Raw genomic sequence first — 135,259 nt, forward strand, 5'->3', positions numbered from 1 at the left:
GTTTATAAATTGTGTGCGAGTTCCTGAAAAGAGAACTCTTTTGTTCAGCGTAGGAAGAGCGACACATAACATGTGCTGACAGGTTCAATTCCTACTAAAACGTGAAGAACCTTTACAAACAGTTTTTCAAATAAAGGCAAGTTTATTGGGTATCACAAGGACGTCGCAGAGTTCTGTATCTGCAGATCTGAAGTGATCTCACCATAATATCCTTTTTTTTTCCGAGTCTCAATCTTCCAACCCCTATCATATTCACTGATAGTACTGAAGTCATTCCCAATTCAGTTGATATGGGATAAAGTGTCATTCATTAAAGAACATGGTACATTAAAGAACCATGCTCTTTATAGTCCTTTAGTCCCTTTTCTGAAACCATGTTGTTTTCGCGAGTTCTTTGTACAAAGATCGAAAGTTACGTCCTCTAATCAGTTTCATCCCTGCCGGTAGTGCACCTGTTCGTGTTGGAGTAAACCTTCCAGTGATGGTAATGGCAGTTTTCATTTTTCTGGTGTCCTTTGCTCTACTTCTCCTGAGTCATTTTTACTATCCTTTCTTCCAAACTACCATCATTGAGATCCAACTCCCTGCTGCTGTGTTTACCTTGCGGTGCGACCAGTGGAAATCTGTAAAGAGGAATCCTGGTAGTTTTGCATTACTTTGGCCTCGACTTCGGCAAGAAGGCAGTCCTGGAAGGCCCAGCCAGGATCAATCGGCTAGTGGGCTTGCCTGCAAGAGTTAACAGTATTGCAGTAATTCTCTGAGCCCATGATCTGGAGTCAGAATCCAAGGCTTGCTGCTGTGCTAGTATAGCATCTGGGAATAGTCCTGGCGTTCCACTCCCGAGCTCAGTAATTGCTTACTGGTCAGTGGATGTCGATGTGTGACTCTGTGGCGGGGAGCTCCGGTGCCAAATTTTTCATCCTGAAACGTTTAGTGGCCATAACAAAGTCCCAACCAAGTACTGATACCATAGACACAGCGTTTGGTAACAGAAGTAAAAAAGTTTCGAATGACTAGTAGGACTACTCCCCAAACTGTTAAGAAATTACGTTCTGGTGATATACTTGTGGAAACATCGTGTCAGCAACATTTCCAGAAACTACTGGGAGCAACATCAATGGATGGAATACCAGTCACAGTAACACCTCATAAAACGTTCAATTCTTGTACAGGAGTGATGTCAGATGGGATCTCCTTGATGTTCCCTGTTTCCAACCAGGAATATCATACTATTGATACACTTAAGCCTCCAACATTAGTAAAAGCTGGGTATCTCAGCTGTCCTGTTAGACATGCATCTTTAAACCCCTAAGGTGCTTTAAATGTCAGAAATATGGGCATTCTCAAATTTCCTGTCTTGGCTCTTCCACCTGTGCCCAATTTGGTAGTAAAGAGTATGATAACAAATCTTGCTCTGCAAAAAAGCTCAAAGAGATCATCCAGCTTACTCCTGCGAATGTCAGAAGTGTAAAGATGAAAAATAAATACACAAAAAAAATTAAAACAACACAAAAATATCATATCAGGATACAAAAAGAAAGTTAGCCACCACAACACCTGCTCTGAGATCCTCGTATGTTGAAAAGGTAACAATTGAGAAAATGTCAACAGCAACTCAGATTCGTGTGTCTATTCTACCATCTGATAATTTCACCACTCCTGAACTTCGATCGCAAGTGCTTCTCTGTTGAGTCCATCAATTGTATGACTTACGGTTTTACTCCAGAGACAACTCCAAATATGGTTCCATTCATTGAGAATCCACTTGTCAAAAAATTATGGCAAAGAATGAAGGTCCTACATTAAGGAATTTCACTGTTGTACTCAAGGACAGAACTGAAGGAATACTTATCCTAGTAGGCAGTCAGTAGCGATTCGCCTATCCGTGGTATTTCTTATTATAGTACGTTCAATTTATTTACCACGGAATGCTGAGTTAAATGAAATCGACCTTGATAACCTGCAGACAGTTGAAAGATTTGGTTATCAAGATCGATGACCATGGTTATCGAGATCGATGACTTAAGGGTGACTTGAATGGTCACAATTAGTGCCAACAAATAGACGTTGTCGAATCATTGAAAGAACCCTTGACAATAATGACCTCTCCCTTTTGAATAATAAACTCAATACTAGTCATACTTCTTTCCATCATATTCAACTTAATACTAAAGATCAGGATTCACACCTGATCTTTAGTATTCATATTCCTGCTCATATTCTGCAATCGATCTTACAATCTGCTCCCCTTCCATTCTTCCACTGTTCACGTGGGACATCGAAGAGAACATATATGGAAGCGATCAATTTTCTGTTCGTTTGCACATTGTCTTTAGAGGAACCATGTTCCTCTACATGGATGCCCATATGGAAAATGGACCAGGCTTAGTGAAACACTTTTTCCCATCTTGCAAAATTTAATGTTGATGCCGTCAATCAAATACCTATCAATGAAGCAAGATGTGAAAAAGTATGTAACAGACCATTGTCCAGACAGCAACAACCTCCATTCCAAAAATATCATCTCACTTTCCAATCTATCCAAATCCTTGGTAGAATCCAGAATGTCAGACAGCTAAAAAAAACGATAAACACAGAGCATGAGGTATATTTCTTAGGTACAGCACAACATAGAACTTAATAACTTGTAAGCGTATTCGGGACAAAGCACGTTATGTGAGACATCAGACCAAAACCGATCTTAGATCCAATTTACCTCATAAATTAATCAAATGACCAGTGCATAAATTGTGTGGGATAAAATCCGGAAAATTAAATGTAGATATACAACACACCGTTTGTCTACCTTAGATCAAAATCAAAGTGTTATTGCTGATCCCAAAGCTATTGCACACATTTTGGGAGAAACGTTTGCTAGAATCTCAGCAACAACTTATATCCTTTTGAATTTTTAATACTGAAAGAACAGCAAGAGAAACAAATACTAAATTTTTCTACCAATGGACTTGAGCCACACAATCAGCAATTTGTTAGGGGGGAACTTAAAATAGCTCTCTTTTACTGTCTCACCCTAATGTAGTAGAGTCTGATGACATCCATTATGAAATGATAATACTTCTACCATCATCTTCTATGGATTTGCTTTTCTTAATATACAATAGAATACTTGAAGAGGAAGAGTTTCTGGATTCTTGGCATAAGTCAGTTGTCATTGCTGGGATTCAACACAAGCAAATAATTAACAACCTATTGCTCTGACCAGCTGTCTTTGTTAGATATTACCAGAAAATGCCAGACTTCTCTAGTAATTAAAAAACAACAATCTTCTCTCCAATATACAATGTAGCTTCCGTAGATATCGTTCAAGTTTAGACCATTTGGTTGGTTCGTTTAGAAACTTGTATAAAAGATGATTTTCTGAAGCAAAAACATCTTTCAGTTTTCTTTGGCATTTCTTTTGCCAAAGAAAATGACAATTCATCAAGAACAGGGTGTTCCCCAAAGCTCTGTTTTAAGCTTGACCTTTTTTTTCTATTAAGTTAACTCAATCACTGAATAGCTTCCTCCCACTGTAGACAATGCTCTATATGTTGATGACTTCACAATTTACTGTCACTCTCGTAATATGAGGGTAATTAAAAGACAACTTCAATAAGCAATTGATCATATTTTTCTATGGGTCCAGGTTTTCAACAGAAAAAAAGTGTCTGGGTACAGCACACTTCTGTCGAAAAACACTCTTCACCCAGATCCTGAATTAAGAATGGGACAAACTGTTACTCCAGTAACAACAGAAACCAGGTTCTTGGGACTCATCTTTGACAGAAAAACTTACATTCCTTGCACACATTTCGTCGACTAAGAGAAAACAAGAGAGAGCTTTGAATCTCCTTCGCACTCTATCTCCTATTGAATGGAGTAGTGATCGATATTCATTGCTTCGAGTTTTTTATAGTGCGCTTATACGTTGAAAGCTGATTACGGATCTGAAGTCTATGGTTCTGCAAGGCAGAATAACCTGCAATGATTGGAACCCATCCATTAGCAGTGGTGCATTTCGCATATCATTCACTCAAAGTCTTTATGTTGAAGCAATGCCCTAAATACCAAGTCTCTTCCAGATCATCCTGCATGGACTAGTTTGTTTTTCTCTGCATTGGGAAGCTCAATGTCACACACGTAAAACTAACGTACGTCCTTTGGATATGGATATTAACTATGCAAGCTATTAGCATGAATGTTGGCAACATTGCAAACACCAGCCTATGGGAGGCTTGCACTATCCTCCAAACTCTCACTTTGTCAACTACTAAAGTCATACTCCATCTATCTACCTGCAATTGTTTAATGCATACAGAGCAGCCCATTGATTTCTTGCCCATCTATACTGATGGCTCAAGAACTGATAAATGTATTGGCTGTGCTGCTGTGTTTCCTGACATTACTATCTCCAACCAGATCCCACCTGATTGCAGTAATTCTAGAGCAGAGTCGCCTGCCATCCAGCTTGCATTTGTGCATATAAAAGAAAACCGCTACAAAAAGTGTGTAGTGTATACAGACTCATTGAACTCTTTACACTCTTTCTTTACAAAACGAAAGCCCTTAATTTTGATGTTCGGTTTTGCTGGATTCCAAGTCATATTGGAATCAAGGGAAATGAAACTGCAGATACAATTGCTAGATCAGCTCATATTTTCTCCACATACTGTTTGCCAGTACCATATACAGCCTCCAGACAGTTTCTAAGCTCAGAGCTAATTGCTCAATGGTAGTAATCATTGGTAGGAAGCATTGACAAACAAATTTAATGGCATTAAGCCTAAAATTAAGTTGGCATTCTAGTCGACGTAGAAAGAGAAGAGAGAGGAAGTTGTTCTTGCTAAGCTCTGCATAGGTCACAGTCATCTTACACATTCTTATTTACTGAGGGCTGATGACCCTCCCGTGTGTGAAAAATGCAATACGCGTCTTACTATTTGTCATATTCTGGGAGTGCAGCATTTTACACGAGAGAGGAATGAAATTTTTACCAATCTAGCCAAGCCATATACACGTAGGCAGATGATATCAAACTCAGACTGCATGATATTTTAACCTTCTACAAAATACTTAATTTGTACAAATATATTTGACTGTAATTTTGTTTTTATGTAGATACTGCATTACTTAACTTTATTTTTGTAAATACATATTATTTACTCATTTCTCTTTGATGATTTATGTACTGCGGTAACTTTAGCTGTGATTTTATTTATGCATACTGCATCGCTTGGCTTAGTGTTTATACATGCATATTGTTTACTAGTTTGTTTTTGACTATTTATGTATTGCTCTAACCTTTGACTTTATGTATTGCTCTAACCTTTGACTTTATGTATTGCTCTAATCTTTGCTATGGCGTAGCATGATCTTTGCGTTCTTGGACAATAAACCATAAACCAACCAACCAACCAATGAAATCAATTTTATATACTTTAGTGATGATGGCCTTTGGCTGCCGCCAGGGTTAACCCAGTAAGGAGAATTTATTCAAGCGAGTAACGAATTCGTCAGTCCAAAAATTTGTCGAGTATGTGACAAAAATACAACAAATTCGTTTCCTTTATATATTTTACATTCTTCGAATGCCAGATTACAAACTCAAATTTAATAATACATATTAGGATTGTGCATGTGTATTCTTAGAATTTAAGAATGTGTAATAGCAAACCAATCCAGTTTGAAATAAGACTGGTCTAGGATACCCTGATATATACAAGTCAAGTGCTGGCCTGGTTGGCAAAGGCTGAATAGTTTCCCATATTTTGTTTTCCTTAACTGTTCCGGAAGTTCCCCTAATTCCAACACACCACTACTCTCCTTGTAGATTATGTTTGTTGGTGAGTAACAAACGAAACGGTCTTATGTTATATTGCCACGGTGGCCAAACTGCGGCTCGCTGGCCTCATGTGGCTCTTCTTAAGTTTTATTGCGGCTCAACTAACAAATAAAAAATATTTATAATTTTTCTTAATTTTCTAGAGGACTTGGGGCAATCACCTAATAAAGTTTTTCTGAATGACGACAATAATTTAAAAAAACTCGAGGCAAAATCAAAAAAAGGAAAAAAAATCGATGCTTTTCTCTAAAAATCATCGATGTTTGTTTGCCATCCCTAATAAGCTGTATTTTGCTGCTCGATTGGTCAATGTTTTTGAGTGGTTTGATGAAATTTGCTGTTCATAGATATGCTGTTCGGCAATGTAGTTATATTTATATTACCTTGTCAGAAAATTTAAAAAGATACATTACTGAATTTCGTACTTATATTAATAAAAAGGTAATCATTTAAATCTAAATGATTTAAATGTTAATGTTTTATTTTTAAAATTTTATTATAGAATATTTTGCAGCATGACTCTTGAAAATAAACAGAAGCGGAAGTGTATCGACGAACATAGAAATTTAAGGAAGAATGGAAAGAAGAGACTAGGCTTTTATTGAGAAAAATGGTAAAACTTTTTGCCTCATCTGTAGTTCAACAGTGAGCAATTTCAAAGTAGGGAATTTAAAACGTCATTATGAAAAATTGTATCGCGAGTTTTCGTCTCAATATCCAGAAAAATCTGAAATACGAAAAGCTTAAATCGTTAATATTTTCAGTTAATAACTGAATTAACTTCATGACAATATTTACTGAAGAATCTAAAATTGTAATAGAGGCTAGTTTTAAAATATCATGGAACATCGCACGTGCAAAACGGCATTATACCGAAGGGGAATTTATTAAGCAAAACATTCTTGATACAACTGAGTCACTGGACCCTAATAATTCAAAACTTTTAAAGTTAATTACCGATATTCCTACCTCACGACATACAAGTGAACGTCGAATTTCAGAAATAAATGGATTTATTATCAAAATTAGAAAACGATATAAAAGATTGTGTAGTATTTAGTTTGGCGCTTAACGAATCAACTGACATTACAGACCAACCACAATTAGCAATTTTTATTCGTTTCGTTCTTGAGGACGGAGTGACGCGAAAAGAATTATTAGATTTAATAGCATTAAAAGATAGTACTCGTGGCGTTGATATTAAGGAAGCTTTTGATGTTGCCTTTAAAAATGTTCCAAAAAGTAAATTAACAAGTATTGCTACTGATGGAGCAGCAGCAATGGTGGATAAGAATGTAGGATTAATTCGACTTTAAAAAAAGATGAAAGCATTCCCGATTTCATTCCAATTCATTGTATTTTGCATCGAGAACATCTTGTTGCAAAACACTTTAATTTTGAACATGTGTTTACACCACTCATAAAAATCGTAAATTTCATTCGGACCAATGCAAAATATCGCCATCAGTTTCGAAATTTTATTGATGAACTTGAATTGAATGAACTAATAAATGATTTATCGTTGTACTGCATAGGGAGATGGTTATCTACGTTTCATGTATTGAATAAATTTGTAGCTTTATTGGAACCTATTATCGAATTCCTAGATATAAAAAAGCAATCATATCCGCAATTAAAAAACAATGAATGGATCCAGGACTTAATGTTTTTTACCGATATAATGGAACATTTACAAAATTTCAATGTGTCGCTGCAAGGCAAGGAAAGAATATTTCAGAATTGAGTCAGAGCATTTTTAGTTTAAAAAAAATTACAACTTTTTCAAAAAAATATAAGTGAAAAGACGTTCAATCACTTTCCACGTTGGAAATATATAAATAGTGGTTATCTTTCAAACAATCGAAGTGTTTAAAATGAAAATAAAGAAAATAATAAAATCAGATTTATCCTTTCCTCTTTCAATTAAACAAATTATTAAATTACTTGACACACCATATTCTGCAAGGTTACACTACAGATACTTTGTAAGTAACATTACTTATGTTACATAAAATGTAAATACCTCTTTCGATATTCTCACATTGTCCGATTAGTGAGCGAGAGAGTCATTAGACTGGTTTTTCCAAGGTGATTAGGCTACTATGATTACATATGGGTGGGTGGTATTTTATATAGCAAGAATACTTCCTGTTGTCGCAATACTCACTAGAATACAAATCGGGTGTTTCGCTTTCGGTGTCACTTTTACCAGTTGTTTCTGAAACATAATCACTGTTAAAAAGCAAACAAGAATATTTGTTTCCATTCTGAGAAAATGAACAACAAGAGGTAAGAGAAAGAAAGAAATCCAGTTTTGTTAACGCGAATTTGCTGTGAAAGAATATGTTCTAAATTATCTTAAATTAAACTGCATTATTTGCAAGAAATTAACAGAAAAGAGAAAGAACATCCGGTACGAAAAAAGTGAGAAGTTCACCACATCCTACATATACGCTCCGGAATTTGCATAAATAATAATAATAATTTATTATCATTATAATTTTATTATTTATTATAAATAATAATAATAATTTATTATTATTATTATTATAAAATTATTATTATTATTATAATTTTATTATTTATTATAAATAATAATATATTATTATTATATTATTTATTATAAATAATGATATATTATTATTATATTATTTATTATAAATAATGATATATTATTATTATATTATTTATTATAAATAATGACAACAATGTATTATTATTATTATTATTAAAATATTAAAAATCGGTTACCTGTGTAGCTCAGTGGATGTGGCGTTTGCCAACCACGGCGCTTGGCCGCACGAAGGAAGTCTTGGTTTCGAGTCTAGTCGGCGACTAGAGGAAATTTTTCTAAGCCTTTTTTCGACCGGTTCCCGAGTTAGTCGATCTCTGGCACGGGCAAGCAGGTTTTTCCTCCCGGAAACTCGGGTTTTTCGTCCTGTAAATTCAAGAAAATCGACCGTAGAACCCACATTATTTCAGACATTAAATATATTGTGTTAGGGTTAGCGACCACGAGATGGCGGCACATTTGAGCCGTCTCTCTTCACTGCGTACCGCTTAATTAGTGATAGCTTTGGGCCATCTGTCTCTGATTGGGTACCAGTGGAGATTGAACTGCCCACTCAGTCTCCAAAAGTTAGATAGGGCTAAATGGCCTCGCCTACTCCCCGTATACGGGAATAAAAAAAGGCGTTAGCTGATTTTTTTTTTATTTTTTAAAATATTAAAAATCTTAATCTCAGATATTAAAAATCTGAAACACCACATAATACTACTAAGGAATTACTTCAACATCACCTATCGAAACAATAGAAACACATATCTACTGGACCTTGCTAAGGCCTTTGGCAGGATACCACATGGAATTCTAATCAGTAAATTGAAGCATATGGGGATGGATATAGGATTGGTGAGATGGATAGGAGGGTGGTTGACAGAGAGATATCAGAGAGTGGTTTATTCAGGAGTAGAGTCCACAAGACTGCCTATGACTAGTGGTGTGCCACAAGGATCTGTTCTTGGACCACTGCTGTTTAATTTGTTCATTAATGATATAGGAAAGGATCTGAGAGGAACAGTTCATTTATTTGTGGATGATGCAAAGTTGGGTAGGGCAATAGTGAATGCAGATGATGTCAAAATTTTGCAAGATGATTTGGATAGATTGGAGGTCTGGGCTAAGGAGAATGGATGTCAATTTAATGTGGCAAAATGTAAGGTTATACATTTTGGGGTGAAAAGATTAGCAGCAGTTTACTACATGGTGGAACTGTACTCCAGGAAATTGATGAGGCACGAGATTTAGGAGTGTTAGTGGATAAGGAGTTGAAATTTAGGGGGAACATTGCAAAAGTGGCCAAATCAGCTTATCAAATCACTTGGTTGCTGAAGAATACGTTGACAAGCAGGTTAATGTTCCTCTGTATCGAGCCTTGATAAGACCTCATCTCGACTACTGTGCCCAGATTTGGTCACTTAGGTTTCTTCTTGATGGGGAGGAGGTTGAGAGGATCCAAAAGCGAGTGACCAAGATGATAGCAGGTCTGTGGAATGAACCTTATGAGAACAGGTTGAGGATTTGTGGGTTGCAAAAATTGGTTGATAGGCAGAGGAAGGGAGATATGATTGAGACATTCAAATTACCGAAGGGTTTCTATAAAATTAATTCAGAAGATATTTTTGAGAGCAGGGCTGGTTGTGGGAGGACTAGGGGACATCCATGGAAACTGGGCAAAAGTGTGGTTAGTAAGGGTGTTAGAGCTGGGTTCTTTACTTTTAGAGTGGTGAATGAGTGGAATGGGATGCCAGAGTCTGTGGTGGATGCTGTGAAAGTGAATGAATTTAAGGCGAGGTATGATAGATACTGTATGAATGTCAAATAGTTGTGAAGAATATGATTTGGGGCCTCCCTCGATGAGTCTAAGGACTCCCTGGAGTTTCCCATAATAATAATATCGTATAACACGACCCACAACAACTCTCTACATCCCTGCATCCTTCAACAACTCATATGGTTCTTTGGCGAGATCACATCAGATACCCACACTACTCAACAATCTACCAAGAAATTTAAAACACATAGATAACTACAGAACATTAAAACACGAACTCTGGAAAATATACCAACAAAGTTAAGAAACCATTAACACTAATATACACATCTCAAATTACCAGCATTCAATGCCCACATCCCATCCATAAACCGTAACAACAACATAAATAGTGAAGGCTAATCCCACTCTCTTCATAAAAGCTAACCCAAGCTTCGAAGTAGGTGGGATTAATCCACCTTATTCGTCCACATGTAATCTTCATAATCAAAGACTGCAAATTATGTAACAAAACAGTAAGGTGTATAATAATAATGAAGTTACAGATATAAAAAAAAGTATATGAATTTGTATCCAAAGAAAAAAAAAATTGAAAAGAAATAATGTGCCTTAAACTGCGTACTATATAATGTACAGAGCATCAGGTGTAATATGCATTAATTGTAAATATGTAAATACTCTGTACCATGAAAATAGAAAAATTGTTATTTTATACATAATGTGTAAACATGCAAAAAAAAATGTCTGTAATAATCATATGCATGTAATTTATCTGAGACACTATCATATTATTATTATTATTATTATTATTATTATTATTATTATTATTATTATTATTATCCATTATTCAAAAATTTAGTGTAATCTTCATTGTTAATATCAGAAGAACACATGTTGTAAATATAGATGCAAAAAAAGTATTATTATCAAAATTTTAATTGAAATGCAATGTAGAAAACGAATCACATATGCAGCACTTAATGCTGAATATTCTAAAAATTACAAGATGAATGTCACTAAAGATGATTATTGTAACTGTGTGAATATTTCAGATATCAGATATCAATATCAATTATTATTATTATTGGTTCCTGGTGGAGGTTGAACTACCAACTGAGTCTAAAGTTAGGGCTAAAATAGCCTTGCTTACTCCCTATAGGGGAATAAAAGGTATTAACTGATTCTTCTTCTTATTATTATTATTATACGACTAGAGCCTATTTAGTTCAATTGGAAGTGACATGTGTATCCAGGCCACCCGAAGAAGAACGTTCTAAATTCTTTATTCGACCAGTTTCCGATTTTTTGTCTAGTAAACTCAATAAAATCGACCTTATAAAGCATACTATTTCAGACAATACATATAGTGTTAGGATTAAGGATCACATGATGGTAACACTTGTCATCTTCCTCTCTTCACCTGATGCCATGTATAATTAGTTATAGTCTTGGGTCAGCCAATCTCTGATTGGCTTCTAGTGGACATTGAATTTCTCCTCAGTCTCCAAAAGTTACATAGGGCTAAAACGGACTCGCGTTATTCCTATAGAGGGGATAAAAGGCGTTATAGTTCGCCCACCGATTAGAGATCCCTCGACACTTCTGCGGATGTAAGAAAAAGGAGAATCCATTCGGATAATAGGGTAATCAGTCTGTCTTCTGGGATGAGTTTGTTTATTATTACACGTCGGAAAATTTAGCTTTTCTTTTACGAACATTGTAGTTTTTATAGTGTAACTATTTTGCTTGTAACAGTTGGAAAAATGTACGTAGAGTATTAACAAAATTAAAAAAGTTATAGCATAAAACAAAAATTTAACTAAGTTTATTTTTAAGAAAGTTTTCTATAAAATAAAAATAATTATACAGAAAAACAGAAAGTTTTTCAAATGAACTTAGATATTCTAAACTTACAGTTGAGAGAACTGAGACACTTTAATGTCCTAAACCGATTAATTATTTATCACTTGTTGTGACTCTTTTAACAAACCCATGCAAAAAATGTTGGGAAAAAATGCCATTGTCAAATCCTTTTAATCTTCAGACTCATCTGAATCGGTGTCCGAATCGCCATCGCTTTCACTTAAACTGATCACCAAAGGTTCGCATAATTCTTCGATAATTCCGTCTCTGTCCCAATATATATTTTCCAATGAGGTGACATGAGAGCAATATTTTCCCTGGTTTTGAACTGTAATACTTTCAATCGCCTGTTCTGAAAGCTTAAAAAGTTTCGACATGTCAATATCCCCAGTTACGTTGCGATGGCGAATGAAACTCTTTACTTCTGTCCAAACATACTCAATAGCATTAATATCGCAATGATATGGTGGTAACCTCAAAGCTACAAATCCATGCTCTTTGAGCATCGTGTCGAATTTAAATAGTTTAGTTGTGGGCGAGTTTCTTGTGACCAAATTAAGCAATTCAATTTTTCGCATATTCTGGGAAATGAGAAATGTTATTTGCAGAGAGCCAATCCATAAGAACTTGCTTCTTATTAGACCAATTTGGAATTTCTTTTAATCAAATAGAGTGATATGAATCGTTATCAATTATAACAACAGCATTTTTAGGAAGGTTTCGAATCAGTTTTTCTTCTGCCCACTTTTCGAAGATCGTAGAACTCATTTGACCATGGTAATCTCCAGTAGTTTAATTGGCTTTGTATAGTAAGTTTGAATTCGGTAAAAAAACCATTTCTCCACCTGCACACAAAATTATTATGCGCCTCGAGGCATTTCCGGTTTGTAGCACTCCACATTCTTCTTTAGACTGCCAACATTTTCCATAAGTTAAATTACTATGAATCCAAGTTTCATCTAGATACACAATCGGTCTTTTCTCCTCCCTTAAACGTCTTATTGCTCTCAAATGCTGCCTTCTAGATAAAACAATGTCACTTCGCTCCATGATAAGTTTCCTTTTATTCTGGGACTTTTTAAAACAAAATCCGATTTCATGAAGTATTTTCCTTAAAGTTTCTCTTTTCCAAGGAAAATTAATTTTTTCTTTAAGCACAGGAATCAATTTCGGAACAGTTGGCACTCTTTTCTCGACCACGTAAAATTCGTGAATAGTTCTTCTTATAACGTCTACATCAAAATCATTCAAAGTTACGGTTTCGATGGTTTTCTTTACTCTGGCGCTTTTTTTTTAGGAAATTTAAATTTTGGTTACCTTCACCTTTTGATTCCCTACGAATTCTTTTAACAGTCTACCCCGATATGCCCGCAATTGCACTTGCACGTTTTATGACTTCAGAAAGGGGTACAAGGAGATGATTCTTTTTCGCAGAATGTCAGCGCATTATTCAATATTCTTTTGCAAGAGCTACTGAAACGTTTAACAACAGAATTTAACTGTACTGGATCCATCATACAAATTAATAATAAAAAAATAATACAAAAAAGCAACAACAAAAACCAAGCTAGTACTAGTACTAGCTTGATTTTTGTACAGCGACAGACAAAGCACGTGATTTCGCATGTTGGCTACCAATTCCTACATCCTTCATTTCTTTCTCCCCTTTAGCATGAATCGACTATTCTTGGCAAAATGCCAAGGAGAGATCTACAAACGGTGGGCGAACTATATCAGATTATTATATGGAACCTCTAGACCTGTGGAAATGGTGTTCACACCCATAATGCTAGGCAGCCTGAATAAAGACCGATTCTAGTCGCCAGATAGAGGAACTTTGAGGATCGAATAACTCGGTTTTCGAATTAGTCGATCTCTTACAAGGGAAAATGAGTTTTTTCTGCAGAAACCTTTTTTTTTTTGTTCCATAAAATCTCAAGAAAACCGAATGTAGAACCAACACTATGGTGGAAATGGATTATCCCTTCAGTCTCCCAAAGTTACAGAGGGCTAAAATGGTATCGCCTGCTCCCTATGGTAAATAAAACACACTAGCGGATTTATTTAACATCACCACCATAGAGACCCGAGATTATTTGCGGGAAGTCACTATAAAGTGTCTAAGAGCTCATTGCGGAAGGACATTCCACTCTATGCAACACGACGTCTACGCTACTTTACTTCTATGCATATCAGTGGCGGGTATTAAATATTTTAAGTGGGGGTGCTGCATATATATAAAAGAAAACTTTTTTTCCCTAATCAGTAACGAATTTATTAATAAATAAATTTACATATTAAAAATTGCTTTATTAAAAATATTTCATCCTCACCACGAACAAACACCAATAATAAAAGTTTCGTATCAATAACAATGACAAGTGCAAACGAATATCAGCGCTAGATCGCAGTGCATTTGTTTCGTGTAACGATAATTGAAAAAATATTATTCTTTTCATATTTTCAACAGTGACACTAGTCATAATTCAGCCTTGTATCTATAATAAATCATCATCATCATCATCATCAAATTCCTGCCATGTACCCTCAAGGGGTGTACAGGATATGACAGTACTACATGAAAAATTACATCATTACTAACTTCCTATCTACAATTTTCCTCCAAATAAATAAATAAATCTATAATAAATAAATAATTATATATGTTATTTTAACAAAATAAAATAAGATTTACAAAAACTAGTTCACCACGCACGCTCACCAATAATAATCGTTTCATATTTACAGACAAAAATTACTAGTTGTGGTAGTGTTGGAGGTGGGCGGTAGATGGCGTTGATTCGTAGTAGAGGTAAGATGTAGAGACAGTTGAAGATGTCCTCCCGCGATGAGTCTTCGGACTCCTTGGAGGTATCAGGAATAATAATATCTCACAGAAATAAGGCGCGTAAGGATACTAAAAATACACTGCCGTTTGAGCAGTTACAGTTGGGAATGACGTAACGTGCAATGACAAGAGCAAACGAATATAGGCGTTAGATCGCAGTGCATTTGTTTCGTAATCTGAAACGTTAACTTCAGATAACGAAACAAATGCACTGCGATCTATCGCCGATATTCGTTTGCACTTGTCATTGCTATTGATACGAAACTTTTATTATTGGTGTTTCCAATTATTAACTATTCAATCAATGTTGAAACGTAAGCTGTAACCTTTAACATGTTGTATTGCATTTATATAATTTATTTTTTTCATTTTTTCTTTAGGGGATGCTGCAGCGTCGCAGTGCTTATGTATGGGACGCCACTGATGCACACATAAAGCTACTGCCTATATTCTTCATCATAAATATACGCAACGCTGTCTAGCGTCCAATAATATTTTTTGTCTGTAAATTGCTGTATCCTAGGCTAGATTTGCCTTTACACACAATGAAAAATTCGAGTTTCCCGGAGTAAACACCCTGCTAATAAACCTATCTGTTCATCAATATATTCTGCAGAAAGGTTTTGTCATATTCTGCAGTAATTAAAATAATATTTATCAATAAATAAATATTTTATATACAGTAAAATTTAATAAAACTCATATTTTTGACTTGCACCCAAATGTTTCAATCAGAAAGATAGCATCATACTTTTGTTCTTATTCGCATTCGTATAAGATACGTCTCTTTTCCTGGTTTCATGACTAGATGTCTTTGTGTATGTGTGACGATAGAGGTCGCTTTGTTAGTGCGTTTCTCTATGAATTTTTATACGCATGTTTATAACATTGCAATAAATAATTATATAACTGCGTTTCTATAGTACCGTTAGAACTGCGGAACACGGGCCCTTCGATTAGAAACTACAGCCTTTCTATTTTTGTCATGAAAGAGGAATCAATAGACGTACTTTTGCCATTGATGGTGAGTCAGCCGGTATTCAAAAGACTGTAACAGCGCTTGTATTCCCCGAAATGGATTTTTTTTTATCCACAAAACAAGAAAACCAGCCAGTGAATACACGCATCAGTGGTATCCATAATGTCGATCGCGGTTGACCAGTCGATTGCGTAAAGATTTTTAGTCGCTCGTTAAGAATATATTCATATATTTCTCTTAAGAGGGCAGTTATGAAGAACGCAGTTTGTTAAAAATTTGTGACGTAGAATTCAAAGAAAGACGCTGCTCGCATTCTAATAACATTAGCAGAAGTAATTCCATTTTTATAAATACTTTTGCTTGAACCACTTGATGGATTCATAAGTCCATCAAGTGGACTTGTGAATATAATATCCATATAATACGATACGCGCATCGGCGAATGCGGGTCTTGAAATTCACGCTTGCTCTTGTTATCATTCAGGGAGTCAGAGGTGTGATTGAAGTCTGATTAGCGGAATAATGGATTACTGACCATTTAAAACTATATCTTTAGAAATTTATGCATATTGAATCATAGAAATACATTTATTTTACAAACGATATTCTATCTTTTTCAATTTAGCTAATTGAATACAAATTCTACCCTACGATTCTTCTCTATGAACTGGTCAATAACATCGTCATAAAGGTTGTTGTAACTTAATTTTCCCAAGCAACACGCACACTTGTAAAGGCTGGCTGAAGCTCACTGGTTAGAGCTACTTTGACTGCGTATGACCTGTGTTTAAGACGATGTGAAGAGAGCGGAAATGACCATGCGCGCGCATGAAATCACAGTGCTGCAGCGAGGACCTAGAAGCTCCTACAACCGAGCAAGCCAAGGTAGCTTTGACTAGACGAGCAAGCATCGGCCTTCGATACACAACGCAAAGCTCAATTATTGCCGCGCAAGCTTAAGACGTCTTCTGTCTACAAAAATAAAAGCCTAAATGGAATGCTTATAAATGCTTGCATTTATTAACAAATAAATATTACTTCTTTCTCAAGTAATGAGCTTGCGCAGCAAGCATGGAGAATTCGCCCCTGGCAAACGCGTTGTGTGCTATCCCATTCCAGTTCCACTATTCAACATTTATGAAAAGGAAGATGCACATGTGCCGGTTACTGGTTAGTAGTAGCAGTAATCATAATGGCAACTAGTGTTTTCCATTTTTTATTAGCAAAGCATGGTGTATGTTGGTTATGTGAATAAATTCATATTTTCTTAAAATAATTAATTTTTATTTATTTATTTATTTACATCATGGACAACGCCAAAAAGAAGAATCATAACATTGTCATGAAGAATGGAAGCAAGATTATTTATTTATTTATTTATTTTTATTTTGTTTGTTATCAGACACGACAGCTACTGTTTTGTTTTTAGTGTTAGTTTGGTGTTATTAAAGATAGGTAACCTGAAAGGACTATCATAGAAGTATCGTTGTCGCCAAGGTTATTAAAGAAGTCTGGCTCTAGATGCCCGAATATTGTGCAAAAAAAAAAGAAAAAAGAAAAAAAGTGTTTAAACTGTTATTTGGCTTCTTAAACTCTTAAAGTAGTCCTTCTCTTCATTTTGGTTATTCTTTAGAATGATGCGTAGGTAAACAGTTAAAAATTTTAAGTAGAAATAAACAAATCAATAAATAATTTTTAAAGGAAGCAAAGTCGATCGCTGATAGATAGTTATTGGAGCAGTGCATCTTGTACAAAAATTAGTAGTGTCCACCACTGCTCTATAGAGCAGTAATGTAATAAGCGGTGATTTATTTAGTGTGGACTGTGTAGTATAGACTGTAGCGTGGAGTAGTCTCGTGATGAGTTCTGGGATTCCATGAAGATATCATGTAATAATAATAATAATAATAATAATAATAATAACAATAATAATAATAACAATAGACACGATATTGGAAAACGAAACAGCGAAAATTTTCTGGGACATTAGAATTCAAACTAATCGGCATTTGGAACACAATAGACCTGGCATCACAATTATCGAACATCGACAGGTTTGGATTATAACCAGTGATAACAACAAAGAAGTGGAAAAAATTACTAAATATCGAGATCTGGCAATGGAAGTTGGCCTGTGTCTTAAATACACTAAAGTCATTCCAATAGTTATCTGTGCACTTGGTGCAACTCCAAAGAAGCTTCCAACTATTTACAGCAATTAAACATCAACGAAGTGACCCCAAATGACCTACAAAAAAATAGTATTGCTTGGAACAGTCCATATTTTACGACGCTACCTGACAGACTAATCGTACATTCTTGGGTAGAATCTGAATTGTTATCACCAGTCAAATTGTTGTTTAAATAATATTTGTTTTGACTGTGTATCAATTATGTGAATAATAATAATAATAATAATAATAAAAGCTTTTCGTGGGTCGAAAACCATATAAAAATAAAATAAATAAATAAAATTTCGAAACTGACTGAAAAAAAATTCTCTAGTCAGCAACAAGAAACAAACCAATTGGGTCTTCTTCTGGCTTCGTTTATTTGGATTTAGGGCTGCATTAACTCAGGCTACGTGGTAGTGTATTATGTGTGTTGGTTGCATTCTAATGGCTGGTGTGCCTGCTTTGCAGGATGAAAAAATACCGAGGTTCTGGGAGGAAAACCCTCCTATCCTGATATAGGAGGGAAACCCTCCTATCCTAACCCTGATGCAAATTCTTCACGTCAAACCCTTCTTCAAGCAGACTGGCATATGGAAGCATTACCACAAGATACACTGATAACTTCAGTCTTAATGAAAATTTGCCCTAATTTCGATTATGTTATCTATAGCATTCATAACGCTAACTGCATGCATTGAGCCATCCTTATGAACTAAAGGGATCCAAAAGTCTCTTCCCATTGTCCATGATTAATTGAAAATGATTAAAAGTGATAAGTTGCCGACATACGAGGGTGGTCTGAAAGTTCTCGGTCTAACAATGAAAAAACGAATTTATAATTTCAAAACTGTTTTTATTTTTCAACATAATCTCTTAAGGGAGATTATGTTGAAATCTCTAGTACATTTATGCCAGCACCATTATCTCTTCCCTGTAGTGGTTTTCAGTAAGATCTGCAAAATATCCCTCTACAGCTGCAATCACCTCTTGATTCGAAGAAAAACCCTGACCAGCGAGGAAGAGTTTTAGTTATGGGAAGAGATAGAAGTCAGAGGGAGCCAAATCTGGGGAATAGGGCAGATGTTTCAACAATTCATAGTGCCATAGTGCAGATCCCTTAATTTTCCCATTGCCAAAACACTTTTGTGGGCAGGTGAATTGTCCTGATGAAACTTTTTTAAATAACGAAACCTGTGGTGAGATCATAACTAAAAGCAACACACGTATTAACCACAGTGAAAATTATTTAATTGTAAATATTTCATCCTAAGTATCTTAGGACATCATCAGTACAGTAGTTTAAACAATAATAGGAATAACATACAGTTAGGGCGCATGATTACAATAGAATATCATTAAACGTGCGTAACGTGTTACAGAAGTTTAAAAAAAAAAACTAATAATAATTATTTAACACAATTTTGTATGACAATTTCCCATACTTTAGGAATAGTAAGAACGTCGTTGCTGTTTAAATTTGGTCTGTGTAGTTGGGCTTCAGAACTTTCTTTGTATAAACGTTCATGTTTATATAAAGATCTACGTAAAAGTTTAGACTTTTCCCAATGGATCCTATGGCTTGGATTTTCAATTCCGTCTTGAGAGAGGCCAGATTTCTTCGGTTTAAAAAGGTGAATGTGGTCTTGATGTTTCGAGATGCGTTTCTGAACAGACCTACCTGTCTGTCCAAAGTAAGACAATTTGCATGAGCAATGAATCTCATAAACGCCAAGGAACATCAGAGGTGAAAGTTTGTCCTTAGGACAAGTTGTAAATTTGGTTGATAGGTTTGTAAGTAGTGGCAAAATTGTATTTCTTCATAATTTTAGAAAGACGTTCGGAGATGCCTTTGACGTAAGGTAAAATAATCCTATGGACTTCTTCCTGTCTGGTTTGATGTGTGAAAAAGTGACTAATGATTTTTTGACAATTCTTCCGCTTATCATACATCTCAGAAATCTGGCATTATTAAATCACTAGTTTCCAGAGCACAAAAATTCTGCTCCTCTGAAGAATCTTTAAACCAAGAATCAGAAGTAATCAAAAATACAGCCATCCTAAATGGATATAATCCTAAAACAACTCAAAAAATCATCAGTCACATAGTAATAAATCGACGCACAAAATCAGTTTTATTCTTGTTAAAACGCTCCAAGCACTGTTCAGAGATTTTCATGCGAGTGCGTTTTTGATCTGCTGTGAGCAAGCGCGGCATCCATCTTGCGCAAAGCTTTTTCCTTTCTAATTCTTCATGCAAAATATATCCTTCAAGTACTATTGAAATGCCTATAGTCTCAGCAATTTCACACACTTTGACTCGCCGGGCATCTAATACCGTATCGTGCACTTGATCAATGATTTCTGTTGTTACACTTTTAGGACGTCCTTTACGTGGATCATCTTCAAGGCTGGTACGGACAGATTTAAACTCGGCAGCCCATTTCTTAATTGTCGAAAACGAAGGAGTAGGGTGCCCATAAACCTTTATGAACTTCGAATGAATTTCTTTTGGCATTAAACCTTCTTTTACAAAGAATTTTATAATCGCACGTTACTCAATTTTATCCATTTCAAGGGATATAGATAATACTTTTGCTTCAGACAGTTTCACATGGATTCTTATGACAGATGTACCAACTTAGAAAAAAAAATCTTTCCGATAGTGTTGCCATCTATGGTCGAGGCCGAGAACGTTTCAGACCAACCTCGTACATTGGTTGAAATGTTCTCGGCCTTGACCATAGATGGCAACACTATCGGAAAGATTTTTTTTCTAAGTTGGTACATCTGTCACTAAAATCGATATATCATCTCTACTTGCATATTTCTCAGTCACCAAATCATTTAAGACATTAAGAAATTACTCCTGTATTACATTAGGTATATCTTGCTGCTTAAGCAATATTTCGTCATCCAGCTGATCTTCTTCACAAATACATTTTATCCAGAACTAAGTCACTATCAATGATGTCCTTTGATGAGAAAGACCTAGGTACGAATCCCGTCTACAATGTGAAGAGCCTTAGAAGGGATTCGTAAAAGGAGCTTTTCAAACGAAGGCAAGAAAGCTGGTCTCATGCAGTGGTGATAGGGGATCTCCCTCTAGTAACTCGGTTTTTCTTCGCTCTGAACGGACAAAAACCAACCAGAAAACACGCAATTAACAGGTTAATAAAATAGTCTCATAGCTTTACTGCCTTCGGAGTGATTTACAACACAACGCCAATCAACAATCAATACAGTTATAAAATACACATAAAATTCTTTTCCAGGGTGATCACTCCAAATTAATCCTTAAAAGCTATTTATGCTTTATAATTAATTCTGTTAATCTTGCTTCGTTTGATTCATCTGTAAATACTTCATAGATATAAATAACGAATATGAAAGTATATACGAATATAACAGGGACGGCCACAATCTGGTCCGCGAGCCGCATGCGGCTCTTTACGCTTTACAAGGAAATAATGAACAAAAAGAGAAGAGGAAACTACAAAAAACAGAAAGAAAATTTAAAAAAGAGAGAGAGAGAGAGAGAGAGAGAGAAACCGGGTTAATTAATTAATAAAAATTACTGCAATAAAAAAGTTTAATTCGAAACACTTTAAATGAAGTTTACTTTGAATAATTTTAAAGTCGAAACACAATAATTTTAGTTACTTATTATTAGTACAGGCCTTCCTTGTATCTATTTTCTTAGTAAGTTCCTTAAAATTAGGTGTGTAATTAGTCAAAGCAGTTCTTACGAGCTCATTCAAATGTTCATCATTTAAAAGAACTACATTTAGATTTAACAAATTTAAGAGTCGAATATAGCGTTTCAGGAGTACGTGATCCCAAAAATGGAGATCAGTTTTCTGGCACTTTGTTTAAGTATTGGATACCGTTGATCCGGAACTTGCTTCCAAAACTCAATTACGGAACCTCCACTTTGCTTCAGTCCTTCGTCTCTTGAAGTTCCAAAAGCTCCAGTTCTGCAGCTGCGACATCCATCACAGTTGGTTTTGAAATAGAACAACTCTGCTCAAGCACATTCGTGAGGAAAGGATTTTCTAAAAACACGAATGTTAGCTTAAGTTCTCGAAGGTCTCAAAATTGATTGTTCAGTTCTCCGACAATATTATTTAATTTGCTAACATAAGTTCAGTTTCTAATTCTGCTCCTGGCGAATTTGTCAGTATTTTCTTCAGACAAACGAAGTGATCGAAAGTTTTATTTTCCAAGTCTCTCTGGAAAAGTTGCAGTTAGATTTGAAAGCTTAGCACGGTCTGTGCGAGATCGGGTATTAGTTTTTCTTTCTCTTGAAGTGAAATGTTTAATATTTGTAGATGCTGGAAAACATCGGTGAAAATGTCATGTCTAACAACCACTGAGTGTCTTCGAGATAGAAAAATTTCTCCTCTCCAAGAAACTGTTTAGTTGGATCTAACAACAGCAACAACAAAAAAAAAGTGTTTAATATATTTGCTAACTGAGAGCCACCTTACTAAGCAAAACCATGATAGGTCATTAGGAATCTCGTCACAATTCAACTCATCGAGAAAGCATTTGAATTGTCGGTTGTTTGCTTTAGTACTCGAACGAATAAAACATTAAAACTACTTCATTACGTGTTCAAATTTAAAATACTTGGCAACCAGATGTTCCCTGTGAATAATGCAATGCACGAAAGCAGGATATGATTCATCATTCTGAAGGAGCTCCATTAGCCCTTTAGTTTTAACCCTCATAGCTGGAGCACCATCGGTTGAAATGCTGACGATTTTTTCGTGCGATACCGTAGCTTTTCTAAGTGCAACATCGAGAGGTTCTTTGATGTCAGAGACACATTTTGCATCTTTCAACGCTATCAAGTCCAATAGCTTTTCCTTGACGTCCAGGTCGTGAGACACAAATCTGTAGATTCATCCAAAACCAGTCTAAATGCAGCACAGTTTTTCAAATTATGGTGTAAGATATTTACAATGTCAGCACTGATAATGTAAATTCTCCTTTCAATTGTATGCCTGGAGACTGGCATCTGTTCAATCAGTTTGAGTATTTTTTTATTATCCGGATCTGAAACTGAAATTATTTGTGCAATATTTTCTTGACAAATTCTCCTTTCGTGTATGGACTTTTTGCCTGTTCAATATTAAACGCTAAAATAAAACCAGCCTCGGTAGTGACATACGCCTCTTTATAAACATGGACACCAATTTACTCTGACCATGGAGTTTTTCTTTCAAAGTTGAAAGTTTAGTTCACCTCAGATCAGAGCCAAGAGGAAATTCCTTACTAAAATTACTGTGATGTGTGTCATAATGACGCTTGAGATTGCTGGCTTTGAATCGCGCAAGTGTTATTTGGTATATGGCACACACTGCTTTACTTTGTAGTTTCACAAAAAGAAACTCCTTTTCCCACTCTGGCCTAAAACTTACTGTGTACCTCTTCATATTTACGTTTTTTTATGCTACGTTTCTAAGCACCTGAAAAATAGTTCAACGATAACAAACACTGTCAATAGACTCACGCAACAATATGCTGAATGATACTGATAGATGAGCACCGGAATTGTAACTAACGTGTCGTGGGGGTAGGATAGCTTCTGTATTCCCACCTTCCAACCACCCACCTCGCCATGCGGACATTCGCTTACTCCCGTATTATCGCATTGGTTAAAACATCTTGGAGAAAAATTATAAGCATTAGTTAGACTTGGTTGACTAAGGATGATATAATCATAGGGATAGAATTCAAGGGCTACATTATTTTTAGAGAAGAGAAGACAGAAGGCACTGAATAGGGTTTTTGCTTTTGATAGCTGAAAAATTCAGCCCGAAAAGAGTAGAAGTATATCTACTATTTTCTGTCATCCAGAAGGAGGTTCATTTGAAGCCTGATTGTGTGAGCTAGAGATCAGCAGGATGAAATATATAATTGATTTCTCCTATAATCTGGGGTGTGTAAGAATAGCATGCATTGGCAAATTAGTGTGATGAATGCAGGTCCAGTAATTATTAGGAGTAATTTTAAGTATGAGAGAAGGAATGGCACAGGGAAGAAAGGAAAGAAAATTTATACACTTGCTAAGAGACAGCATGTAATGGAAGAGGACAATAGCTTTGAGGGTGTTGGACCTGGTCATTGCATCAGAGAACGTAATAATGAACAATTTCGTTGATCTTCTTCCATTTGCAGAAAGTGATCATATTGTTATGACCTAGGAAATCATTATACATAAAGAATTTTCTGTTGCGAAAAGGGATGCGTATAATCAAAATATTGGTGATATCTCAAGCTGAGGAGTGAGCTATTAGCAGTGCCATTGCATGAGAATTTGGAAGAGAGAGAGATGTTGTGGTGCATGGAGGTAGTCAAGGGGTGTTTGAAAGAAAGGAGTATCAGACATTATACCCAGAATCAGGGGGGGGGGCACAAATCATATAGGAGTTACATGGACGAATAATATCATTAATAGTGTTCCAGACAAAGAAAAAGTGCTGAGGCAGTAAAAGGAACAGACAAGAAGGACGACCTGTTTGGTAAGAAAGGAAAAAGTTAATTATGAGAAAAAGCTATCTGATGAGCCTAGAAGAAATTCAAAAGAGTTTAAAAAAAGGAGGAAGAATGACTTTAAAAAGAACAAATCAAATAGTCGGGTTACTAAGCAGTCATTTTGAATGGATACACCATCTTGGTTACCATCGTGATACTGCAATGTCGATGTAACACGGATTGATTGGAGAATAGTGGTTGAAGAAATAGAAGAGCTTAGCTTATACACCTCGGATACCTTCACGTGAACATTGTCATGAGTTTAAATGGCAATGCATTACGAGAATACACAGAAGAATTAGTATATCTTTTCACCAAGCTGTTTAATTTAACCCTCTTGGGAAGGTTCCAGTGGAGTGGAAAGAGGGCAAAATAGTTCCACTGCATAAACGAGGCTTCAAGACAGAAATAGCAAATTATAGATCAATTAGTATTCAGGAGTGGTGGCTAAGGTATAAGAGAAGGTGGTAATAGACAGAATTCAGAACTGATGGACAGGAATATCATAATTTATAAGGGGAAACCTGGTTTTGTGAAGGGAAGTTCTTGCTTTAGTAATTTACTTAGTTTTTATAATAAAGTAACAATGCAGTTGAATAAAGGAAATGCTTACTCAGTAATACTGTTTAACTTTGGAAAGGCATATGATAGGATTCCACATTAAACTCTGTTTCATAAAATGGAACGAATGGGAAAGGATATGAAGCTGATAATTTGGATTGGATGGTGACTGATGGACAGATATCAAAGACTGGTTTTATAGAGGATATGAGTCCAAAAGAAGGCAGGTCACTAGTGTTGGGCTTCAGGACCCAGCACTTGGTGTTCTGATGTTTTAATTGTATATTAATAATAAAGGAAATTATCTGATGAGAAATATTCACTTGTTTGCCGATGATACAATTAAAATACCCCTAAATCTGTACAGAGAGAGAGAATCAGTTGACGAAATAGCCTCAAACTTGGTAGATACACTAATCAGATCATGGGAAGTAGATTTTAACAATAAAAATCACATTTGAGCGAAAAAAATAGTGAATTTTGAATTTCACGTGAGCCGTAAGGCGGATAAACGGGGGAGAGACAGAGAGAGAGAGAGAGAGAGAGAGAGAGAGAGAGAGAGAAACTGACCTACAGTCATTCGACTTGCACGATGGGTTTCACTTTGTCTTAACGTGCCTTGCTTGTGAAATGTTTCTATAAGAATGGAGAAAATGCTGCAAACACAGACTAGCAAGTACAGACGACTAAAGGCTTTATGAAAAGGTCCAATGACCAAATGCAGTGGCGATGCATGGTTTGTCGATTTGAAGAGACTGACAGTTTGATATTCTAACCATGAAGGTGGCGTAAATCTGAAATTTCGCAAATGACTGAAGATGTAACTGCAGTTGTTGAGCTGTCAGATGAGAATGCTGTATGTTCATGCAGCAATGCACGTGACGGGACAAGACATTTAGATTGGAGATCTTTGCGTAAAGCGTTGTGATGCTACCCTTATAAACTCAGCCACATCTAAGAGTAGCAAACGGAAGATGCGCGCGTCCGTGAAACATTTGCTTTCACATTTCTGACGCTCATGTACTTTGACGAGCCTTTCAAAGTCCTATGGAATGATGAAGCGCATTTTCATCTTGTGGAACAGTAAACACTCCAAAAACTACCGCATCTGGGGTACAGAGAATCCTCGAACATTTCAACGAGTTCCCTTATATTCACCAAAAGTCATAGGATGAGATTGACAGCCAAGTTTGTTAACGGGCCGTGTTTCGTCGAAGAAATCCATTGAACCGGATCTGTGACCTGCATGGTCACGGTTGCGTTATCGGGACATGTTGGGCAGTTTCATCATCCCACAACCGCACCAAGAGAGGATGTCTGAACACAGGAGTGTTGAGCTTCATCCTACTGTGTTCAGTAGGATGAAGCACCTGCCTGCATAGGACATGAAGTTCAACAATTAATGCGTCGCCATTTCACAGCGGAAATTTGTCCGATGTGAAATGATGAAATCAATCTCCCATTTGCTATGAAATGGCCACCAGAACTTAACCGCTGTGACTTCTGGCTTTGGAGTTACCTCAAAAGCAACATGGAGATCAGGCAAAGCTCTACACCTGACAGATCTAAGAGACAAAATGGCACATCATTTGCGTTCCGCTGTAGACAATACTGTATGGCAGAATCAGCAATTGGCGCTGCACAAAGGCCGACACATTGAACGTCACCTCCAATGATCAGCCGGATCTCCTTGCAGCATGCCATAACATTATTTGCATAACATTATTTTATGAAATAAGCGACATAAACATAATCGAATAATTTTATTTGTCATGGACTCAAAATCATTTCATAATCGTATACTATTCGGTTCACATTAATGTAATTTCTTCCGCTCACAGCGCCATATTTCTCCTAGTGGTCATTTTTGAAATATTTATTTATTTTTTTTTATTATCAAAGTCTCTTCCCCATGATCTGGTCAGGGCACTCACCAAGTTTGATGGCATTTCGTCTCTCTCTCTCTCTCTCCAGACTGCTCTGAATAGTGGTATTTTAATTTGAAACACCATGTAATTTATTAAACAATATTATACACTACTGTCCAAAAGCTAAGGACGAATTCCATTTTTACCTGTATGTGATAAAATGTTATCACTACAGACAAATGTGGACATAAATTTATTGCCAGATACTAATAAATTATGTATTACACAAAAATTTGTTATAAATTTCGTACAAATTAAATTGCACTACGTTTTTGGTAAAAGTTACAAATCTCCTAAGGGTATAGTTAAAGAATTAATGTACAATGCTTAAAAACTCTATGTGGAAATGGATTTCCTAGTGGAACATGTCCACCCCGAACTGCACTGCAGCTCTTACAACGTCGTACCATGCTTAGCATTAAGTAATTCAGGACTTCTTGAGACAAACTGGCCCACTTTCCTTCAGAGTAAAGATAAGGCCTTGTTGAAAATAAGGGGATAAACATCTTTTGTTGTTTTATAGCCAGTAAGCGAAACTAAAGATCGATAACTTTATCCCCTTATTTTCTATATTAAGGTGCCAGAAAACTAGCCATTTGGCTTTTTATCTTAACTAAAAGATAAGGCCTTGTTTGCTTTCTGGAGGGGAATTTCGAGTGTATTCTTCTGCAATCCACTCCCCGGATCACAACCTCTACGAGGTTGAGATCTGAGGAGCTTGTTGGCCACTCGATCGATTAATATCCTCGGTCTCCAGAAGTATCTCTACTGCTCGTGTGAGATGTGGTGTAGCATTATCATCCATAAAAATGAGCATGATGCTGAAGATATCCTTGCAATATCATTCACCAGTCATAATCTATTTTTTCCAGCACTTGTAGCTCGGTGCCTCCATTAAGCATAATGTTTCCCCACACTATGACCCTAGCATCTCTGTACGTATCCCATTCAACAACATACCTGCGATGATAAGCAGTAATACTTTTACGCCAGACGAAGTGTCGTCTAGAATCGGAAGAATGACTAAAACGACTCTCATCTGTAAATAGTACATTAGCCTATTGGTGTCATGTCCAATTTTTAACGATACAACACCACTGAAAACGTACTATAAGACGATAAGTTTGTTGAGATGTCCGCGTACCTGTGGTTGAATGAAGCCGATTTGCAAGCTGACCTACCGTGGTGCGTCAATTGCGTTTCGCTGTTATAACCAAAAATCTGTCTTCATGCTACGTGGTAAAGCGAGCGTGACTTGCTAGCAAACGTCTGAAATACATCCCATCGGCATGGGATGTATTTCAGACGTTTTTCTTCCATAAATTTGTTTTTTTTATTCCCGCATCACATAAAAATCGATCATACAACTCACGCTTTTGTCACTGAATTTTAGCATTCCTCTTCTCCCCTTCCGTTTCTCGGCTGTTCCAGTCGTTCGATGGAAACATGCATTGTAGACAATACAATTTTTAAATAATAGTTTCACCCATGTACAGGAATCTAGAATTTATTAAATACTCGCTCGAAATATTAAATACATTTCGTTCAATGTAACATGAGCATTATTTAGAGAGAAAGAATTGGTTCCAGCAAATATGAACGCAAGAATGAGTCATCCAGCATGTGTATACTTCCACGTGTGTCAGTTACAAATGAGCAAGTATGAGAGAACATTATTAATGTTCTAATAAAACAAGTATAGTTATATAATTAAAAATTATAAACAATTATTGCAATTACTTCCCAAAACTTATAGATGACCACAGAGAGTCTGTTCAGTTAGTGTGGTTGAAAATGGGTTCAAAGTGCAAACAGATGAAAATAAAGTTCTTACAAATTATTCAATATATATATATATATATACATTATTCGAAAGTTTTTATCACTCTTGTTTATTTATATTTATATATGGTTTATTAAACTATCACTATGGTTTTCTGCAGTCCTGGCTAAAGTTCTATTGTTAGGCTTGTGTGAGCGTGTGACTTCACAAGTGCGCCAGTATCTGATAGCAGAGCTATGTGAGTCTGCCAAACTATAACCAAGGTTATATTTATGTGAAAAGAGTCTAGTATAATTTCTTTGGATTCAACTATGCGACGTTCTACTTCATCGTGGCATATATGAATATTTGATGTTGAATTCTAGCTTATTTCGTGTTGGCGGCCTTAATTATTTGTGTTCACTGAGAACAGGACATGGGTTGAGAGAGCGCTTGCTCTGGTTCTACTATAAGCGATGTCTCTCTGATGTTCTTCAAGACACAGGAGGATGGACTTTTCAGTTTAGCCATAATATGTCTTCCCACAGTTACATATGATTTTATATACACCTAGAAACTGAAGATGGTTGTGAGCTTATTTTGGTTGGCTTAGAATTGATCTGAATTTAGGAAGAGTGGAAAAACACGTTTTTATATTATTATTTTTTTTTTAAATTCTTAGTTTCCGGGAGAGCGAGCTGATGTACGGTAAAGAGATATAACCCTTGGGGGTTGTCCTGTATCTCTGTGTTATTTTGAAACGGCGATATAGTTGTTTATTGATAGTTTTTGAAGGGTAGCCGTTATTTTTGAAGGTTCCTTTGAGATGTTGTGGTTCATTTTTTAGCTCCTCCACATTTGACAATACAGACATGGCACGATGAGCCAGAGTGGAGATGATACCTAACTTCTGTTCTGGATAGTGGTGTGAGGACGCATGCGGGTATCTATCCGTGTGCGTTGATTTTCTGAATATCAAGATTTTTAAGGAGTCAGACATCTAAGTAACTTTGATGTATAAAAACGGCAGAGATCCATTTTCTTCAATTTCGATGGTAAATTGATGTCTGGGTGGAAGTTGTTTAAGTGATTTTAAAAAATGTAAAGATTATCTATACTGTATTCCCAAATAAGAAATATGTCATCCACGTGACGGAGCCAGATTTTATGTTTAAGTGTAGCGGTAGAGATGGCCTTTTCTTCGAAATCCTTGAAAAAAATGTTGGCTAGTATTGGAGACAGGGGGATGCCCATTGCTAATCCTTATTTTGTTTATAATTTTTTTCTTCAAACTTAAAGTAGTCTGAAGTAATACAATGTGACAGCAGAGCAAACATCTTTTTTGAAATCTTGTTACTTAAAAAATTGAGAACCTCTTGAGTTGAAACATTTGTGAAGAGTGCCACTACATTAATGCTCGCCATAATATCTGAATTCTTGAGTTTTATTTTTTTTTGATTTTGGAGACGAAGTCTGTTGAATTTTTAATGTAAGAAGGAGATTTTCCTGCTAAACCTTTTAAGGAGGATGCTAGATATTTTGATAACTTATATGTAGGTGAGTCAATACTATCAACAGTGGCCTTAGTGGGCAATTTTCTTTATGTACCTTTGGAAGGCCATATAATCTGGGGATTTGTGGATATAGAAAACGAAGAGAAAGGCGTATGTTTCTTGGAAGTTCCATGGTCTTTTTTAGAAGGTTGTTGGATATTATGTATCCAACATTTTCTAAACCTTTTCTCGACCGGTTCCCGAGTTAATCGATCTTTGGCAAGGGCAAGCAGGTTTTTCCTCCCAGAAACTCAAGAAAAATAAGGGTAGCAAAAATGCAGTATGAGCATCAGTTAGCTAAAGCGGTCAAAAAAAAAATCCAAAGGAGTTTTATCGATATGTGGCCAGTAGAAGAAAGAATGATTATGGTAGGATGGGATTGATTGGTGAAAACGGAGGAATAATAACTACTGCGGAGGATATAGCTGAGATATTTAGTGAGCAATTTATAAAGGTGTTTCATTCTTGTGAATGTGACATCATGCAGAACTTGAAAGCAGTGAGAAAGAAGGAGGAAGAAGAACTGTTAGTAAGTAAACAGGAGGTATATGAGGAATTGAATAGACTTGATGTAAATAAGGCTGTGGAACTTGATGCTGTTTCACCATTTATTTTGAGGGAATGTGCCAGCGAGTTAACAACAGCTCTTGCATATCTTTTCAACATGAGTCTCTCACTGGGTCAAGTTCCAAAAGAGTGGAAAGAGGGTAAAATTGTTTTAATTCATAAAGGAGGTGATGAGTAAGGCTTTGAATTATAGACCAGTCTGTGTGTCTGGAGTTGTCGTTAAGGTAGAGAAGTTAGTTAGGACTAAGATTCTGAATTGGGTTGACAACAGAAAAATACTCTTTGGCGGCCAGCATGGATTTACTAAAGGAAAATCTTCTTTAGCAATATGCTTACTTAAAGTGACAAATGCGTTGGATAATGGTGTTGCATATGCAGTGGTACATTTATATTTTGCAAAGGCGTTTGATAAATTGCCACATGACAAGCTGGTAATTAAATTGGAACGGATGAGGCTGAACAGTAGATTAGTTCGCTGGATTGGAGATTGGCTGTCTGATAGGTATCAGCGAGTTGTTTATGGAGGAGCGATATCCCAGAAGACGAAAGTTACTAGTGGTGTACCTCAGCGGTCTGTTTTGGGTCCATTGATGTTTAATTTGTATGTAAATTATATCTGGAGATGTCTGAATGGTGATGTGCAGTTGTTTGCAGATGACACAAAGTTGGGGGAGAGCTATCAGGAGTAGAGCGGATGCTGTAGCTTTGCAGGCGGACTTGAATACACTAGCTGAATGGATACATGAGTGGGGATGTCAATTCAATGTTTCAAAGTGTAAGATATTTTGAAATTTGGGAAGCAGAGATGGGATGTAAAGTACACAATCGGTGGAAATATCTTGGAAGAGGTAGAGAAGATGAGAGCTCTGGGAGTGATTATAGACAAGGACCTAAAATTTCGGGGACATGTTACTAAAATTGTGAAGACAACACAGCAGAAAATGGGAATGATGCGGAGGACACTGACTTGTAGAAGTAAGGATGTTATGGTGTTCCTTTGTATAAGACTTTGATCAGGCCATATATGGATTACTTTGCACATATCTGTTCACCTGGTTTTCAAAAAGATGAAAATGCGTTGGAAAAAGTTCAGAGGCGATTGACTAAGGTGGTTTCTGGTCTCTGGAATGTAGAGTATGAAGACAGATTGGCAAAATGCAATTTGCAGAAATTGGTGGATAGGAGGGGGTATATGATGAAGCCACATAAGCTGTTAAGAGGTTATTACCAGATTAATGTCGGGAAGGTTTTGCACAGAATGGGTGAAGATAACAGGAGAACAAGAGGTCATCCATGGAAGCTGTATAAGGAGGGTGTGAGCAAGGGAATGAGGAGCAAACTTTTCGCATGGAGAGTGGTGAGTGATTGGAATGCGTTGCCCAAGAGTGTGGTCAGTGCAGAGACAGTGAATATATTTAAGGCACAGTATGATAAACTGTGTGTATAACAGTAAACCTCCCACAATGAGTCATTGACTTAATGGAGGTTTTTATAATAAAAAAAATAAAATAAAAAAAATAATAATAGTAAAATCGACCATCGATTAGGGACCGAGATGGCAGCACTTATTAGTCGTCTTCACTGCTTACCGATTAATTAGTGATAGCCTTGGGCCAGCTATCTCTGATTGTTTTTTGCAACAAAAAAGCATTAAAAAGCTGATTTGTTTTTGATGATATATATATATATATATATATATATATATATATATATATATATATACACACCAAGCAATTTTATATATATAACTTTGGTTTTAATCCTATTTCCCAAGTAAGCAAACAGACATATAAGTCAAGTTGGCGCTGGCATGTACTGCAAGTCCAGGGCAACTCGTGGCAAAGGTGGAATAAGTTCTGATCACTATTCTTAGTATTTACCCCTAATGCAAAGCACATCCCCTTGCAGAGATGTATGATGCTATGTATTAAATGCAAAGGGCCACTACCCAGACCTGTTTCGACCTTTATTGTGGTCTCATCAGTGGGAGCCAGGCTTAGAAATACCAAGGTCTAAGTAATACAGAGCTTAAACTTTACTTGAACAAGTTGCCATAAGGAGCTTTGACCTTATTAAATAAAAATCTCAGGATGAGAGATTAATGTAGAACGTTTTTTTACCTTGGGTATACTATACGTTAAAGATACCAAGCAATTTTATATAATAAACTTGGTTTTAATCCTATTTCCCAAGTAAGCAAACAGACACGTAAGTCAAGTTTGCCCTGCATGTACTGCAAGTCTGGGTGACTCCACATGTAGTGCAAGTCCGATGCAACTCGTGGTAATTACTTAAACCTTGATATTTCTAACCCTGGCTCCCACTGATGAGACCCTCAATAAAGGTCGAAACCGGTCTGGGTAGTGACCCTTTGCCTTTAATACATAGCATCATACATCTCTGCAAGGGGATGTACTTTACATTAAGGGTAAATACCAAGAATAGTGATCAGAGCTTATTCCACCTTTACCACGAGTTGCCTCGGACATGCACTACGTGCGGAGTCACCCAGACTTGCAGTACATGTAGGCGCAACCTTGACTTACGTGTCTGTTTGCGTACATGGGAAATAGGATTAAAACCAAGTTTATTATATAACTATCTGGGCGCCTAGTGAGTGCAAACTCCACTTCCCTTGACCCTGGTGGTATAATAATAATAATAATAATAATAATAATAATAATAATAATAATAATAATAATAATAATAATAATAATAATAATAATAATTATTATTATTATTATTATTATTATTATTATTATTATTATTATTATTGATGTTGTTGTTGTTATTCTTATTATTTTATTTATTTATAAGGCTTCTTAAATAGTTTCTCGCATGTTAATTTTAAAGTTCCGGCAATCATATTTGCCATCATCTGCTACATTGCATTTTCCAGGAAATGCGATGAAATACCACATGACAGCATTTGTTCCTTATTGTTATTTCATAAGAAAAGCAATAATTTTCCGGTTTTTAAGCGCATCCTGCTTCTCCCTCTGACGACACAATACCGCTGCGGAAAGCGTGACCAAAAGCACGAGTCGATAGTACTTATTGCGATTTGAAGCGGGTAGTTTTAGGCGCGATTTAAGTTTGGTATTTATAGTGTTCACCTCTCATCATGCCTATTCAAGTGAGTTTATTTTTTATTTTTCCGTTTAATTATTCTTTTACTTTTGATTTAAATGTTAATTTATCATATTATTCTGTTCTTTTGGAGATGTTTAATTTTGGTTTATTATTTTTCTGCAATTAATCGATATGATACCGCAATGAGTCTTCTGACACCATGGAAACACTGGTATACAATAATAATATCAATAATAATATGGCTTCCAGGTCTGTATTATATTATATGAACTGCAGTCATTCCGACATTTCCATTGTGTTGGTTGATAACTTTTGGGTCTGGAACAATATGTAATGAGTGGAAAGAGGACAAAATTGTTCTGTATTTAGGTGAAGAAAAACGTTTCAAATTAGACATATTTTGGCCATTTAACTTTAGACTGAACTCTGGAGATCCCTATAGAGTGGAAGGAGAGTAAAATACTTCCCTTGCATAAAGGAGGCCCTAAGTGGTAGAAAATTACAGAACAATCACCATCTTGAGAGTTGTAAAAGTATTGGAAAAGTTGGCTAAAGACAGAATTCGGGAATGGGTGGATTAGAATATGATACTCTATCTGGGGAAACATGGTTTGGTTAAAGATCAGTCTTGCCTTAATAATTTATTAACTTTTTATAATACAGTGACAGCAGTTGGACTAGGGAAATGGCTACACACAGTGATACTGCTGGATTTTTCTAAGGCATTTGACAGGATACCCCCATGGAATACTGTTATGCAGATTGGAACAAATGGGGGATGGAGTTTAACAGATAAGCTTAGGCGTTGAAGGTTATTTATGACTTACTTTTTAATGGTATTAACAACACCAAAGAAAACATCCCTTTTATAAAATAAAAGGGATGTTTTATTAACTTGCTTATATTTCACTGAATTTCAAATCAACAACATCAGAGCACAACACAAAACTGTTGTGTGTCACTGTTGCACATGCATGCTTTGTTGTGCTCTGAATGTCAAATCAGCAAATTAATAAAACATCTTTTTTTTTATAAAATAGTTTGTTTGGTATTCTTAATACTGTTAAAAATAAGTCATGAAATGGGAATGGATATTAAACTTTTGATGTGGATACAAAAATGTCTCATGGGCAGATACTCAAAACTTAGTGTATTGAGTAGCAGAGTCCAGTTTGTTTATATTTGTACATAATGATTTGAAGGAAAATATTTGGTTGTTTGCTGATGATGATGCAAAGTTGTGTTGCATAATAATCAAGTAGAGTAGTGGTGTACTACAAGGCTCTGTGCTTGGACGACTATTATCTAATTTGTACATAAATGATTTGAAGGGAAATGTTCGGTTGTTTGCTTAATATGATGTAAAGTTGAGTAGCATAATAGTTAAGTTGATGTAGAGAGCTTGCAGGATGATTTAAATAAGCTGGATAATGGTTGTCAGTTTAATATGGAAAAGTGTAAAGTTATGCATTTTGTTATTAAAAGATTACAAGCAGTGTACCATATTGATGGAACTATACTCCAGGAAATTGATAGGGCTAGGGACTAAGTCAGTAATGAATACGTCCCAGCCATATGCTGCTCCTAAGCCTGGATGGGATTGGGGAAAGCAATGGTGAACTACCCTGTAAAAATCTCACCAGGCAATGCTTACAAAGTCACCTACGGTCGGAAACGACTGAAAGGGACAATCAGATAGGGACTTGAGGATGTTGGTGGATAGAGAGTTGAAGTTCAGAGGGCATATTGCTAAGGTGTCCAAGGTAATTCATAGGGTTACTTGGTTATTGAAGAGTGCACTTACTTGCAAAGATAGTTATTATTCCTTTTTATAAGGCATTGATATGTCTATATCTGAATTACTGTGCTCAGGTTTTGGTTGCTTGGATTTCTTAGAGATGAGGAAGTGGTAAAGAAGATTCAGAAGTGAGGGACGAAGTTGGTGAGTGGTGTAAGGAATGCTCCCTGGATTGCAGAGGTTGGTTGATAGGTGGAGAAAAGGGGATATGATAGGAACATTTAAGTTACTCAAAGGGTTTCATAGGATTTATACAAGAGAAATATTATTTCAGAAGTTGGCAAGTGGTGGAAGAACAAGCAATCATCCCTGGAAATTAAGTAAGAGTGTGGTAGAGTGTGGTTAACAAGGGTGTGAGGACTAGATTTCTAGATTTTTGGTTGGAGAGTGGTGAATGAGTGGAATACATTACCTAACTGAGTTGTGAGTGCTTAATCTGTCAATGAGTTCAGTGAGAGGTGTGATACGTATTGTGTGGATAGTTTGGGTCTCCCGTGATGAGTCATTGGAATCCATGGAGGTGCCCATATAATAATAAATACAGACCTGTGTACATTTCCAGAGAGATTAAGTTTTTGGAGAGATTGGTTAGGAATAGAATACAGGATTGGGTAGATAAGGAAAGATTCCATATAGATAAGAACATGGATTTGTTAATGGGAGATCTTATTTCAGTAATTCACTTTTTATAATAAGGTGATTACAGTACTGGATAGGAATGATTCATATACAGTGATATTTGTGGATTCCACAGTCATTTAACAGTCTACTACATGAAGAATTGGTGTATAAGTTGTGGCAAATGGGCTTTGATGGTTGGTTGATTAAATAAGAAACTCACTTTTGAATTGATATATCAAAGGGTTATGTATAGAGGAACTGTCTCTGAGGAGGAGAGTTATCAGTGGAATCCCAGTTCTACAGGGATTACTGCTATTTAATTTCTTTGTTAATGATATTGTGCAAGTAGATATTGAATATCTACTTGCAGTTTGCAAGTAGATATTCAACCGTTTGCAAATGATGCTAAGTTGTGTAAAACTGTTTGGATTGACTAATGTAGGTGCTTCACAGCAATTTGAACAGATGGGCTATGGAGGAAGATTCCTGGAGATGTTGATTCGACACCAATAAATATAAGGTTTTTCACTTTGGACAAATTGTATTGTATTACAAGATGTGGAGGAAGCAAGGGATTTTGGAATATTGGTGGCTAGAGAATTGCAGTTCAGAAGACATATTAGTAAGAGGAACATTGACAAGTAGTGATAAGAATGTGGCCTTTCTAATACTTTGGTTAGCCCACATCTGGATTACGATGCACGGATTTGGTTGCTTGGGTTTCTAGGAGAGAAGCAAACTCTGGAAAAGATTGATGTGAATAACAAAAGCTGTATTGGATTTTCTGGAATATTGACCGTGATGGCACGTTGAGAGAATGTGATTTGCAGAGTTTGGTAAATAGGTGAAGGAGGGGTGGGAGTGATATGATTGAGACATATACATTGTTAAGAGGAGCTTAAAGGATGGATATCAAGGGTAGGGATAAGAGGTCATTTTTGGAAACTGTGTGAGGGTGTGGTACATAAGAGTAAGACATTACTTTTTTTTGCTTAGAAAGTGGTTGGTGAATGGAAACATTCCCAGATGAGGTAGGATGGATATTATCTCTGTTGGATTGCATCTTACTTTTGCCTCCCTCAATGAGTCCTAATTCCAGTAGTGATTTTTATAATAATAGTCTCTCACAACGAATCAAATGGAGTTATCATGTGCAGCTGGAGGATATTGTAAGTGTTGATGAGTTTAAGGCAGTAGTAAATTCAGAAGTGACCCCCCCCCCCAAGAAATTTGAGTTAAATGAACCAACAATATATTTTTGGAATTATAATGTGAACTAAAAGTTTGAAATGTTTCTAGTGAAACATTTAGGTAAACTATAATAAATTTAGTTTAATCCTTTATCCAAGTGTAAGCAAACAAAGTTTGTGCCTGAAGTTTGTGATCTTCAGGACTGAGGCAACTCATGGTAAAGGTGGACCAAGCTCTCATCACTCCTGGTCTTAGTATCTCCCATAATGCAAAGCACATCTCCTTGCAGACATGTACAATGCTATGCATTAAGGGAAGGGTCACTACCCAGACCGGTTTCGACCTTTATTGAGGTCTTGTCAGTGGGAGCCAGACCCAGAGGTGGTGATACCAAGGTCGAAGCAATGGAGAGGTCATATTTACCTATACGAGTTGCCAAAAGGTGTCTCACCTTATTATTAAATTACTCTGGATTTAGAGAAAGGTGTTGGAAGTCTTTTTCACTTGGTTACGCTGTAATAAATTTAGTTTAATCCTTTATCCAAGTGTAAGCAAACAAAGTTTGCACCTGAAGTATCTTCAGGACTGAGGCAACTCATGGTAAAGGTGGACCAAGCTCTCATCACTCCTTAATTTAATAATAAGGTGAGATACTTTTGGCAACTCGTATAAGTAAATTACCTCTCCATTGCTTCTACCTTGGTATCTGGGTCTGGCTCCCACTGACGAGACCTCAATAAAGGTCTGGGTAGTGGCCCTTCCCTTAATGCATAGCATTATACATCTCTGCAAGGAGATGTGCTTTGTATTATGGGAGATACTAAGACTAGGAGTGATGAGAGCTTGGTCCACCTTTACCACGAGGTACCTCAGTCCTGAAGATACTTCAGGCACAAACTTTGTTTGCTTACACTTGGATAAAGATTTAAACTAAATTTATAGTCTAACCAAGGGAAAAAAAACTTCCAACATTTAGGTAAACTGTTGTAAACTTAATGTGTCTGTCAGCTGTTCCATACACCTCAAGATCCACCCCCATTGTGGAAGGCACAGTGAGTTGTGCCTTCTTAATTGGAACTTCTCATAATGAGAATATTATGGACATCTGTTAATAACAACATTAATGGTAATTTCTGTAATAAATTTAGATTACAGAATGATTACAAGAATATTGGAAACATTATGCATGATATTTATTGATTAAAAGCATTTCATTCTGGTACCACTACTAAATTTGTTATAGGAGCTGTTGAAAATCAGAGTATACCAGATAACCCTAATATTTAAAAAAATTAAAAAAAAAAAAAAAACAGGAATAACTTTACAGCGACCTACTATCTTGGAAATAAGAAATGACTCTCAAAAGATTTTAAGTTTTCAGATATTTAGTATTTATTCAGTTGGAAATTTTTTTTAGTAAATTAGAATGGAACACAAATGCAGGGAGAATTAGAATATACAATACAAATATGTACAAAATAAGTAAGCAATGACATTCACAAAGAAATTAATTACCATAACTACAGAATGAGAAGAGGCTTATTGTTATAAATAGCCCTGCAGAAAATTGATTGCTTGGCAGAGTGCCATTCAGTTGTACCATTATATTCTACATATACCTTCATTTTTAATATGATTCTGTTATTGATGTCATCTTTGATCAGCTGTTTTATTTATGATCCATTTTTCAGATCTCTAAGTTAAAATGGTTTAAATACAGTCTTGTATACTGCTAGTTTAGTTTAGTTTTGACTAATTTTCTCAGTTATTCCAATTAAATTTATTCATCTGGTTCCTCCCACCATACCACTTATTTTATTCTGTTGTTTACATATTTAATTTTGCGTCTCCAGTTTTGATATCATGTTTTCTGTCACTTTCCTTCATAATATGGTCCATACTGATAATGAATAAAAGTGGGGATAGTGTGCACCATTCTTCTTACAATAAAAATTTCCTAAATAGGTAAAATATTTTATTTGTTCTATAGGATCTCCATTCAGGGTGCATTCGAAATTTTCCATCTTCCTGCCGATTTCTATAGTTTTTCTTTTTATTTCTGACTTTCTTGCCAAATTTGTTACAGTAGTTATTCAGTTCAATTGAGGTATCCTGCAAATTTCTGCTAGATTTAAAAATATTGTATTACAATATCTGTAATTTTACAATATCATGCAGATATTGTATTACAATATCTGCATGAATCTCAAATCTGTAAAGATTTGAGATTCATGCAGACAATAAATAATGCTGGAGATAGTGTGCACCTTTTGTCTTACACCTGCTTTTATCTCAAACCATCCTACAATCCCTTACAACTATGAATTGCTCAGTATAATGTCTCATTTACATCATTTAGTTATAGCATCATTTCAAACACTTTTTTCTTGGCATCTTGTCATTTGCTTTTTTTTTTCCTCTAAAGGTTTACAAAACTTAAACACGCATCTTTATTATTATTATCTGAGAACTCCAAGAACTGATGGAGGTTACTCATTACTCACACCAGCTGTCATACCTTCCCCTAAATCCATTCACACTAGATGCATCAACTACTGCTCTGTGAGATAAAAATCTAGCTCTTAATCATGAACAAACTTAACTTCCATGGATGCTCCCATATTTGCTTCCTGCCTTCCGTAAAATGAAATATTTCATCAGACAGTATCTTATAACGCCTATTCAGAAGTTTCTAGACCTCTACCATATCACTGCTATTTCTTCTGTTAAATACATATTCACAATTTCTCATAATTTGAAGTCCATAATCCCAATATAATTTTTGTAACTCTTCTTCACAACCTTTCCACAACTTCGCTTTATCACCTTGGAACTCAGGAGACCAAATCTGAGCACAAAGGTTCCATGTGGTCTTATCAAGGCCTTGTAAAGAGACAAAATTATTTCCTTATCCTTATGTGTCAAAGTTCTATTCAACATTGCAATTTTCCTCTGAGTTGTATTTGCATTTTTTTTGCTACATGACCTATTAACTTTGCAGTAGTATGAACTATTATGCCGAGATCCCCAGACTCATCAGTTTCTTGTAGCATAACAAGAAACTTGTGCTAATATTAATAAGATTTAATTTAATGAGATTTCCAACCTTGCTAATATTATAATAGCAGGGTTGGAAATCTCATCACACCGGTGTATAACTTCACACTTACTAACACTAAAGTGGCAGCCATTTTCATTTGCCTAAATTCCCAGCATATTCAAATCATTCTGTAGCTGGATATCAGTAGCATCCCAAATTGCCCTGCCTATCTTTTGCATCATCAGGAAACATTGGCAGCTGTCCTCTTAGACCCTTCTCCTAATGACATTAATGTATCGACTGAAGAACAGTGGCCCCAAGGACTGAACCCTGGGGTACACCACTAGTTACTTTAATCTTAAATCCACTATATATAACTTATCCAAGTCAAGAGTTTATATTCTAAGCTCATAGTTTCCACTTTATACAATAGCCTTTCATGTGGTATCCTATCACTTGCTTTAGCAAAATCCAATGGTATCATAGTGTATACATTCCCTTTATCCAATCTGGCAGTAACATTGTTATAAAATATGAGCGAATTGCTTGTAAGAATAGACAGAGAAATGGAAAGAACATCTATCTAGGAGGATGGAAAGATATCAGCTATCAAAAGAGGTAAATAGATATAGACCAGAGGGGAAGAGAGTGAGAGGAACACCATTGAAGCCAGAACAGACAAATGCCTAATCCTTAAAGAGAAGCAGCTAATTGCTAAAACATGATATTTCTTTAGTAAATCATGTGCTGTTCTTTGTATCATGGGCTTACTCATATTGTTAGTTGTAAACGTTTAGACTTGATGCTGCCAACATTTCTTCTTGAGCTTAACTTCCTAAAAATAATCTATCATCCTGCCAGCTCAGTGATCTAGTGCTCTCAAGAAGCTATGAAAAGCTAGTAGTGTAATCATCACCAGACCAGATAAGGGTAGTGTGCCATAGTAATACTTAATGCCAACAAATACAGTAAAAATAAAATGGATCTCCTTTCCTCTCCCATTCTGTTTAAGTGACCATACCACCTGAGATTAGCTCTGCTAACACATTCCTGAATGCTGACAATATCAAGCTCTTTCCTAATATCCTCATTTTTAATATGATATTGCCAATGATGCCATCTGTTCACGCCTATAATCTTTCTCAGGACTCTTATATCAGACTCTAGTCTTTGGTCAAGTGTTTTACTTCTGACCCAGCTCTCAGATCCATAAGTTAAAACTGGTTTGAACACTGTCTTGTATATAGCTAATTTAGTGTTACGACTAATTTCTCTCTTATTCCATATGAATTTATCAGTTGACTTCCTACTATACAGCTTTGTTGATTCTGTTGTCTATTTCCATATTTAATTTGCCATCTTCAGTAAAAATCGTGCCTAAGTAGCTGAAATGTTTTACTTGTTCTATGTTCTCCATTCACAATGCAGTTGATATTTTCAATATTTCTACCTATTTTCATTGTCTTTGCCTTGTTATTGCTGACCTTCATACCATATTACAACAGTTATTCAATTTAGTCAGGGAATCTTGTAGACTTGTTGCAGATTTATTTACAAGTATGATATCATCTGCATAAAGAGCAAAGAGCTGAGATTAACATCTCCAATTTTGATATCGGGTTTAATACCACTTTCCTTCATAATGTGATCCATATAGATAATGAATAACAATGCTATACAAGCTGATACAAATCATACCATGCCAATCTATCATAAGACTTATTGGTAACATGCTTTCTGAGCATGTTCTTACAAGTTGTACTGGGAAACAAACAGAGAAAGCTGAACAATTGGCTCCCATAGGTCTCAGTATTAACACCAATCTTGGTCAACTTATATACATCTGATCTACTGACAACTAGGTCAAAAAAAATTTGCTCATTCTGATGACATAGCCCTCTCCATCCAACACAAGAGCATTGAAGTAACTGAAGATATTCTCACAAATGACCTTAGAACCATTGGGGAATATTTCATAAATGGAGACTAACACCAAACCTCAATAAGACTGAGGTTAGCTCTTTTCACCTAAACACCAAATTGGCAAATAGGAAACTTCAAGGTCAGCTTTAACAACATAACGCTGCAGCACCAAGATTTCCCTAAATATCCGGGTGTTACCCTGAATAGAACATTTATCTTTCAAAAGACATCTAGAGAATCTCTCTTTAAAGATCGGAACCTGTAATAACATCATACAAAAACTTCTACATGGGGTTCTTCTGCTATTACACTGTGATACTCCACATTGGCCTTAGTCTACTCTGCAGCAGAATATTGTTCAGCAGTATAGCTAAACAGTCCTCGTATCAAGAAAATCGACACATAAATAAATGGAGCGATGTGGACAATAACAGGTTGTGTCAAATCCACTCCCCTCTACTGGCTTCCAACTTTGAGCAATATCGCACCACCAAACCTGCGCAGACAAAATTCTCTGGTAAAAGAATACAAAAAAAGAAACGGCAATCCCCTATTGCTGATACATGAAGACTTCCCATATATAAATATGAATCGCCTTAAATCCCGACGGCCTCCACTAATACTGGCTGAAGAACTAGTGAATAGCAATTTCAATGTTAACTCGAAATTGCTAGAAACTTGGAAAGAAAAATCGCCACCAGACTTAAACAAGTATGTCCTTCCCCACCAAAATCCGAAAGGGATTGAGCTTCCACGTCATCTATGGAAAAGCCTAAATAGGATACACACAGGACATGGTATCTATGCAGACAGCTTACACAAGTGGGAAAGATCACCTACACCCCAATGCGACTGTGGGACCATAGACCAAACCATCTGGCACATTGTGGAGGACTGCAGCATAAGAGCCTACCCTGGTGATCCGAGAGACTTTTTTTGAGGCAGATCTTTCAGCTCTTGATTGGCTACCTGAACTTGACTTAAAATTTTACTTTTTTTTTTTACCTGATATTTGTATATGTGCATCACTTGTATCATTTTTATTGTCTGCACAACTGTCAGAATCAGATCTTCACTTTACGACAAATAGTCGAGAAAGTATTGGAATATAACAAAGATCTGTATTTAAGTTTTGTCGATTTGGAAAAGGCATATGACAAGGTGCCAAGAGAGAAGCTATTCAATAAGCTACAGTTATATGGTGTCAATAGAGCATTATATCAGACAACACTTAGTCTTTATTTGAGTTGTAAGTCAGCAGTTAGAATTGAAGGGAGTACAGGAAGATGGTTTAATGTTAAATCTGGTGTGAGACAAGGATGTACATTATCCCTTCTGTTATTCATTATCTATATGGATCACATTATGAAGGAAAGTGGTATTAAACATGATATCAAAATTGGAGATGCTAATGTCAGCTTTATGCGGATGATGTTATACTTCTAAATAAATCTGCTACAAGTCTGCAAGATTCTCTGACTAAATTGAATAACTGTTGTAATAGGTATAGTATGAAGGTCAGCAATAAAAAGACAAAGACAATGAAAATAGGCAGAATCATTGAAAATGTCAACTGTGTTGTGAATGGAGAACCTGTGGAACAAGTAAAACATTTCAGCTACTTAGGCACGATTTTTACTGAAGATGGTAAATTAAATATAGAAATAGACAACAGACTCAGCAAAGCTGATTCTGTTGTCTATTTCTTGGGAAGTCAACTGAATAAATTCATATGGAATAAGAGAGAAATTAGTCGTAACACTAAATTAGCTGTATACAAGACAGTGTTCAAACCAGTTTTAACTTATGGATCTGAGAGCTGGATCAGAAGAAAACACTTGACCAAAGACTAGAGTCCGCAGATATGAGAGTCATGAGAAAGATTATAGGCGTGAACAGATGGCATCATTGGCAATATCATATTAAAAACGAGGATATTAGGAAAGAACTTGATATTGTCAGCATTCAGGAATGTGTTAGCAGAGCTAATCTCAGGTGGTATGGTCACTTAAACAGAATGGGCGAAGAAAGATTAGCAAAACAAGTGTTCTTTGCCAGGTTGGCAGGAAAACGACCTAGGGGAAGACCATATAGGTGGATTGATACGGTACAAAGTGCCTTAGATGATAGAAATATAAGATCTGATAATGTTGGAGTCTTGACAAGTAACAGACTAATTTGGAGGAAAATTGTAGATAGGAAGTTAGTAATGATGTAATTTTTTTCATGTAGTACTATCATATCCTGTACACCCCTTGAGGGTACATGGCAGGAATTTGATGATGATGATATGATGTCGTGTCTTTATTATGCCATACGCTAAATAAATAAAGAATAACAGAGCAGATAATATACATAATTACATCTGACATCTGTATTGACACCAGATTTAACATTAAACCAACTTCCTGTACTTCAATTCTAACTGCTGCCTTACAACTCAAATAAAGACTAAGTATTGCTCGTTATAATGTCCCAATGATACCATACAACTGTAGCGTTGTCAATAGCTTCTCTCTCTCTCTCTTGGCACCTTGCCATATGTCTTTTCCAGATCTACAAAACTTAAATGCAGATCTTTGTTATATTCCTATAATTTCTCAACTATTTGTCATAAAGTGAAAATCTGATCCTGACACTATTTGGCCAGAATCCAGCATGTTCTTCACCAAGCTTATCTTCCACAATCCTTCTCAACCGTTTTTCAAGTATACTTGCATAAATCTTACCAGGAACACTCAGTAGGGAAATGCCTTTGTAATTCTCGCATTCAGTTTTATTTCTCTCTCTCTCTTTTTTTTTTTTTTTTTTTATATGGGTACTATTAACACTTTCATTGCCAAGCTGAAAATTGGAATTTCGTGTGGTGGCCAAATTTTTTTTATTTTTTTATTTAGTTAGCGACGTCCACGCGATAATGTGTGATCGGCCGTTAGGTGAGAACTCGCATCAGGCGTTATTGCTTGATTGGCAATGAACATGTTAAAGCATTACTCCAATCATCTGGAATTTGTCCCTTTGTCTAGGCCTTCTGAACTATGCAGTGCAGCCACTGTAAGACTTTTATACCTCCATACTTTACTGACATGGATGTCAGTAAAGCTTTGGGACTGGATGGTATTTCATCACAAGTTTTGAGAGAATGTGCTAGGGAACTGACAGTGCCTTTAACCTGTCTTTTCAGTGAAAGTCTGGATGCGGGAAAGGTACCCAGGGAATGGAAGGAAGGTAAGATAGTGCCATTGCATAAGGGTGGTAACAGACTGGAAGTGTCTAATTATAGGCCAGTCTGTGTGTCATCAGTAGTTGTTAAGATCTTGGAGAAAGTAGTGAGGGACCATATACAGCATTGGGCAGATGAGGGTAATGTTATCTGTGAGAGTCAACATGGATTTGTGAAAGGGTGCTCTTGTTTTAACAATATGCTAGCCTTTTATAATAAAGTTACAAGAACATTAGATGAGGGAAAAGCATATACTGCAATTTTCATAGACTTAGCGAAGGCATTTGACAGGATGCCACATGATAAGCTGATATTTAAGTTGCAGCACATGGGTCTGGATATCAGATTGGTCAACTGGATTCAGGATTGGCTGACTGATAAGTATCAGAGAGTTGGGTATGGTGGAGCAATATCAAAGAGGCAGAAGGTTACAAGTGGGGTTCCACAGGGCTCAGTACTAGGACCTATATTAATAACCTTTATATCAATTACAATGCAAGGGGATATTCAGTTGTTTGCGGATGATGCGAAGCTGGGAAGGATTATTAGTAACAGTGCAGATGTGGTAGCCCTGCAAGAGGATTTGAATAAGCTAGATAGATGGGCAAATGAATGGGGCTGTCAGTTGAATGCAGCAAAATGTAAGGTCTCGAGGTTTGGGAAACATCAATGGGATGCTGCATACTCTATGGGAGGAGTTATACTGGAGGAAGTTGGGGAGACAAGAGATCTGTGGTTGATGATTGATAGAAACCTGAAATTTAGGGGACATATTGCAAAGGTAGTGAAGGTAACACAGAGGATTGCTGCAATTATGAGAAGGACACTGACCTGCAGAGATAAGTGTTATCATTCCTTTGTATAAGTCTCTGATCAAACCACACTTAGACTATTGTTCTCAGATTTGGTCCCCAGGATTTGAAGGGGATAAATTAACTGTGGAAAGGATACAAAGACGGATGACAAAGATTTTGTTTTCCTTGTTCTATAGGTTCAGTATACAATTCATGTTTTCAATGTTTCTGCATATTTTCATTGTCATTGTCTGTTTATTGCTGATTTTCATACCAAATTTATTTCAACAGTTATTCAATTTAGTCAGGGAATTTTGTAGACTTGTACTAGATTTATTCAGAAGTATATCATCATCTGCATAAAGTAAATGGTTAAGATTTAACATCGGGAATTTTGATATGAGAGTTAATACCACCTTCCTCATTAATATGAAAATATTTCAGATATAAAAGTGTAGAGAGTAAGGAGTAGTATACACACACACACACACACACACACACACACACACACATGGAGAATAGGAAAGTGGAATGCATTGCCAGAAGGTGTTGCAAATGTGAATAGTATGAATGAGTTCACTATACAATATAACTTTGGATACTATACAATATAACTTAACTAGTTAGGTGAGACTTCTAACTGGTTAAATAAGACCTTCCATAATAAGGCTATTGACTTTATGGAAGTCTTAAAATGTCTGTTAAGTCTTAAATTATTAACTAAGTCTAATATTTAAAATTTGATGTCTGTATTTGTAACAAGTGCTAAGAGGTATGTTTAAAAAATTTTTAGGTTGGTGATAAACTACCAGATCTGGAACTGTTTGAGAATTTTCCTGATAAGAATGTAAATGTTGCAGAATTGTTTGCTGGTAAAAAGGGGATACTGTTTGGTGTTCCAGGAGCATTTACACCAGGTTGCTCTAAGGTATTGCCATTATAAATTTTTAATACATGTATATTTTTATTATTATTCCATTTTTCCTGTTTATTATTTACTGCAATAAATCAGCATATGGGAAGTTAAATTTGTTTTATTAATTTTTTAAATTTATAGACATTTGTTTCTGAAATGATGGTATACATATTTTTGTAACTTAACTGGACACAAAGTATAAATTATGCAGTTTTAAAAATTACAAGAAAAAAAAATTAACCATTAACATTCTGCATTGATTTTCGAAAGTTGGAATTTTTATGTGCACGTTTGAGATTAATATGAAGTCAGTGGTTGACCTATAACTCAAAAATTAATTATATATTACAGTTTGTTTACATGAAACTTCCATTAATTGTTCTTCCATCCACAGTGAAAGCAGTGGTGCTGATTATGGATGGATGTAAGGGTGGAAAAATATGTACAACAATCCCTCAATTAGTGCACCTAATGCGTTCTTTAAAACAGGCGCATTAATCGAAAATGCACTAATCAAATATAATAACCTATGGTAAAATGTATAATTCGTTCCTCAGATTTTTTTTATAAAAGAATTAGGGTATGTCTCAGGGTCTAGTTAAAGGAAAACCATGAAGCTGAAAGACAATAAAAAAAATTCAGAATATAAATTTATTATTCTACTTCTTAACAAAGAATTGAGCTAATGTAGTTTGGCGAGCATTTTGTTTATTTTTTTCATACAACCGACGGTATGGCTGTATTGCCTCTTCTGCAAATTTTACTGCTTCTCTCTTCGTCAGGGTCAGCCTCTAAGCATTGCTGCTTAAAAACTTCAATTGTACGAAAAATATTTTCAAATTGTTTCTGTGACATCTCTTTTGGCTGACTATCAGTGATTAAATTTTCTTCATATTCTTCGGGATCTTCCCGCTGTGCATCTAGATTTAGCAGGTCGGAATCACTCAGTTCTTCAGAATGAGATTTAATTAACTCTTGGATGTTATCATTGAAAGATGAATTGGTCGCCAACACGCGAAATCAAGTGCTTTATAGATAAAATTTCCCAACTGTTATACAAGCAAAATAGTTACCACTTTAAAAACTACAATGATCATAAAAGAGAAGTTAATTTTCTGGTGTGTAATAATAAACAACTCATCCCAGAAGACTGATTGATTACCCTATTATCGGAATGGATTCTCCTTTTTGTGACATGTGCAGAAGTGTCAAAGGGTCTCGAATCTGTGGGCGTACTATAGCAGATGACATAAATTTTGGAGGTTAAAATTTGGAACATGGTATATATAGTGTACGTGGAAGTAGTGTAGTATGCCATTAAAAATAACTGTGTAAAATGTTTTAAATCGGTAACTAATTTATTTCATTCTGGTGAGTGATTTTTTAAAATAGATAGCCATAACAGTGTATAGATAGAAAATTTTTAAAATCTGTAACATTTATTTTTAAGATGTATATAAGCGCACTAATTGAATTTGGGTATCGAAAAAAAATGACGCACTAATCGAGGGATTACTGTAGTTACATCACACAAATTTTGATGTTTGTTTTATTGCCCTTTCAAATATGCGTTTGATAAAAAATATGATTAAAATATAACTGAACACCTGCTGATAGTCAACAGATTCCACCATATTTCTTGCATTAGAACAGATCCTGCTATGTTTGCATAATGGGGTATATTTACTATAAAATTTACTATTTTTTATAGTAAATTTACTATATAAATTTACTATAAAATGAAAGAATTTTTTTCACTATCAGTAATCCCATAAGATCGATTTCTGGGATTACTGATAGTGAAAAAAATTCTTTCATTTTATAGTAAATTTGTGTGTTAGTGAATAGTTCTTGAGTGACTGATCAAATGTATAGTGGTTTTTCTTCATTTCATTCTGTGGTGGTGCCCTGACATTTGTGCCATTTATGTTTGTGTCAGGCCTAATTCTCTATAGTGGATGTATTTTTTGTTCTTCTATACCAGGGGTCGGCAAAGTGGTTGATATCAACCCCTGGGAGTCGATGTGTTATTCAAGGGGTCGATAAATGTCTGGGTCAATAAACACCAATATTATTGATAACATTTATTCATTTATTTAACATGATTGGGGTCGATGAGGGATCAAGGATTCCATGAAGGGGCCAATGGTCTAAAAAGTTTGCTGACCCCTGTTCTAGACAAACTGTTCTTTCTGTTTGTCCATAAGTTATTTAGCAAATGCAAGTCACTTTGGGCTATCCCTTGGACCACATTTCCAAATTTTATAGATTATAGTAATACTGTTACTGCTTCCTGTGTTCAAAGTGCTTCAGTAAAAATAGCAAGGAATTTAAAGAAATAAATCTGTAGCTTTCAAATCCCACATCAAATTAGCTGTTCTTATCTGTTTCCCTAAAGATCAACCTCTTCTTATTTTGAAATAACTATGATTGAAATATTTGAACCTACAAGCTGGTTTATTATATATAAACTTCACACAGACTTGACAGATCATGCCATGAACATTATCCACAGAATCAAATAAAGCAAAACCACTGCATTTCATTGCAGCAAGTTTAAATGTAACTGTCTGGATTCTGCAGCTAGTCTTAGAAATAAACTTAAATACGAATGTGGTGTTGGTCATGGTTTCATCGAATGACATGACCAACACCACATTCATATTCAGGTTGAAATTCCCTTTAATTTGATACCCCACATTATATTTTTAGACATTTGTACATGGAATTCAAAATTTAGATGTTTGTTATTTAAAAACAATCAAATTATAATACAATACTTCTAGGTATATATAACATTTTTTGTTTTTTGAATTGGTTTTGTGATATAATACCACCCGTGCTTCACAAAATAAATAAAAATTAATAAAGAAAAAGTATATATAGTTTGAATAAAGTGAAGCATTTTGCTACAAAAAAAACAATGAAGTAAAATTCTAAATATAACATTTGAAGAATTAAAAGAGGGAAAATTATAGTGAAAAAAAGCACAAAAAATGCCTACGACCTTTTTTTCTCTACTTAAGGAACTCTACATTGGTAGTTCTCCTCCCAGGTGCTGGGTGAGCTCACTCTGGAGCAGGCCACTTAGAACTGCCAATGTGAGAAGCAGTCCTCCCTCAAGTCATTCTCTGCTACCGTCAGCAACTGCTCCTGGGACTTGTTGATGGTCATAGCAAAGCAGACCTTGAGTGGGGGGGGGGGACTGCAGCCTCTTAAAGCGGTACTCTGATGGTATAAGTAGTATGACCACCCCCCCTCCAAGCACAGCCAGTGAACAGTGTGGCCTCAATGACCTTGTGGAGGGCCTTTACTTGCAGCCTGGTGCCATTGCAGAGTTTGGGAAGGTTGAGGTTCCACAGGAACATCACTGGAAGCCCCACTTTGAGGAGAACTTGTGGGCTGAGAAGGGTTGAGGAACTCCATGAGGTAGTGGACCGTGTCATCCATTTGTGCCACTAAGTTCACAGACCTGTACTCAATTTCTGCTCCTTCGAATGAGTTAAGTAGAGTGTCATTAATGATGTCAGCCTTGTTGTTCTTGGGAGTCAGAATGACACACTCACAGAATTAGTCCAAGGACTTCTCCTTGATATCGGTGATATCAGGGTATATCCTGGCTCTGAAGTCTACTAGGGTCGTCACTACTGAGCCCAGGCCTGCAGGGATAGTCACCTTTCCTCAGACTCATCATCATCATCATCAAATTCCTGCCATGTACCCTCAAGGGGTGTACAGGATATGATAGTACTACATGAAAAAATTACATCATTACTAACTTCCTATCTACAATTTTCCTCCAAATCAGTCTGTTACTTGTCAAGACTCCAACATTATCAGATCTTGTATTTCTATCGTCTAAGGCACTTTGTACCGTATCAATCCACCTATATCTTGGTCTTCCTCTGGGCCGTTTTCCTGCCAACCTGGCAAAGAACAATTGTTTTGCTAATCTTTCCTCTCCCATTCTATTTAAGTGACCATACCACCTGAGATTAGCTCTGCTAATGCATTCCTGGATGCTGACAATGCCAAGTTCTTTCCTAATATCCTCATTTTTAACATGATATTGCCATTGATGCCATCTGTTCACGCCTCTAATCTTTCTCAGGACTCTCATATCTGCGGTCTCTAGTCTTTGGTCAAGTGTTTTACTTCTAACCCAGCTCTCAGATCCATAAGTTAAAACTGGTTTGAACACCATCTTGTATACAGCTAATTTAGTGTTCCGACTAATTTCTCTCTTATTCCATATGAATTTATTCAACTGACTTCCCACCATACCAGCTTTACTGATTCTGTTGTCTATTTCTATATTTAATTTACCATCTTCACTAAAAATCGTGCCAAAGTAGCTGAAATGTTTTACTTGTTCCACAGGTTCTCCATTCACAACACAGCTGACATTTTCAATGATTCTGCCTATTTTCATTGTCTTTGTCTTTTTATTGCTGACCTTCATACCATATCTATTACAACAGTTATTCAATTTAGTCAGAGAATCTTGCAGACTTGTAGCAGATTTATTTAGAAGTATAACATCATCCGCATAAAGCAAAGAGCTGACATTAACATCTCCAACCCTGATATCATGTTTAATACCACTTTCCTTCATAATGTGATCCATATAGATAATGAATAACAGAGGGGATAATGTACATCCTTGTCTCACACCAGATTTAACACTAAACCATCTTCCCGTACTTCCTTCAATTCTAACTGCTGACTTACAACTCAAATAAAGACTAAGTATTGCTTGATATAATGCCCCATTGACACCATATAACTGCAGCGTATTGAATAGCTTCTCTCTTGGCACCTCATATGCCTTTTCCAAATCGACAAAAATAAAATACAGATCTTTATTATATTCTCATGATTTCTCCACTATTTGTCATAAAGTGGAGATCTGATCCTGACAGCCTCTATTTGGCCTGAATCCAGCTTGTTCTTCACCCAGCTTTTCTTCCACAATTCTTCTCAACCGTTTCTCAAGTATACTTGCATAGATCTTGCCAGGAACACTCAGTAGGGAAATACCTCTGTAATTCTCACATTCAGTTTTATTTCCCTTTTTATATATGGGTACTATGAGAGCTCTACTCCAATCATCGATAATTTGTCCCTCTGTCCAGGCTTTCTGAACTATGCAGTGCAGCCACTGTAAGACTCTTATACCACTATACTTCAGCATTTCTGGTCGAATATCATCTACTCCTGCTGCTTTTCCACATTTCAAGCCTTTGATGGCTTTTTCTACTTCAAGTATGGATATGTATTCCTGACTGCATGCCTGGGCAGTGTTTTTTACCACTGTGCTGTCATCACTGCTTGTTTCATTTAGCAGTTTTTCAAAGTAATTACTCCATACTTCAAGGATATACTTTTCTTCCATTTTCATGTCACCTTTATCATCTCTAACTCCTTTTACAGCACTCTTTCCTCCATTCCTAAGCTTCTTCAACAACCTCCAGAATATTTTGCCACCTTCTTGATATTTATTTTCTATATTCTTGCCAGTCTTCCCATGACTTTTGTTTAGCTAGTTTTACACAGTGTTTAGCATTCTTGCATTTGTCTCTGTATTCTCTAAGAGCACAAGCTCACTTATTTGACAGGAACTTTTGATATGCTTTCTTCTTTTCCTTCACTGCCTCTTTAACTTCTTGTGTCCACCAGGGAGTTTTGATTTTTTTTATCCTTGCAGACAACCTCACAACATGCCTCTCTGCCAGCATCAATCAATGTTTTCTCCAGAGTTTGCCACTGAATCTCCAAGGTTTAATTCCTGTTCTCAAACTCTTTCATTTTTTCTTCAATAATCTTTGTGTATTTTAGTCTACAGTTCACATCTGAGAGCTGCTCAACTTTTATTCGCTTTAAAACTTTCTTACATGTTATTCTTTTCAATATGAAATTCAATTTTATCCTGCTCAAGACTAAATAGTGATCACTTCCAATTTCAAATCCTCTGTACACTCTGGTGTCCTGCACCAGGGAGAAAACATCACTATCAACAATAACATAGTCAATGAGGCTTTTCTTATTCCTTGCCTCTTCTCTCCATGTGAATTTGTGCACATTTTTATGTTGGAACATGGTGTTAGTAATAACCAGTCCTTGTCCTGAGCAGAAATCTAACAGATATTTGCCATTATTATTAGCTTTGCTCTTCTCTCCAAATTTTCCCAAAATATTTTTGTATGTCTCACAATCATTTCCTACTCTGCTATTTATATCCCCAACAAGGACCAACTTTTCCTTTTTCATTGTGTCAGTTGCTTTTCTAAAGCCTCAAAAAATTCCTCCACTTCTACCTTAGTAGAACCTTCTGTGGGACCATAGACACAAATAAGTCTCATTGTCCAGTTTCCCATTCTCATATTTACCCACATTACTCTACTTGAGACTGACTGCCATTCAAGAAGATTAGCCTCGTATTTTGTGTTGAATACTATGGCTACTCCTTCTTTTCCTTGATTGTCATTGCCTGAATATAACATTTTGTATTTATTGCTCAGAAAGATCTCACCAGTTTTGGTCTTTTTTGTTTCAGTCACCCCTATTATGTCAATCTGGTACTTATCTAATTCCTCAGCTAGCTCCATTTCTTTGCCATTCAGGCTTCTTATGTTGATAGTACTGATCTTTAACTCTGGTGATGTTGAGTTGGGGTTTGTTTTCAGACTTGTTCCAGTAGCTGACTTTTCGCTGTTCGCCCTGGTTCCCTGGCGAAAACAACGGGGGACTTGTTTAACTGGGCGACGCCCCAGCCGGCATGAAATTTTGTCATGTTGTACCATCATTTTTTATTTTGGTTTAACCAATAAGAATACAATTTGGTTGGCTAAATCCCAAATTGCCAGCCCATCCTCGTTCGTTCAGTATTGAAGTAGATACCCAACAGGGTGCACCACGAGAAGGTGAGGATTGGACATTAGGTCAGAAGCTCTGGTCGGTTCTCCGCATTCCTTTAAAGGCTATGTGGAGGTCTCCTCTCAGTTATACAGCTTTGACCCTTAAGCTCCCCCTCAGGATACTCTCCATCCCCTATTTTGAGTAGGAGTTTGGAGAATTGTCCAGCAGAGACAATGCCTCTCAAGTGGACCCTCATGTTCTGCCTGAGAGAGAGTTTCGAGTTCCTCTTTGGCACTACTGGCAGAGTCTGCCAGAAGTCTCCAGACAGCAGCACTGTGATACCCTATCACTTGATCATTGCCCCTGATGTCTTTGAGGGTTATGCTCACTTCCTAACCCCCCCCCTCTTGTGCGCCATTGTGCTCTCATCCCAAACAGCAAGCTTAGTCCCGCAGCACTTGGGCCATCTTGCCTCCCTCCAACAGTGTACCAATGATGCCAGAGAATGCGACAACCAAAGTGATACCACAATCACTCCTTACCTTTTACCAGGAGCAAGTTGCTGAGGGTTTTCCCAGTGTTATCAAGAGCATTCAGAAAAATACCTGCCCATCACCGACTAGACGTTACTAAGGATGTGTGTCATAGCTGGTCTCCCTCAGATAGTTCCTGTTCGCCAAAACTTCTCCAGACCTTGTTGGTCGAAGCAGGCTGTACTGTTGCAAGCCCTGTTCTTCCGAAGTCAACACTGCATCCTCATTCAGCACCAGGTATCTGTTGTTTACCTCATCCATCACCTGCTGTGCACTGCCTTGCAACTCCTGATTCACTTGCTGTGTGATGTCCTCTGAGAGACTGTCTTTGTACTTCTTCCAAAGACAGAGGATTGGAGACTTGACAGAACACCAACATCACTGTGAAGAGCTTCTGTAGCTTGAAGAGAGAATCACAGAAGGCAGCTTCCTCCAAGGTAGTGTTCCAGTGCTTGTCATCCTCCAGCAAACTTAATGCCTTGCATGTAGACTGGAATGTTGAATGAAGGACACTACAGTCTTCAGCTCTGAAAAGGACTTTGGGCCTTGAACCTCATGCAGCAGCAGGAGATAATAACACTCAGTGTTGTTTGGGTGGATGGTGTACACCCTTTCCAGCACGTGGTCCTTCTTCACTCCTGGCCAGCCATCGACATCCTTCCCCTGCTTCCTTCTCGTGAACTTATTATTCTTCCACACAAAGTAAGAAGGGACTTCAGAGCACAGGAGGATTTTTTGCAAAATCGTCAGTTTTGCATAGCTTGAAGAAAGCCAAGAGAAAGTACACACACGACCGTTCTTGAGGTGAACAGCAAGATGGAAAACAGTGGGGTACCTCTAATGAATGGCGAATGTTAAGATCCTCCAAACCACCTCTGAGCTGCTGATGTACCACCCACTCTCGTACAACTCGCACCTCATCCCTCTCATCTCCAGGGCAAAAGCCACCTGGTCACTTGTCACGTACTTGCATATGGACTTGACAGAGTTGCATAATTCCACATTGATGTAAGCATCGAAAGTACATGTCAACCAAAAATTGACTGAAGAGGGAGTGGGAAGTGCCTTATGTGGTTGACCTCCCCATGCCTGACCATGATGTGTTAGGATTAAAAGCTCATTGTGGAGACTGTCTTCTTGAGGAACAACTTGGTCTCGGGGTTATGCTGAGGCAGGGCATTGGAGTACCCATCCTCACTATAGCAGAACAGGAGAGGGTACTGCAGGGTGTCATATGACCAGTCTTGCTGATGTGCTGCAGTGTGTTGTTGTTGTGGCTCTGCAGCATGATGTCTCGCTGTTCGAATTGCTGACTAACAATCACCAGAACCACCTTGTTTGCATGGTTGATGACTTTGAACTTCTTGCAGGTTGGAGATACCTTGTCCAGGGCAGACTTCAGGTCCTTTATGTAGCTGTTGATGTCGTGTAGCATCCTCTGCAGTTGTTTGACTTCAGGAAAGTTGCTGCACCTAAAACACACTAACCTTTTCATCCTCATCCACAAAATAGTTTTGGAGGAATTGGGCTTCCTGTTGAGGTGCCGGCAGCAGACTTCCTACCAAGTGATACACCTACCCCTGAACACTGAAGGTCGGTATGAAGCTGTCTCAGAGAACCTGCTTGGCCCTGAATTATGTCGTGTTGAAGCTGCCATTGTACTTCCGAACATGGTCCATGAAGTGGACGTGCTCGGGCAGAGCTTCAAAGGGTGGGAGCTGCAGCTTGCCATCACTGTAGCACATGCTGGGGGCCTCCTCCTTCTACTTGAGGGCATTGCAGTACTGGCACTTGTGGCTCATGGTACCCACAGCTACACTTCTGTCTGTCTGATAAGCTATGTCATGATCATATGCATGATTATGCCATGCCTGAGTGAGCCTTGACCTTCCACGGAAGTGCTCGCCTTTCTACTTGTCTTCCAGGATTGATTTGCTCATATTGAGACTCTGCTGCCCTATGCACCTTGGGGTTATTTTGTTGGTACTTGACCACTGCAACATGGTGCACCACAGGATTACTCTGTGCATATTTCCTTGACGCATCCTTAAGTTGCTTACTCCTTTTAACGTCGGTGTATCTGGCATGATGTTTGCCGGGAGCCTTCTTGGTGCCAGGAAGAGGTAATGGCTGTGAAGTGTGAGGCAGAGTCGGGCTGAGGGAGGGAGTGGTGTGGTGGACACTTCAGGTACACATCGAAATGGTCCCTAGAAAGGTCCTGCATAAAGTGTAGCCTCCTCATGAACTTTCAGCACCAAGACTCATAAAGCTCACCATTGCAGTAGACCTTGAAGATGAACTCGAGCAATTGCCCAGCTGCTGCCAGCTCGCATAAACTACCACAAATAAAAGATCGGGACATGTGAGCAAGGTTCTCAGTGGAGCTGGTGTAGTTGTCCCCCTCTCTGTCGTGGGACATGAACCCCTCCCAGTTGTCCACCACATGCCTCACGATTAGCTCATGCAAATCCCTAATCATTAGTTGAGTGTCATACATGGGACAGGCGAGGGACTAAAACAGGTAGGCTCCATCTTCTGTGATGGGGAGAGTAGTGTGAGGCACCATTTCCCCATTAACATTTAAAAACTCAATTGCTATACCAACTTGGGGAAAAAAAAAAAAGAGAGAGAGAGAATGGACAAAACTCACTTAAAAAGTGAAAAATAATCCTTTCTTAAATGCATGAATTGAAACTTTCTGGAGTTGCTACCAAATTTAACGCAAACTAATTACATAAATTTTCGATTACACGATAACCTATTTAATTGTTGTCAAATATTACTAAAAGTTCTGAAAAGAACTGAGTTAGAAGTATGGAAAAATAACTGAAACACGAAGTAGTCCTAAGAACAAATAATCATTCACAGAATACTCGTATGCATCCACGGATTTAACCACTCATACTTATTAACACAAATCGCAACTTCTGTTGTGAGAGCTCCATCACTTATGCCACTAACATGCTGCTACTTGCATGTTTACTTGCCACCTAGCAGATGGAGGTTTAACTACACAAAACAAGGTACTTGTGCTTTCATTGAGAATAAACATGTTTCTTATTACTGAATGTATGAAGTAACGATGCGTAACTTCCAATACACATACTCACTTTTTTTTTTTGTTAGCATAAGTACGTATAGCTTGTGAACTATACTTTGTATAGTTAATTTGTATGTTAAATTTGGCACTGACTCCAAAAAAATTTAAATTCATATATTTAAGAAAGGATAATTTTTCACTTTTTAGTATGTTTTGTCCCTTCTCTCTCTTTTTTTAAGTTGTTTTATTGTTTTTTTTAAAAGTTTCTTAGCTTCATTGTTTCATTTTTATAAATATAGATAAGCCTATAAAAAAACTGTTAGGGGACTACCAGAAAAATGTCCTTGAATAAAAAGTACTCCTTTTTACCTCTTTAAGGGTGAAATTTTGAAAACCGTTGAAACAATTTCTAAAAATTTTAAAAAGACATCTATATGCCAAATGAGTTATAACATGCTTTTTTTTTTTGGCTTATAGATGTGTTTTTAAAATTTTTAGAAAGTGTTTTAACTGTTTTTAAAATTTCACCCCTAAAGAGGTAAAAGTTCTATAATTCACCCCCGAATCTAGATTTGTCCCTTTAGGGGTTGATTAGGGCAAAATCCTGAATTATGTTTTTAAGCATTTGTATGGTAACCTTTATAAGCAAAAAATCAAGTTGATATCTTATCGGGCCTAAGAGATATTGAGGAATTCTGTGAAAACACAATTTACCCCCTTTGACCCCCCCTAGGGGGTTGAATTTCTAAAAATCTCTTAGTGGGTGTTTGCATCATGGAAGGAATGTACTCCCTGAATTTCATGGTTCTAGGTCCAGTGGTTTGGGCTGGGCATTGATGAGTCAGTCAATCAGGACAATTGTTTTTATATATATATAGATTTTTGTCATGTGGCAATCAGAGAAATCAGTACTATGGAGAGCATAAAACAAGGGAGGTATACAAAATGATCAGAACCATTAATAGAAAGTGGCAACCAAAACAGACCACAATTAAAGATGAAAAGGGCAAAGTATTGATGAATAAAGAAAAAATACTGTAGCGAGTTATATGAAGAAAAACTAGATTCAGATAGCATTGGGAAACTCACTGAAGAATTGAAGCAGATATCACCACCAGGTAATGAGCATGATATGGACATTTTAAGAGGAGAGGTAGAAAAAGCAATAGGAGACAGCTAAAACACAACAAGAGTCCTGGTAACGATAACGTTACTGGAGAAATGATTAAATATGGTGGTGAAAGTATGGTTTTACAGAAATGCACCAACTATGTAATATGGTATGGAAAGAAGGGAAAATGCCAGAGGAGTGGAGGTGAAATCAATATTAGTAACATTATACAAGAAAGGAAATAAACTAGAATGTAAAAATTATAGAACAATTGCCTTGATAAGTCACCTTGGTAAGTGATGATGATCATATTGACAGAAAGATTGAGAGCATAAATTGAGAGAAAAAATTTGAGAGCATACCTTGCAGACGAGCAAGCAGGATTTAGGAAGGATAGAACTACAATCCATTTTGACAATGAGGTTAATAGCAGAGAAAGCTAGGAGAAAAAACAAAAACATATATACTTGCTTTGTTGACTTTCAGAAAGCATTTGACAGTATTGACCAGAAAGTGACATTAGCAGTTCTAGAATCCTATGGAATTGATAAAAAAAAAAAAAACTAATAGCTATATTAAAAGATGTTTAACCAGAATGCAGTTGCAGCAGTTAGAATAGGTGATGATTTGGGGAAATGGTTTAAAACAAGCAGAGGTAACAGACAGGGAGACCCAATATCACCAAGCATTTTCATCGCACATTTAGAAAGAGCAATGGATAAAATGAAAGAAGATGCCAAAGGAATATCTGTACATGGAATGAGAATTAACAATCTGAGATTTGCAGATGACATTGTTATTATTGAAGAAGACGAAAGAGAACTACAAAAAGCACTGAAACTGTTAAATGAGGAAGGGAAGAGGTTTGAACTTGTTATGAACTTTGAAAAAAACAAAGACAATGGTATTTGGTGAGAAGAACATGAAACAAAAGATACAAGTGGATGGAACTGATATAGAAAATGTAGAACAATTCACATATTTGGGAAGTAAACTGACATATGACTTGGACTGTAAAAAAGAAATAAAGATCAGGATTGCAAAGGGAAGAACAAATCTGAAGGCCATGGGTAACATCTGGAAAAGTAAAGTGATCAGTCTGCAAACAAAACTAAGGGTATTGGAAACATGCATCTTCAGCAGTGTCGGATCTGAAATGTGGGTAATAAATAAGGAATTAAGAAAAAGAATTTTGTCATTTGAAAGAACTTGTTACAGGAAAATTCTAAGAATAGGATGGGTACAGAAAATCACCAATGAAGAGCTCTATCAGAAGATACAACCAAAACAGAATCTAATGCAGAAGATTATAAAACGGAAGCTGCAATTATTTGGACACATCTGTAGAATGAGTGAGGACTGGAAGATTAAGATATTTATGTTTGGTATTTTGGATGGTTTAAACAGAAGAGGTAGACCACACAGAGAATGGATAGACGATATAAAAGACTGGTGTGGAATGGGTGTACAAAAACTGCGACACTGTGCACTGGACAAAGAAAGGTGGAAGAAAATAGTGAAACAGGCATCAGACATCAACGGGCAGTGAGCCCATGATTCATGATGATGAATCAGAGAAATGTAATTTAACAAACTAGTAGTTAAATTGGAACAGATGGGCTTGGATAGTAAATTAATGTGTTGTATTGGAGATTGGCTGTCTGATAAATATCAGCTGGTTGTGTGTGATATCTCAGAAGAGGAAAGTCACAAATGGTGTGTTCCGGGGGTATGTTTTGAGGCCATTGTTTAATTTGTATGTAAATGAGATTGGAACGGGCTTAAATGGTTATATTCAGTTGTTTGCAGATGATATAAAGTTGGGGAGACTTATGAGAAGTAAAGCAGATGTTGTAGCTTTGCAAGAGGACCTAAATAGGCCATCTGAATAGGCAAGTGTGTGTGTGGGCGGGGTCAGTTTAATGTAGCAGAGTGTAAGGTTTAAAAATTTGAGAAGCAAAGATGGGATGCAGAGTATAGGATTAGTGGGGATATTTTAGAGGTGGAGAAGATGAAAGATCCGGAGATGATGGTGGATAGGGACTTAAAGTTTCATGAACAATTTTGCTAAAATTGTGAGGATAACACAGTGGATTATGAGAATGATGCAGAGAACACTGACGTGTAGAAATAAGGATGTTTTGATTCCATTGTACAAGGCCTGATCAGGTTGCACATGAATTACCGTGCACAGACTGTCTCCTGGTTTTTCAAAAGGATGACGAGATGTTGAGTATTCAGAGATGATTGACTAAGTTGGTTTCTGGTCTCTGGAATGTGGACTATGGAGACAGATTGAGAGAATGTAAATTAGGAGGTCTGCACGAAGATGTGGATGCTATGCATCAATAGATTAGCACAAGTGCAGGCCAAGCAATTATTTTGAGAAACTTCAACCATGGAGGATTGAAATAGAATTTATACAGTTGCTAAGGGATAATTATCTGAAACAGCATGTCATGGAGAGACCAAGGGTTTGAGAGTCTGCCTCCAGTCAGAGAGGGTGACCATGCATCTCGTTCTGGGAGGTTGTTAAACACATGGAATTCTCTGTCATGAAATAATTTATATCGAACTATAAAGGTGGTATTATGACATGCTTGAAGGCATCTTGAATCAGTGCTATGAATTGAACCTACAAGGAAAGAATATCAGGCGTGTGGGAGGGAAGCAATATCAAACTACATACCCACAGTCTGGAGGATAAACCACATAGATGAATGTGAATACAGCATTGAGATTGGATGGCATATCGGCCTGTGCTGGGTTTCAAGAGTGTCAGTAGGGTAAAATAGTTCCATTACATAAAGGTGGCTCCAAGATGAAAGCAAATTACAAACCAATTAGTATCTCAGAAGTGGTGGTTAAAGTATTAGAAAGTTTGTTAAGGTAAAATCCAGCAGTGGATGGATGGGAATACAATACCCTGTAGTGGACAAGCATAACTTTGTAAAAGGTAGGTTAGGTTCTGCTTTAGTAATTTACTGATATTTTATAATTGAGTAACAGCAGAATTAGATAAGTGAAATGGCACACCATGATACTTCACGGCATTTGACAGAATAACAGCATGGAAAACTATTACAAAAGTTGGGACAAATGGGAATTGATATGAAGCTAGTAGCATGGATGGAGAGGTAGTTGACACACACCAGAGAGTAGTATATGGTGGAGTGTAATCTAGGACAACAAGGGTGACTAGTGGAGTAACTAAGGGTTCTGTACTAGGGCCACTACTCTTTAATTTCTATATTAATTGATATAGAGAAAGATTTAAGGGGGATATTCAATTGTTTGTTGATACAAAACTGGGGAGGGCAATAATTGATAAAGGTGATTATAGATATCCAGCAGGATGATTTAAATAATTTGGCATTGTGGACAAAGGATAATGATTCTCAGTTTAATTTTGTAAAAATGTAAGATTATTTATGGTTAAATGTAAGATTATTATGATTAAGATGGGTTGAAAAGGTCACATACTCTGTGTGTAAAAGGTAGTGTAGGTCTCCTGCACTGTGATAATGGTTTCGGTCATTGGTTATTCTTTTAGTATTATATATTTTGTTTATTAATGTAAGAAATCTTGGTTAAATTTATTTCCTGAATATTTTATAATTTCTGTAGGGATTTTATCTTCTCCTAGTGATGTTGCATTTATTATTTGCCATTTCTTTTAGTGCTTCATTTAGTTCTGATGAATGTTTTTTGGGAGACTGTTATCAGTTACATTTTCTAAAATTCTTTTAAATAATAATTCTGAATTTTGTTTATTTTCTTGCTAGAATTTATAATAATCTACCATTGTTGGTCATCTCTCTCTTTTGTATTTTTCTTTTGTTTCTTTCTGTAAGAGCTATATCACTTTATAAAATTTTCATTGTGGTTTATGTTTTTTTTTTTTTTTTCTAATTTATTAATATAATTATCCAAACTTTTTTGTGAAGTTTTCTTTGTCTCCCTTTTTGCTGTTGCTCTTTTTCTCTTATATTCTATTTTGTCTTTCAGTTATCTTGAGGTAATCCATTTAATGTATGCTGCAGTTTTTTTTTCTTTTTTATATATGCAATTATATTCTTGATTTTATCATTCCATATTCAGAGTTCATTTTCTTTTTTTCCTAGATATTTTTCTGTTGCTTTGATAAAATTTGACACAAATTATATGTATTCTTCTATCTTTTTTTTTTTTTCATGCTGTTTTTTTTTTTTAAGTATTTATGTTTTCTTGATATGCATTATTTTTTTCTGTTTCATTTCTGACTGTAGGTGACTTTGTAGGTATTGCCCACGAAGTGTTCTTGGTGAGATTTTTTGCAGGGTAGTTCACCATTGTTCATCCCCCCCCCTCCCATTTTATCTGGGTTCTGGACTGGCATATGGCTGGGATGTATTCGTGACTGTAATCCATATGTGTTCTGGTGGACGAAAAACCAGAGTTTCCCAAGTGAAAAAATCTCTACCTCCAGATGAGACCGGCTAACTAACCTTTCATCGAAAGAGATCAGATAAAGGTTCCTCACGTCACCTACGGGAATTGAACAAAGGGCTTTGTCTGCATTGACTGAGCTACTGAAGCTCCTTTCTGTTTGTAGTAATATTTATTTTGTGTGTGTTCATTACCAGTTTGGTATTTTTATATTTCCGATTACTAAATGATAATCAGATTCAATATTGTAATCTCTGTAAACTGTTACATCATGTATTAAAAGTGTTAATTTAACACTTTTAATTTGTCAGTTATTGATTTTTTATCTCTGGCTGCTAAGGTAAATTTATGAGTGTCTTTGTCCAAAAAAAAAAAAATTCATTCATTATTCTTAAGTATTCTAAGATGCAAATTCTAATCTTTTTTTCCATTGTCATTGACACAATTTCTCTGCCATTACTAGGGTATTGATTCATTCCCAGATTTTGCATTTAAGTCATCTGTTATTAATATAAAATTGTTTGGATTTATTTTATCTAATATCTTGTAATAACTCACAAAAACTCTTCACTTTCTTCATCTTAACCTTCTATTGGGGCTATTTCCTATAATTGTTAGAATTCTTATTTTTATTTTTATTCTTGTTTCTAATCTTTTTCTCTAATATTATTATGATTTAAATCAAAGGATTCATCATTGCAGATCTATACTTTATCAAGCCTAAAGATCATCAAACCATACCTTGAATTCATTCACAGTTTCCACACACACCACACTTTCAGGCAATGCATTCCAATCTCTTATCACTCTCCATGCAAAGGACCTTGTCCTCACTTCCCTGTTTACACCCTCCTTATATAGCTTCTAAATGGCCTCTAGTTCTGCCCTTGCTGCCTTTTACTTTATTAAATATCTTCTTCACATTAATCAGGTAATACCCGCCCACACACACAGCAACTTATGTCTCAATCATATCTTCTCTTCTATTCACAAGGCTCTGTTAGTTGCATTCCCTTTCTTTCCATGTATATGACATTCCATAGACCTGACAGTAACATAGTAAATCTTTTCCAGTTCATTCTCATCTTCTGCAAATAGTTGTGCCAAAGGTGCCATGATACATAGAGCATTCCCTCAATACATGTGGTACTGTACTGTCAAATCCTACTGCCGTATTACATCTAGTTTACCTAATTCCTCATATACTTTCTGCTCATTCAACATCAGCCCCTCTGCCATACATTTTACACTCCAGTTCTTCTGGTGTTGCCTTCATGAGGATGAAATGCACTGATAAACTGATCATTGAATAATTCAGTATATCCTTTTTATTGGTTATCAATCTGTCAATGTCATTAACTAGCATCATTCTCTCATAGTCATTTTTCCTTCTACTTGCCACATTGAAAGAACTTGCTAGGATATTTCTTAGCTTAATTGGCTAATTTCTTCTCATGCTCCACTTTTGCTGCCCTTACCAGCAGAGTCACTTTCCTGACTTTCTCCTTGTACTCCTCATACAACTGGTTGTTACCAACATTTATCTTGTGTTGTCTCCACAATGCCTTCTTCCGGATTTCATGCTCATTCTCTTCGTTCATCCATTTCACTCCTATCTTGTTTAGCCCTTTCACCTATCGAATACACTCAGATATTGCTACTATTAAAAGCTCTTGATCAATGCCCACGCAGCATCTGTATCCTTCTCACTCAACTCCTCTTTCCATGCTATAGCCCATTTGTCTCCTGAGCTTTCCATAATCACCTGGCTTGTAGTTCCACACATATCAATTCTTTATAATTCATGTGACTGGCTACAATCCATGTGATTACTTCATGATTATTCTCTTCAACCGGGGGAAAATTAGATTCACAATCATATCCTCTGATAATATAACCAGATCTAAGACTCTTAACCCTCCATTACCCATTACATACTACCTAAGATTGTTGTCCCTTAAGAACTCAAGAAATTCATTCTTATTTTCTGATGCTATCTCTTCATTCTAATCAATATTGCCATAGTCAAAAGTGAGCAAGCCTTTGTTTGCTCACCTCTTTCCCTTTGTCTCTATAGTTTCCCCACCGATCAGAGGTCCCTTGACACTTCTGCACGTCAGAAAAAGGAGAATCCATTCCGATAATAGGGTAATCAATCTGTCTTTGGGGATGTGTTTGTTTATTATTACAGGTCGGAAAATTTAGCTTTTCTTTTACGAACATTGTAGTTTTTAAAGTGTAACTATTTTGCTTGTATAACAGTTGGAAAAATGTACGTAGAGTATTAACAAAATTAAAAAAGGTATAGCATAAACAAAAATTTAACTAAGTTTATTTTTAGGAAAGTTTTCTATAAAATAAAAATAATTATACAGAAAAACGGAAATTTTTTCAAATGAACTTAGATATTCTAAACTTACAGTTGAGAGAACTGAGACACTTTAATATCCTAAACCGATTAATTATTTATGACTTGTTGTGACTCTTTTAACAAACCCATGCAAAAAAAGGTTGGAAAAAATACCAATATCGAATCCTTTTAATCTTCATAGTCATCTGAATCGGTGTCCGAATCGCCATCACTTTCACTTAAACTGATCACCAAAGGTTCTCATAATTCTTCGATAATTCCGTCTCTGTCTCAATACATATTTTCCAATGAGGTGACATGAAAGCAATATTTTCCCCAGTTTTGAACTGTAATACTTTCAAACGCCTGTTCTGAAAACTTAAAAAATTTCGACATGTCAATATATCCAGTTACGTTGCAATGGTGAATGAAACTTTTCACTTCTGCCCAAACATACTCAATGATATGGTGGTAGCCTCAAAGCTAGAAATCCATGCTCTTTGAGCATCGTGTCGAATTTAAATAGTTTAGTTGTGGGTGAGTTTCTTTTGACAACAACAATCAACTTGTCACTTTTTTGCATTATTTTGCACATTTCAAATCAAAAAAAAAAAAAAAAAAACAGTACTACTACAGCAACAGACAAGAAAGCACGTGATTTCGCATGTTGGCGACCAATTCCTACATCCTTCATTTCTTTCTCCCCTTCAGCATGAATCGACTATTCTTGGCAAAATGCCATGGAGAGATCTACAAATGGTGGGCGAACTATACATTCCTTGGCCTGTAGTAACACCCTACCAAATATCTCATTCTATCAACCTCCACACCATACTAAAACCACTGCCTCCATATTTTGCCTTTTCTTTCTTCACGAAAAACATATCCCTTCATTTCTATAACCATCAAGATGTCATTCTCATCCTACTATGTTTCACTTATTCCAACTATTTTCAGGTGCAAGACAGGATATTTAATGGAGTGTTGCTATAGACCAAGGAGCACAGAGGGTGTGGACCAGGAGATGTTGAGTCAGTTGAGCGTGGCAAGTGCAAGAAGAACGATTGTTATCGGATTTTAACTACAGCAGTATAGATTGGGGAAAGGAAGATGCATGTAGCAATAAGGGAATGGAATTTTTAGAATTCTTGAGGGACAAATGTCTTAGGCAACATCTAACAGAGGGAACAAGAGGTTCAAGGGATTTGGTTATAGCATCAGAAGAGCTGATAATAACTGAGATGACATCTCTCCCACCAGTTGGAGAGAGTGACCATATGGTTTTGAATTGGAAAATGAATAGACATGTAGGAGTATTAAAGAGACGGGAATGTATGTGGAATTATAAAACAGGTGATTATAATAGTCTTAGACGTCAACTTGGGGAAGTTTTGTGGAGGAAGGAATTGGAAGGATGGGATATCATTAGTGCTTGGGAAATCGTGAAAGAATATTTGTTAGCAGCAGTGGTAAGCTGTTGTTAAATCGATGTTTGTTTCTATATGATTTATGCTTAATTAGTTGTTTACTTAAATCTATCCTTTCTTATCTAAAACCTTATACAATCAAAATCCTACCGGCTGCTCTATTGTTATATATTTACCTTTCGTTATTTATTCTTTCTTCTCTTATTTTAATCTTATTCTTATATCTAGGATTGTTTCCTCTTCGGATACTGGCGAATTTATATTTTGCTGCGCCAGCCAGTATCCTATAGTAGAAAAGATCCTTACTCAGGGAGACGATACTAGATTCTTAGCTTTCTTACACAATATCTTATTTAAACTGCCGTATAGATTCAGATTACTGCAGCCGTGACCTAAATCTATTATTATATTCAGTCTCTAAATCCTTCCTGCCAAAATAGGTTCTATTTTTATAAGTGGTAAGTTGGAATCGTAATCAGGCATGACTCAGGTTCAGGTAAATATGACATGTTTATTGGAATATCTAAAACACAATACAAAATTCATACACTCAATTATGCTCAATACTAAATAAAACTCGAATTAAGAAAGAGGTTAACACTTTCTAAATTAATTAAATCTTATAAATCATGCTAAACACAGTAACTGCATATTGGGATAGATAGCAAATGATATGAAGTTAAGCTAAATACCTTTCAGTAGTATTATTTTCAAGAGAAAACTAACAAACATTCTAATGTTACTGAGATACTAAATTCTACTATTCTTATCGCATCAAGTTAATCCTATCACATACAAAATTACAAAAGATCTCTTCCAAACAATTCTTCTTACTCTCAAAGGAGGTTAACTTTCTAAATAGAGACTGTCCACAGAGTTCTTTAGAATACAGTTCTTAATTTCACATTCGTAAACAATCTTCTCTCTTCTAATGAACTTTCACACAAAATTAGAGTAATTGCACCTTACCGAGTTTTTTCCACGTCGTTCTGCTCCACATGTATGTCTGGATACTTCTCATCTATTGGCTGTCCATGCACCAATGTAGGGGTTACGCTATCTTCATTCCTTCTGCCGAAAACGGACTCAAATCTTTGCATTTCAGGAACAACTCGATGTGACTTTTCAGCGACTGCTTGATTCTGCTAGAACTGGAATTTTTACCTTCAGCTTTGCATAGACTCCTACTTCATTTCAAGAACGCTCACAGTCCAACATCTTATCACAGACTTCACCCCCCTTACGCGAAACTGCCTGCTAACTTCCGAACCACCAAAACAGGAAAGACGTTAAGACCAGAGAGAGTTCCGATATGGGCTCAACCCCTTATATTCTTCTAAAGAGCGCCCTCTTTTCTCAGTCCCCTTTTTGCACATGGCCCTTATCTGTTCATCCTTTGCTTTTACGGCGCTGTTATCCTTGGATTCACAGAATACACGGCAACGTAATTTTACGAGTAAGGTATAGCCACTGGCGTTACGCTGTACACGTGTAGCTTTATGCCTTCCAGGAATTATTACTTAGCAACTTTTTAGATGACTCACAGTAAATTTTATATAGCTTAAGTGAGGCTTAAATTAAAATCAGATTATCTCTCCTTTTAGACATACTTCAAAATGAAATCTTAATATAATCACATCAGCTTAAATATAAGGCACTTGAAATAAAGAATACATATTTTACATAAAGTGAAGAAGTTTCACTTTTAATTACAGCTGATGTGCAGGTATTTCTCTTTGTCAGCAAGTTTTATATGTTAGATAATGAATGATTTCTTTCCAAGATTCCTTCATTTTGGATCTAACACTGTATTCTACAAGTGAAGAAGAGGACACAATTTGGAGTAAAATGGATGACAAACAATATTAAACAGGAGCTATATGTGAAAAAGCGGCCATGAAAGAGATATAAGGAGACAGGTGAAGAGAAGATGTATGAAGAATATAAGACACAGGCCAGAAGAGTGACTAGTATGGTAAGGAAGGCGAAACTGGAATATGAGAAAAGATTGGCCCTTAGATCCAAGGAAAATCCTAGGGAATTTTTTAGCTATGTGGCCAGTAGGAGGAGAAATGATTGTTGAAGAATGACATTGTGGGATAAAAATGGGAATAGAATGACTAATGCAGAGGACATAGTGGAATTGTTCAATGAACACTTTATTGGAGTATTTCATCGTGGAGGAGTCAATTTGAATACTAGAGGGATAGAGCAGGTTAGAGGTGCAGGAGGAGAGTGTGTTCCACATACTGAGTACTCTTGATGTTAGTAAAGCTGTGGGATTGCATGGTATTTCACCACGAGTTTTGAGAGAATGTGCTGAAGAACTGACAGCTCCTTTGACCTGGCTTTTCAATAAGAGCGGCTACTAGAAAGGTGCCCAGGGAAATGGAAGGAAGGTAAGATAGTGCCATTGCATAAGGGCGGTAGCAGACTGGAAGTGTCTAATTATAGGCCAGTTTGTGTGTCATCAGTAGTTAGTAAGATCTTGAAGAAAGTAGTGAGGGACGATATACAGCATTGGGCAGATGAGGGTAATGTTATCAGTGAGAGTCAACATGGATTTGTGAAGGGGTGCTCTTGTTTTAGCAATATGCTAGCCTTTTATGATAAGGTTACAAGAGCATTAGATGAGGGAAAGGCATATACTGCCATTTTCCTAGACTTAGCAAAGGCATTTGACAGGGTGCCACATGATAAGCTGATATTCAAGTTGCAGCATGGGTCTGGATGTCAGATTGGTCAACTGGATTCAGGATTGGCTGTCCGATAGGTATCAGAGAGTTGTGTATGGTGGAACAATGTTAAAGAGGCAGAAGGTTACAAGTGGAGTTCCACAGGGCTCAGTACTGGGACCTATATTGTTTAACCTTTATATCAATGACATTGTCCGTGGATTGCTAGGGGATATTCGGTTGTTTGCGGATGATACGAAGCTGGGAAGGGTTATCAGTAATAGTGCTGATGTGGTGGCTCTGCAAAAGGATTTGAATAAGCTAGACAGATGGGCAAATGAATGGGGTGTCGGTTTAATGCAGCAAAATGTAAGGTCTTGAGGTTTGGGACACATAGATGGGACGCTGCATACTCTATGGGAGAAGTTAAACTGGAGGAAGTAGGAGAGACGAGATCTGGGTTTGATGATTGATAGAAACCTGAAATTTAGGGGACATATCGCAAAGGTAGTGAAGGTAACACAGAGGATTGCTGCAATAATGAGAAGGATGCTGACCTGCAGAGATAAAATGGTTATCATTCCATTGTATAAGACTTTAATCAAACCACACTTAGACTATTGTTCTCAGATCTGGTCCCCAGGATTTGAAGGGGATAAATTAACTGTGGAAAGGGTACAAAGGCAGATAACAAAGATGGTTTCAGGACTGTACAATGTTAGTTATGAGGATCGGCTGAGGGAGTGGGGACTGCAGAGTTTGGTGGATAGAAGAAGGAGGGGTGATATGATTGAGACTTTTAAACTGTTGAGAGGTGGTTACAGGGTTGACCCTGGGGAGTTCTTTCGCTTGGTTGAACAGTGGGAAGGAGTCATGACAAGGGGCCATCCCTGGAAGTTACGAAAGTAAACTGTGAGAAAGAGGGTGAGGAGTGGTTTCTTTGCATGGAGGGTGGTTGAACCATGGAATGTATTACCTGATGGAGTGGTGAGAGCGAGAACAGTCATTGCATTTAAGGAGTGGTATGATAGACTTTGTGTTTCCTAGGAGGGACATCTGATTCATAGTTTTATTGAGAGCATCAGTGAGTGTAGTTCACTCCCCCCCCCCCCAATTGATAGTTACCAAGTTTTTTTTTTTTTTTTTTTAAAGTATGTCTCCATTGCAAAGTCATGAGCAAGCCTGATGCAGTATTTGTTAAGTGGTTGGAAATACCTGTGTTGAAATCCTATCCAGAACATGAGGAAACTTTTTGGTCTCATACAGTGGTGGTAGAGTTTTCCACTCCTAGAAACTAGATTTTTCATTCCACAAAACAGGCACATGGATAGACAATTCATGGGATTAACAGGACAATAAATATGCTGACATATGGCACCTTAGCTGTTTTGGTTTTAATTCCAGTTATTCCAAACCACATTTCTGCATTTGACAGATCATAAGTTTAAAATTATATTCAAAAGAGGAAATTATTGTTCTTTTTCTTCTGTGATAGTTTATCTTAATTTGATATTGCTTAGGTCATTTTGCTGAATTTGTAGCATTTTTAGCTCTGCAATTTGGAATAATGCCCCTGATCTTTATTAGCAATATAATAGTATAAAAGAAGTATAATAATGAGTTGTCAATAATTTTGTCTTCAGAAATAATTAAGTTTTGACTAAATTTACCATAAAGGTATTCAGAATTGTCTAAAATAATTAAATTTAGTCTAATTTAAGAAATTGTTTTAAGTCTAAAGAACATGCAGTAATAACGGGGAAATTTAATTAGTTAAAATTTTTAACAACTTACACCTACTAGTTTTGTGGAATCTACAAAGAACTAGTGGCTTCATGAGGGTTTAGTAAACAAAATATATATATATATATATGTGTATATGTATGTATATATCAAAAGATAACATAGTTGTCTAAAAAACCATTACAAGAAAAACATTCATTCTAACAATTCCTTTGATCAGGCCACATGGATTACTATGCAAGATTTGGTCACTTGGTTTTCAAAAAGATGGTATATTGGAAAAAGTCCAGTGATGATTGACTATGGTGGTTTCTGGAATGTTGAGTATGGAGATAGATTGAAAAAATGCAATTTGCAGAAATTAGTGGATAACAGGAGGCAAGGGTATATGATTGAGACATATATGCTGTTATGGGGTTATTACCAGATTAATGTGGGGGAGGAATTTTGCATAGAATGGGTGTAGGCAGGGAGAGAACAAGAGATCATCTCTAGAAGCTGCATAAGGAGGGGATGAGGAGCAGGTGTTTTGTATGGAGAGCTGTGAATGTTCAGAATGCATTGCATGAGAGTGTTGTGAGTGCAGAGATGGTGAACGTGGTATGACGTGTGTCTGACAGTGAGATGAGTCTCTCTGTCAACCCTTCATGATGAGTCTTTTGACTTCATGGAGGTTTAATAATACCATTAATCCTTCTCTAGCTCTCTTCTCTTCCATGCAATATATCTGTATAGAATGTTCTGATTTTTTTGTTCCTTTTAATTTCTTTTTTGTTTGTTATTACCAGATTAACTTTTGTCTTCTTTAGTTCTGTATCTAGTTCTTCATCATCATTTTTGGTTGTTAATATCTGTTATACCTGATGAGAGCTGTTTGAAATAAACCTTTTGCAGAATGCACTAATGACTTATGTGGTTTCCAAAATCCTGCGAACACTGTGGTTGAAGAAATCGTTGCAATTGGTGAAGACCTTGGTGTTGATGCAGAAGATGTTAAAGAATTATTGGATTCAAATTCAAAAGTTTTCAGTGACAACGATCTTCTTGAAATTGAACAACGACATATGAAGACAACAAACAAATGGAATGTGAAGATAAGGTTCCAAAGGAGATAACAATCAAAGAACTGGATGGAATATTTCGCAGTTTAGAATTGCTTAAGCAGCAAGTAATGGATATGGATCCAGATGTTAATCAAAGAATGCTTGTTTTGCCGAGGTCTATAGAGTCATTTTGTTTGTTATCATAGAATTTATGCTGATAAGAAAAAAGACAGACTGTTCAAACGACTCGTGAAAACTTTTTTGGGAAAAAAAAAAAAAAAATTGCAGTAACTAATGTAGATTCCAGCATTTACTTTGTATTCATATTTTATCTTTCCTGAAAAAGTACCATATAAAACGAATTATTAATACTGTAATGGATCATGGGCGAATTGTAATTTTTGCCATTGATTATTATATTTGATTAATGCGATTTTGATATACGCAGTAACATCGAGGGATTAATTAATCATGTTAATCAAGGGATACCTGTATTTATGATTTTCCCAAGATGCACACAAAGAAGGCCATCCTTATACATCTGATAGTTGAGTGTATCAGCTCTCCCACAGACCATCTGGGTAAATGTTTTCATCTGTGGCTGTAACCACCTCAAGAGACAGTGACAGGACATCACAGAGTTTTTATCTTGCTGTTAGTCAGATAGCAGTGTTTTCTGGTTGACATAGCCCTCAGACCACCTTGTCCTGCTCTTCTTGTAATTGTTCTTGCACTTCAAAAAAATACATCTGTACCACTGAGACGACACTTTTTGACACATTAAGCCAACATTCCACTTTTACATGTAATTGGCTTCAGTTGTCCAATGGCCCAAGAATCATATAGTGATGACTTGAAATCCTGAAGATACTGAAGATGTGGCTAACTCCCAAGCAAGTCAAAAGGCAGGAATGAAGTGATGTTATTGCAGTCCATGTTTTTATAGGCATGAGTGATTTACATTGTGTGCAGACCTTTTGAATGGTGGATCAATTTCTATTGGATACCTGAATTTACATGCCAGAATGCTGATTGTATCAAATATTTGGAGACACAGTTAAAAATAAAATATTCACAAAAAAAAAAAAAAATTGTTCTGTACTATCATCCCTTCACTGGAAGCAATCAGATGTTAATTTGTTGTACCTTACCCTAAAGGAACTTTAAAAAAAAAAAAAGTTTTCATCACAGGTTTAATCCGTGCACACCTTAACCATTGTGGAACTGTCTTCTTTCCTACCTTAGGGTAAATTACTCCTCATTGTGTTGTCTGGTATTTATCAAGTACCTTGCTCCTGTAGACGTTCTTATTTTGGACAGACACTACATTCAGCTGAGATCAAAATCCAGGAACACCAGGGATGCATAAAGCTCCTTGGCATATTATAAATCTGGTCTTTCCATGCCATCGGAACTAGCTACTGTCTGAATCTCAGCTGCTGAGATTGCATGTTTGTCTAAGAGCTCTGGAAAGTAATCACGATTAACTACTGTTTTTTGTGGAATAATTTGTTTTGTCTTTATAACAGTTACCTCACAAATTTTGTTTTGAACTGTGGTGGTGTATTCTCCAGTTCACTTACCTCTGACCAAGATGGAAGTAGTAAACACATGACACATCAGTTTAGATTGTAGTTTACCAATCTTTTTAATTTGTCTAATGTCCTTGTAACAAGGATGAAATATCTAGGAGAAAATAAATCAATATATTTTACATGCTAAAATGTTATTCATTTCATGTCTATATATGCACATTTCCTTAAAACATTTGGTCAAATTAATTTTGATTTTTATCAATATGGAAATACCCATAGCAAGCAATCAAAATTCTCTCTCTCTGTGTAAATGTTGTGTTATAGCATGTTTTATACTACAAAGAATTTTTTTTTTTTTTCCTTAAGTTTTATATGCTGCTGTCTATTTTTTATATCTAGACACATTTGCCTGGCTTTGTGGAGATGTATGATGCTTTAAAGGAAAAAGGAGTAGAAGTAATAGCTTGTGTAGCTGTTAATGATCCATTTGTAATGGGAGCATGGGGAAATTCTGAGAAAGCTGAAGGAAAGGTAAGATGATATTCTGGCTTTTTAGTTATGCTGAACTATATAGATAAATACTGTTATCGTAAACTAGCAAAAATTTTTTTGTTACCATCTTATATATACTCATGTATATATGGTACTGTGATAATATTGCAATTCAGTTATATTATTATTACTACCTCCAAACAGTTTTCTTCTCAATTAATGTTATTTGTCATGTCTTCAGTAAGTTTTTGTGGGTAAAAGCTGGACAACTGCCAGTTAACATCCACTATATATGGGCATGGAATTCATATATGAATTCCATGCCCATATATAGTGGATGTTTGCAATTGTCTTCAGGTGAGAGATGAATTTCATCACTCAGTGTAAAAACCATCCTGCTTATTAGAGGATAAAGGTTCCATGTTTGGTCTCTAGAACAGGGTTTCCAGACTATGTAAAAAAAAATTAATTAAAAATACAAAAAACATAAAAATTGATAAAATAGAAAATAATCCTTAGCCTCAGATTTACAAATCTTTTGTGAGTTTGCAACAACAACAACAACAAAAAAAAAAAGAAAGTAACAAGATTTTTTCCATCAAAAAGATCTTTGTGTTTTTTTGTACCTATGTGGTCCTGTAGAAATGGTATTTGCATTCATAGTACTAGATCACCAAAAGAAAAATCGTGTTTGATATTTGATTCTAGTTACTATCAGTGATGGTTAAGGGTGAAGTTGGCTGTCCATCACTCTTCAAAAAAGTTAAGATGGGCTAAATAATGGTTTTGTTTATTACCATTGGGGAAATATAAAAGGAATTGAAGGATTTTTTTATTTTTACTGGAAAAACAGGGGAAATGGGTATGATTCATCATTAACTTTAATAGCTTATAGAATTGATTTATTGCTCTAACCTTGTTGTCTATTCAATAAGTTAATAATGTGCATTTGACAATAATATTAATCATTATTGAAGATTATTATTATAATTAATATTTTATTAATTATAGTGTTTTTTACACATTTATCTAGTATTTAAATAAGGTTGGTTAGTGAACAAATTCAAATTTCATTAAATAGCTATCGTTAAGATATTTGTTGTTATATTATAAAGTTGTATAACTTTATAATTTTTAATTACTTTCATCTATTAAAGACCTGTGTAGCCCTGTGGAAATTGTATTTGCATTCGATTCTAGTCGGCTACTAGGGGAACTTTTTCTAAGCCTTTGATGTTTTCTGAGTTAGTTAATCTCTGGCATGGGCAAGTGGGTTTTTTTCTCTCAGAAACTGTTTTTTTTTATCTCTTAAACTCGAGGAAATTAACTGTTGGACTAACACTGTTTCAGATAACATATAATGTTAGGGACTGCAGAATGCCCTTAATCCTAACTTAGGATGGAGGCTAAATGGTCTCACCTAATCTGTATGTGGAATAAAAGGCATTAGCAGATTTTATATATTAACGAATATAGCTTTTAGTGATACAATAAAACGTTTAGTATGATGTCTGTGGGGGAAGGATATTTTACAGGGTCATTTTCATTCCAGTTTTTTTTAATTACACCAAATTATTAGAATAAATCTTGTTTTGCTTGCATCTTCATCTATAAGTTTTTCACAATATACGATCATTTTTATTGCATAATAAAATTAGTTTAATCCTTTATCCAAGTGTGAGCAAACAAAATTTGCACCTGAAAGTATCTTCAGGACTGGGGTAAGGTGGTACCTTACCCCAGTCCTGAAGATACTTTCAGGCACAAACTTTGTTTGCTCACACTTGGATAAAGGATTAAACTAATTTTATTATACTCTAACCAAGTGAAAAATAAACTTTCAACATCTTTCTCTAAATCCAGAGTAATTTATTAAAAAAAGGGTGGCACACCATTTGGCAACTCCTATAGGTAGAGATGACCTGCTAAAGCTTCTGCCTGGTATCTCCACTTGGGCCTGGCTCCCACTGAAGAGACCTCAATAAAGGTCGAAACAATTTTGGTAGTGGCCCTTCCCTTAATGCATAACTTTAGACATACATATCTGCAAGGAGATGTGTTTTGCATTATGGAAGATACTGAGATAGGAGTGTTGGTAGCTTGCTCCACCTTTGCAAGGAGTTGCCCTGGTGTTGTACCACCTTACCCCAGTCCTGAAGATACTTTCAGGTGCAAATTGTTTGCTCACACTTGGATAAAGGATTAAACTAATTTTATTATACTCTAACCAAGTGAAAAATAAACTTTCAACATTTTTATTGCAGTAATAAACTAATTTCTAGTATATACCAGATAAGCATACAGGAAGCAAGTAAGTAATGATTTGTCCCTTCCCCTTCTCAAATGTGTTAAATAAATCATTTATTTTACTGAGAAAAATCTGACTTTCTTAGATGTTTGCTAAGTAATACTAAAATGCTCTTGGAATTTAAAGTAAAAAATAGATAGATTTACTAGTTCTTTTCACTTTCCACAGTTAAGTAAAAACAAATGAGCAAATAAGTAAAGAATTAACCCCAGACTGTCAGAGATTGTTTGTTACTCATAGCATCAGAGTCTAACAGCAAGGAATGACATAAGCAACTGGCCAATTTGACTGGACTGTTGATCAAAAAAATACATGAGTAAAGTACAATTGGCTAAATTATCAAAATAAGAGACATGGATGTACGTTATGTAAAGAAACTGGAATTCTTGGAACAATTAAGACAACATTTTTTTAAAATTTTTGCTTAAATTAATGAGGTACAATTCTTCATCATTATCAAATTCCTGACATGTACCCTCAAGGGGTGTACAGGATATGATAGTACTACATGAAAAAATTATATCATTACTAACTTCCTATCTACAATTTTCCTCCAAATCAGTCTGTTACTTGTCAAGACTCCAACATTATCAGATCTTATATTTCTATCGTCTAAGGCACTTTGTACCTTATCAATCCACCTATATCTTGGTCTTCCTCTGGGTCGTTTTGCTGCCAACCTGGCAGAGAAGACTTGTTTTGCTAATCTTTCCTCGCCCATTCTGTTTAGGTGACCATACCACCTGAGATTAGCTCTGCTAACGCATTCCTGGATGCTGACAATGTCAAGTTCTTTCCTAATATCCTCGTTTTTAATATGATATTGTCATTGATGCCATCTGTTCACGCCTATAATCTTTTCCAGGACTCTCATATTTGCAGTCTCTAGTTTTGGTCAGGTGTTTTACTTCTGACTCAGATCTATAAGTTAAAAGGTACAATTCTTGGATTTTGGAAATACTCAGTTGAAAAGATGGTTTATAAAAATGGATGCATTTGATGAATGTAAGTAAGATGTCAGTTTCAACAAGTGAATATGAATAAGAATTATTGCAAATGAATCTGATCATCAACCTGACCAGAGCCTTGTTAATGACAAAAAAACAATTGCTGACATGCTTGCATCTAGCAAAATATATTGATCCATGGCTGTTGGCTACTTAGGAAATGTCATTCAACAGTAGACACAGATGATTAGGAAAGAAGTTCGGCATATTTTTGATAAGAAAATATATACAGTGGTATCTTGCTAATCTGAACCTCTTTAGTCTGAACCCTCCAGTAATCCGAACTGCAGTTTGAAACAAAAAAAAAAAAGTTTTCTTTATTACGTATTATTTTGTGTACTATTATTTTTATTTAATAATTATTATTTTAACTATTATTATTTATTTTGTTATTATTACAGTACAGTATTACTATGGTGATACACAAAAAGAGGAAATTCAAAACGTGCATAATTTGGTTAAAAATATAAATCCAAATGTTGAAATTTCACAAACAGATGTTACAGAGTGGATTACAGGTAGAACTGAAAGTGAATTAGAAATGAAATCAGATGCTGAAATTATAAATGTGATGCTGCAGAATGAATTAGAAGATGATGATGATAAAGAACTCGAAAAAAAAAAAAGTAAAACATGCATATAGAATAGGCTAAGCAGAATGATATGCCATTCCACAAAATTTTATTGCTAATGCAGCTCTAAGAAGAAGCATTCAAAAAAGTTTAGCTTCCAAGAAGCAAAAGAAAATCAGTGACTTTTTTTACAAAGAAATAAAAAAAACTTTTTTTTTGTATAATTTTGAGAAACTTTTTTTTGTGTTGTGTACAAGAAACTGATATTTTTTACGCAAATTAAGTTATGTACTGAAGTATACAATTTTATTAAATCAGAATCCTCAACAATACAGTACAGTAATCCCCCGATTAGTGCAACATTTTTTTTTTTGATACCCAAATTCGATTAGTGCGCCTATATATATCTTAAAAATAAGTGTTACAGATTTTAAAAATTTTCTATCTGTACATTTTTATGGCTAACTATTTTAAAAAATCACTCACCAGAATGAAATAATTTAGTTGCCAATTTAAAACATTTTACAAAGTTATTTTTAATGGCATACTACACTACTTCCATGTATACTATTTTCCAAATTTTTATTGCCAAAATGTATGTCATCTGCTATAGTACGTACGTCCACAGATTCAAGACCCTTCGACACTTCTGCGCATGTCACAAAAAGGAGAATCCATTCCGATAATAGGGTAATCAATCCATCTTCTGAAATGAGTTATTTATTATTACACGTCGGAAAATTAACTTCTTTTTTATGATCATGGTAGTTTTTAAAGTGGTAACTATTTTGCTTGTATGGGAAATTTTATCTATAAAGCACGTGATTTCACGTGTTGGCACAATGAAAAAGGAAAAGTTGGTCCCAATTCGTACATCCTTCATTTCTCTCTCCCCTTCAATGATAAAGTCCAAGAGTTAATTAAATCTCATTCTGAAGAATTGAGTGATTCCGACCTGCTAAATTTAGATGCACAGCGGTAAGATTCCGAAGAATATGAAGAAAATTTAACTACTGATAGTCAGCCAATAGAGATTTCACAGAAACAATTTGAAAATATTTTTCGTACAATAGAAATTTTTAAGCAGCAGTGCTGAGAGGCTGACCCTGATTAAGAGAGAAGCAGCAAAATTTGCAGAAGAGTAGAAGAGGCAATAGGGTCATACCATTGGTTGTATGAAAAAAAGAAACAAAATGCCTGCCAAACTACTTTAACTCAATTCTTTGTTAAGAAATAGAATAATAATAAATTTATATTCTGAATATTTTTTATTGTCTTTCAGCTTCATGGTTTTCCTTTAACTACACCCTGAGACACCCTAATTCTTTTATAAAAAAAATTAAGGGTCAAAAAAGAAATCTGAGGAACGAATTATACATTTTCCCATAGTTTATTATATTCGATTAATGTGCCTGTTTTAAAGAACGCATTAGGTGCACTAATCGAGGGATTGCTGAACTGACCAGAGCTTCTGACCTAATGTCCAATCCTCACCTTTCAGTGGTGCACCCTGTTGGGTATCTACTTCGATACTGAATGAACGAGGATGGGCTGGCAATTTGGGATTTAGCCGACCAAAAAGGGTCAAGGGGTGCTTAAGGGTCAAAGCTGTATAACTGAGAGGAGACCTCCACATAGCCTTTAAAGGAATGCGGAGAACCGACCAGGGCTTCTGACCTAATGTCCAATCCTCACCTTCTCGTGGTGCACCCTGTTGGGTATCTACTTTGATACTGAACGAACGAGGATGGGCTGGCAATTTGGGATTTAGCCGACCAAATTGTATTCTTATTGGTTAAACCAAAATAAAAAATGATGGTACAACATGACAAAATTTCATGCCGGCTGGGGCGTCGCCCGGTTAAACAAGGCCCCCGTTGTTTTCGCCAGGGAACCAGGGCGAACAGCGAAAAGTCAGTTACTGGAACAAATCTGAAAACAAAGCCCAACTCAACATCACCAGAGTTAAAGATCGGTACTATCAACGTAAGAAGCCTGAATGGCAAAGAAATGGAGCTAGCTGAGGAATTAGATAAGTACCAGATCGACATAATAGGGGTGACTGAAACAAAAAAGACCAAAACTGGTGAGATCTTTCTGAGCAATAAATACAAAATGTTATATTCAGGCAATAACAATCAAGGAAAAGAAGGAGTAGCCATAGTATTCAACACAAAATACGAGGCTAATCTTCTTGAATGGCAGTCAGTCTCAAGTAGAGTAATGTGGGCAAATATGAGAATGGGGAACTGGACAATGAGACTTATTTGTGCCTATGGTCCCACAGAAGGCTCTACTAAGGTAGAAGTGGAGGAATTTTTTGAGGCTTTAGAAAAAGCAACTGACACAATGAAAAAGGAAAAGTTGGTCCTTGTTGGGGATCTAAATAGTAGAGTAGGAAATGATTGTGAGACATACAAAAATATTTTGGGAAAATTTGGAGAAAAGAGCAAAGCTAATAATAATGGCAAATATCTGTTGGATTTCTGCTCAGGACATGGACTGGTTATTACTAACACCATGTTCCAACATAAAAATGTGCACAAATTCACATGGAGAGAAGAGGCTAGGAATAAGAAAAGTCTCATTGACTATGTTATTGTTGATAGTGATGTTTTCTCCCTGGTGCAGGACACCAGAGTGTACAGAGGATTTGAAATTGGAAGTGATCACTATTTAGTCTTGAGCAGGATAAAATTGAATTTCATATTGAAAAGAATAACATGTAAAAAAGTTTTAAAGCGAATAAAAGTTGAGCAGCTCTCAGATGTGAACTGTAGACTAAAATACAGAAATATTATTGAAAAGAAAATTAAAGAGTTTGAGAACAGGAATCAAACCTTGGAGATTCAGTGGCAAACTCTGAAGGAAACATTGATTGATTCTGCCAGAGAGGCATGTGGTGAGGTTGTGTGCAAAGATAAAAAAATCAGAACTCCCTGGTGGACACAGGAAGTTAAAGAGGCAGTGAAGGAAAAGAAGAAAGCATATCAAAAGTTCCTGGCAAATAAGTCAGCTTTTACTCTTACAGAATACAGAGACAAATGTAAGAAAGCTAAACAGTGTGTAAAACTAGCTAAACAAAAGTCATGGGAGGACTTTGGCAAGAATATAGAAAATAAATATCAAGAAGGTGGCAAAATATTCTGGAGGTTGTTGAAGAAGCTTAGGAATGGAGGAAAGAGTGCTGTAAAAGGAATTAGAGATGATAAAGGTGAAATGAAAACAGGAGAAAAAGATATCCTTGAAGTATGGAGTAATTACTTTGAAAAACTGCTAAATGAAACAAGCAGTGATGACAGCACAGTGATAAAAAACACTGACCAGGCATGCAGTCAGGAATACATATCCATACTTGAAGTAGAAAAAGCCATCAAAGGCTTGAAATGTGGAAAGGCAGCAGGAGTAGATGATATTCGACCAGAAATGCTGAAGTATGGTGGTATAAGAGTCTTACAGTGGCTGCACTGCATAGTTCAGAAAGCCTGGACAGAGGGACGAATTCCTGATGATTGGAGTAGAGCTCTCATAGTACCCATATATAAAAAGGGAAATAAAACTGAATGTGAGAATTACAGAGGTATTTCCCTACTGAGTGTTCCTGGCAAGATCTATGCAAGTATACTTGAGAAACGGTTGAGAAGAATTGTGGAAGAAAAGCTTGGTGAAGAACAAGCTGGATTCAGGCCAAATAGAGGCTGTCAGGATCAGATCTTCACTTTACGACAAATAGTCGAGAAAGCATGGGAATATAACAAAGATCTGTATTTAAGTTTTGTTGATTTGGAAAAGGCATATGACAAGGTGCCAAGAGAGAAGCTATTCAATACGCTGCAGTTATATGGTGTCAATGGGGCATTATATCAAGCAATACTTAGTCTGTATTTGAGTTGTGAGTCAGCAGTTAGAATTGAAGGAAGTACAGGAAGATGGTTTAATGTTAAATCTGGTGTGAGACAAGGATGTACATTATCCCCTCTGTTATTCATTATCTATATGGATCACATTATGAAGGAATGTGGTATTAAACCTGATATCAAAATTGGAGATGTTAATGTCAGCTCTTTGCTTTATGCGGATGATGTTATACTTCTAAATAAATCCGCTACAAGTCTGCAAGATTCTCTGACTAAATTGAATAGCTGTTGTAATAGATATGGTATGAAGGTCAGCAATAAAAAGACAAAGACAATGAAAATAGGCAGAATCATTGAAAATGTCAACTGTGTTGTGAATGGAGAACCTGTGGAACAAGTAAAACATTTTAGCTACTTAGGCACAATTTTTACTGAAGATGGTAAACTAAATATAGAAATAGACAACAGAATCAGCAAAGCTGGTATCGTGGGAAGTCAATTGAATAAATTCATATGGAATAAGAAAGAAATTAGTCGGAACACTAAATTAGTATACAAAACTGTGTTCAAACCAATTTTAACTTATGGATCTGAGAGCTGGGTCAGAAGTAAAACACTTGACCAAAGACTAGAGACCGCAGATATGAGAGTCCTGAGAAAGATTAGAGGCGTGAACAGATGGCATCAATGGCAATATCATATTAAAAATGAGGATATTAGGAAAGAACTTGACATTGTCAGCATCCAGGAATGCGTTAGCAGAGCTAATCTCAGATGGTATGGTCACTTAAATAGAATGGGAGAGGAAAGATTAGCAAAACAAGTGTTCTCTGCCAGGTTGGCAGGAAAACGACCCAGAGGAAGACCAAGATATAGGTGGATTGATACGGTACAAAGTGCCTTAGACGATAGAAATATAAGATCTGATAATGTTGGAGTCTGGACAAGTAACAGACTGATTTGGAGGAAAATTGTAGATAGGAAGTTAGTAATGATGTAATTTTTTCATGTAGTACTGTCATATCCTGTACACCCCTTGAGGGTACATGGCAGGAATTTGATGATGATGATGATGAATTATATTCTTATTGGTTAAACCAAAATAAAAAATGATGGTACGACATGACAAAATTTCATGCCGTCTGAGGCGTCGCCCAGTTAAAGAAGGCCCCCATTGTTTATGCCAGCGAACCACGTGAACAGCGAAAAGTCAGCTACTGGAACAAATCTGAAAACAAACCCCAACTCAATATCACCAGAGTTAAAGATCGGTACTTTCAACGTAAGTAGCCTGAATGGCAAAGATATGGAGCTAACTGAGGAATTAGATAAGTACCAGATCGACATAATAGGGGTGACTGAAACAAAAAAGACCAAAACTGGTGAGATCTTTCTGAGCAATAAATACAAAATGTTATATTCAGGCAATGACAATCAAGGAAAAGAAGGAGTAGCCATAGTATTCAACACAAAATACGAGGCTAATCTTCTTGAATGGCAGTCAGTCTCAAGTAGAGTAATGTGGGCAAATATGAGAATGGGGAACTGGACAATGAGACTTATTTGTGCCTATGGTCCCACAGATGGTCCCACAAAAAATTACTCCACTTCTACTAAGGTAGAAGTGGAGGAATTTTTTGATGCTTTTAGAAAAAGCAACTGACACAATGAAAAAGGAAAAGTTGGTCCCTGTTGGGGATCTAAATAGCAGAGTAGGAAATGATTGTGAGACATACAAAAATATTTTGGGAAAATTTGGAGAAAAGAGCAAGGCTAATAATAATGGCAAATATCTGTTGGATTTCTGCTCAGGACATGGACTGGTTATTACTAACACCATGTTCCAACATAAAAATGTGCACAAATTCACATGGAGAGAAGAGGCTAGGAATAAGAAAAGTCTCATTGACTATGGTGCAGGACACCAGAGTGTACAGAGGATTTGAAATTGGAAGTGATCACTATGTAGTCTTGAGTAGGATAAAATTGAATTTCATACTGAAAAGAAAAACATGTAAGAAAGTTTTAAAGCGAATAAAAGTTGAGCAGCTCTCAGATGTGAAGTGTAGACTAAAATACACAAAGATTATTGAAGAAAAAATGAAAGAGTTTGAGAACAGGAATTAAACCTTGGAGATTCAGTGGCAAAATCTGAAGAAAACATTGATTCAGCTAGAGAGGCATGTGGTGAAGTTGTCTGCAAGGATAGAAAAATTAGAACTCCATGGTGGACACAGGCAGTTAAAGAGGCAGTGAAGGAAAAGAAGAAAGCATATCAAAAGTTTCTGTCAAATAAGTCAGCTTGTGCTCTTAGAGAATATAGAATCAAATGCAAGAATGCTAAACACTGTGTGAAACTAACTAAACAAAAGTCATGGGAGGACTTTGGCAAGAATATAGAAAATAAATATCAAGAAGGTGGCAAAATATTCTGGAGGTTGTTGAAGAAGCTTAGGAATGGAGGAAAGAGTGCTGTAAAAGGAGTTAGAGATGATAAAGGTGACATGAAAACTGCAGAAAAAGATATCCTTGAAGTATGGAGTAATTACTTTGAAAAACTGCTAAATGAAACAAGAGTGATGACAGCACAGTGGTAAAAAACACTGACCAGGCATGCAGGCAGGAATACATATCCATACTTGAAGTAGAAAAAGCCATCAAAGGCTTAATGTGGAAAGGCAGCTGGTGTAGATGATATTCGACCAGAAATGCTGAAGTATGGTGGTATAAGTCTTACAGTGGCTGCACTGCATAGTTCAGAAATCCTTGACAGAGGGACGAATTATCGATGATTGGAGTAGATCTCTCATAGTACCCATATATAAAAAGGGAAATAAAACTGAATGTGAGAATTACAGAGGTATTTCCCTACTGAGTGTTCCTGGCAAGATCTATGCAAATATACTTGAGAAACGGTTGAGCAGAATTGTGGAAGAAAAGCTTGGTGAAGAACTAGCTGGATTCAGGCCAAACAGAGGCTGTCAGGATCAGATCTTCACTTTACGACAAATAGTCGAGAAAGCATGGGAATATAACAAAGATCTGTATTTCAGTTTTGTCGATTTGGAAAAGGCATATGATAAGGTGCCAAGAGAGAAGCTATTCAATACGCTGCAGTTATATGGTGTCAATGGGGCATTATATCAAGCAATACTTATTTTTATTTGAGTTGTAAGTCAGCAGTTAGAATTGAAGGGAGTACAGGAAGATGGTTTAATGTTAAATCTGGTGTGAGACAAGGATGTACATTATCCCCTCTGTTATTCATTATCTATATGGATCACATTATGAAGGAAAGTGGTATTAAACATGATATCAAAATTGGAGATGTTAATGTCGGCATCTTTGCTTTGTGTGGATGATGTTATACTTCTAAATAAATCCGCTACAAGTCTGCAAGATTCTCTGACTAAATTGAATAGCTGTTGTAATAGATATGGTATGAAGGTCAGCATTAAAAAGACAAAGACAATGAAAATAGGCAGAATCATTGAAATGTCAGCTGTCTTGTGAATGGAGAACCTGTGGAACAAGTAAAACATTTCAGCTACTTAGGCACGATTTTTACTGAAGATGGATAAATTAAATATAGAAATAGACAACAGAATCAGCAAAGCTGGTATGGTGGGAAGTCAGTTGAATAAATTCATATGGAATAAGAAAGAAATTAGTCGGAACACTAAATTAGCTGTATACAAGACAGTGTTCAAATCAGTTTTAACTTATGGATCTGAGAGCTGGGTCAGAAGTAAAACACTTGACCAAAGACTAGAGACCGCAGATATGAGAGTCCTGAGAAAGATTAGAGGCGTGAACAGATGGCATCAATGGTAATATCATATTAAAAACGATGATATTAGGAAAGAACTTGACATTGTCAGCATTCAGGAATGCGTTAGCAGAGCTAATCTCAGGTGGTATGGTCACCTAAACAGAATGGGTGAGGAAAAATTAGCAAAACAAGTGTTCTCTGCCAGGTTGGCAGCAAAACGACCCAGAGGAAGACTAAGATATAGGTGGATTGATACGGTACAAAGTGCCTTAGACGATAGAAATAGAAGATCTGATAATGTTGGAGTCTTGACAAGTAACAGACTGATTTGGAGGAAAATTGTAGATAAGAAGTTAGTAATGATACAATTTTTTCATGTAGTGCTATCATATCCTGTACACCCCTTGTGGGTACATGGCAGGAATTTGATGATGTTGATGATGACAAACTAATTTTTTTTTACTAAAATAAACTTGTGTACTGTATTATTTTTAAGTTTTACATTATAGTATAGTAGCTTTTTTCTATCAGTTACTTCATTTATTTACAGAATTAAATTGATGTACCATTAGAATCTGATTATTTTTGTCTTAAACGCTAGTTATTGTGGTCTCGGGGGGGGGGGGGATTTGCTAATCTGAACGAGCACAGTTTTTTTTTAGTTCCGATTAGCGAGATACTACTGTATATTTATTTATTTTTTATATATTTATCCAATAAATTTGTTTCATAAACTGTATTGTATAATTTTTAACATGCAGTAGTTTTAAATTTTTGCTCCTAGCAAAGAATGAGTACTGGCATTTTTTTTTTACAAAAACGCACGGTGTGTGCGAGTCCTTCTCCATGAGCAGTCACAAGATCTTATAACACAATAGTGCCATGTGTGGGCAAGCGATAAAGGAGAAAAACCTAGTCTGCTGGCAGCTATTTTTGAAATGATTTGCATAGTACTCATTGGGAAAAACAATGGGAAAGGCTGTTAGGAATAGTGGAATGAATGACATTGGTAAAACATTGGTTTGATATGTTTGGAGATGGACTGTGAAAAGATGTTGACTTCTCTAGTTCTTACATGACTAGAGAAGTTCTTTCATAGTTTTCACTGAACCGTTTTGTAAGTACCTATAAAAAGTATAATGCAGAAACATTATATGGATGTGAAAGTTAGAAGAAGAAGCTGCTGCTCTTGAAAGGATATTGGAACATTATCAAAAGAGGGAGTGAAATAAGATCTTCCTTGGTAATAAGACAGATCTGTGTTTTAATAGCATTCAAAAACTAAACCGTCTTCACTCCCCACTTGAGAATGGGAAGATTAGTGTTTAAGACATTGTTATGGCAGATATAGAAGCTAAAGTAATTTGAATACTACACAATATTCTCAAATGAAAAAAAAGGAATAGAGAGTACTGTTGTCAGCAAAACTATGAATAGGATTTGAAGTCTGAGGGAGGAGGTTGTTGATGTAAGGGAGGAAAAGCAGGATGCTCTGATGAGAGGAAGTGGCATTCCAGTCACAAAGAATAGGAAAAAGATCATAAGATGGTAGTTGTTGAGAAGGCTTCAATGCAAGGTATGATCATATGCCCTTGAGATATCAAGAGCAACTACATGGGTTTCTCCAAATCTTTCTATGACCTGTGTGTCCAAAGGTAAGGTTAGCGAGGTGTTGTACAATGAGAATGGCAGAATCCATATTGGATCACTAATTGACTGATGGATTTTCAGGTAATGAAGGAGCTGGTTGTTATTGACTTTCACTATACTTTCGAGAATACTGAAGTGAAAGCAGTGGGAATGATAGTTTTGATATGAGGCTGAATTCTTATCGTCCTTTTTAGGTACAGGATGATTGCTTGCTTCCATGCTGTTGGCTAGATTCCAGATGAACATGACAGATTATATAGGCAATATAGGATGTATTAATTCTAGAGCAAAAGACTTGAGTACACTGGAGGAATAACCAAGTAAGTTATTTGTATCAAGACTAATGAGGATTTTTCTGATGTCCTTTCAGAAGATCAGAGAATATATGCGGTGAATAGTTTGGTATCGCAGGAGGTGATTTTTCCTTATTCATCCAAACAAGAGTTGGAGCAAAAGACTTATGCCAAAAAGCCTGTCTTATCTTTGGTAGATGTTACCTTTGTACCATCAGGATGTAGAGAAGTGGAAAAAAGGAAGGGCAGAAGTTACACTCAACAGCCCTTAGTGAGGGACAGAAGACTTGACTGTCAATTGTGGGCAGGATGCAATATTATTGCATTTTGCTCTTAAGAAGTCTGCTTTGGATTTCTTAATTTTCTTTTACTTGTTTCAGGCTGTAGTGTAAGCTGAGAGAGAAATTGGAGTTTTTGGCTTGAGCTGTTGAGCATGTATGCTGTATTTTTCTCATGAACTGCAGAGGCATAATTTTTAGAGAACCAGAGTTTGAATAGAGGTTTACAGAGGAATGGAATATGAAAGCTCATTCCAGTAAAGATTATCTTGGTTATTAGAGCAGTTGTGCTCTAATCAGAAGAATAAAAACAGTAATTTGACACTATTGCTGTAGTGTTGTGGGGTATAAGGCCCAGATTGTCAGGCATAAGATTAAGAATGGAAAAGAAGACATGCTTAAGATTTTGGTCAGATTGCCAAGCAGAGACAATTTGCAGTGTAGTACATAGTTGACTAGTGGCTGCTTGTGTCCTTACATTTAAAAAAAAAAAAAAAAAAAAAAAAAAAAAAAAAAAAAACGGAGAAACATAGTGGCTTGTTCAGTGGAGCAGCAACCCATGAAAGTACAGTACTTATAACAAAAATAATAATGCAGTATCAGAGTCCTGTGAGAAAGTGACTGGAAGGGAGTCTATTAATAATATCCATATGGGGTTTCTCCCCTGTCCCTTTGGGACTTATATTTAGTTCTTAACCCTCATTCCAGTAAAAATATTTTCAGTTATTTGGTTGTAGCAAGTGTTTAGATTAAGGGAGCAGTAATCAGACCATAGAAATCCTGAAGGTCATCCCAGTTGGAGCTATTGTAGTTCCATGAGTTATGAGGCTGAGATTGTCTGGGCAGAGGTCAATCTGTAGGAAAGGAGACACTGTTAAGGTTAGTGTTAAGAGGAGAGCAATGTGTATTGGATGTAAAATCAGTTAAAAGATCTATGATGTTGGAAAAATGATGAGGATTATCTGTTATTCTGGTGGTTAATAACTGTGTATTTGATCATGACTGATTGCAAATGATTCAGCTTCTCTTCAGGCATAATGTGTGATGTTAGAGAAGAGCAGCCAGTTTGTGTAATGAATATTAATGTTTTCTAGCAAAATTTCAAAGTTTGGGTAATTAGACAGTAGAAAATTAACTTTTTCTCGATAAATAATCAAAAAAGGAAGCATGGTTGTCTGAATTAGTACAGTGGTAAAGACAGTAAATGAAAGATATAAATTCAGGTATGGAAATCTTCTTTGGCTCAGGATTTCCTTACCTTACCTTCATTGCTTTCATTCTATGTGCAATTTGTAAGGAAGCAGGGATTCTAAGTTTGATAACCTTTCATAATGAATGTATGTTTGGACAAAACACATGTGCCGCACTTTTGCAAAAGGCATCATGCAAGATGTGGTTGGCATAGCTGAGGTAGATTATAGTTGAGGAGGAGGAGGCCAACTGTGGTTTAGTAAGGAATAGAAGATGAGATTTTTTGATGCTTGTATAGTATTGCACATCATTAATGTCTATATGGATGTGCTTATTAATGTATGAAATTTGATGTTTATTTGATATTTTTTGTGTGGGGTATTTTTTATAACTGTATTGAAGCTGAGCAGAAGAGAAGTAATATTGAATAACATAACTAGAATGTGTCAGAAGAGAAGTTTGGAATATGTGAATGCTTGGAGGGCGTTTGAGGACAGAAAGGAATTGTATGCGAGAGACCGTGCTTGCATTTGAATGAGAAAGGATATAGGCATCTGGAGAGATTGCTTTTCTGAACGAGTAGGTTTGTCAATGCAAGGAAACTAGAATGCCCAGGGTGAATGGTAGCAGGGGTGGCCTCTTGTGGTGGGAATGGGTACTTGGGAGAAGAGGGACGACATCAGGTAACGCTGAGCCCAGTGGAGTCTAGAGGGGATAATGCTGGGTATAGAAACAGTTGCATTTTTATGCTTTATACTAATGCCAGGAGTATCCGGAATAAAGGAGAGGAATTAGTGGCACTGATAGCATCAGCCTGGCCAAAGATTATTGGGATCACTGAGACGTGGTTGACAGAAGAGGATATAGATATAATAAGTGGAATAGAAGTAGCAGGGTACAGCATTTTTCGGCATGATAGGAAGGGAAGGTGTGGTGGTGGAGTACTGCTTATGATAAGTGACGACTTATGTCCTCTAAGAGTGGAGGCTTTGGAAGGCAGAGACACTAATGATTTTGAAAGCATATGGTGTGAGGTAGAGGTTGGTAAGACAGGATATTAGTGGGGTGTTGCAACAAACCAAGGAGCACAGAGGGTGGGGATCAGGAGATGTTTAGATAGTTGAGCTTGGCAAGTGCAAGAAGAATGATTTATTTGGGGAGATTTTAACTACAGCAGTATAAATTGGGGAGAGGAAGATGCATGTAGCAATAAGGGAATGGAGTTTCTAGAATTCTTGAGGGACAAATGTCTTAGGCAACATCTAATACAAGGAACAAGAGTTTTGGATTTCGTCATAGCATCAGAAGAGTTGATAATAACTGAGATGACATCTCTCCCACCAGTTGGAGAGAGTGACCATGTGGTTTTGACCTGGAAGATGAATAGACATGCAGGAGTATCAAAGAGATGGGAACATATGTGGAATTATAAGGCAAGTGATTATAATAGTCTTAGACATCAACTTCGGGAAGTTTCATGGAGGGAGGAATTGGAAGGCTGGGATATCATTAGTGCTTAGGAAATTGTGAAGGAATATTTGTTAGCAGCAATAGTAAGCTGTATTCCACAAGTGAAGAAGAGGACACAATTTGGAGTAAAGTGGATGACAAACAATATTAAACAGGAACTGCATGTGAAAAAGAGGCTATGGAAGAGATATAAGGAGACAGGTGAAGAGCAGATGCATGAAGAATATAAGACACAGGCCAGGAGAGTGACTAGTATGGTAAGGAAGGCGAAACTGGAATATGAGAAGAGATTGGCCCTAAGATCCAAAGAAAATCCTAGAGAATTTTTAGCTATGTGGCCAGTAGGAAGAGAAATTATTGTGGAAGATGACATTGTGGGATAAAAATGGGAATAGAGCGACTGATGCAGAGGACATAGTGGAATTGTTCAATGAACACTTCATTGGAGTATTTCATTCTGGAGGATTAAATTTTAATACTCGAGGGATAGGGCAGGTTTAGAGGTGCAGGAGGAGAGTGTGTTCGAAATACTGAGTACTCTGGATGTCAGTAAAGCTGTGGGACTGGATGGTATTTCACCAAGAGTTTTGAGAGAATGTGCTAAAGAACTGACTTTTCAATGAGAGTCTGGCTACTAGAAAGGTGCCCAGGAAGGAAGGTAAGATAGTGCCATTGCATAAGGGTGGAAGCAGACTGGAAATGTCTAATTAATAGGCTAGTTTGTGTGTCATCAGTAGTTAAGAACTTAGTGAGGGACCGTATACATCATTGTGCAGATGAGGGTAATGTCTGTGAGAGTCAACATGGATTTGACTCTCAGGGAAGGGTTATTGGTAATAGTACAGATGTGGTAGCCCTTTAAAAGGATTTGAATAAGCTAGACAGATTGGCAAATGAATGGGGTGTCGGTTTAATGCAGCAAAATGTAAGGTCTTGATTTTTGGGACATATCGATAGCGCACTTCATACTATTGGAGGAGTTATACTGGAAGAAGTAGGGGAGATGAGATCTGAGGTTGATGATTGATAGAAACCTGAAATTTAGGGGACATATTGCAAAGGTGGTGAAGGTGACACAGAGGATTGCTGCAATAATGAGAAGGATGCTGACCCACAGAGATAAAAGAGTTATCATTTCATTGCATAAGACCTTTATCAGACCACACTCAGACTATTGTTCTCAGATTTGGTCCCCAGGATTTAAAGGGGATAAATTAACTGTGGAAAGGGTACAAAGACAGATGACAAAGATGGTTTCAGGACTGTACAATGTTAGTTATGAGGATTGGCTGAGGGAATGTGGACTGCAGAGTTTGGTGGATAGAAGGAGAGGTGGTATGATTGAGACTTTTAAACTGTTGAGAGGTGGTTATAGAGTTGACACTGGGGAGTTATTTTGCTTGGTTGATCAGCAGGATGGAGTGATGACAAGGGACCATCCCTGGAAGTTACGAAAGTAAACTGTGAGCAAGTGGGTGAGGAACGGTTTCTTTGCATGGAGGGTGGTTGAACCATGGAAAAATTGCCTGATAGTGATGAGAGCAAGAACAGTCGATGAGTTTAAGGAGTGCTATGATAGACTTTGTGTTTCCTAGGAAGGACTTCCCGTGATGAGTCTTTTGACTCCATGGAGGCCTGAATAATAATAATAGTATTGACATTAGAATTTGATTTGAGTTAATATTTGAGACTTATAAAGGAAGTGCATCATATGTGAGGGATTAGTGCATATAATTCCTACATAAGTGTGCCCAGCTTAAATTCAGTTATGGCCTTAATAGTGTCCATTGCACTTCTGCACTCACTTTTTTCCAGACACTACTCGGCAGAGTAAATAGCAGCAGCAAGAGGTGGATGAAGAGGTTTTTTTTTTTTTTTTTTTGCAATTGTAAAATCCTTATTTTTGTTACTACAGGAATTAAGTCACAATAACTCACTTTGCACAGTGAATGTATCCCATGAAAACATGTTCATCAAATACAGTAAGCAGTGCAAAAAAAATTAACTCATCCATGGGCTTTCAAAATCTTGACTGAATTTTTTTAAAATACATTCATTTCAGTATTAATTAGAAAGGATAATAAAATGCTTTTAAGATTTAAAAATAAAATGTATTTGAAGAAAATTGAGAAATATTTCACGAAGTTAATTTGCACTGACTTTTGTTTAATTTTCTGCATGTACACATCTTGCGGTCACAGCTCATACCATTTTCTATAATCTGAAGTTGCTTTAAAGTTTCAACAGCTGAAAACAATTATTCAAATTCTTTTATTTAAAATTATGTCCTTCATTGGTTCGTTTTCTTCCACATCATAGTCATCTTGTTATTCATCGATTTTAAAGAGGTCATTAACACTCAATTCTTCTGATATGCGAGTTTAATAATTCCTGAACACTTACTGAATGAGTTGAGGTTACACTGTTACCTGATTCAGTCCAAAACCACATTCAGTTTTTTCTTTCTTATTGCCACACTCATATCTCTTAGTTAATTCAACTTTTTTTTTACTCTGAAGTGATTAACTTTAGAGCAAAAAAAAGTTGAATATAACACTCACTTTCACTCTTTTTTATTCATAGTTTAAAGATAATTTTTTTAATATAAAAATGTTTCTAGAACAGTGATTCTCAACCACTGTGACGGAGATTTAAGTGTGCCGCTTGCGAATACCCATACATAAGCGGCGTCAGACAAGTAGTTCAATCAGTTCTACCTTCCTAGCAGCGACTGGCTGAACCAATGCGCATGGCTATTGGCTAACAAAGCTACATATTAGTTTAGTCTACTAGTCGCCCGCTTGATGAGTGCATATGGTTAGTTACAACTTATATATTCGTTTTCATACGTGCAATACCACAATATTGTGTAGTCAAACTTAATTAAAACGGATTCAAAGGCAATATACAATATGTCGTTTTTAATAATTTTTTGACAAAATTATTTTTATTTTCAATGAACCCCCTAAAATGGATAAATGGATAAAAAAAAGAAAGCTTAACAACAATAATGATGATGCTAGTGATCATTCTAACGAGCCCAGTACAAGTAAAGATGTTTCCTCTGCCAAAAAATGTAATGTTCATCGTAAGTATAATGATGACTTCTTAAAATTTGGATTTACATCTACAATGGAAAATGATAAAACTGTTCCTGAGTGTATGGTATGTGGTTGTAAATTATCAGACAGTGCTATGGTTCCGAGCAAGCTCCAACGTCACCTGCTCACTAATCATCCTTCGCTAGCATCAAAAGACAAAGCCTACTTTCAGAATTCATTATCTGCAAGATCCAAACAATTAAAGATTTTTAAAAAGCAAATTAGTATGTCTGGAAAAGCTCAGATAGTTTCTTATGAAGTGGCTGAGTTAATTGCTCTCAAATTAAAATCTCATAATTTGGCTGAAGAAATTATATTACCTGCTTGTCGTAAAATTGTAAAAAGAATGATCGGTGAATCAGCAGAAATTGATGTTTGTAAAATACCACTTTCAAATGACACAATTCATCGCAGAATTATAGACTTGTCCCGAAATATTGAAGAAAATACTACTAAAACTCTTGCAAATTCAAATTTTGCTTTACAAATCGACGAAAGAACTGATATTACAGGAAAAGCACACTTAATTGCATTCGTTCGATTCATTCACGAAAATGATATAATTAATCAATTTTTATGTTGTCATGAATTATCTGATTTCACAACAGGAAAACATATTTTCAATGAAATTAATTCTTATTTACAAGAAATTAAAATTTCGTGGAATTTGTGCATTGGCATTTGTACAGATGGTGCTCCGGCTATGTTAGGATCTATAAAAGGATTTGTAGCACATGTAAGAGAACATAATGCAGATATATTAGTTACCCATTGTTTTTTGCACCGGGAAACACTCGTTACAAAACAATTACCATCAGAATTGAAAGTAGTGCTGGAACAATGTGTTAAAATGATTAATTATATAAAATCAAGACCATTAAAAAGTCGCCTGTTTAGTCAATTATGCCAGGCTATGGAGTCTAAATACGAATCATTGTTACTACACATGGAAGTCAGGTAGTTATCCAGAGGGAAAGTTTTGTCTCGCATGCTTGAATTAAAAAACGAGATAAAGATATTTTTTGAACAAGATAATAATGATTTTGTTGGATGACAAAATATGGTGTGCTAAGCTGGCTTACTTATCTGATATTTTTGTTATTTTTAATAACATAAATACGAGTTTGCAAGGACCGAAAGAAAATATTTTAAACTTAACGGATAAATTGTTGGGATTTCAAAAAAAAATTACTTTATGGAAGAATAAAGCACAAGAAGGTAGTTTAGAAAAGTTTGAAAGATTCCAAAAGATTGTTATAAAATAATTCATAAAATAGTTATTGATCATTTGACAATACTAGAGCAAAAAATTGTTCATTACTTTCCAAATTTAGAAATAAAAAAATTTGATTGAATTCGGAATCCATTTGTGATAAACGACACATCGGTGTATGAACTAACTTTGAAATCTGATTTCCGTGTGTAATAACAGAGATTTAATTTCAAAACATTCAGAAGAATCAATTAATTCGTTCTGGATTAATCTTAGATATGATTATCCAACAATATCACAAAAAGCTTTAAGTGTGTTATTACAATTTTCCACATCTTATTTGTGCGAATTTGGATTTTCGGCTTTGACTGATATAAAAACGAAAAAAAGATCCAGACTTTTAAATCTGGATCACGAAATGAGAGTAGCATTATCATTTATATGCCCAAATATAAATGAAGTTATCAAAAAAAAACATGTTCAAATTTCGCATTAAATGTAATTTATCATTAAATAAACATTTTGTTTACTTTGTAATGCAATTTCATTTTATATTTTATTGAAAATTATTATTGTATGCTATTTTTACAAAATATATTATAGGTACATGAATTAATTAACCAAGTAAAATTCTTTTAAATTTATCTTATTGTTAGTGTGCCGCCAAATTTTAAAATTATTAAAAGTGTACCATGACAAAAAAAGATCGAGAATCACTGTTCTAGAAGGTAGTAGACAGAATATGCTTACTACACTCACAGTACATATGTACATTCACGCACTGTTACAAAGTCACATGCATCATTTGAAATTATAAATCATCTCATGGCAAATAGTGAATTAGTTCACAATGAGTTGGTGACTGCATGTTTCACTTCAAGAAAGAATTTATATTGTTCTGTAAGGAACAAAATATAAATGTCTGTTTGCAATATAAATATTTAAGTTTTTAATATTTGTTTTCCATTAGGTATATGGCATGCTAGTGTGAATATTTTGGGGTATGTTTTGTGTGTAAAATTATGTCTGAACTGCCTTAATGAAATTGAAAATCTCTTATTTCAAGTTTGTTTATATATATATATAAAGCTTTATTTGCTTTCAAAAATTTACTTGATATAAATTATATGGTTTCTGCATCCAGCAAATGAATTATAAAAAGATTTCATCATGTAATTTTGCTTCTGAAAATTTGAAACAAAATCTTTAGGACATTCTCTTTCAAATCTCTCATTTTACATTTCCTCTGTTTATGAAGATTCAAATTAACGAACATTTCAAAATCAAAATCGTAAAAGACAAAAACTAAAGTACAAACACAATATGTTGGCAGCCTTTGTCATTGTCTTATGTTTTATGTTCTATGGCATTGTGATTAGAGATTACGAAACTGTTTGTTTACATTTTGATCTCCTCTCTCCATCCATCACATTGTTAAAACTGCTAAAAAAAAAAGTGAAAGTTTCACTGATCTTAGTATTTAAACTATCTATCTATATGTTCACTCGACATCCACAGATGCTGTATGGTCACTCCAGTGCTCAGTGATGTGCCTTGCCATGTAGTCCTGTTGTTTGCTTTTCTGGAGACTTCAACTCTCTGAAGATTAGTTGCTCCACAGACACACACACACCATCCATCCATCTCATTGATGGTTGATCCATCTCATGGATCAACCAGATAGTGTGTTGAGGAAAACCCATTATTTTTATTACTTCCCACAGTTTCACATGCTGAACACAGTCAAAAGCTTTAGAGTAATCTAAGAAACAAATTACCAGAGGAAGTCTAAATTTCTTATATTTTTCTATGATTTGTCTAAGGCAAAGGATCTGATCTTTGGTGCCCTTACCTTTCCTAAAACCTGCTTGTTCCTCTGGCATCTCTGCCTCAACTTTGGCCTCAATCCTATTTAGCATGATCTTCAATAAAATTTTGCTTGCATGAGATACTAAACTAATAGTTCTATAGTTGCATGCTTTCATATCTCCTTTCTTATGTAGTGGTATGAAAACAGACTTCTTCCAGTCTCTAGGCCAGGATCCTGTCTCCCATATCCTTGTAATCAATCTGAAACACTTTTATACCTCCATCCCCTGTGGGCTTAATTAACTCTGCTGTATTTAAACAGTACATTAAAAATGTCATCTAAAAAACGTAGACCCAATTTAATGTCTTCCTAAGCTAAAAAAGAGCAGAAAATCACATATCATTTGGGGGAGGGGTATTCGATTCATGGAATTGGGTAAACATGATTCTAATGTGTGTAAAGCACTAAAGTTAACAACTTCTACAGCTTTAGCAATAATAACCAATGCAGATAAGATAAATCATGCACATATGTAGGAATTGTTAATGCAAAAGTGTCAAGAACATCATATTTAAAGAGTGAAGTAAGGGAAAATGGACATGGACAAGTTATTAGTTGTGTGGATTAACGATATGAATAAAAAAAAAAAGTTAAATAAATTTTTAAAAAAATTGCAGTAATCATGAACAAGGCAAAGTCCTTGTTTAATAAAATAAATGAAGTTGCTGGTGAAAGTTATTCCTTACTGAAGGAACTTATTTCATTTAAATGTATTATAATTTTACCTCAATTTATGAACAGTGGGCAGAACCTAATCTCTTTATAAAATGAAGGGATTAGGTTCCTTCTTATATATATAGGACATGTAGGAATATATTAGTTACATATTTTGTTGCTTGTGTGTATGGAGTAAACACACACCCCCATTCAGCATAAACAACATAGTGTCTATGCTGAATGGGGGTGTGTGTTTTCATTTCAGTTGTCTCTGTCACTAAATATTGTATGTAGGCTCAAATTTTCTCTCTCTATATATATATAATAAAGTTATCAAGATCAATGACTGTCTGAAAATTTTCATCCAGACAAGTGTGAACAGAATGTGTCAAGTGAATTTTCAAAACCTGATTAACCATGTTGTCATCAATATGAATAAAATACATCACTCCTACATTTCGTATCCATCACATATTTCAATGTAATATCAATGGTATTACAATTTTAACATGCGTTTCGCATCCATGGTAACTTGGACGTATATATGTATATACGTCCTGGCTGGTTGGGTGGTTAAGTAAATTGTGGTATCAGTTTATTAATGGTGTTAATTCAAATAGCATCTTATTCAAAAAAGTGTCAAGTGAGTGATTCTTTTATATAAATATTTTTAAAATTCATCTCTCCCCTCCCTACTTTTTTCCACCCTGAATACAGTATGCTTAGAAAAGAACCCATGTGTGAAATTTTACTGGAAACAAATGTTTCGATTTGCATACTCACATAGAACAATTTCGGTAAAGAGTTCTATTATACATTTGTATTTCCAAAAGAAGTGTGCCAGCAAAGAAAAACAGTAGACAAATAATTACCTTACCATATTTTCAAATATGTTGTTTGTAAACTAGAGTATATATTGATAGTTATCCAAGATGGATTTTTTTTTTCTCTCTCTCTCTCTGTGTATGTTAACACATGAAACGTTATACAGGAACTCTCTGACTTAAGAGTTATGTTCTGCCAACTTTACCTAACTTGAATTTTATATAAGTCTGATTTAAATCCTTCACCCATTAATTACATTTTATTGTTTATAATTATTATTACAGTACATATATACAATAGTGCAGTAACATATTTATTTCTGTTAATTTCATTCACAGTTTCATTACATAATTATGAAGTAATATAATAAAGTATATAAATAGTGTTAGAAAACAGAAAAAATTGTTTAATTTGGCTGTTCAACTTTTCATATAAGATTGTCACAGTGGCTTCCTTTTTCTCTTTCCTAGAACAAGCCATTAAAACATATGCAATTAATAGACATAATACACTGGCCTCGTAGCCTGAGTTGCTTCAGTCGTAAATTCAAATAAACCAAACCTTCTCTTCATTTGCTTTGTTCACCTTTACCAGTATTATCCAGAAATTTTCATCATGAAAAAGCATTACATTCAAGTGTAGTGCACATAGCAAGGGCAACTAATAGTAAACATTTATGACAAAAGTGGCAGGACACATTATGTACCTAGCACAGAATTTTTTAAAAGTTATCAGATAGGTACTGTGCCCACAGATGTGAGACCCTTCGACACTTCTGCACATGTCAGAAGATGAATCCATTCCGATAATAGGGTAATCAATGCGTTTCGTGGGATGAGTGTTTATTCTTATACATCAGAAAATTAGCTTTTTTTTTTACGAAAATTCTAGTTTTCAAAGTGGTAACTATTTTGCTTGTACAACAGTTGGGAAATTTACATATAAAGCACGTGATTTTGCGTATTGATAACGAATTCGTACATCGCCTTATTCCTTTCTCCCCTTCAACATGAATTGACTCTTCTTGGCATATTGCCAGCTGCGGGTCTTGTATCTGTAGTCGGACAGTGCCAGATAAAAGTTTTTTTAATATAATTTTCATCTTTAGAAGTTTTTCATGTAGTACTATCATATCCTGTACAGCCCTTGAGAGTACATATCAGGAATTTAATAATCTCTGTTTATGCATGGATTCACTTTTTCCATTTCTGTTACTTTTTTTTTTCCAATCATGAATGTACTTTACCCCATTGCATACAATTACTAAAATTATGAAAAGGGATGAATACAAAAACAGCATGCCTGTGTTCAATAGTAAGGAAGGTGCATGCACAGGCTGCATAGGCTGTCTGCTTTGCAGACAGTTACTGTTAGATGATGATGTGCAAGTAACATACATGTGGTATGTAAAATTTTTCTACCTTGAATTTCTTTTTTTCAGTCTGGATTTGCATAAGTCGAATTCATTGTAAGTTGGGGACTGTCTGTAATTTGAAAGAGGTGAAGGTTTATCTGTTGATACATTCATTTAAGAATTGCTTGATTTTATTAATTTATTACTCTTGGAATATAAATGAATTATTTATGTACATAAGATTTTTTAACTGAATGTTTATCCATGACAGATAATGCTACTTGAAAGAATTCATAATCCAATATGCAAAATATGTTGTAGCTAAATATGATATTTGACATGGTTAGAGATAGCTTATAGTATGTGGGTGGTCTGAAAAGTTCTCTGCCTGGACCATAGATGACAACACTTTCGGCAAGTTTTTTTTTTTTCTAAGTTGGTACATCTGTCATAAACATCCATGTGAAATTGTAAGTCATTCTATCAAGTAGTTTGTTTTATACAGCTGTCTGAATCAAAAGTGTTTCTTGAAATGGATAAAATCGAGTATCGTGCAGTTATATAATTCTTTGTAAAAGAAGGTTTAATGAAGGTTCAAAAGAAATTCATTCAAAGTTCATAAGAGTTTATGGATACTCTTCTCCTTCATTTTTGACAATCAAGAAATGGGCTGCCGAGTTTAAACGTGGCCGTACCAGCCGTGAAGATGATCCGCACGAAGGACGTCCAAAAAGTGTAACAACACCAGGAATAATTGATCGAGTGCACGATATGTATTGGATGATGACTGGCAAGTCAAAGTGCGTGAAACTGCTGAGACTAAGGCATTTCAAAAGAACGTGTAGGATATATTTTGCGTGAAGAATTGCATATGAAAAAGCTTTGCACAAGATGGTTACCGCACTTGCTCACAGCAGATCAAAAATACACTCACATGAAAATCTCTGAACAGTGCTTGGAGCGTTTTAATAAGAATAAAATTGATTTTGTGTGTCGATTTATTACTATGGATGAGACTTGGATTCACCATTATCCACCAGAATCCAAACAGTGGACAGAAGTTGGTTGTTCAATGTCAAAGAAGACAAAGTCTGTTCCATCAGCAGGAAAGGTCATGGCATCAGTGTTTTGGGATGCTAAGCATTTTGTTTATTAATTATCTTGAAAAGAGTAAAACAATAACCAGGGAATATTATTCTGATCTTTTAAACAGGCGACAAAAAAATTCGTGAGAAAAGACCCAGTTTGCATAAGAAAAAAAAAATCATCTTTCATCAGGACAGTGCACCTATTCCCCAGATTTGGCTCCCTTTGACTTCTATCTCTTCCCAAAACTAAAACGCTTCCTCGCTGGTCAGCGTGTTTCTTCGAATCAAGAGGTATTTTGCAGATCTTATTGAGAACCACCACAGAGTCAGGATAATGGCATTGGAGAATCGCTGGAATAAATGTATTAGTTTTAAGGGAGATTGTGTTGAAAAATAAAAATAATTTCGAAATTATAAATTCGTTTTTTCATTGTTAGGCAGAGAACTTTTCAGACCACCCTTGTAGTGTGCTACAGCTGGAATTTACTATACAAAAATATCAATTTTCAAACCTTTTTTTTTTTTATATATATATAGATTCGCATGTTGGCTGACCCAAAGGGAGAATTTACAAAGGTAAGACTGCAATCATTATGAATAGAATTTTGGTTTAATGGAAGTATTTGAAATACATTGTTAGAATTTGTTGAGACAGATGACTTGGTTAAAGCTACAGCTTATCGTATTCTGATTCATTCCCTCAATATGTGAACCAGATATGATACTATGATTTTGTGACTAGGTTCTTCATGTCTTATATTACATACTTCTGAATCACTTGGACTAAATCCACCTATCTCTGAATCCTCTTCCTTCAATTTTTTGCTTTAAACACTTATTTTTCTAATTGTTTAGACCCCATTCTGTTAAGCTTCTGTACTTTATTCTCTAGGTCTATTGACGTTAACATTCTTCATGTAAATGTAGTTTTAATATTGATTTCATCTGATTATCCCCCACTCTTATGTGGTCTTTGATCATCCATTTTATTTCTAACCAAGCTCTCTCAAAATTGGTTTGAATGCGATCTCTTGTCCTGTATAAAAATTTTTTAGCTGATTTCTGAGCAGAGCAGCTTATTTGCTCAGTTAACTATTTCCATACTTCATTTGCCATCTTCATTAAAAATCTTGTCTAAATATAAAATGGTATGACAAGGTACATGTTTTACCTTTTTATTATTATTATTTGGATATCTCCATAGATTTCCTTACTTTATATTATCAATTTCATTTGCTGCCTTTGTCACTATTTCAGACAGCCATGCTTTCCTTGTTGATACTTATCTGTAATAATTTTCTACAGACTAATTACCCAAACTGTGGGATTATCTTGCTAGAAAACTTGAATATTCATAACACAAACTAGTTCCTCTTCTTTAACAGCACAGATTAAGACTGAAGAGAAGTTGAATCATTTCCAATCAGTCATGATCAAATACATAGTTACCAACCAGAATAACAGATAATCATCATTATTTTTCCAACACTCTGGATTTTTTAACCAGCTTTCCATCCAAACACACATTGCTCTGCTCTGACTAACAGTAATGTTGTTTCCTTTTCCACAGATTGACATCTGCCCACACAATCTCAGCCTTGTATTCTATGGAACTACAATAGTTACAATCAGTGGTGAGCTATAAAGGGGCTTGCCAGAGCCTTTTGTTAAATTTTTCTCAAATTTGCAAGCCCCTTGTTCTTCTTGTTTACTTTTTTATTTTTCCAAAAAAAAACATTTTTTTGAAATATATTAAGCGACAAACTCATACTGTAACCTAACAAAGTGATTTTATTAAATAAAATATTATAGTTACTGTTACTACCATTTTACAAATAAGAATTCGCTTTTGGTAATTGCATATAAATAAATAGGACTATGAAATAATGCCCCTTGATTTGTACCGTTGATTATCACTTGAAGTATAAAAACAAAAGAGAACTATAACACTTCAATATTATTGTATTTAGATGATATTTATTTATTATTTATAGATTGTTTTTCATAAAAATTTCTTCTATCGCAAACAAAAGAAATTTATTTTGTTTATAAAAATGTGGACTTTCATATGTGCAATTATAAAAGATTTTATTCTTATTATATTTTGATAGTAAAAAAATGTTTTTCTTATGTAAGATAAATTAACACAGATGATTGTGTGCAAATATTTCATGTTTAGATCATGAAATATTTCTTTAAAAATGATAGCCTTTACAGGTTGATTGTCCCCTCATACTTGTTGATTGCTATTTGTACACAAGCTGTATTAATAAAAGTTTTTGTATGAAATGCGGCTTTTTTTTGTTCACTGATGCGAGCCCTTTGTTAAAATTTCCATAGCTCACCACTGGTTACAGCTGACCTCCAGGATTTCTACACCTCTTTTCCATGGTCTAATTACTGCTCCCTTAATCCAAATACTTGCTTCAACAAAAATAACTGACAATATCCTTACTGGAATGAGGACCTTCATTCCAGTAGGGAATGAAGGGCTTATTTTTTTAGGACTTATTTTTTTGATTCCTGTCCTAGTTCTCTAAAATTGTACCACTGTAGTTCAAGATTTAAAAAACTTCAGCTTCTCAATTAGCCTAAACCACAGACTGAAACAAGTGCAAGAAAATCGTCAGGTCTGAAGCAAATTTCATAAGGGTAAAATGCAATATTTTGCAGCATTAGTCTTTCATCAAACTCTTGTATAGACAAGATCTTGTGCTGGATTCCGGATTAATATCCATCCTATGTTGCATATATCTCATCACTTGATGCCTTCGTTTGCGATATGTTAAAGGAATGGGTATTCTACTATGACTCTCCTTCAGACCTTGATGAACTAAGGGATAAAATTACATGATATATCCATGTAATTTTATCCCGACCATGTCCCGACCCTTATTCTCCAATAATAGAGAACCTTCAGATGCACTACGAAACCTTTCTTGAAAGACAAGGCATCCATTTCGAGCACATAATCTGCCATCATTAATGTTTAATTTGACAAAGATTCCACCAATCATTGTGGGTGTACATATCATCAGGCGTAAACATATATTTCTGTGTTAATGAACCCATTTACTCCATAACATATATCCTTGTAGTTATTCAGTACGTTTTTGCGCCATACTGTGCATCACAACAATGGCTCATACAGGTATAAAAGGAAATGCACTGTCTTGCAGTCTTCGTAGACAAGCATTAACAACAAAATGGACTGTATACTAGAGAGCTCGCTGACTTTTGATGTTGCACTATCATAGGATGTCACCTTTGCAAGAACTCAGTTCCAGAAATTTTTGCCTTCTTGCAGTTGCTGATCAACTGTAAATCATGTTAATTTGAAGTAGAAATACCTAGATATAACAACAGCACAATCACGACCTTGTAGGTAATATAAAATCACACAGTGGGAGCACTGAGTTCTGAAGTGTATGGTACAAAAAAATTGCTTGCTCTCGGTTTCAAAATGTCTCTGTGAGCAACGCCAGCACCATAAGCATTTGTCAGAAGTTGAACGTTGGTTTTCATAGCCATGCAACTCCACACGTCTAACATCAGTAAGAGCACTGCCAAGCATAGGGTGGAGTGGTGTAAAACTCTCCACTATTAGACTCTGCAGATGATTATCATGCTTCACTACCACCTGGCAGTCCAGTGGATGAGTCTAAGTTTGACAGATGCTAGGAGAATGCTGCCTGTCTAAATGTGTTTTGCCATTTTGTGATGGTGAGGTATCATGGTCTTGGGCTGTTTTTCATTGTTCAGGCTTGAGCCCCCTTAGTTTCAGTAATGGGGAATCTTGATGCTGCAGTCTATAATGACATTCTGTGCTTCCAACTTTATGGTAATGGTTTGGCGAAGGCCCTTTCCTATATCAACATGACATTGTATCCACCCACAAAGAGATCTTTGCAGGAATGAATTCATGAGATGGGTATTGAACTTGACTGGCCTACACATGATCTCAATCCCATTAAACATCTGTGGTATAAATTGGAATGCTGATTGCAAGCCAGGCTTGACATCAACGTTTGATCTTGCTAATGCTCTTCTGGGAGAATAGAAGGGAATTACTATAGCATCATACCGAAATCTAGTGGAATGCTTTTCCCGATCATTGAAGGCTGTTATAGCAGCAAAAGAAACAACTCCATATTAATGCCTTTCATATTAGAGTGAGAGTTGGGATCAGCAATGATCAGCAAACATTAGACGTTGAATATCCAACATCTAAATGGATATCTAAATAGATATCTATTTAGATGCTGCACAAATGAAGATGGGCTGGCAATATGAGGTGTAGCCAATCAAATTGTATTTTATATTGGCTATAATGTGTGTGGTGATGATACAGCATGTTCAGATATCATTCCTATCAGAACATCACCCAGTTATACAAGGGTCTCTTCTGTCATCACTCTATCCCTGGTTCCAGCACTCCCTCGCATTCTTCTCATTTCCTCTCTGACTGTTTCCATTTTCTCTCTCTTCCCCCTCTTCTATCATTCCCATACCTCTCTCATTCCCTCTCTTCTACTGTTTCTATTCTCTCCTCTTCTGTCATTCCCATCTCTCTCTCTCACTCTTCCTCTGATTCGCCTTGCATTCATCTCCTCCATTCGTCTACTCATCTTTCATACTTCTCATCTCATTCCTGAGACATTCTCCTCCTCTTTCAACTTTCATCTATTTCTCTCTGTAAGTTAGTCACTCTTACTTGTCATTCATCCTCCCAATCAAGACCATCTCCGAAAACTTCGCAATCATTCAAGTCTTCTACACTCCCCACTCTTATTTTTTCATTCATATTTCATTCGTTATTCTCACCTATCACACTACTCATCTCTCGAGATTCTGACGCAATGAGGTCGGTTATCGTAATATCTTACTCGCTGAATTCCTTTCATTGCCTACATTTTATGCACATATGCATTCCCCTCCCTTTCTCTCACTCACCACATATCCAACTGCTGGGACACATACATGCCTCAAAATCCTGTATTATGTTATGCAAAATAGAGTCCTTGAATGGGGGATGACTTGGTGATATACCATTTGTAATTGGAGCTGCAGCTGCTGCCATCATTAACTTAGTGCAGAGGAACTACTACAACTAAATGCTAAATGCTATTTTATGTGCTCTACTGTAAGCTAATTTACTTACATGATACTACAAGTATAAACTATATTTAACTATACTAAATAAAGAAAGCTTATCTTCTCTTCCACTGCAGGTACATCCAACTCTGACTTTGCCATCTCAGTACCCCCCACCAAAAAAAAAAAAATCTAATTTTCCACTGGTTTGAAAGTTTTCATAAGATATTTTGCAAGGAAGTATTCAATATCTATCACTTCTTGTTTTGAGAAAAGAAATAAAATAATACTCTTCTGTCCACTGAGGCAGGTACCTCTAAAACTAGACTGTTTCTTTAGTTTTATTCCTACCAATACCTTTTCCATATAAGTTTCAGTAAGGAAATACCGTGAGTAGATATATTACTAACTATTATAATAACTGAATTAACTCGCGTAAATTATTCTTTATTTGTAGAATTAAACAAACATTGTTTAATTAGCCTTGTACCTATACTGATGATGCCTGTGATACTCAGGCGAAAATTCTACGAATAAAGAATAATTTACGTGAGTTAATTCTGTTATTATAATAGTTAGTAATCTTTTCCACATGTTTACCAAAATTATTCCAAGTTTTACAAATATACTTCATTGTTATATTTTCCTCTTTTTTATACTCTTTTTTATGAAAAAGAAAGTATCGTATTTGTCGGCATATAAGACGCACTTTTTTCTTTGAAAATAGGTCTGAAAAACAGAGTGTGTCTTATATGCCGATACTCAGTTTTTTATTACTTTCATTTCTCTGTTCCGAGTTACGCGATTTCTTTCTTGCTTCATTGCGGTGTGTGAGAACATTCCAGTTACGTAGAGTTCAGTGGATGCATATGTTGTCACAGTTGTTGTGAACAGTGATAAATTTCTGTCATAAATTTTCTCTAAATTTCTTGGCAAATTGTGGCTGAAAAATGTCAGCATTGCTACAATATTGCATACAAGCTACGTGGATTGCGTATGGTAAAGAACATGGAAACAGGGCTGCAGAGAGGCATTTTGGGCCCCCCCCCCCCAACTGAGAAAATGATAAGAACTTGGCAGAATCAGGAAGAGGATTTAAAAAAACCAACTCATAGTAAACATAACCTACGAAGTGGAATTGCAAAATAGCCAGAACTTGAGGCAGAACTGAATACTTGGATTTTAGACCACAGAAAAGCAGGACTTTCAGTGTCTACAAAAATGATTATTCATCAAGTGAAAGCGATAGCTACTAACAGCGGGATCGCCAACTTTAGTGGATCAACATCATGGTGTTCAAGATTTATGAAGAGAAACCAGCTATGTATGGACTAAAACAAAAATATCACAAAAGATGCCAGCTGAATATGAAGAAAAAATTATTGAATTTCATTGATTCGTCAATAACGTAAGGAAACGAGAAAGTTTTGAACTTGTGCAAATAGGAAACGTGGACAAGGTTCCGCTGACTTAAGTTATGAATAGATAAAATTTGGTCTAGGTGCCCCTGGCGGACTGTTGAAGAAGTCTGCCCTGCTAGTATGGGATCAGTTTCATTCTCACAGAACAGAAAATGCTAAAAATAAACTCAAGGAATTGAAGAAAAAATTATTGAATTTCATTGATTTGTCAATAACGTAAGGAAACGAGAAAGTTTTGAACTTGTGCAAATAGGAAACGTGGACAAGGTTCCGCTGACTTAAGTTATGAATAGATAAAATTTGGTCTAGGTGCCCCTGGCAGACTGTTGAAGAAGTCTGCCCTGCTAGTATGGGATCAGTTTCATTCTCACAGAACAGAAAATGCTAAAAATAAACTCAAGGAATTGAAAACTCAGTTAGCTGTAATTCCAGGACGTCTGACTAGTTAGCTTCAACCTTTAGATGTTTGTATTAATAAACCATTTAAGGGATTTTTGAAGGAGAAGTGGAACAGCTGGATGCAGTCTTCAGATTTTGAGGTTACGCTATCAGGAAGAAGCCTAGCTTTTTGCAAGTGTGTGAGTGGGTCAAAGCTTCATGGGATGCTGTAAAAACTGAGACAGTGGTTTTAAATCATTTAAGAAGTGTGCCATTAGTAATGCACTGGATGGTACAGAGGACAATTTGTTGTATGAGGACTAAGATTCTGATTTAGAAGAGGTTTCAAGTGTCTCTTCATTTAGCTCTGGAGATGAATTTCTGAGTTTTGACAAAGAAGATTAAAAGGTGGGTACTCTTTCCTAGCACTCTTTCAACAGATACCTAGTTACATTAGGTATTAGTTGAAAGTAGACCTACTTATTACTTTATATTTGAAATACTATAAATTCATTATAATATTCAGTGATAAAGTTTTTTTCCAAAAAAATGTGTAGAAAAAAGGGGGTGCGTCTTATACGCTGGTAAATACGGTAGTTTAAATTTTTTTTTTTTCCCTTAACGGCTTGCATATTCTACTACTACTCGTTGCCTTTTTTTGAAAAAAAGTATCTTAGAAATAATCCTCTCCAAAGGCAGTCATAGAAAGCTATTCTAAAAAATAAAATAAAAATCTTTAGTGTTCAGAATGATAATCTCAACAGAAGAACCAAAAGCAATGGCTTTTCAAGGTCAAGGTCCAGCTTAAAGTAAAATAGTAACCAAGAACCAGTTATAAAGAAATATATATAAACTCATTTGGATGAGCATTTTGAATTAATACAAATGGCAAGATTGCTCAAACAAGTTCTTTAGTATAAACCATCCAGAAAAAGACAGTTTTTCAGTGGCTTCTGAAAAACAGGCTATAATAAGCCCTAAATCCTTGAAATTATAATGTTTTACTTGCTAGAGTCGTCTTTCATTGGTATTCATTCATTTGGTATTGGCTTTTCAAATTTCATTTATATTTTTCTAGTTATATTAATAATATATTAATAATATTATTGTCAGTTTAAAAATTACTGAAAATTTCTAGAAATTTGTTCATGTTTCAGAATTTTCTTTTTCAATTCCTGATTGAAAAACAACTTCTGTATTCAAAACACAGTGATAGAGAGTTTCTCCAGTTGGTTATGAAATAAATTATATTCGACAAGAGATTATATTCTTGTTTAATCCTTTATTAGAGTAGAGTGTAAGCAAACAGTTTGAATATACAGCTAGGCTACTTATGTTTACTTGGAGAAAGGAGCAAACAAGTAAGATCTCTTGTCCAATGTAATTTTCAGCAATCAGTGAACTAATGGTTATATTAAAATATGAATGCTATTATGAGTTATCATCTTCATGAGGAATTTCTTCATTTTTAATTTTGCATAACTGACATAAATAATATACAACAGTAGTGTTGTATTTCTTGTTTTTCCCTTATTTCTTTTGTCTTTTATATATTTTGTCTTTTGCATCCATTCAAACTGTTATATAGAAAAACACTTGGTAACATGGTAATTCAAAATTGTAGCTGTCTTTTACATATTTATAAGTAAGGCAGATAAACTCTAAAGGAACATGAAGAATAGGAAAAAAAAAAACTTTGAAAACCATGGTGTTATCAATTTTGTTTTAAACTAATTCCCTTTTTTTTTTTTCTGTAGACAATAGGAATGGATCTGGATCTTACAAGCATACTTGGAAGCATTCGATCAAAAAGGTATTGTAATATTCAGCAAGTGCATATTAAATGTTGATTACAAGTTTCTTTTAAATCTTGACTCTGAACTTCAGCAATGGTTCAGCTGCTCAGTTGAGTTAGCTTTGATGGAGTAGTAAGTAAATCTTAAAGTAGATTTACTTACTACTCCTAGTAAGTAAGACTAGTAAGTAGATTTAAATCCCACCAGGGCACAGAGTTATAAAACTCATTTCAGGAGATTGATAGTAAATGAACAAAAATAGATGCAGATTCATTGTATGTGCTGTGCATATATGGTTAATATGTAATAATTTGTATTTTTATACATTTTTTTTTCTCAAGAAGATATAGTAATTATCAAGCAAGTAGCATGAAAGTGCATTTTGTTGCATTCTTAAATTTTTTTTAAAAAAAGTTTGTAACAATCCATAATACATTAGTATCATTATGAATGGACTGGCATTTGATTTAAATAATTGCAGGCTTTAATTCTCAGAAAGTACTTATGAAAGAAGTTTAAGAGTAGACAGGATGAATGAAGAAGATGAAATGACTTGAAAGGGGAGAAAGTAAGTACAGCATAATCGAAAACATGAAAGGACACATGCGCGTGCGCACACACAAAAAAAGTTTGTCGTCACAGCTGATAGTCATTTGAGAATAAGGGCCAATGCAGCAAATGACTTATTACACAGGTTGCATATGGTGTTCAATATTCAGGTGTGTAAAATGAATTTGGATAAAAGATCTTGCATTGTAAGAATAGATTGCATTTGAATGAATTTGCAGTGGGACTGGTCAGTGAGGAAGTGGATGAGAAAAGTTAGAAAAAGGAGAGCTTTTTTTGATATACAGAAACTTGTACTTGATTTAGACATAATGATAAATTTGAAATGGAAAAACTTGAAGTGAATTAACCAGTTTATTAACACTGGTATTAGTATATATAGGGACTGATAAGTAAGTCCAACTAGTTTAAATAAGACACATTACTACAGCTAGATGAGTAGCTATTGAAATTAAAAATATTGCTTTATATAATGAGAAAGGAGAGAAAGCTTAATTAAAATTGATGGGGAGCATTGATAACATCCTCTCAAAATAAACTGGCAGTGTTTAATATGAAGTTGCGCCCATGAATTAAGACTTGCACAGCTTTCTTCAGATGATAAAATTATTTTAATCACCTTGCTTTACTGTCTAAAAATGGTTCAAAGATTATCTGATCTTCAGCTTGCCCATTATTTTAATGCAAGTATCCATTGTCTTGTGGGTGAAATTATCATAGAAGGAAAAAAATTGTTTCAAATAAAATTATTTTTATGTAACATTTGGATCTGGTTCCTATGAACTAGCTCTGGTTTCAGAATAGAAGAGAGTCTATCCAAAACCATACTTGAAGAAATGTGCTCTTTGTCTTTAGGATTAGAAACCGAAAAATTGATCTCTAGCCTTTGATCACAAATGTGAAAGATCTGAGGAAAATTATGTGAGCAAACAGATGGCACCAAAAGCAGAATTATTAGGAAAATATTAGGAAGGAATTTGATATTCTTAGCATTCAGCAATGTGTGAGCAGAGTGAAGATGCAAGATAAGCAAAACAAGTGTTAATGGCAAGAAAAAGACTGAGGAAGAACAAGATGCAGTTATAACTGTTTTTTGAGGAAATTGCAACTTATACTGAACATTAATTCTAATAACTTTAATACTTCCAATATTTTGCAAAGTCAAATTGCTATCATTAGGGAACACAGTACATTAAAATGTGTGCATGCAGGCACTAACAGTGGGTAAATGAGGCTGAAGCAAGACAACCAAAGTTGCACCTGAAGTCCTGAATAGTGTCCTCTAGTAGGCTAAAATAGGTGGTCATGGCTGTTGGACTTGAGGACGAGAGCTTTCCAAATTTTGGTTTTCTGTAGATGGAGAATATCAGGGATCAGTCAAGCTGGTGTAATCAAAGTGTCTAGAAAGGGTTGATAGTTTTTTTTGCTTGGTTATGCTATAAATTAAATATGCCAAGAAATTATCCAATTGCAAATAAAGTTTATATGTGAAGTAATAACATCGCGACTCGATCGCTACCCACCTCCCAGGTAAGTGAGAAGATTGTTGTTGTTTTCCTTTTCTAAGGTGAACTGGATCCTAGGATGTTGGTTGTTTAGATATGTAAAGAAAATGTTGAGAGCCTCCGGGTCATGTGGCCAAAGGGCAAACACATCATCTACATAATGTAGCCAAACAATAGGTTTATGTGGAATAGAGTTTAAGGCTCTGTCAAAGGTCTCCATGAAGTAGTTGGCCAGTGGGAAGCCCATGGCTGTCCACAGATTTCAAAGTAGAATTTTCCTTGCCAAACAAAATAGCCAGGGTTTATGGTGAAACCACCATCCCCAACATGCACACTGGTAGATCTATTCACCAGCAGTTGCACTGCCTCCCCTCAAACAATATGGGATTATAAAAATACTATATAATAGGGCAAAATTAATCAGTTCTGATAAGTGCCCTATTCACTGAACTTGACTACATTCTTTACACTTTCTTAGCCAATGGGTACAATCCCTACCATTTCTAAAAATATTAAAAACCCATAACTGTACTCCCTCCAGAACAGAGACTACACAAAATCTATCACGATTCTATATATCTTGGGAACATCAGAAATATTAACAAAAATCTTACAGAAATACAACCACTTACAAATCAGATAAGAAATTGGCATTCCTTATCCACTCTACTCAAGACCAGTCACACACCTTAGACCTACCAGGTCTGTACCAGGTTCCTTGCAGTTGGAAACTCTCCTACTACATCCGAACATCAAAATTTCAAACACATTTACTACATCCAGTTCCATCACTAAGACCACTCCGTACCCACTGCAGCAAATACAAATATGAGAGGCTATTCCTGGAATCTGTCTCAGCCTTAAGAACCTTCTCTAACCTCAACAAATTTGGGTGCATGAAACTTCCCGAAATTTGGGAAGCTCTCATCTTCAGCCCAACAGTCACCCATTTTACCCCAACTAGAGGGCACTATTTAGGAGTTTGGTGCAACTTTTATCTAGTGTTAGCATCTGTGTATATATCTTATCATATTGTATTATGTTCCCCAATGATGGTTATTTGATTAATTAAAGTTGTAATTAATATTCGGTATATGTTATTTCCTAAAGTACAGTTATAAATAACCAATGTATAAGCCTTTTCTGTGTTATATAAATATTCCCCCCCCCTCTCTAATTAAACAGGTGGTTCTATCTGTAGGCCTATATATTTGCTGTTTCACTATACTAAAGGAGTGTCCTAGGTTCTATTCCCATCCACGACGTGAGGAGCTTAAGGATCTTCCTCAGCCATAGCCAAGTTAGCCGGTCTTGGGCGTGGGCAGCAGGGTTTTTTCCGCCAGTTTATCTGGGGTTTTTCATCCCGCAAGCAGGCAAACCGGCCCCGTGAATACACAGGTTACAGTCATAAATACTTACGGCAACGGGAAACCACCTTGCTCATAATCATCTCTCCCTAGAATGGTAGCATATAGCTACCCTCCCCCGGCCATATGGCAGATGGGAACCAGACTATACTAAGTTTTTAGTCATTTAAATGAATTTCAAACTAAATTTTTGTATTTTAAGCACCTCTATAGCGCAATTGAAAAAACAATGGGACATTGCACCCTTTGATTGGAAAAGACCTAGGTTTGATTCTTTGTGACAAGATGCATCTTTACGTGGGCTTTTTCAGTTGAAGGTAAGTTAGTTGGTATCATATGGAGATAGCAGGGTTTTTCCTTTTGGAAATTTGGTTTTTTTTATCTGTATATAGCCAAATCAACCAAGAGACCACATAATTTACAGACAAATATACTATTGAGTAGTATGTGGAGGGAGGGGGGGGAGAATCGATGGTGTTGATGGTAGCAGTGTTATGTAGTTGTAGGATTAAGTAAAGAAAATAGTGAGTTGCAGTGGAGTAGTGCACCCTCCCACAATGAGCCCTTGGAGACATCACATAATATTATTATTATTAACAAATGTGTTTTATATAACACAGTATATAAAATAATTATATTAAAACTGTATGGAATAATAACCTCTCTACTTACTTGCACACACTCAGAATCTCAGAACATTGCGATCAGTTTCTGTTTTGATGCAGAGTTGCAAAGTATTCAGCACATTTAACATGCACCAAATTGTCAATAGACTGACTTTGGTTCTTGAACGTGAAAGTACACACTTCTTACTGCAGTTCCTGAGTAATCTGAAATTATTGAAGTATTCCAAGAAAAACAGCAGATGTTTTTGTACTACAAAAAATGACAACTGATACCTGTATCTTCAGCTAGGTTTTACTTGTAAGTATATTCACTTTCCAATTTAAGCAAGTATTAAAACATTAATAATTTATTATATATATTACATTAATATATATATATATATATATATATATATATTAATGTATATATACACACATATACACAATCCGCTCATATGATGCTTTTCAATTATGACCAGTGCTCATGTGACAGTTTTAGTGACATCTGCTTCTGTGAATCAACTGATATGCAGTTTCGTGACTGCTGCATAAATTGTTTATAACTCTTGTTTTATTTTATTGTTGACAGGAAAGTAATGCAAACTTAATCCTGTACTCTCCTTGAGGTTGTTTGAAGATGATATGAGAACCAGTGTGATTGCCTGTATAATAATATTGTTTTATTGTTGTACGGAAAACAAAGTCTGAGTATGAAAAGAAACTGACTCTGCGTGCAAAAGACAACACACAAGAATTCTATCGATATGCCGCAAATAAAAGAAAGAATGAATATGAAAGAATAACTCTTCTAAATCCAGATGGCGTGAGGGTTACAGATGCAGAAGAGGTTGTTCAGTTAATGAGTGCCCATTTCGTTAAAAGCTATCAACCTGGTGAACGCAACATCGAGCTTACTGTTACCTCTTCACCAGATGAAGAAACGCAGGTGTGTGAGGCTGAGGTATTAGAGCTGTTGCACAAACTGAATAAGAATTCAGCAATAGGGACTGATGGAATATCAGCACGTCTGTTAAAAGAGTGTTCAGCTGAACTGGCCATTCCTTTGACCAGGATGTTTAATATGAGTCTCAGAACAGCAAAGATTCTGCAGGAATGTATGGTAATTCTTGCACAAGGGTGATGCAAAGACCGATGTATCTAACTATCCAAAATCTTCACCACCACTCCTGAGTGGTGGTGAAGATTTTGGAAAAATTGGTTAGGGCCTGCATTCAGAAATGGGTTGACAGTGAATCTCTACTTTGCAATGAGTAAAATGGGTTTATTAAGGGAAGGTCATGTTTTAGCGACTTGCTTACATTCTATAACAATGTTACCATTGAGCTAGACAAGGGGAATGGATACACCATGATACTTGTGGATTTTGCTAAGGTTTTTGACAGAATACAGCATGGCAGACTGCTGCATAAATTGGAGAAAATGGGTTTGGGTTATACAATATTAGCGTGGATAAGAGGATGACTGACTGACAGATATCAAAAAGTGGTATATGGGGGGATCTGAGTCTGCAACGTTTAAGGTAACAAGAGGCGTACCACGAGGATCAATGCTTGGTCCACTGTTATTCAATCTGTACATTAATGATATTGGGAAGAATTTAACAAGTGACATAACGCTTATTTGCCGATGCAGAGATAGGTATAGTAATCAGGAATGCTGCTGATATGCAGTACTTGCAAAATGATTTGAATAGACTGGAATTGTGGGCATGGGAAAATAGGTGTCAGTTCAATGTCAGTAAATGTAAAGTCATTCACTTCAGTATGATTAGATATCCAATCGTATTATATTGGTGGGATTAGACTAGAAGATACTGATGAGGCTAGGGATCTTGGAGTGTTAGTAGATAGAAAGTTGAAGTTCAGGGGGGCATGTGGCAAAGATTGTAAATACAACTCAAAAGATAATTGCAATGCTGAAAGGAACGTTCACATGTAAAGATAAGGATGTTATTTTGCCTCTTTACAAGGCCTTGATAAGACCTTACTTGAACTATTGTGCACAGGTCTAGCATCCTTCTTTCCATTGTGATTCTGATATATTGGAGAGCATACAAAGGAGAGTGTTAAAAATGATATTAGGATTATGGAATAATGATTATGAAAACAGATTGAGAATTTGTAGACTGCAGACACTAGCAAACAGGAGAAAGAGAGGTGATATGATCGAGACTTACAAATTTCTGAAAGGGTCATACAGGATTTCAATTGATGGAATTTTTCAATTTATGAAGGGTGGGGAATAGACAAGAGGGCATCCTTTGAAGCTGAGAATGAAGGCTGCTATGAAGGGGTGAGGGCTAGATTTTTCTCTTAGAGGGTGGTGCATGATTGGAATGAAATGCCATTGGATGTTGTGAGTGCAAGCAGTGTGAATGAATTCAAAAATAAGTATGATAGCTGGTGTGTGTAGTATGTGGCCTCCCTCATACCAAAAGGCCAAAATGAGAAAGCTTTTCATGGTGTAAATTGATGACCAAACTAATTAGCATGTTACCTTAAGTCATGCTATTCAGAATAACTTGTACATTTGTGAAATTTTTTTATTATTATTATTATTTTTTTTTTTCGTTTGTGTAAATGATGTAAATTAATGCTTTATTTACGTCATTTATGCATGACCACCTAAAAATGTAAACCATTGTATGCATCTACAAGTGGGGGGGGAGTACTGTGATTTACTGTATTACAGTAGTCTGGAACCTTATGTGTTGTATGATTCGGATATGCCTGTATATGGCTTTCTTTCCTGTCTTTAATCACAAACAATAGGCAATAAACGTGTATGTTATCATTCATTCCTAATATTTCTTACTGTAATCATTTACAATTCTTCCTATATCTGTTTCTTTTTTACACTGTCTCTCTCCTTCTATTCTCCATAATTTGCAACTGCATGAATGATGACATGACAGCCAGGGAATCACAAACAGCAAAAAGCAGTTCATTAATGGCAGACAGGAATACCTTTATCAGCAGTATGATCAAAATGAAATTTCTCTTCCACTTCCTGTCTGTTTCATGTGCTTGGCAGAAAAAAAAAAATGCCCATGGGCATTTCAATTCCAGTCTTACTAATTCTTTTTACTAAATGAAAAACTGTTTAAACAATATCAATGACCTTAACCATGAAGCATGCTTAGGCCTAATGGTTTTGCTAGGCATCTATTAATTGCAAAATTACAGCTGCTATGTTTCTTACAAGAATATCCTTTTAATAAACATAATTTTTTCTACATAATATTTGTATACATATTTTATTTCATTTTTTAATTAAGTGAATTAACATTAAGATTTTCTGTAAACAAAATCTGCTGTTTAAATTCTACTTACATGGTCTTTACACAGCGGACAATTTTTGTTGTCCAGTGTTGACTGTTTTTAAAAACTGTCACTACTAGTAATGTATACTATAAAATAAGAATATAAACTAGTAATATATTAACATTGCCACAAAAACTATTCTTAAACATGAAATTAAAAATTTAGCACTAGTGAGGAACCAGTGTTTTAGCATTATTTTGTGAAGTTATTTTAATCCTTGTGATATCAATGTGATAAGTAATTGGTTAGTTATTTTAGAGTTCTTTTTCAAGATTGCATGATCAAACTGGGTGATATTTTTTCATGCAGAAATGCTGTCATTGGTATTGCATTGAGTTAGCAAATACTAACCTTAAAGCAACATGCTATCAAAATGAACCTTACTATTTCTTTATTTAAGTTAGTATTGTATTGGCACCTCCATGGAGTCCAAAGACTCATCCCAGGAGACCCAAACTATCCACACAATCTATCATACCACTATTTGAACCCATTAACAGATAAAGCACTTGCAAATGATTTTGACAGTCCATTCCACTCATTTACAACTCTCCAAGCAAAATATTTATTCCTACATCCCTACAAACCACACCTTTATTCAACTTCCAGGGATGATTCCTAGTTCTGGCTCCTCCAGTCAAGTGCTGAAGCATTTCCCCTGTATCAATCCTATAAAACCATTTAAGCAACTTTTGTTTCTATCATATCCCCTCTTTTTCTCCTATCAATCAACTCCTGCAATCCACACACCCTCAATCTATCTTCATAGGGAACATTCTGCTTGCCTCTGAATCTTCTCCACCACTTTCTCATCCCCAAGAAACTTAGAAGATTAGACTTGAGTATAGTAATCTAGATGTGGATGTATGAAGGCCTTATAAAGAGGAATAACAACTTCCTTATTTCTACTTGTTAGTGTGCTCCTCAATGGCCAAGTAATCTTATGGGCTACCTTAGCAGTATGTCTTCTAAACTTTAATTCTCTATGTATTGCCATTGCTAAATCTCTAGTTTCATTTATTTCCTGGAGTACTGGAAAAAAAAAGTTAATGAAATTTCTCATTCTCTGGATTTCACTGATCTGTGTATTGGCATAGTCTTTTCAGAATTGAATATCAGTTTTTCATTCTGAATAATGATCATATAATTCCTTGTATCTTTGGCTACCAGCACCAAACTCATCCAATTAACTTGTAACTTTATTGTGCAGGTCAAATAATGCCATTATGTGCGTTGGCATGCATTACTGCACATAAACTGCTGATTAAAACCTGTTATTAGTTTACACATTATAGTTTATATGAAAAAGAAAATTGTGTGCATTACTATTTTTCAGTTTTCTGTAAATATTAAATCTCATTATTTCTTGCTAGATCATTTCTATCATTATTTCTAGATCAGCAATGAAGTTTTAAGTAATGCAGATTTGACTTTTTTTGTAATTGTAAATATACAACTTTTTGTATTGTAAAATTGGTTATATTTCTAATAATCCAAAATTACAGATGATTATTTGAATAAATTTTTGCTGATATTCAATGTTTTACAGGTACTGTATGATTTTAGAAGATGGAGTTGTGAAAACATTAAATGTCGAAAAAGATGGAACAGGACTTACTTGTAGTGTTGCATCCAGCATCATTAATCAGCTGTAAACATAAATTACATGCTTTTTTATTATTATTATTTTTTAATTCTGCTTAATATGTATGTAAGGTAATAGATTAAATAAATACATTGCTGCATATCTAAAAATGCCTGTTTTCTCTTGATAGCATGATCACTTTTCACCCATAGAAAAATAAAGCCTTGGCTAGTGTAACAAGTAAACATTTCATAATTCTTGTAAGCTGATTAAAAAAAAAAAAAAAGACTGAATTAAATTTGAAGATGAAATAGAAATGAAACAAAGATGAAATCATCAGTCATGCATTATTGCCATCATCAGAGATAATCGATGTCGTGAATCAAGCTTGTTCTATAGAACACCAGATTCTGTTTTGTTTCCGTATCTTGCTTTTGGCACCTTGCTGCTTGTTTTTTCATTCTCACTTTTAAGTCTAGTACTTCATAAGACCCAAAATATATTGTTTTGTAAATGATCTGCTATAGCAAACAATGTAATGTATGAACCATACATTATTAAAGAGTGACAGTTAATAAAATAGCTACAGGATCCCCTTATCTTTATTATCATTTTTATAAAGCAAAAAAAAAAAAAAAAAGTGAGCCAAGTAGGAAGAAAACAGGTTGTCTGCTATAGCTTAGTAATAGCCACTAGTATTTAAAGTATTCATATAACGCATGCTCAGGACATGGACTAAAGATTCTCAATACATGCTGACATTGTCATGCGAACGTATCAACTTAGCTACCTTATAGTTACTAACAGTTTTGTATTCTTTATACTTTGTGCATTTATCATTTTTTTTTTGTGTTTACCGTTCAAGCCTTCAGAAAGCTAGACAGTTGCTAGCGAAACTGGTAGGCGTTATTATATGAACATATATAGTAATTAAAAAAAACTTATGGTCACATACATAATAATAAGTCTTATATTTTAGCCACTAGTATTGTTGACATTTTTATTATAGTCAACTTTTGCTATAGCAGATATGGTTATAACTTGCTCATTATAATCAACTGTTAAAACAACCTGACCAAGCCCCTCAGATACCTATAGCAAACTATCCACTATAACACACTATTTCCTACTAGTCCTTATGAGTTTACATAAAGCAGAAGAGTGAAATTGGGCGAGAACAAGGTCATGTATTAATCAAATCCTCTTCTGAACCAAATTAGAAATTTCTGGAATCTATAGAGTAAGTAGCTTTTCTGATTTAAAAACTTGGCTTTTATTAGTTATTGTTTGCTAACATTGTTTAAACCAATTAATTTCACTAACCAAATGTCTATTTGCTTCTTCAGGGTATACTCACAGAGAGGAATTAACATAAAGCAAATCTGAGATTTAAATTAATAAATATTTTAGTAGTACCTTTTTATGAGTAAGTAGTTGTTTAGGAGTGAAATTTGTTTTTAATACAATATTTTAAATAAAGGCATCATCCATGTAAAAAAAAAAAAAAAGTAACATTTATTAATACTCTTGTATATTTCATGCAGTATGTCATGAGCCTCATTCAGAAAGAAAGCAAAAGATTTGGCTACATTTAAATTACGAACACAAGAAAAAGTCATACTGCATATTTCCACGTGTCTCAGTTGCACTTGTACAATGAGGGAACACTATTAAAGTTTCAGAGAAGTATGTCTAGTTATGTAATTAAAAAAAAAAAAGCTATAAGCAATTAATAGCAATCACTTCCCAAAACTAAGAGATAGGCATGCAGTCTTTTGATTAAGATTAGGACAGTAGTGTATGGCTTCATGTGATTCAAGAAATAAACGATCAAATTTAAACCCATTATAGTGCAACATCTCTGTTTGATTCCAGTGAACTCTGTGTCTAGTGTCAGTAGCATGAGAAGCAAGACCTTGAACCTTTCAATTCTAGAAATCTTGATGTTCTTGGATTCTAATCTCAGCAGAATGGCCAGCCAGTCTGTCCAAAGTAGCAAAGATGACAAGAACAGGGTATTTGATAAACACCAGGCCAAGAATAAAGGTTATAATTTATCCTTAATACCATATTTACTCGAATATAACGCACTTTTTTTTCCCCAAAATTAAAACTAAAAAATCGTGGCGGGAGATATGTGCGGAGTCAAACTAGTTTTCAGGAAACAACTGAAAATGGGTATGATTTACCAAGAATCTTCTATTCACTATCGCTACTTCTGGCCTGCCTCAAGACTGGTTTCCTTGTGTGCGTCGTCAAAGTCATCTACCCAAATAGCATCATCTTCTTTCCCATTATTTCAAGCAAAAATTACCAGTAATTTACAAGACTTGAGATACATAATGAACACTCCTTCACGAATGACTAATGAGAAGTGAAAGCAGAGCGCAAAACAGACAGCAATGGTAGGCCAATAGCGAAAGAGCAGCTATGAAGATATGCATACGATTGGTGTGATATTTAAAAAAGCGTGACCCAACCACAAAGGCAAGCTGACATTTGTTGAGTTGAAATGCTAATTCTCTTTAACTAAATTCCATAATATGTGATCTGAAACTGCCATAACAACATTCACTATATATTTCTTAGTTTTAACATGTTTGTGATGGGGGGGTGGTGTTTTGCCCATTTATCGTTCCAATGGAACTTCTCATTACCATTTGTGTATTGCTTCCACATCGCACGGGCGGGCTCAACTTGCACTAAGTTTCAACCCTTCGGTTGAATTTTATTGCTGGTTCCACGTTGAACTGGCAAGTGACACACATTAGTTCAATTCATGGTAGAATTTTATTTGAAGTTAGCCTTTGTGATCTGTCTTAATGACATTGAAAATTTCAAATGCAATCAAACAAACGCTTATTTCATATAATTGAAAAATTGGACAATAGTTTTTAGTTAGATACTGTGTTTGCCTGTGCAACATACGGTTTTGTTCGAGTCTTTATAGCATAATTCCTGTGGGAGGGCACATTCATTAGTTTTTATCCCAGTTGTCTAATTGTACTATTTGTTGAGAAATATATTACATAGACTGCAAATGTCTGTACTTTATTCAGTGATACAATAAAACTATTTGTTTTTCTTGTGTCTGCAGTATAATGGTTGTTGGAGAGGGTTTGCTGTTTACTGCAGGGAACGAGTTACTATCGCCTTGACGTGAACGTGTTTAAACTTTTATTCATGTGCGAGATATATGCAAAACTTCTTTTTGCAAAGTAAAATCGGGGAGGGGAGAGTTATATTCGACTATATAACTCCCCCCCCCCCCCCCCCGATTTTACTTTGCAAGAAAATAACTTGGCTGGTTTGAAGGTAGCATACAGATTATATTTGCAGATTGCTATTTGTTCATAAGTTCCTTTAAAGTAAGGTATACAGATCCTTTTATACATCAGATTGCATTCTGACAGAGGGATGATAATTATCAATTATTTTCTGTATTATAAGATGATATAAACTGGGCTTAATAGGTCGTAAATTTTGATACAGAATGTTAGCATACTAATTTCACCACCTAACTGGTGGCTTCGTCTGGGCAAGTTAACTCACGTCCTATAATTGGCTGCGAAGTTGAACTCTGATGTGCTGAGCGATCTTATGATTTTCATGTCACCGAGGATCATTCCTTGGTTTCTGTTTAGGGATACCTCTTGAACGAATCACTACTTCAGCTTCTTTTATTGAGCGGGAGTGTAGTCATCTTCTGTGTACGGCATCGTACTTTTATCCCATTCAATATTATAGTTTGTGTTGGAAAAATGGAAAGATAAACCAGAATTTTTTTCTCTGTTTTTGTTAACGTCTATGATATGTTCCTTTTTTCTTATTTCTAAACTTCAATCTGCAAGAACACGGGGTGTTTGTAGAAATCGATCTTTTCTTTTGGTGACCGTAACATATTGTGAACAGTCTTTATTGGTTTGAAAGCAACTCGGATGTCATGAGACCTTAGCAGGTTGGCAATTCTTTGTGAAACTGTGCCAGCAAAAGGAATGAAAACAGAGGTCATCTAATGAGTTTCTTGGGTTTGCTTTTGGGAGGGGGTGGAGAAAAGAATCCTTTTTATTAATTTTTTTTGGTAACCATTGTTAATATTTTGAGAATAAGATCTAATTTGTCTGTTAAAACTCTTTAATCTCATGATACATGCTGCTCTGTTTTTTAGCATATGTATAATGCTTAACTTTAGTGAAATATGGTGCGAAGAGGAAAAGTGCAGGTAACGGCCTGTGTGAGTCGGTTTGCAGTATACATTTAGACCAATGCTATTATCCATTTGTTTTTTGATAATTTTGTTATATGGAATGTGAGAAGCATTGCACACAAAGAAGAACTTGATAAACAACTAAACCAAGCTAACATAAAGATATGTATAGTAACAGAAACAAAGAAAAAACAAAAAGGTACAAAAGAAACAAACAACTATATACAAATCTACAGTGGGGTAAAAAAAGAAGAAAGAGCAAAAGCAGGTATAATGATTATGGTACATAAATCCCTAAAGAACAATATTGTATATTACAACTATTTGAATGAAAGACTAATAGAAACTAGACTCAAGACATTAAGAAGCCACATAACAATAATTGGTGCATATGCACCAGAAGAGGGAAAAGAAGAAGACAGTAATATATTTTATAAAGAATTACAGAATGCCATAGATAAAACAAACAAAACTGACTATTTACTGCTAGCAGGAGATTTAAATGCCAGAATAGGAAACAAAAAATACAAAACAAACAGGTAAATTTGGCGAAGATACATGTAATCAAAATAGTCGCAGATTGCGCGATTTTGTCATTTATAATAATATGAGAATAATGAATTCAATGTTTAAACACAAGGAAATACATAAGTATACTTGGTCAGCCAGAGGATACAAATCAGTAATTGACTACGTTATCACAGATTTTAAATTAGCGGAGTTAATTTTAGACGTAAGAGCATATCGAGGCTTTGAATTAAACTCTGATCATTATATGGTATCAGCAAAAATTCGTTTTAAACCAAAGTGGCTAAAAACACATAGAATTGAAAATTCTTACCAGCCAAGCTACAAAATTTCTTTATTACAGGATCCTCAAGTTAGACAACGATATCAAAAATGCACAAACTTAAAAACAGAAACCACACATGAATCAAGGGACATAGAAGATGAATGGGAAAATTTGAAACAAATTCTCACAAAAGCAGCAGCAGAAACCTTAGGAATAAAGCACAAATGGATTAGAAAAAGAGGACTACGAGACTGGAACAAAGAAATAGAAAATATAATAAAAACCAAAAAGGACAGTTACCAGAAATGGCTGAGTTCCAAAACAATAGAAGCAGAAATAGAGTATAAAAGAAATAGTGCAATTGCAAAACGAGAAGTAAGGAAAAAACATAGAGAAAGATGGAACAATTTCGTAACAGAACTAGAAAAGGATTTATTTAAGCCACAACCCAAAACCTATAAAGTAATAAAATACATGAATAAAGAAATAAAAGAAAAGATAAAAATACAAACAATAGATTTAGAAAAATGGGTGACCTATTTCCAAAATCTCTGGACAGATGAGAACAATGAATTAAAATTTTATAAGACAAAGAATGACCTAATAGAAAATATCACAATGTTAGAACTGAAAAATATAATAAAGAAGATGAAAAATAGGAAAACGCCAGGAGAAGACAATATAAATATAGAACTATACAAAAATGCAGGTGAAAAATTTAATGAAAGACTTGAAATTTTTTAATATGGTTTGGATGTCCAGAAAAACCCCTAACTCTTGGAAAAAAGCACTGGTCATCCCAATCTATAAAAAAAGGAAATAAAGACAATTGCAATAATTATAGGGGAATTAGCCTGCTGAATACAGGATATAAAATATATGCAGGAATATTAAAAGAGAAACTAAGCAGCATTGTAGAAAACAAATTACTAGAAGAACAAAATGGCTTCCGAAAAGGCTGATCCTGCATAGATCCAATTTTTACTTTAAAATTATTAATAGAAAAGAGAAGAGAATTTCAAAAAGAAACACATGTGGCGTTTATTGATTATGAAAAAGCTTTTGACAAAATTAGTCAACAAAAATTGTTTAAAATATTAACCAATTTAAACATACCAAACCAACTTTTACAATCTATTCAAGAAATATATACAGGAAATAAAATAGCAGTTAAATTAGAACACACCTCAGAATGGAAAGATATATCAAGAGGAGTACGACAAGGATGTACCCTCTCACCTCTGCTTTTCAATATATATATAAATGAAATATTAACAATCTGGAAACAGCATAACCAATTTGGTATACAAATGACCCCTCAAATGAAGATAGATACACTACTATTTGCAGATGATCAAATAGTATTAGCAAATCAGAAGATGACTTACAAAGATCATTAAATGATATCTCAAAGCAATATAATATGACAATATCCAAAGAAAAAAACAAAAATAATGGCATTCAAAGGAGAAAACCCAATAAGAAGTAAAATAGTGATAGATAATAAAATACTAGAACAAGTAAACACTTTCAGATACTTGGGATGTGATCTATCATACGAAAAAGACATAGACACTAAAATATCAAACTTCGTCAAAGTAAATGGCATAATAAACAGTATATTTAAGCCATCCCTGGTACAAAAACACATGTAGAATCAGACTATATAATGTCTTGTCAAAACCAACTCTACTATACGGAAGCGAAACATGGACCATGAAAAGGAAAGATGAAAAACGAATTTAAACAGCAGAAATGAAGTTCCTCAGAAAAACAGCTGGATATATCAAGTGGGACCACAAAACAAATGAAGAAATCTTACAATCCCTAAAAATCAAACCAATTAATTACTACATAAGACAGTATAAACAAAAATGGCTAGAACATTTAAATCGAATGGACAACAGCAGACTACCAAAAATATTATACAGATACAAAATAAGTGGAAAAAGAAGAATCGGAAGACCAAGAAAGAGATGGCATGAGACTGGAACAGGCCACATGGCCTATATTCCATGTTAAGAAGAAGAAGAGAAGAAGAAGCTATTATCCATTTGTTTTTTGATAATTTTATTATATCATTAAGTGATAAAGTGAGTTTTATTTTATTATATCATTAAGTGATAAAGTGAGTTTTATTTTATTATGTATATTTTAAATAGTTCAGCACTTGGTTAGAGGGGCCAGCACAAGGGGTCATCCCTGAAGGTTGAGTGATCAAGGGTGTGAGGACTTTATTTTTTGCTTGGAGAGTCTGATCCCAATGGTAATCCTCCTTAGTTGTACAGTGTGCTTAAAACGTAGTCCTGAAATAATATCTATCCTATATTGTTTTCACTATCTCTCATATTCATTTGGCATATTCAGTTCATCCCAAATAAAAGAAAAGTCAGCCATCAAACTATAATCCTATTCTGACGGCTGATTGCTGAAGTAATTAGAGTATCCTCTACCCAACCAACAGAGTGGATTTGAATTTTGCCATGAGCCTGAATGTTTGTCAGTGCTTTTAGATGGGAGACGAATCTGATCGCTCAATGTTATACCCCCCCCCCCCCTGCTTAATCGTGGCCTGAAAAAGTTCCATGTTTGATCTCGTAAACTGGGTTTCCCGATTATGTAGAAATAAATAAAAATACAAAAAAATTATATGAAATTAATGAGTAGAAAATATCCTAACAACAAGTGATTTTTATATTGCAACTTTAATATCAATATATAAACTAAAATTAAATGTAAACTTGAGCTCCTTCACCACGTTGAAGCCCACTAGTTATTTAATAGGATTCCAATATGGATTCCATCCCTCCTGATTCACAGCGTATCTCCTCGACATCATCCATCTATGGACGTGAGATATGGAAAGATATGAAATCCATGTGATCTGATCGCTGTAGATACTTCCAGATTATTTAAGTTTGGCACGTAGCATACTTATTAAATTACCATCTTAGTGATGCTTTACCAACTTTTCGCCTGGTCATTTATTACATGTCATGGTGGCTACTTTTTTTTTTCAGATATCTCTACTGCTGTGAGAGTTTACCCTTAAGCTTTGTACTTTTGTCCATGCTCCCTCTCCTATACATAAACGATCTTCTGTCACTAATTTCATATCGCATCAGTGGCGGCTCGTATATATAAGCACTGCAATACTGCAGCACCCCCAAGGAAAAAATGAAAAAAATAAATTTTATTTGTGTTTATAAATAATAACAATGCTTACAACATTATATAAATGCAATACATGTTAAAGGTTACAGCTTATGTTTTGACATTGATTGAATAGTTAATAATTGCAATTGTTCGATTAACGCTTTAGCTTACGAAACAAATGCAGCTAGACTCGCCGATATTCGTTTGCGCTTCTCATTTCAGGTTACGTGATTCCGACACTGCTCGTTTTGGCAGTATCGTATGCTTGCGCGCGTTATTTCTGTGAGATACGAAATTTTTATTATGTGTGTTCGTAGTGAGGGTGAATATTTTTTGTAAATATTCTCTTATTTTATTTTATTTTGTTAAAATAATAATTATATACACCTTGTGTATATAATTATTTATTTATTATAGACACAAGGCTGAATTATGACGAGTGTCACTGTTGAAAATAAGAATTATATTTCTTCAATTATCGTTACAAGAAACAAATGCACTGCGATCTATCTAAACCGATATTCGTTTACGCTTATCTGCACGTTACAATTGATTCCGACACTGCTCGTTTAGGCAGTGTCGCATACATATAAATTGTATGCATGCGTGCGTTATTTCTGTTAGATATGAAACTTTTATTATTGGTGTTTGTTCATGGTGAGGGTGAAATATTTTTAACAAAGCAATTTTTTAATATGTAAATTTATTTATTAATAAATTGGTTACTGATTAGGAAGAATTTTTATTTTATTTTATTATTTTTTTTTTTAATTTTGTATATGCAGTACCCCCACTTAAAATTTTCACCGGCCGTCACCGTATCGCATCCACAAGTTTCCTACTGACAGTACTCTACATCCTACTGTTCATATGATGACCTGTTCAGGCTCATATTACCCAGGCGAAAAGAAATTCTATAATCAGTGCTTTAAACACCAGGGGTGTGGTCAGGCCAGGGCGACGCCCTGGTACTTTTTTAAAACTATCAACATTTTTAAATTCATTATAATAAATTATAAGAATTATGATGAGACTTATAATGCATTTCCAACGTTCGCTCAAAATATAGCAGCTTGCCGCTCTTGTCATTTTCGTTTCAGAAAACAAGGCAATCTCTCTGCCATATAGCAGTCGCAATAGTATTAATAATAGTAATAATGCTGCACTTCGTGCTCTGGATTTTTGTTTCCAAGGGTAGAGTAGAGCCCTGGCACTATTTCTTTTAGGACTATACCCCTGTTAAACACACTGGTCTTCCTTCCATATATCGTCACCTACGTTTCAGAAAAATGAAGATAGTGTTTTAGTGTGTATATCAAAAGCCCCTCACTATTTATAACAATGAGACCTTTATGAGATAAGGTATCTGTGTGTGTGTCTTGAACTCACTTAACTCTCTAATATATACATATATATACTAAAATAAGCATATCACTAGAGGTTTTAAGGCACGTGTTATAAGCAGTGGTGAGCTATAAGGGGCTCGCGCGAGCCCTTTGTTAAATTTTTCTCAAATTTGCAAGCTCCTTGTACTTCTTGTGTACTTATTTTTTTTAAAAAAAAATTTTTTTTGAAACATTGGATAAATGTTTCAAAATGTGTTCGGTGGATACCTGCTAGAGTTTCAGAGTACAAGAGATTTGTAGGAGCAATCATATCAACTGTGAAAAAATATATCCCTAGAGGTTACAGAAAAGATTATGTCCCCGGATGGAATGAAGAGAGTGAACATATCTACAGAGCGTTCCTGAAAAGTGAAGATCCTGAAATAGCAGATGAATTACTACATAGCCTGAACTCATCTCGAAAAACAAAATGGATTGATACAGTTGAAAACCTTGACTTCAAACGATCAAGTAGAAAAGCTTGGAATCTTCTCCAACAACTATCCACAACTAATCTACCTAAAAGAAAGAGCACAATCATCTCCCCTGAGAAAATAGCTAATCAAATCGTTAATATATCAAGGGAACCTAGGGACCATGAACATACCAAGAAAGTTAAGAAAGAATTTAGAGCTTTAAAAATAAATGCCCCTGCTTTCTCACAATATGCTTCAATCGTCACTATAGATGAAGTAAAAGCCGTCATAAAAGATATCAAAGCAGGCAAGGCGCCAGGCTTCGACGGTGTCCATCCTGAATTTCTGATTAATAGCGGGCCAAATACTATAAAATGGCTCTGTGAATTCTTTTCTGATATATTATTGACTGGCCGACTACCTAGCCATTTTAAGAAGTCAAAAATAGTTGCTATTCTTAAACCTGGAAAATCACCCCAGGAGGCAAAAAGTTACAGACCTATTGCTTTATTGAGTTGCACCTATAAAACGTTAGAGCGCCTTCTGTACAACAGATTGTCCACACCAATTATGCAGCATGTCCCAATTGAGCAAGCTGGTTTTAGAGAAAAACGTGGTTGCTGTGATCAATTGCTCACTTTAACATCATACATAGAAGCTGGATTTCAGAAACAAGATAAAACATCAGCTGTCTTCTTGGACCTAACAGCAACCTATGATACAGTATGACGTGAAGGTCTTATATACAAATTTCTTAGCATTGTCCCATGTAAACGGACTGCACACTTAATTTCCTCCATGCTCACTGAACGTTTCTTTCAAGTTATATTAGGAAATAAAATGTCCCGACAACGAAAACTTAATAATGGTCTTCCACAAGGGTCAGTATTGGCACCCTTACTTTATAACCTATACACATATGACTTGCCTGCTCACGTAAGTTCTGTTATGCTGATGACACTGTAATTGCCATTCGACACGAAAACATGAGTCAGGCTAAAAACGTACTTACAAAAGATCTGAAAACTATAGGTGAATATTATAAAAAATGGAGGCTCCAGCTCAATCCAGACAAAACAGAAGTATCAAGCTTTCACCTTAACAATCACATGGCAGATGTCACTTTACATATCTTCTTTGAAGGATGTTTACTACGACACAATAAGCTTCCAAAATACTTGGGCGTTACCCTGGATCGCACGCTCTCTTACAAGCAACACCTAACAAACGTTTCTGCTAAGTTAAGAACCCATAACAACATAATACAAAAACTAATAGGCACGACATGGGGAGCAACAGCCGATAATCTGCGGATTACTGCTCTTGGTCTAGTTTTCTCTGTTGCCGAATATTGCTCACCAGTGTGGCTAAATAGCACACGTGTTAAACTTGTTGATAGCCAACTAAATAATACAATGAGACTGATTTCTGGCACAATTAAATCAACGCCCACACACTGGCTTCCAGCTCTTAGTAACATTGTTCCACCGAATCTGCGCAGAACTAAGGCTCTCTTACAGGAGTATAAAAAAATCTTGGAGAACACAGCCCTACCAATACATTTAGATCTCCCAGACTTAAGTGTACGACGATTGAGATCAAGACATCCACCACTACAATTAGCCCAACTACTACTACATTCTAACTTTGACTTGAAGCAAAAGTGGCAAGAACAGTGGGAGAGCCATACAGATGACATCACAAAATTTTCTCTCAATGAATTACAAGAAAGTTTTGATGCTTGCTCACACCTCCCATGAAAATCCTGGACTCAGCTTAATAGAATACGAACTGGTCATGGTGTATGTGTGGACATGCTTTTTAAATGGGGTAAACGACCATCCCCGCATTGTGATTGTGGAGCTCAGAGACAAACTGTGAACCATATTGTGACTCAGTGTTATCTCAGAGCATATTCAGGAAACAAATTGGACTTTTTAAGTGCTACACCCGAAGCTATGAACTATCTGACCAATAAGGATGTAAGCTTTTAATTTTATTTGTTTTTAAAATGACTTTTGACTTTTAATTTTATATGTTATTAAAGTGACAGTGTATTGTACTGCATGTTTTGATATTCATGCCATACGAATAAATAAATTTTGAAACATTAAACGACAAACTCATACTGTAACCTAACAAAAACTATTCTATTCGGCAATGTGTAGATTATTTGGAATTGGACGCAGGACATATATGGCGCAGAGGGTGAAGCTTGACGCTTTTCATATTCCCTGGATAACTTTTGAAGCTTTGCATGTGCTCTTGATGTGGCTGTTGAAGCATAATCGCTTATTGAGAAGTATTCCGAGGTATTTTGCTTCAGTTTTCCAGAGAATTTTAGAGTTGAACAGAGTGATGTCTCCTTTGGGAGATGCTCGTCTTCTTGTGAAGAGTATCGTTGTACTTTTCTGGGGGTTTAATTGTAGTCGCCAGTCTTTAAACCATTTTTCTAGATTCAGGATGGTGTCTTGTAGTTTTTTGGTAACGAGAAGTGGTTGACGAGATCTGCCTAGAATAGCCGTGTCATCTGCATAAGGGGCGATGGTGGATGTGAGAGGATTTTGAGGGATGTCTGCCAAATAGATGTTGAACAGGATCGGGGCTAGCAATGATCCTTGAGGCACTCCAGCAAGGATTTTCCGTTGGGTTGAGACTGTTTCATTGATTTTGACTTGCATCCTCCTGTTGGAGAGGTATGATTTGATCAGGTGTATCATGTTTAGTGGAAGGTTAGCGATGATAAGTTTGTAGAGGAGGCCTTGGTGCCAGATCTTATCGAAGACCTTTGAGATGTCTAGGAAGACAGCTCCAGTGTGTTGATTCCAATTGAATCCTGTGGTGATGTATTCTACCAGTCTATGGATTTGATGGGTGGTGCTGTGATTTGGACGGAAGCCAAATTGTTGTTCTGGAATGATATTTAGTTGGTTGACATGATCTTGGAGTCTGATGAGGATGATTTTCCCAGCTATTTTCCCTAAATTGGATAGCAGGCTGATGGGACGGTAATTTTCAGGTAGGTGTGGGCCTTTGCCTGGTTTGTGAATTGGGATGATGTCAGCTATTTTCCATGACTGGGGGAAGTGCTGCCACCTGAGGACGGAGTTTATGTTTGCCAGATGTGCTTATGGCTTTGCATGGTAGTGCCTTGATGACTTGGTTAGTGATGCTGTCAGGACCTGGGGATTTTTTGATCTTGAGATGGTTGATGATGCCGATTATTTCGGTAGGTGAGGTAGGCATTATAGGACTTGGATTGACATCGGGACGATTTACTGTGAACCTGACTTTACGATGGATCTTGTATACGTGGCTGATGTTTAGGTTCTCATATGCAGGACTGCATTGTTTCTCTAGGTTTCTTGCTATGGCTTCGGCTTTGTCAGCATCTGTGTATGCAAGGTGCTGTTCTGCTTGTAGAGGGGGAGGGATTTGCGCTTGTTCCTGAGATTGTTTAGGAATTTCCATATAGAATGATCTGCTGTGGAGATGGAGGTGAGCTTGTTGTCCCATTGTTGGTTCCTGTGATTCTGGAGAGCTTCTCGAACAGATTTGTTTAATCTGTTGAGGGCTGTTTTGTGCTGGAGAGCACGAGTGTTGTGATATCTTTTTCTTTGTCTGTTTTTTTCCCTTATTAAGTCCATGATTTCTTCCGGGAGACGATTTTGTTTGTGGGTAATCGTGGATAATGTGGCTGCTGTTATGGCTTTATTGATTTGATTGATGAGGTTCTTTATTGCCGTGTCTATTTCTTCCTTGGCTTTTATATGGGGAACCAGGCCAATGTGTTCTGGTAGCACTTTCTTAAGTTTCTCCCAGATGATGGAGGTTTGGGGGAGAGGTGACTGATCTTTGGTCCCTAAGTGAAGTAGGATTGGGTTGTGGTCTGATGATAATTCGTTCAGTGCTTGAATGCTGTGCTGGTATTTGATGTTGTGTAGAATGGCGATGTCTAGGATGTCGGCTGTGCCAGTTGGGCTGTGGTGGGGTGGTTCCTGTTACGACAGCGTTGTTTAATCCTGTGTAGCTGAAGAGGATACGGCCATTTTTTGTGGTTCTGCTATTCCAGGAGGGATGTTTGGAGTTTAAGTCCCCAGCGACGATGATGGATTCGTCCTAGTACAGCATCCAAGTCAGAAAATAGCAGGGGTTGTAGGTGGCGTAGATTTCAAGTCTTCCAGTTGAATTCGCGTGGACTTCGACACCAGTGAGTTGTAGGTTGGAGGGGGGGGGTGAGTATTCCATTGTGCCTGATGCAGTTCCTGATAAATATGGCTGTACCACCACCTCTGTAGTCCAGTCGGTCGTTTCTATATAGTGTGTAGCCTCTCAGTTTTGGATTGTCTGCAGGTCTTAGATGAGTTTAATTAATTAGGATGACGTCAGGGTTGTATCTGTGAGAGAATTCTTGAAGTTCCAGAGTCTTGTTTTTTAGGCCATTGGCGTTTCAAGCGGCGATCTGTAGTGAGTCTGGGAGTAATCTAGTTTTATTCATTAACAAGCATTGATAATACGGTTTGAGTTTCTTTTAGAAATCTTTTTGTGGAGTTTGGTGAAGGGTTTGACTTACTGAAGTCTTGAAGCATGTTTGCCAATGGGGCTGTGATGACTTGTCATGTTTGGTCCTGCTGGATATATTTGGATGAGCGGGCTACTTCGGCGTATGTCCTGCTTCGACCATGGCTTTCCAGACTGTTGGTATTTTCCACTTGTGAGAGCTGGTATTTTGCTGTCTTTTGTTGGGTGTCAGGCAACTGGGGAGCCGTCAACTCTGGTGCCTGTGGGCAGGGTTGAGAGATGTTTCCTTTTGTTGTCTGTTTTATTCTTAGGGTAGTGACTGCAGCCTCTGTAGTTTGCCGGGTGGGGGCCCCCGCAGTTCGCGCATTTGGCTGGCGAGGTCCTGGGTTTTGAGCAGGTTGCTGTGGAGTGGTTTTGCCCACATTTGAGGCATTTGTAGTAGTCTGCTCTGCAGTTTCTGTGCGTGTCCGTACTTCTGACATCTGTAGCACTGGCCTGACGAGGCTCTTTTTCTTAGTGGTTCTGTTGTGATTTTCAGACCACAGGTCGTTGTTAAGTTGTATATGTTCTTGTGTGTGTTGGGTATCTCAACAAGTACTAAGGGCATTGGACTCTGGTCAGCCCGTAGCATTCTGCTAACCTTGACAGGTGGGAGATCGTGGAGGCAGAGGTCTTCAGTAATTTCATCTGTGCAGATGTTTTCTGTTACTCCCCTGAGTACAACTTTTAGGTTTTTCTCCGACTTCAGTATGATATTTAATATTTGACTCGTCCATGGTTTTTGTGAGGAGTCTGTAGTCGCCTACTGTGGTAAGCTGGATTTTAACTCCATCGTCTATGTTTTTTGCCCATGAATAGGCAATTTGGTGGTTTTGCATAATAGGCCTAAGGGCCGTCCAACGTTCTTTTTCCCGTAGAACAATTGGAGGAACTTTTTCGTTGTTGGGTGTGGGGAGGTCAGTATTGGGGGTATCTTCTTCCATCCCCTCGTTTATCTGAGTCTCCGCTGTTTTACGTTTTTTCCGTGCATGAGTTTCTGTATCATGTTTTGGAGTGGGAGCAGAGATTATCAGGTTCATCTTCCCTTCTTCCCCTGATGTTGAGTTGTCCCCTTCTGTGGAGTCGTATGTCACTAAATATAGGTTTAGAAACCCTGGCCACTCTACCTCAAATTTCTTCAACAGTTTTTTGAGGAGGTTGAGAGCCAGCTTCTTATCCAACGATTGGATAAAATCATCGGGACTTGAATTGTTCATGTTTAAAATATTCAACTACATGCTTACCTGAGCTGGATCTCAAGGATTTCCGTATAGCGTATAAACACAAAATATAACACACTAAAGGACTATCGCGAGACCGCAATCACTAATTAACAACACAATCATCAGCTACTTGTTTACTTTCGCTTTCCGCTTATATCAAAAATCTGAATCAACACTCCGAATTATTCATAACAACTATTTAAATCACTGATCACATTATATAAACACTTGGCAACCGCCCTTACACACCAATGCCCTCTCCACAACCTCTGTTCAGTTCCAGGGTATGATGGAATGCACTGGCAATTTATCGTGATGAGTACTAAACAAGTGATCATTATGGGTGACTAATTATACAAACATTGATTGGGTAAAGAGAAATTTCATGATAACGAAGCAGAATTTAATGAGTTGTTGCAAGATAACTTTCTCAAGTAGCATGTGAAAGAAGGAACTCAAAGTCAAAGAGTGGTAGATTTGTTCATAGCATCAGAAGGGGTCTCTTAAGAATTATGACTATTTTATCACCAGTTAGTGACAGTGATCATGCTGTGCTTTCCTGGGAA

At 35.8% G+C, this 135,259-nt stretch overlaps 1 protein-coding gene across 1 annotated transcript; it reads left to right on the forward strand.

The window, feature by feature from the left end:
* Positions 1-33,882: 33,882 nt before the first annotated feature.
* Prx5 (Peroxiredoxin 5) lies at positions 33,883-119,117 on the forward strand. Its single transcript, XM_090407480.1, has 6 exons — positions 33,883-34,087; positions 47,428-47,562; positions 74,693-74,824; positions 101,829-101,867; positions 109,942-109,997; positions 118,918-119,117. The coding sequence occupies exons 1-6, from the start codon at positions 34,076-34,078 to the stop codon at positions 119,021-119,023; spliced, it is 480 nt and encodes a 159-aa protein (XP_090263606.1). The 5' UTR covers positions 33,883-34,075; the 3' UTR covers positions 119,024-119,117.
* Positions 119,118-135,259: the final 16,142 nt, after the last annotated feature.

Source organism: Typopeltis vanoorti, chromosome 17 (assembly GCF_054136105.1).
Source record: "Typopeltis vanoorti isolate ZY-2024b chromosome 17, IOZ_Tvanoo_1.0, whole genome shotgun sequence".
NCBI classification, from domain to species: Eukaryota; Metazoa; Arthropoda; class Arachnida; order Uropygi; family Thelyphonidae; genus Typopeltis; species Typopeltis vanoorti.

Bases quoted from the DNA above. Each gene is read 5' to 3' on its own strand.
- Prx5 (XM_090407480.1), top strand. The intron at 101,868-109,941 runs GTAAGACTGCAA...TTTTTTCTGTAG, and splicing joins CAAAGGGAGAATTTACAAAG to ACAATAGGAATGGATCTGGA. The intron at 109,998-118,917 runs GTATTGTAATAT...AATGTTTTACAG, and splicing joins GGAAGCATTCGATCAAAAAG to GTACTGTATGATTTTAGAAG.